The sequence below is a fragment of the Eurosta solidaginis genome, chromosome 2 (assembly GCF_040869045.1).
Source record: "Eurosta solidaginis isolate ZX-2024a chromosome 2, ASM4086904v1, whole genome shotgun sequence".
NCBI classification, from domain to species: Eukaryota; Metazoa; Arthropoda; class Insecta; order Diptera; family Tephritidae; genus Eurosta; species Eurosta solidaginis.
The window spans coordinates 274,327,791-274,471,969 of NC_090320.1; the positions used below are offsets into that span (position 1 = coordinate 274,327,791).

The following is a 144,179-nucleotide window of genomic DNA, read 5'->3' on the forward strand; positions in this document are numbered from 1 at the left end:
GGTTATAGTCCGATATCGTTCATTTTAAATAGCGATCTGAGATGAGTGCCCAGGAATCTACATACCAAATTTCATCAAGATAGCTCAAAATTTACTCAAGTTATCGTGTTAACGGACGGACGGACGGACGGACGGACGGACGGACGGACGGACGGACGGACGGACATGGCTCAATCAAATTTTTTTTCGATCCTGATTATTTTGATATATGGAAGTCTATATCTATCTCGATTCCTTTATATATGTACAACCAACCGTTATCCAATCAAACTTAATATACTCTGTGAGCTCTGCTCAACTGAGTATAAAAATTATGATAGATTTCTTAAATAAAATTTAAACAAAAATAAGTAAACAAAATTTTTTATTCCATACATTGCTCGTCACTATGGACTCATTCATCCTATTTGACGTCCTCACGGATCGGCCAGATCAACTAGACATTGGGATACATTTTAAAATACATGTCCTCTATGTGAGAGAGTCGTACAAGTGTGTGCTCCTATATCTTCTTTACTGCCTTTATGGCATAGAGAATGAGAATAAGTCGGCAGAAATAACTTTTAGTAAAATAAGACATTGTCCAAAAAACTTAAGATTCGAAAAGTTTTTCACTGGTACTGATTTTCCACCAATAAGAAAACCGCTTGTATTTATAGTTATATCAGTCAAATGATCTTGCAGACATTTCGCATTCGGTGACGAACATCCATAATAGGGACCTGGGGGTGAATTCCCTAACTGTGAAAAACTGAGAAATGTACACTTATTTAAAACTCATTTGCACACAAAATTTACACTTTAAATTACCATGCGATTCTTTGTTTGGCTGAATAAGCGCTGAATGTAAAAGTCATATATCAGTGAGAAAATGTTTATCAAACGCCTTGAAAGGAAACGAAGTTATTCTGCAACAGTGCGTAGGAGTTTTGAACGTTACAATATTGTAGACTGGCTGTCGAGTTTTTATCGGTGAGTTTTCTTGTTCACAGTTTTGCTTTACAGAATCAGAATTTCAAAGTTTACACAATTTCTTGCGTAAACTTTAAAACACACAGATAGTGAATATGAAGTGAAATGGTCTGGCGGCGTTCGCACATAGACACAAATTGAAATGCTTACTCAAAACAAAAATTACTAACCGTTGTATCGACGCGATGGTAAATTTTGGCAGAAATAGGTGATAAGATACTTGCTGTAATCAACACTTAGAACTTTGAAAATAAAAGCTGCAAAGTATAAATAAAAGTTATAGTTTAAATTTCTTAGAAATATATGGTTATAATAACATACGATCTCTTCCAGAATATTGTATTTGAACTTGTCCATCCTGACCGAATGTAACTGTTCCAGTGGTTACGTGTATAACGTCGCTAATAAATGTGAAAAAATATGTTAAACTGCTGTGTATATTTTCAAAGTAAACAACAAAAAGAGTATATGAAGGCTACTGCGAGCTGAGAGAGAAAGCGAGACGCCTTTGCAGGAGAAAAAAAGCATAGACAGAAAGGCATGAGTCTGAGGCATGTGCTGTTAGTCATCAGGAATGACGCCTGCAAATTTTGGCAAAAAAATTCGACAACAGACGAAAGGTTCTTAGTCCGGGGAAAAATACTGTCAGAATGGAATCGATGACCTTTTAACCGATGTTCAGAGAATACTTAGATTTTGTAGGGAACACTTCTCTGACCTCCCAAATGGAGACAGCGATGTACCTATCGCCCAATTAAGATGATGACTTTGTGCCCGCAATTGATGAATTTATGGAATTTATGTTCCTCTACCCTACTATGTCGAAAAAGGATATCAATAACAAGATTAAATAAAATAATTAAAAAAAAAATTTAGTTAAACGGGTTTATTGAAAACAATACTTACATGAAGTAATAATAATACGAAAAGCTAGAAAATAATTAGATAGGTCCTAGATACAAGTCATCACACTCCTCATTAATCTAGGGCGTTGATCAGACAATTAAATAAAAGCGTTGGGCGCGTAAAATTTCTAAAAATGTGAGGCGTAGCATAACCTGTTTAAAGGTCAATTGGTCTTATATATGATTATCAATAGAAATTTGACGCGTCCAATGCTTTTATTTAATTGTCTGATCAACGCCCTAGATTGATTAGGAGTGGGATGAATAGCACCTAGAACCTACCTAATTATTTTCTAGCTTTTAGCATTATTATTACTTCATGTAAGTATTGTTTTCAATAAAACCGTTTAACTTAAATTTTCTTTTTTTATTATTTTATTTTCAAGTTTTTAGTCTTTATTTAATTGCCTATTATTTCTCATTCTTTTTAGTTCATTTAGTGACTCATTATTACAAGGAATCTTTCCTGACAATTTGTTACAATCTAAGTCCTCAATACATAATCCTTCCAAAGACTTTACTCGACTCTGCGACACGTAGGCTTGTCCCTCCTCCAACTTCAAAATATTTTGATGTCACTTCTACCGGACTGTATGTAATATTTGTTCCAAATATGAGCCAAATCGGACATCATAGGTCGCTTTCTGTTCATGTATGTAATATGTGTTCCAAATATGAGCCAAATTGGACCACAAATACGATTTTTTTGAATGTCTCGCTCCTTGCGGCGATTTTGTTTTCATACGTCGCTTTCTATTCATGTATGTAATATGTGTTTTAAATATGAGCCAAATTGGACCGCAAATACGATTTTTTTTAAATATTTCGATCCATGCGCCATCTATCGGAGTTTTTTTTCATATTGTTGCATTGTCATCGGGTTCTGAACTATATTCCAAGTTTGTAGCTTATCGGGAAGTTACTTAAATTTTAATAACAAAATTCATTCACAACGGCCGTGCAGCCCTGCATACTGTCAAGTCAACCTAAATAAAACCGTTTAAAAACAACAAGACCGCGGGCGCTGATGGCTTTCCTTCGTATATTTTGAAACACGGCGATGAGGAGTTGATAAAAGGCGCATGTTTAAGGCTTTGTGCGACATACCATCGGATGGGCGAAATATGTATGATCGGACTATAATGTATGTCTGACGTTTGGTACCGAAGTGTACTTTGGCCAGTTTACATACGCCAAATCTTGGAAAAAAGTCGCGAAAAAAGAATTGACACACATTACCTCTTCTTCAATTTTAAAACCGCCTTCGACTGCTTGAAAACGTTATGTCTAGTATTGCCATTTTAGCTTTTTTCAAGCAATATTTAGCTTTTTTTCCTGGTTTATGGCATATATCCACCTAGAGCTTTAACTGAGAAGATTATTAAATCTCATATTTTAACCTGCACTGTCTCCACTATAATTTTATTTAACGTTTTATTCATATTGAGATAACTATAATGTGGGCCACATATACAGATTCAACTTTTTCGAAGTTTTTCAGCAACAATTCAAGTTTTCGAATGAAATACATACATTTTCACATGTTTAACAAAGCAAAAACATATCTGAATATCATACTTTGATACATATTTTATTTTACTCACGTTTGGCAATAAAAATCTAAACTTGAAAATCTTAAAAAAACAGCTGTCATCCATGACTTTGAAAACTGCTCCTACCTTAAATATTTTTCTATCAAAAAATTACATAACATGATTTTCAGGTTGCCATACCAGAAATATAGTAATAATTGAACAAATGATTGAAGATTTAACTGAAATCTTCTGCCTTTCGAGATTTAATTTTATATGATAAAACATGCTAGACTTAACGTTAACTCTTTTCAAATGCCTAAATATCTAATAAAGCTCTAAATATGGTATTACGCTTATAAATTTTTATTTGGCCTTTTTTAGCTTTTTATTTTTGTCAATTTCTCTAAAAGATATGGCAACACTGGTCTGGTCTGCATTTGGTTTCCCCGCAAAATTTATATGGTTGTGCAAAATGATGTTGAGCAACAACTTCAGCTTTGCTATAATCGGGAAGGACAGCGGCTCAAAACTAAACGAAATTTCAGATTGGGCGGCTCTCTCCGCTGGAAGGACCAGATGGAAAACGATTTAAATTCCTTTGTGTTAAAATTGCCACCCATCAGTCAAATGAAGCATCGACTGATTGAATTCCACGCGCAGAACTCATTTGTAGCGATGACGTGTTTTCAAATACCACTAAATTAGACCATAGATATATCCTGCGGAGATATGACTAAACTGAGAACAAAATACTATAACCTAACGCAGAAAAAAGTTCTGAACCCTTAAAGCATATGGGGACAACATGATTTAATCTCATCGTCCTCAAAGCAGCTTCAACACGAAGAGGTTTTGAGTATTCGTCAGATCCCTAAGCAATATTTTCGGAACCCTAATCACCAGGACTGTATGTAAAAATACTTACTCTCTATTTCTTATTTCGAAGGTTTGTACTGTATGTTCACTGTTAGTTCCAATATTGTAATCGGTTCTCTGGCAGCGGAAACCGTCTTCGAAACTTCTTAATTGCATAAACCAGCGACCTTGGTAATTTAACTAATTAAAACATAAGCTTTTAATGTTAAAGTCTATGCATAGTACTATAAAATTGGCCTAGCTTTGTAGAGCTGACACTTAAGTTATTTATGTATATAGAACTTAATACTCACCCATTCTGATTCCACGTTTGACAAACCGGTCATATATGGACACACACCTGGTCTTTCAACTCCGGCCACCAAGCATGCTGATGTCAAAAAAATTAAAATTGATAAAGGGGGACTGAAAAAAATTTATTTAATTAAAAAATTATATTATATTGTTAAAAGAGACTTGGTGGGATAAGTATATTATTTTATTGCATTTTATTTTATTTTGCTTTTGATTTTATACATTTTTATAACTTTCATGAAAATGAAATGGTATATTAACTTTTTCACGAATCTGAAAATTGTAAGTTTGTCGCTGCGCTTCAAGAATACCCTTACCGTAAAATCCGTCAATTCACAACTCGTCAAATCACAGCTCATCAATCAGCAAAACACAACCCCGCTACCATATGAGTAAAATTTTATGTTTTGAAATTCTTGTATGTATCTAATTTCGAATTCTCTCAATTTATCTTACTTTTAATTTCGAAAGCTCTCAATGCGCTCACTTGCATATATGTGTTTGTAATACATAATATTTCTGCATAATAAGAGTTGTAAGTTGATCAGTTTCAAATTCTATATACTTTTAAATGACTTTGTATGTATCTATTTAGACATACTTTTTCGAACATTGTATTATATCAGCCCAATTCTAAACGAAAATTCCGTGCGAGTTTTTTCCCTTCTCCCATTCCTCGTATTCTAAATAAAAATTCCTTGTGAGTTTTTTCACTTCTCCCTTTCCTCCTATTCTGAACAATGTTCGAAAAAGCGGAGAAAAGTAGGTATTATGAATGTGAGGGAGAGGGAGATTTCTCTACCATTTCATAGGAGTTTTTTCACTAGTTAAATTAAAGGGAATGCATCAAAATAGTTAAAGGAAATTGGTTCTTTTAAGAAAGAACACTTATTTGTACAAACTTGTGCTAAAATATGTATTTACATTCTACCCCAATATTCTCACTGTTAATACAACAACAACAACAACAACCACAATATTTATTTTAAGTCGAAAAGAATATCATAAGCAACGGTAGAGCTCTTGGTATACATATTTGATGCAGCTATCCAGAAATTGTGCAAGGATTTTTTAATAAGGCTTAAATAGATTTTGAAATATGAAGAAGTAGGAATTCAACTCAACTTGGCCGCCAGAAAATTGCTTTGCTGAACGAAAGCAGGCAACTCCGGCAGATTTGTGTTATGCGGCCGTCTTCTTCTTATGTTCCGCTGTTGATGTTGCTGTGGAACCAATTCATTACTAATTTCAGTGAATACCACATGAAATGCAATTAATACTGTGCATTGTTTATATTTTATTCCTCAATTTCCAACAAATTTGCAACAATAATTAAACTTTTCAATCTTTTAAACAAAATAAGAAATGTGCAACGAAATTTCAATTGACAAAACAGCTGACTTCGAAAATTCGAAATTCCTGTTCCCCAATTATTGTTCTCCCTAGGAGAACAGAATTGGAGGAATTTTTCCGCGGGAATAAAAAAATCCGCGAGAACAAAATTCCGCGAGAATATTTAGAATTGGTCTGTATAACTTTTCTTCGCAAATATTCTTGTCATTCGATTCATAGTGTACCTATACAAGTGTGTCAACTAAGCGATAAATGTCAAAACTACAAACAGCCTCGCTCACCTGATGCAAATCTCAGGTCTAGAGTTGCATATTTGGTACGTAAGAGTACTTCAAGCTGAGTTGCATTTGATATTTTAATAAAACTTTGTAGTATTTACAGATGAAATAGTTTCATATATTTCCGCGGAAATAAGAATACTAGAAGATTTGTAGTCTGCAACAATGCGGAAACATACGGAAAGCAAAATTTATTTAAATTAGAGTTAAAATATAAAGCGCCACACGTGTAACATGGACAAATTTCACTTTTAAGGCTGTTTACACAAAATGGTGCTGCAAGTGTAAACAAATCAAACTCTTATATGACACTACTTTATTTTCTATGTATTTTTCTTGTATTTTCTGTAATATTTTTTGTCGAGGGAGCCAATAAGGTTTCAGTATTGGTGTAAGTGTGTGAACTATATTTGAAAAAACTAACGAAATACAAGAAAATACAACGTAGTTCATTAAAAACAAACAAGCCAGTTTGTATTTCGATAGGGTTTTTTGACATTAGGCCGTTTTTTATTTATTTTTTCTAACAAATGAAAATTTTGTTTTTAGTTTCAAAATTTTGTGCATAAAAACAATTAAATTGTAAATTGTGTGTGCAAATGAGTTTTCAATAAGTGTACATTTTTCAGTTTTTCAAAGTTAAGGAATTGACCTCCAGATTCTTGTGTTACACAAATTTAGTGATCTTGCGTACAGAAATTCAAATTAAAAAGTTTTTCACAATAATTTGAAAAACTCTACGTTTTCTCTGCCTTTTACACTTAAAGGTTTAACCCTCCGTAATAAATTAAACATTTAATGAAAATCAATAACTCTGAACTGAATACTTTTCGCCATGATATGAAATTAAAATGCTGTGGAACAGAAGCAACACTTTTGTGACTACATAAACCCTGTTTCAATCTTTTGCGTCTCTGCACAGAACCCTAAATGACCGTTGTCAACCGAAACAACAATGGCAACCTAGATTTTCCCGTTATGCTCACTTAAGCGAGTGCCTGTCAGAAAGAAGTCAACACACTTGTACTTGCAAAATATTTTGAATATAAAGATATTGCATGTGCGAACTTCGGTGGAAAGCAGCGGAGCGTAACAAAATTCTAGTAGCTCACTTTCACCACACCAAAAACTTTAACACAATTTTTAACATAATTTAAGCACAGAAATACACTGATTGGAGTTTTAGTGAGTAAAAGTTAAAATTCTGAACACATTAGCTGAATAAAAAGTGTACAAATAATTATTAAATAACAAATACAGACAGTGGTAGTTTAACAAATTCTGCTGTGGTAAGTGGTGAATGTGACCTACTAGAATTTTGTGAAGCTTGCCTCACACGATTTTTCGTCTATGCAATGTCTCTATATTACATCGTTTCTGGTACTTGTACACTATGCAGCAAAGCTAGCTGCTTTAAATATTTGTGAATATCAGTAAAGATTCACCCAATTTCGAATTCTCTCAATTTATGTTACTTTTAATTTCGAAAGCTCTCAATGTGCTCAGTTGCATATATGTGTTTGTTATACATAATATTTCTACATAATCAGAGTTGTAAGTTGATCAGTTTCAAATTCTATATCCCTGCAAAAATCGCGAGTAACTCCATGCATGTATGTATGGAGTACTCGCTATGGACCAACCGAGTGCTCCAAAATTAACCACACTTCATACAAAAAATATGGTCCAATTAACATTGCGATGTCCTAGGACTGGACCATATACTCCAGCTCCGCAATACATCAGAGTAATCCATGGAGTATCCACAGTCCAATAAACATCGTTTAGTGATTCCAATCGTTAAGAACGAGCAAACATCGGCTTAAAATATGTTCGTGTAGAAACATGAGTTGGTCCATTGCTGCATTACAGTGGAGTATAATGGTAAGTACTCTAGTGGAACACATGATCCAACGATTTTTGCAGGGATACGTTTAAATGACTTTGTATGTATCTATTTAGACATACTTTTTCGAACCTTGCATTATATAATTTTTCTTCGCGTATATTCTTGTCATTCAATTTGTAGCAAGCGCAAGGGACGACCAATTTTTGAACGCGTCAAAAGGCTTGAATAAAATCATTTCATTACAAAAAGCGCATACCAATAATAAATAGAAAGTATTTATATTGAACAAATATTTGTTTATAAGCAAGATTCAAATCGTCGTCTACTTTATTTCGCCTACAAAGTCCTTAAAGGAAAGCAAATAGACTGCACCGCCCTTTTACTGTATGAACTGTCTTAAATATTTTGTTATCCTTATGTATTGTTCTATCGTCACATATATGTACGTACATATGTTACAGTCTACTGGTTTTATTGAAAAATGGAAATTGTCCCCTAAACATGAATACATACATATGTCAAAATGTCTCGATTTTTCGCATAGGTACATAAATTTGATTTCATAACTGTTCAATTATATTTATTTGTAAACCGCAATGTTAATCGCTATAACTCTTGCATACAAAGTCGCTATGAATTTGATGAGCGTTTAGTCGTCGATGAAGAATTGGAGCGAACCACACTGCGGTAAGTACTGCTCTTTAGCTTGTTAAATGTTAAGCATATTTGTAATAGTTTCCTTTTAATATGTAGAAATAAACCCACAAAACACCTGCAAATAAATTAATACGTGGAGTTAAATTCGTAAATCGCAATCGACAACAGATTTTTATTTCACATCGACGACACAGACTTAGTGGGTGGTAGACCGCAATGATTAGGATGAAGAGCTGAGTTGATTTAGCCATGTCCGCCTGTCCGTTTGTTTATTTTATGGAAACTATTCCCTCAATTTTTGAGATATCTTGAGGTGACCGTCAGACATTTGTCGGAACCGGCCGAATCGGACAACTAGGGTAGAAGGGGGAGGCTTCGACATGAGGGAGGCTTCGAATTTTTCAAATCTGACCGCCGTTATTCCTTCTAGCTTTTTTACTTAGCAAGTAATATTTTACAGCCATCAAGGTGCCAAATATCTACAAAATAAAGTTCCCTGAAAAGATCATCAACGAAGACAAAATGAAAAAAGCCTGGAGATAAAACAAAAAAAAAAAAAAGAAACACCATCATGTGCTGCTCGGAAATATAACTTGAAGCGGACGACACTAATCTCTTGAAGTTCAAAAGAGCAAGCAAATCTGGGAACTGTTAAAGGTTTTCAGTCGAAGTTTTCTTCCAATCAAGTACTTACAGCTGCCCAGGAAAAATAATTAACGGCTTACTTCAAGAAATGTTCAAATATTCATCTTGGATTGACGTATGACTTGGCTAGACGATTCGTTTTTGTTTTTGTTTTTGTTTTTATGTTCTCTGACAAAACAAATTTCTTTTACACTGGTGTAGTCGTAGAAGTTGAAAATTCGACGTGCGTCGCGAAATTCCTCAGACGTCAAAGTAAACCCCAATATTTCTATGAACCGATTGTAGAAGACAGACACTTGGTTTCAAAGCAGGATATCATACGTATATTGCCCACACCTGAACATCCACCAGGAACTTCACGCGCGCAAAGCAAGTTTATTTTTAACTTCGATTTTTCAAATTTAGATGTTTATTAAAAGTACAGTATACTTTATTTTATGCTTACATTTTTTATGTTTTTGTTCGAAAAATTTGTTACTGTATTGAAATAAATAACATCAAATATGAATTAAAAATCGTATTTAGAGTTTTTTCCAACATCCTTTTTTTATTTTGCTGGTTAAATTGCTATATTTGATAAATGTCGAAACCTCCCACCCAATGTGGAAGCCACCCAGATGACTGACCAAGCCTCCCTGAAAAAGGGAGGTTTCGTCATATTTTTTGTTTTTGGTTATTTGATTATAACTTTAAAAAAAAGCAAGTGGAATATTAACCACAAATCCGAAGTGTCATAAACATACATGACATCAGTAATTATGAAAGGAGTTATCTATTTCTCATTCTAGTTTCTCTAAAAAAATAATTTTCTCTTAACCTGTCGAAGCCTCCCACTCTACCCTATAGCATATATCCTCCATACAACCGATTTTTCCGAAAAACCTGTTTTTTTGTGATATCTTCCTCAATTTATCAGATTGAAGCTTCAAACTTCACCATATGGTTTCGTATATTGCACATATTGTTGTCTGAAAAAATTGATCAAAATGGTAGTATCTATCTATCTATCTATATATATAAAATTCAAATTATGTATGTATGTATGTATTTAAGTATAGATCCAGTTGCGTCCTAAACGGATCGACCGATCACAACCAAAGTTGCACAACCCACTAGAAACCTTCCAAAGATGGTCATAGGCTAAAAATAATATCGATATATAAAAGGGAAGTGGCACCTCCCATGCAAAATGAATATTTGGTACTGCATAATTCTGAAGGATGAATACCTTGAACCTAGAATATTGAAATTCAGTAAGGAGTTATACGAGATCAATCCCTAACACCGCCAAGAAAATGTGGGGTGGGGGAGAAGGGAATTTTTCATTCTACATATCTCTGGATGTAGTAATGGTAGGATAATGAAAATTTGTAAGGAGCTATATGAGGTTAAGTCCTAACACCTCCAGTAAAATGTGGAATTGGGAAAAGGGGGCGTGGCACCTTCTTAAAATGGTATTTTTCAGAACTATGGCTGCCGTACAAACTTAGGTTATTATAACAACTAAAGATGGACTACAGAGTTGTTTGGCTGTTATCCTTTTGGATGATATGGCGATTCGCGATAAATTCATTATGGGTTTGGAGGCTGGCCCAGCAAAAGACAAAATATTCCTAGAAAATGAAAGCACCCTCACATTGAAAAAGGCAATAAGCATCGCTAACGCATCACATTATATTCGGCAGCAGTATGAGGTCAAAAGGGAAGTTGAAGACAGCAGTGAACAGCTACATTATAACCAAAGTCAAATGAAGGTCAGGCGGAGAAGTGAAGACTCGAAAAAGCAGCAAAAAGAAGACAGCGACAACGTAAAACGCAGTGGCGCTCGAAGTCAACAGCAGCGGAGGCGGAAGAACAATGACCATCAGTGCAGTGTGTGTGGGAGCGTGGGCCATAGCGCTAGTGTGTGTAAGTTTAAAAGTTACAAGTGTCATAAATGTCAGCGAAGAGGGCATATTAAGAAAATGTGCAAAGCAGGCAGAATAAATTTTTTGACAGAGTCGGAAGAAGAGTTACCTCTCTTTAATATATCATGCAATAAGCAGGGGCCAATTTGTTTTGATGTGCTTTTAAATAATATTCGCTTAAACATGCAATTGGACACTGGGTCAGAATATAGCGTGATTTCTTTCGCAACTTTTCGTAAATATTTTAATGCCGCAGAACTTAAAAAGACAAATATAATTTTTAAATCGTATAATGGTACGCGGATTGTTCCTAAGGGAGAATGTGATATGCTGGTGAAATTTAATGGCTCGTGTAAATGGCTACCAGTTGTTGTTATTGAGAATGGTGGCCCGCCCTTGTTGGGAAGAAATTTTGTGAATCAGTTCGGCATAAGTATTCAAAACGTTAACTTTTTATCCAAACAGAACAATATTGCCGATTATGTATTCAAAAAGTTTCACTCTTTGTTCGATGGCACATTAGGGTGTTTCAAAAAACAACAGGTAGAGCTTGCACTAGAAAAAAGTGCAACTCCTAAGTTTTGTAAACCTCGCCCCGTCCCTATAGCAATAAGGGAAAAAGTGGACAGGGAAATCGCAAAGCTGGTTAAGCTTGATGTGTTAGAACCTGTAGAGTATTGTGAATGGGGCACGCCTATTGTGCCAGTGTTGAAAAAGTCAGGCGATGTAAGGATTTGTGGCGATTTTAAGGTCACCCTCAACCCCTACCTTAAGGTTGAAAAATACCCTCTACCCCGAATCGAGGATTTGTTTTCAAAGCTGCATGGGGGAAAATAATTCACAAAGCTTGACTTGTCCATGGCTTACCAACAAATAGAGCTGAAGCCATCTGCGAGACCGTTGACAAAAATTTCCACTACCAAGGGGTTATACCAATATAAGCGATTAATATATGGACTTGCATCAGCACCAGCGTTGTTCCAAAGAATTATGGAAACCCTTTTATCAGGGCTAGAAGGTGTAGTGGTATTTTTAGATGATATATTGATTACCGCCCCTAGTAGGACTCTCCATCTACAACGGCTAGAAAAGGTGTTAACTATTTTGCAGGAGTCGGGTTTCAAGCTGGCAAAAGGCAAATGTTCATTTTTAAATTCTTCATTGTGTTATTTGGGCCATATTATCGACCAAAATGGTTTACACACGAACCCTGAAAAGGTTAAGGCTATTGACGGTATGGGCAATCCGTCCAACGTCAAAGAAATCCAAGCGTTTTTGGGAGTAGTAAACTTTTATAGGAAATTTATCCCTAATATGTCAGCTGTAGCTAGCCCATTGTACGAGCTGCTTAAAAATAACAAAAAGTTTATTTGGACAACAGAATGCTCAAAATCGATTAGTGTGCTTAAGGAAGCCTTAAAGTCCGACAGGTGCTTAGGTCATTTTAGTCCGAAATTGAAGACAAGGCTAACCGTAGATGCAAGTCCGATTGGATTAGGAGCAGTTTTGTCGCAAATCCATCCTAGTGGAATTGAACGGCCGCTCGAATATGCGTCTAGGAAGTTGTCAAACGCGGAACAGAAGTATTCGCAGTTGGACAAGGAAGCGGCAGCAATTTTGTTTGGGGTGAAAAAATTTCACCATTATTTGTACGGTAGATCATTCGATCTGGTGACGGATAATAAACCCTTACACTATATTTTGGGGCCAAAAAAGGTATTCCGCAGACTGCGGCCAATAGGTTGCAAAGGATAGCGCTGACATTGTCAGCATACGATTTTAATATTAGTTGTGTTAAATCTGAGGAAAACGTTGCTGATTTCTTTTCAAGGTACCCTAGTGAAACTGTTTGCGAAAATTTTATGTTGCAAGAAATGCAAAACGGTGTTTACATGAATTATGTCTCTGAACGAGGTATTCCGGTATTAGACTTTAACATCATCCAGAAAGAGACTATGTCGGATCCAATCTTAAAAAGAGTTAAAGAATACATCAATTCGCAATGGCCAAATAAATGCAGTGAGGTAGAGTTAAATCCATATTTCCTTCGTAGGTTCGAGCTCTCAGAGGAAAATGAGTGTTTGTATTGGGGTTATAGAATTATAGTTCCTCATTCGCTACAAAGTAAAATAGTAAAGTATTTGCATAGTTCTCACATGGGTATAAGTAAAACCAAGTCAATAGCCAGAGAGTGTTGTTGGTGGCCTTGCCAAACTGTCGACATTGAAAAAGAAATTAAATCTTGCACCAGTTGCCTAATGACACGTTCAAACCCCCGAAGCAAAAGTTGATTCCCTGGGACTGGCCAGAACAACCCTGGGATAGAATCCATATAGACTTTTTTGGGCCAATGATGAGTCGTTGGTGTTTGGTAGTGGTGGATAGTCACAGCAAGTGGGTCGAGTGTGTAGATATGGGCACAAACACAACTAGTAGCAACACAATAACAAAATTGCGAGATATTTTTGCTCGCTTCGGTCTTCCACGAACGGTTGTCTCGGATAACGGCACAGCGTTTGTGTCCAGAGAATTTCAAGATTTTTTAACCAATAATGGTATTAAGCATGTCACAACCCCTGTAGGCTATCCGGCTACCAATGGACAGGCGGAAAATATGGTGAAAAGTATAAAAAATGCGCTAAGGAGAATTTTGTTTGGAAAAAGTTGCGTACGATTCAATGAAGCATTAGCACGATATCTTTTTGACTACCGCAATACAAAGCACATCACAACGGGTTCGTCACCTGCTGAATTGATGTTTGGTAGGCAGCTACGAAATAGATTTGACCTAATTAATCCCAAGAAGAAGACTTGTAAAATAGAGTTAAGACAAATAGATAAAAAGGTAAAGAAACAACAGAAAGATCAGCAGCACTATTACAAGGGGAAAAAGAATTATGATTTTGAGCTAAACGAAGTAGTGTTAACAAAGGACTACTCAGTCGCTGGGCGCGTTTGTTGGGTGAGAGCGAAAGTAGTAAAAAAAATTGGTAAACAAACGTACTATGTTCAGTTAAAATAAAAAAATGTAAGGCGCGATAACCTCCGAAGAGATCTAAGGCCGAGCTTCTCTTCCAATTTGCGTCGTGCTCCTCTTGATTTTCCCTACAAATTGGCCGGACGGGACCTACATGTTTTTATGCCGACTCCGAACGGCATCTGCAAGGCAGATGAGTTTTCACTGAGAGCTTTTCATGGCAGAAATACACCCGGAGCGCTTGCCAAACACTGCCGAGGGGCGACCCCGCTTAGAAAAATTTTCTTATAATTGAAAAACCTTATTTCTAAAATTTTGATGTTGCTTTGCCCGGGAGTTGAACCCAGGGCATACGGTGTGATAGGCGGAGCACGCTACCATCACACCACGGTGGCCGCCTATGTTCAGTTAGAAGAAAAAAATAAAACGTGGAAGCGGCATGCCAATCAAATGTTAAAAATTGTTGATAGAACTAATGAAGAGTTTGAAGAGGAGGGATACGTTCCAACTACATTAAAGAACACAGAAAGATTAAAATTCTCAAATGAAAAAGAAATTGCCGCAGAGCCTGAAATTGTAGAGAATAATGAGAATAGGCAAAAGGAAAATTCTGTAACTAACGATGACACTAGAACACATAGCTATAATTTAAGAAGCAACCCTAATAGAACTAAGTCATAAATTTTGTAAAGATTAAACGACTAAAAACTAAGAGGGGGGGATAGTTGTGGTAACTTGCATTAAAGCCGATGAGAGATTTCTCTTATATACTTACAACGGTTTCTATGCGCTATATACACACTGTAGACTGCAGCTTCAATGCACTGTCACTGTACTCAAGTTTTCAGTCGTTCATTCTCCTTCGCCTTGTCGGTACCTGTTTGCGTAAATAAATACAATCCACTACATAACGCGTGTTTTAATTATAACAGGTTATTATAACAACTAAAGATGGACTACAGAGTTGTTTGTCTGTTATCCTTTTGGATGTTTAGTAATCTACCGCCGTTAAATTTTTTTGTTAATTTCAGTCTATCCGCACCTTCCATCTATATATATATTGTTACGAATATTAGCAACACTAAGAGGTACTGTCATCTCTAAGCCGATGCTAAGCAGTGACTTGTATGCATATCCATAAATCAATCATTATGTATCTACATAAATGAATCGATCACTATGTCTACAGATATGTACGTAGACGCAGCGGAGAAGCAACGCACAACCACATGCATACATCTGAGATCCTCCCGAAAGAATGCAATGAGATAAGCTTTAAACGTAGTTATAGCTGAGTAATTTTATAGCCGATAACTAACTAGTAAATTCTAGAACAGAACCGCCTAGAAATGTCAACTTGGAAACCAAAAACTATTAAAGCAGCAACAGTTGAGGCACGACAATCAGTTTGGTTTAAGCAAGCTATTAGTTGCGAAGAATAAGTGTTATTGTGAAGTACTATAATAAAGGCAATTTTTGCATTACTTAATATTGGAGTTATTTATTCAACAGTTTAGCAATTCGAACGTTAGCAGAAGATTTGGAATAAGCGGAATTGCAGTAAATTCGTTACAATTGGTGTCAGAAGAGGAATTGTTGAAGACTTCGAATACAACTTGGACATGACAAAGTTAAGTGAATTGAAGATCCCGCAACTGAAGAAGGAGTTGGAGAGCCGTGGATTGAATACAACCGGCATTAAACTCGAACTTCAGGCACGAATACGAGCGGCAATGGAATTAGAAGGAATTGATGTGGAAGAGTATGACTTTCATCTTGATGGCGATGAGACAACAAAATTGGAGGAGAAAAATGAAACACCGCAGACAATGGCGGACGCAGACCTGAGCATGATATTGGCTGCAATATCGTCACAAATATCTACCAGCATGTCATTACAATTGGAATCACAGGAGACACGTATAACATCCAAGATTGAAACTCAAAAGACATATATAGCATCCCAACTGGAATCACAGGAGGAACGTATTTCAGAAATGACCTCAGAAGCGCAAGAAGCACGTATATCTGAAATGTCGGCAGAAATTTTGGAACAGGTATCATCAAAACTGGAAGCGCAGGATGCAAAAGTGGCTCAATTTCAGGCAGAAGTAGGTGATCTAAAAGGTCGTATGGAGCAATTACAACTAAATCGCCCAGCTGTTTCAGCAAGTAAAAACACCATCCTTTGACGGTTATGTTCCTTTCCAGGTCTTTAAGCTACCGTTTGAGAAGACCGCAACAGCGAACAACTGGAATGCTGAAGATAAAGATGCAGCTCTATTCGTAGCGTTGAAGGGGCCAGCAGCCGAAATCCTACAAACGATTCCCGGAGGAGAGCGAACAGCTATGAAGCATTGATGGCTGCTGTCGAGAGACGTTATGGAACTGAGCATAGGAGACAGATATACCAAATGGAGTTACTGAACGGCTTCCAGAGGCCCGGTGAAACATTGCAAGAGTTTGTGTCGGATGTTGTAAGGCTGGCACATTTAGCGAATGCGGTTCGCAAATTGGTAGAAAATCGAGCAGTCTTATCGTCAGAGGGAATGTGGATGGCAAGGAACGTGTACTGACTGTAAATACGGGCGCATCTCATTCCTTAATCCGATCTGACTTGGTCAACAGGAGAGTAAAACTGTTACCTGGAGCAAGGTTGCGTACGGTCACTGGCGAGTATAACCAAGTCCAAGGAGAATTGGTATGTGTTGGATGTGCGTGTATTAATTGCAAAGGTCATGATTAAACACAAATTCATTGTGGCGGAGATTGTTGATGAAGTCATATTGGGAGTGGACTTCTTAGTTGACCATGACATCAGGATCGATATGCGGCGAAAGATTATACGCTATAAGAACCAGGATATATACCATTTAACTTTAGTTTGGAGAAACGGTTCAGCAGTAATCGGGTAATGGTAGAGACAAAGACCACGAAAGTCAAAGGTAAAGGTTGATGGATCGAATGGGCCAAATAAAGCGAAATCAAAAGTACCTGCGAGAGAAACTCTGGCATTGACAAACCAAAGGGACGCCCAAAAACGAAGGAAAAAATTTCCCAGAAAGAATGCGAGAGTAGTTTCAAGCACTACTGTTGTGAAACGTGGGAACGATAATGATTATGCTAAGCCAATCCGTCAAGCGCATGCTCTAAGAAGTAGTTCATTGGCCAAACAACAGAGTGTGAGGGAACGGCCCAGGGTAATGAGTAGTAAGATGAAACACAGGTACGACAAGAAAAATAATTCGGAAGGTTTCTGGGAGGGAGATTTGTTACTGCTATACAACCCTCACCGACGGAAAGGTGTTCCATCCATATTTTGGTGCAGTTGGGAAGGCCCGTACAGAGTTGTGAAGAGGATCAGTGATGTCATCTACCGCATACAAACAATTGGGAAACCACGAAATAGAAGAGTGGTTCATTTGGAGATGTTAGCCGCGTTTAGATCAGGAAAATTTTCTGGTAGGGACGAATAAGCGGAATTGCAGTAAATTCGTTACAATATAAAGTTAAAAGTATGAATGTTTGTATGTAGGTATAAATCGGGTTGCGTCCTAAACTGATCGGCCGATCACAACTAAATTTGTACAACCCACTAGAAACCTTCCAAGGATGGTCATAGGCTAAACATAACTTCAATATAAACAAGTAAAGGTGCCTCAGTTCGGGTGTAACCGAATATTAAGCAAAATTCTCCTTTTCGCTAAGACATAGCTTATTATTTTCGTCTAGGGCCCTTTTGAAAATCTTTTATATAAAAGTTGGCGTGGTCCTTAAACGATCTCGTCCATTTTTTCTAAAAATATTTCCTGCTATAGGGAAAATTTGTGTACCCAGTTTTATTACGATCCGATAATTTTTCTTCGAGTTATGGCTCCCGAAACATAGAAAATTGCTTAGTCATAAAAGAGGCGGTGCCACGCCCATTTTTTAAACTTGATGTTTTTCCCATTTATTTTTATAAATCCACTTGGGTAATGAAATACCTTTGATATAAAGATCTTTTTTGCAAAGATATAGCTTATTTTATTCGTCCACGACCCTTTTAAAAATCTTTTATATAAAAGTGGACGTGGTCCTTAACCGATTTCGTAAATTTTTAGTCAAAGCATTCCTTATAGTAAAGGCAGCCGAATTTTGTTACGATAGGTTTAATGATTTTTGATTTATGATTAATAATATTTGTAAAATTGATTTTATTACAAGTTGACGGTGCCACGCCCATTTTAAAAAATGTTTCCAAATTTTTATCAAGAGTCTCAATATAAGTCCACATGTCAAATTTCAACATTCTAGGTGTATTATTTACTAAATTATCAGGTTTTTTATGTTATCCAAAATTTTATATGTATAAAAAGTGGGCGTGGTTATCATCAGATTTTGCTCATTTTCAATACCAATCTATTCTGTGTCCAGATAAGCTAGTGTACCAAATTTGGTGAAGTTATTTCAATATTTACTGAAGTTATCGTGCTAACGGTCGGACGGCGGACGGACGGACATGGCTCAATCAATTTTTTTTTCGATACTGATAATTTTGTAATATGGAAGTCTATATCTATCTCGATTCCGCTATACCTGTACAACCAACCGTAATCCAATCAAAGTTAATATAATTTGTGTGGAAAGCACGCTGGGTATAAAAAGGGGGTGGTACCTACCATACAAATGGAATGTTTGATACAGCATAACTCTGGAAGTATTCGTGCAAGAACATTGAAATCCAGTAAAGAGTTAAATTGGATCAATCCCTAACACCACTTAGAAAATAAGGGGTGAGTAAGAAGGGTCATGTCACCTCGCATACAAATGGAATAATGAAAATTGGTAAGGGCTATATGACGTTAAGTCCTAACAGCACCAGTAATATATGGAATTGAAAAAAAACAAGACAAATGGGACTTTCAGAACTATGGCTTCCTTTAAAACTTAGGTTATTTCAACACGTAAAGTTTGATTGCAGAGTTGGGTTGGCTGTTTTCCTTTAGTATTCTTTTATGTTATCTTCAGGGTTGGTATTTTTGGATACGCCTGGAGGAACCGGAAAAAAACATTTCTGTTTAATTTGATATTAATTGATGTAAGAACAAAAAGAGAAATCACTATGATAGTTGCTTTCTCAGATATCGCGGATACCCTTTGTGTGGTGGACGTACAACTCCGCTTTTAAATGACCACTGTCTGCAAACATCTGATACACCGATGTGCAACATTACCAAGCGGTCAGACCAAAGTGAGGGTGTGCAATGTGTGCACCATGACTCAAACTGTCGCTGCAAATTTTAGACCAAACCCCTAAGAATTTAAGGTGTAATCACCATCCCAAAGGTGCTGTTTTCCTGTTACTTGCTAGAAAAGCCGCAGTTGAAGTAAATGCGTGCTTTTTCGTCTATAGGCGGCTTTACGTACAAAAATTTACTCTCACTAGAAATATGAGAGGGCAATTTGGCGGAAACACTTCAGCAACAGATTTTGCTAAACAACTTCTTGAAATTAATTGTGGCAAAATTTCTATTTCTGTACTAACAGATTTGGTTTCTTTTCCTGCAAGTTTTTGAGAAATTATGAAATCACCTGAAGCTTTAATAGCTAATGTTTCTTCCAAATATTGAATCTATCTTTACAAACTATAAATGGGATTAAGAAAATGCATTTTAGGCACCTTATAATGAGGATGTTAATATCACTAGAACCAAGACAACTTATCACTCTATTAACACAGTCGTGGAAGAGTCACAAGCTGTGCATATCCGACTGAGTTTATTAGCTCTTTTGAGCCATCAGAAATTTCTACTCATCGATTGATCCTTAAAAAAGGGCCCATAATATCACAATATTTATTCTTCGTTATTTCGATTCTCCACGCTTATGTAGTGGGACAAGGCTTTTCATCACAAAACTTTTACGAATTTCATTGAAGCAATTCATTTTATCGGAATTTCGAAAACAAAAAGTTTAAAACCAAGGATTCCATTGATATCGATAGATTTGCCTTTTAAATTTTAAATGCCTCAAATTTCCTATGCCTATCAATGAAGCTCAAGGACGATCATTAGCTGCGATTCAAGGGATTGATGAGCTCAATGCAAACCTTTAAAGCTTCTGCAACTCAATTGTCAACCTCAACTATGCGAGGGGAATCATACAACAACAGTCATTAGCTGTAGCAGAAGTCAATCTTACCAACTCATGTTTAACCCATGCCCAGTTACGCGTAGCCTGCATATTTTTATAGAAACGTGGGGTAAAACCCACGGGCATAAGCTAGTTTATAGATAAAACAGATGAATTTTGATTATTTCTCTTTTTGGAACTTTTTATGTTCTGCTTGCTTGGCTCATTTTCAATACATGCAAACAAGTGTACGAATGAGATAAATTAAACAATACGTGTGTCTTAAAGGTAAATAATTTATGTTTTAAGCTTATAATTTGCCTTTTCAAAGCATTTTAAGGAAAACAAAGTAGTAGTGTGTGTTGTTGAATCATAAAAATCAATAAGTTTTAGAACAAAAATGAATACCCAGCAGAAAAAACGAACGGTGCCGAACGAGTACAAATCTGAAGGAGAGCGCAACATTTAGTACTCACGCTTGTACCAATAGCGCTTAAGTTCGACGCATATATATTTAAATAAAATAATCAAAGACTACGGAAAGTTCAGTGTAGACCTTTTTAAAGCGTTCCTAAATGGTTCTGTCTTAGGTGGTTCTGAAATAGTCGATAACTTGAGTAAGTATTGAGATATCTTCACCAAATTTGGCACGCGAGCTTATCTGGACCCAGAATAGATCGGTATTGAAAATGATATATATATAACATTTTGGAAACCACAAAAATCCTGATTATTTAGTAAATAATACACCTAGAATGTTGACATTTGACGTGTGGACTGATATTGAGTGAGTATTGAGATATCGTATTGAAAATGAGCGAAATAGGATGATAACCACGCCCACTTTCTATATATATAACATTTTGGAAACCACAAAAATCCTGATTATTTAGTAAATAATACACCTAGAATGTTGGCATTTGACGTGTGGACTGATATTGGGACTCTTGATAAAAATTTGAATAAAATTTTTAAAATAGGCGCGGTACCACCCCTTCTGATAAATTCACTTTTACAAATATTATTAATCATAAATCTAAAATCGTTAAATCTATCGTAACAAAATTCGGCAGAGAGGTTCCCTTTACTAATAGGAATGCTTTGAAGAAAAATTAACGAAATCGGTTTAAGGCCAGGCCCGCTTTTATATAAAAAAAAAAAAATAAATAAAATAAGCTATATCTTTGCAAAAAAAGAGCTTTATAACAATGGTATTTCACTTCCCAAGTAGATTTATAACAATAAATAGGAACATTTTGAAATTTTTTAAAATGGGCGTGGCACCACCCACTTGTGATAAAACCAATTTTACAAATATTATTCATCATAAATCAAAAATCGTTAAACTAATCGTAACAAAATTCGCCAGACAGGTTGCCTTTACTATAAGGAATGCTTTGAAGAAAAATTTACGAAATCGGTTAAGGACCACGCCCACTTTTATATAAAAGATTTTTAAAAGGATTGTAGACGAAAATAATAAGCTATATCTTATCGAAAAATTGCGGATCGTAATAAAATTGGGTACACAAATTTTCCCTATAATACAAAATATTTCTAGTAAAAATGGATGGGATCGGTTAAAGACCACGGCAACTGAGATATAAAACAAGTTTAAAATGATCGTAGACTAGAATAATAAGCTATAACTTATCTATAGCTATAACATCTACTTGCAAATGGATCTCGGATTCTGCATAAGTCATGCAGGGAGGTGGCCGCCAGCTTGTATAATAGTAGCACGACGCAAATACGATTTAAAGCTCGGCTTAAATTTTCTCGGAGGCATGTTGCGCGTTATTATACTCAGTTGAGCAGAGCTCACAGAGTATAATAACTTTGATTGGATAACGGTTGGTTGTACAGGTATAGGGGAATCGAGATAGATATAGACTTCCATATATCAAAATCATCAGTATCGAAAAGAAATTTGATTGAGCCATGTCCGTCCGTCCGTCCGTCTGTAAACACTATAATTTGAGTAAATTTTGAGGTATCTTGATGAAATTTGGTGTGTAGGTTCCTGGGGGCTCATCTCAGATCGCCATTTAAAATGAACGAAATCGGACTACAACCACGCCCACTTTATCGATATAGAAAATTTCGAAAAAGTGCGATAATTCATTACCAAAGTCGGATAAAGCGATGAAGCTTGGTAGCTGCGTTGACCTTATGACGCAAAATAGAAAATTAGAAAAATTTTGGACAATGGGTATGGCACCGCCCAAGTCAAATTTTTCCAAAAAATTTAATATCTTTACAGTATAAAAATGAATTATGTCAACGTCCGACTCCAGTAATGATATGGTGCAACAAAATACAAAGATAAAAGAAAATTTCAAAATGGGCGTAACTCCGCCCTTTTTCATTTAATTCGTCTATAATACTTTTAATGCCATAAGTCGAACAAAAATTTACCAATCCTTTGGTAGGGACATAGATTCTATAACGATAATTGTTTTCTGTGAAAATGGGCGAAATCGGTTGAAGCCACGCCCAGTTTTTATACACAGTCGACGGTCTATCCTTCCGCTCGGCCGTTAACACGATAACTTGCGCAAAAACGATATATCTTAACTAAACTTAGTTCACGTACTTATCTGAAGTCACTTTATCTTGGTATAAATAATGGCCGATATCCGACTATGACCACGCCCACTTTTATGATAATGAAAATTACGAAAAATTAAAAAAATGCCATAATTCTGTACCAAATATGAAAAAAGAGATGAAACATGGTAATTTGATTGGTTTTTTGACGCAAAATATAACTTTAAAAAAAACTTTGTAAAATGGGTGTGACACCTACCATATTAAGTAGAAGAAAATGGAAAAGTTCTGCAGGGCGAAATCAAAAGCCCTTGGAATCTTAGCAGGGATACTGTTGACATATATAAATAAATTAGCGGTACCCGACAGAAGATGTTCTGGGTCACCCTGGTCCAAATTTTGGTCTATATCTCGAAAACGCCCTCACATATACAACTAAGGGCTACTCCCTTTTAAAACCCCCATTAATACTTTTAATTTGATACCCATATCGTACAAACACATTCTATAGTCACCCCTGGTCCACCCTTATTGCGATATCTCGAAAAGGCGTTCACCTATAGAACTAAGGCCCACTACGTTTTAAATAATCATTAACACCCCTCATTTGATACACATGCCATACAAACACTTTCCATGGTTACCCAGGTTCATTTAGCTAAATGGTGATTTTCCCTTATTTTGCCTCCAAAGCTCTCAGCTGAGTATGTAATGTTCGGTTACACCCGAACTTAGCTTTCCTTACTTGTTGGTATTATGGTGGTCAAATAGCTTTTATGCAACAATACTCTGCCTCACAACGCGACAATATGTTTGGTAATGTCGAAGTACTTATATGTATATGTATTTGATGTGGAAGCTTGTATTTGAGAACACGGTTGCCACTTCAGTCCATTTGGACCAAAAATGCTCCCTCCAACCCTATATGGTCCGCTGGTCCCTTTTTCTCAATTTTGGTTCGTTTTCCGCACGGTTTTGGTACTTTTGTTTCTTTTTCACTGAAACAAAAATTCAAAGCACATGTAATTCTCAATTTACTTTAATGCAATTCTTAACAAGAAAATTGCTCTATCAATAAAATGTAGCACCTGGAAGATGATTTAGGCGAGGCATTAAAAAGGAAGTGTTGAAGGTTCGGGCAAACACATTGTCATTAATTTTTGATTAAGCAACGGACTTATCAGAAAAAGACTTGTTTTAGTGGTTAGAATTTCGATCGGTATTCAATTATTATACAGTTGAAACTTTTAAGACGCTTCATTTTTGGTCTGAGTTCAAAACTCACACTTACTGAATCTAGGCTCTGGTATGAAGTTTAAACTGTTAGGGAAAATGTAAGCATCTATAAAAATAGCATTAACACAATTGCTTAGTTTTAGTTACGATTTATTGAGCTTGCCACAACGCAAATTTTTTAACCGTTCCTTACTAAAAGCTAAAGGCCGCGGCACAATGACATTTTTCATATAGATGCCTATGAATTCCAATAGCATCGCCACAATCAACCAAGATGTTTCGTTTGTAAATGTGAACTTCAGACTTGGCAATTAAAGTTTATTACGCCTTGCCCATCACATACAAAATTTCGCGAAGCACAGTTATAAACATTTTCCCTATACAAAAAAAAAATACTTGCTAACACATTTTGTGTCGTATTCGATTGTTATATTGCAGTTTTTAATTGCGAAAAATGTTAGAAAATTTGCCAACCAGTGGAAAAAATAATTTCACTTGCAATGTGCGCGAACACAACCAAAGCAAATGTTAAATTCTTATTATGATTTGCTTGCAACAAAATTTGGGAATTGGATACTTTTCAATGTCAGTTGGCGCCAATGTCGCTCATTCTACCGTTCTGCATAAAAATACGGGCAATCTACTCATAATGCATAAGCTTGTGTTAAACTCATCTATATGAAATACTGCTTATGTGTTGGGGCTTTAACTGCGCTATACATTTTATTTCATTGCAATCAAGCAAAACTAGAAATTTGAAAAAGTAATGCCTAAAGGTATACTTTATTTTTGTTTGTGCAGTTTGAACTAAAGCCAAGTGTCTCCTTTATTAAAATTTTATATAGGAAACCACTGACACATCCTACAGTTTTTGCCTTTTACAACAAATACGATACTCTAGTAGTAGTTTGTATACCAATAAAATAAAACTAAAATTTGGTCGTTTTTTTGAGGTCTGGTCCTTTTTTCGATAAACTGTGGTCCCAAATGAAAACATGGTGTGGCAACCGTGTTTGAGAATGCACGTGATAAGGTTGCATTTTTCCGAACAATATATTTTTTAAATAATGAAATAGTAGTATGCAAGCGACTGCATAGGAGTAGACATGTCCGGATCGTACGCAGGAATTAATAGAAACGGGAAGCAATCCGAAAATGAAAGATTTTTTTTATTTATTTCATATTTCATTGGCAACGCTTTAGAACAATGCAATCTTGTATAGTACAATAAAAGTAATAATTACATAAAGTTCATTTAAAAATACTCTATATAAAGCGAAAAACATATATAAAAGAATAAAAAAGAAGATGAAGTAACAAATTTCGTATTACTGTTGAGTAAAGGGAAAATTTTACCATATTTATTGGCTACCACTCAACAAATGCACTCTTCCATCTACCAGTTTTTATGAAAAAAATTCAGTCGTTGTAAGCCCATGGGGGGGGGGGGGGGCGGAGGGGGTTGAACCTCCAAACCCCCTTGCGCGCGACCGTGATACATGTACATGAATATTATGAGCAAAGTTTAAAACTGCAAAATTGTTCTTTGAAATATAATCTAGGAGAAAATGGACACGCGCAACATAAGCAATCTTGAGGTGTAGAGAGATCTTAGCTGCATACCAAATGTTGCAGGCGTCTACGATGCTACGCCTCGTGTGTATCTTGCCTAAGTTCAACTTTTTAGGAGATCCAACATTTTTAATTAATACTGATAAATAACACGTAAAGCAAATACTCTTACGGTGACTTTTTCGTCGTTTTGGCACTGGGAACAAATCCTCCTGAAATGCGACGCAATCTGATGAGGGCACAACAGACCAATGTTCGCAGTATAATTCCCAATAAATTTTCGATCTATCTGTGGCACGGAAACTTTTAACGTACGTTATTTCAAAGTGACACTTTATTTGACAAATCACTGAACGATTTCTTTCAAATAAATTGCTTGTTAGCGTTAACCGAAGATGGTGAAAACGGCCCCTGGAGTTGTTACCTTATATAGCGAGAAAGTTAAGATGTAATGCATAGGTATAAAAAGCTTGTATGCATAAAACCATTTTTATTATATCGAGCCCTTCCCGCAATTTAAGTGTAACCAACAAAAAGTAAATTTCACAGTAGGAGGTTTTTTGTAATTATCTTCTGACAAAAAATAGGTACTATCATGAAATTTGGTATGTGTATAAAATATTTCTTGAGCCTACAATTAAGACTTCGGTTTTTGACCACACTGTACCGAAAGTCCTGTTATCTGTACTTACGTTTTTTTGCTGTCATGTTGCCACACTTTCCAAACACTATTTTGTTGGTTACGTTAAATTTCAGATTACATAGGGGCACACTAAAGGCGTATTTATTGTCATTTTTTAGTTCATAAATACATTTGAAATTAAAGGAAACTTATACAATTCCAAATTTGAACACAATGTATTAAACAGTATTGTTGTAAACAAAATAATAAGCTAATATATTCATAGTGAAATTGTTTTGGTGTGATATTATTTTCGCAAAGAGCTTTTAGGTCGTTATATTTTGAAGATGAAGTGTGTAAGAAGTGATCATACAAGGTAACAGGACTCTTACTAAGTATGAGAGAATTTCGTTTTGACCGCACAATTGTACTGAGATCGTATACCTTTTTTTCGCTTTCGTGAAAATAACCATAGTGTAGTTTAACCAATGGAGAATTTTTTTCGGAGATAGCGCAACGCAAAGACGTAAACGATATTTAAACTGAAGCTGGAAGAAAAGCTTGAGAAAAGGTTTTCCAATCTTTAAAATCCGAATTATGAATTGAAATACATGTATAATTTTCTGTTATAGTTCTTGCGATCGAAATAATTGTATACCATTCACTTGGAGCCTAAACATTTCTATCGCGAATAAAAGACTCAATATGTATGGAGTCCACGGGCATCAGGGTATGCCCAGGCGACAGGTAAGTTAATTTAATGTGTTTTATGTTAGCAGCCTTCTCTAAGAAATATATTATCATTGCTTGCATAGCTCTGTTCCTGTTCTGCCCAACACAACTATCACAATATTGACTTATATAAGAATGAGTCCCCTTTCATCCACGATATTTAAGTATTGGAAAATTGCACTGGAAATTTCGTTATATCCACGTTTTCCATCCGATTCACCCCACAAAAAGCAATAACCGTTTCTTGTGCCGTTTTCGTAAACTCTTTCATTATAAAAAGGATATTTTCTTGAATAGAAAAGGTTTACGCTTTTATTATGGGGAGGAGGTCTTTTTTTGGTCAGGCAAGAGGTATTTGAAGAGTTATGTTTTTTTCTAACACATATTAACGTTTTTTTGGAAATATTAAGTACTTTCAGTAAAAACTGCTGACAAACTTTAAAACACTTTTCGTTATAGTTAATGAAATATGCATAGGTCCATTGTTTTTTAAGGCTACCTGATATTCCCCTTTGAACGAAGCCAATCTCTTTCTCGTATCTTGTTGCCTAAGCCTCAAAAGTGTACATTTAGCACCAACCGATCTTGCTCACTAAGCTTTTCACAACACTTGTTTCCACACTTTTTACCTACGCAGGGATTTGGTTTAACTTCATACAGCTTTCTTTTTTTACCCCGAAGTCTTTTAGGAAGTTTTCGTTTCTTCTGGTACCCTCTTGTTCCAACGCATATCTCGTTTTCTAATTCCCCAGAATATGTATTTTCAGACTCGGTATCGCTCTATGGCACCAGTGAGTTATTCTTGATCGTTCATTGGTATAAAAACACAGTTTTGTTGTTTTATTTTAAAGGTAATATAAAATAATTAATCACCTTATTTTGCAAAAGCTTCATATTAAAATAATAAAACAATTCTATTGGATTTCACGAACTTAAAATGAAAATCTTCTGCTAAAAAAGGAGCAGAACCTAACTACATTTTTCCATTTTCGCACTTAACTACACTCTCTTGTGTGACTCAGGATTATGGGCAAATTTTTAAAAAACTCCGAACATCATTCCTTCATTATACTTCATTCGAGTGCCTTCTTTCACTGCCTTTCACTATATTCGCAACATAACCTCAATTTAAGCTGCCAAACTATTTAGTAAACAATGGTTTCATAATAGAATGAAAGTCGATAAAACTGTGCGTAATGAACACCCAATCTAAAAATTTATGTTCATTTATTCACAAACCCGTTTCACAATTTCCATTTGTTTCATAGTTTCCCTTTGTTTCACAGTTTCCCTTTGTTTCAGATGATGTGGTATTTTAAATTGATGTGACGTCAGTTGGCAAACGAAAATTGCCAACGTGTTGGCAAAATAAAGTTTTAATGCCATATTTTCTGTAGCTTTGGGAAGTTTCCGTTTTCACTGAATAGTCAATTTAATTGCCACTCTGTAGTCATTTTGATATACGATGCTATTTGATTTACTAATCACACATTTACACATCACGCTGCCGTTCCCGTTAGTGCGATGATGTTTATTTTTAAACTTTTAGACTTTGTTTTATAACATGTGTAAGACGACCGTTCAGTTTAATGGTTTACTTTATTCTGATTTTCTTGTTGTACAAAATGTCGCTTACAAGCTACGTATATTCTGCCTATACATATATTCCTGTGTATATTATATGACAAATACTAGATACATGAAATGATTTGAAACATAACCGCCTTATTTTCTATTCATATTCTATATCAAAGTACATGAGTGTCAAGCTTCAACCGCAATGCAGTATGTACGAGTATACATGTATTTAGAGTAGAGAAACACATACTTATGTATTATGTATGTATTTATACTCGAACGTGTTGATCAATAGCGCTACAAGGCAAGAGCGAGCGCTCAAACTGTAACTATAGCATGTTCGCTATTTACCAACATAGCCAACCATAGGTCTCATATATTTTATGTACAGTGTGTACCACTTAGATGTTACCACAGTGTGTGCCACTTGGATGTTACCTACTACAATTCGGCCATCCTGACAATTGAGATCAACTGATCTCTAGTATGTTGGTCTGAACACCGCTTGAACCACGGCCGGATATTTCCTACTGCCCATACGCCTTTGTATGGTATTCTAGACTGTTGAAACCCTTCCACGTCTTCCAGAACATACCTATCATTACGTAAGACCTTTGCTATTTTGTAGGGACCTTTGAACTTTGGGATGAGTTTTTTAGATGTACCTACGTGGGAATCGAAATTCTTTATTACCACATAATCGCCCTCTTTGTATTCTGTCGGGGTTCGTATTTTCTTGTCAACATACTGTTTATTATAATCTTGCACTAGCTTTTCGCATTCTTTCGCTTTTTCTCTAATCTCTTTGTGACTTTTTAAGGGTGGATTTTTAAAACTATCTTAAAGTTTCCATAAATATATCTTCTACCATTCCGCGTTGCTTTACTCCGAAAAGCATCGCACTGGGATATTCCTTTATTGTGCGGTGTATTGTATTGTTAATGGCATATTCAACTGTATCTAATATGTTATCCCAGTGTACGTTCTTTTCGGAATCTGTAAGTTTTGCAATCATTGGCCCTAACGCCCTGTTCACCCGTTCAACCTGTCCATTAGCCTGTGGCGAACCTGTGGCAATCTTTATGTGCTTTACGTTTTCTTCCTCTAGAAATTTTTGGAACTCGTTTGACGTAAAACAAATACCTCTATCTGAGACTATGCATTTCGGTCGGCTATAAGAACGAAAGTAGTCTTTCAAAGCTATGACAACCTCTTTTGTACTTGTCGTTTTAGTCGGGTATAACCTAACAAATTTCGTATGGGCATATATAATGACGAGGATGTGTTTCTTTATGCGGGAGTTATCTATTGGTCCAAAATGGTCGATATGTACTACTTCAAACGGACTAACATCTTTTTGAATGCTATGCAAAAATCCTTCTTCGCGTACCCGTTTTGAAGAGAAAACTATACATTTCAAGCAGTTTTGTATGTGAGTTGCTATTTTCTGCTTCATTTTGGGAAACCAGTAAGTTTTTGAAATAAGGTCAAACGTTTTATCAACTCCGTTATGTCCCATCTCATCATGATATTTAAATATGACATGACTTTCCATTTCACCCGGAACATAAAAAACAACACCTCCACCTTTCTTTTTTCCTATATATAACCCCATTTCGCATTTCAAACAAACCGTTCTCGCTTTTTTCTAGTTTTTCTCGTAATGTTTTTATCTGCGTATCTTTTGCTTGGCAGATGATAAAGTTTTCTTCAAACGTATTGGTTTCAATAGTAGAAATGTTGTTGCACCTACTAAGGGCATCTACATGCTGCATCCGAGATCCCGGACGATGTTCTAACACATAGTCTTAGTTCTGGAGCTCTAGAGCCCACCTAGCAATTCTTGGATTTAATTCTTTTTTGTTAAGGGTTAATGTCAACGAATTGCAGTCTGTGATTATTTTAAACTTGAGGCCCTGCAAATATACTCGGAAACGTTTGAGAGCATATACTATAGAAAGCGTTTTTAGCTCAACGCTATGGTACTTTGACTCTGCTTCGCTTGTGCGCTTGGAGAAATAAAAAACTGGGTGCATTTTCCCATCCATCTTCTTCTGCATAAGAATCGCTCCGAAACCGGTCGAACTTGCATCGCAGTGCAATTCTGTTTCGTCTTGTGGGTTGTAAAAAGCTAGTATGGGATCTTCTAATAATTTTTCTTTGAGAGTCTCGAAACATTTCAATTCTTCGTCCCCGAATTTAAATTTTCTATCTTTTTTGGTTAAATCATACAATGGCTTAGCAATAACTGAGAAATTTTTAACGAAACTACGAAAATAAGAGCATAGTCCTAAAAAAATTTGAACTGAATGCACCTTCGTTGGCACCGGGAAATTTCGAGTAGCATCTAGACCCTTTCCATCTGGTTTTATTCCGCTTTTCGATATTGTATAACCTAAATACTTTATGTCCATTTGAAAAAACTCACACTTGTCTACTCTCAACTCTAATTTGTTTTGCACAAAACGTTTAAATACTTCTGTTAAAATCTCAAAATGTTCACTTATACTTCTTGTTGCTATCATAATATCGTCCATGTATACTATCAACCTGTTATCTTTTACCATATCTGCAAAAATCTTATTCACAAAACGTTGGAACGTTGACGGCGCATTCTTAAGCCCGAAAGGCATGCGCAAAAATTCGAACTGCCCTAATGGAGTGATGAAAGAAGTAAACTTGACTGAGTCAGAGTGCATATAGACATGAAAGAAACCATTTTTCAAATCTAGCTTTGTAAAAAATTCTTTTTCTGCTAATCTATCTATTAAATCTTCGATCAGGGGGATTGGATAATTATCTTTCGCTGTTACTTTGTTAAGGGTTCGGTAGTCTACACACATTCTAATGTCGCCTGTCTTTTTCCGCACTAGTACGATGGGAGACACCACTCACTTGACTCACTGGGTTTGATAAAACCCATCTCTAAGTAGTCATCTAAGAGTTTTTGTAAACTTTGTTTTTCAGTGTAGGACATGTTACGTGGCTGACCGTTTGGGTGGTGAGGAGCGGCGGCAAGCAGGTATGCTTGCGGGCCCAGGCTAGCTCGTCGTCTTGGGCGGGGTATTGCACGACCGACCTCACCCGCAGCCACATGAACAAAAAGAGGGTTCATACCTGCATGTTTATAGAAAGGAGAGAAAAAGCTTAAAAAGATAGAAATAAACGTGAGGGGCAGAGTTAAGAGGGGAAAAAGATGGAGGCCTGTCCTGTCAGGTGGAGTCTACCCTCCCTCTGCAGTGCAACTTGCACTGCACCGTGGGCACTGTGCTGACTCCTGTTTACCTTACAGTGCCCCCAAACCTGACACTAGTCTGTCCGTCTGTCACTTGGTCATTTTTCTCTACCACTCACCTTCACCTTACCTTGCCACGCACAAGCGCAGCACCAACACCAAAATTCGACTTAGCCCTGCATTATGAATGTCTTAAAATTTCATCCAAACATAATTCTTATAATTTATTTACAAAATTTTTGGTTTACAAATTACCAACTAATACCCTACTACTAGTTCAATAATTTCCACAAAACTTTAAAATCAAAATTTACTACAAAATAATTTTCCAAGGGTTTCAAAAGTTTACTCAAAGTAACAATAGAAAAATTGCTCAAACTTAATGCTAAATTTTATTACTGGTGAACATAAAAAATTCATAAGAATGCAAGAACCAGTAGATACATTCCAAATTCAATTCCATAAAAAAAATACCTACGACTAATAGACCAAGTGTCTGGCCGCAAACAAAAAATTTAAACTTTTAGGGCCACCCTAATGCGATATTATTAATAGGAGCTAATTCTATGTTCTATAGATACAAATTCAAATAAAATAAAATAAGAGGGTGAATAAAAAAATTCAAGTACCCTAATCCCTGACCTACCGCAACCACTTAAGTAAACATAAGATCAATTATGTACCAGCAAAAGTAGGTCATCAAAGGAATGGGATTTATGTGTATATGAAAACAAATGGTATGTATGTAAGTGCAAATGTACGTTTGTGACGTTTTTCATGCATGCACATATGTTCGTCGCAATCTGTTTTTATTTTTTTGGATTTGCTAATTCCTGTTCTATTTTTGCAAGAGCAGGAATCTGTGCTAACACATGTACATACAACTAAACAGGTGTATTTTGATAAATTTTAACGTTTCATTCAAAACACTCACCAAGTTACTCTTCTCATCCAACGGCGCCGCTGCAGTTGAGTAGCTGAAACAAAAAACTCAAACATACATATGTACATATGACCACGTTCGAACACGGATCCAGATCGATCGCTTACGATCTTGGATAATGAGTGTATATGAGGTAGTAATAAATTTGTAGCGTGATGACAATGTCAAAAAAAAAAACCAAACGTGTGTAAAAGTAAAAAAAAAATTATCAAGATAAAAAAAAGGATTTAATGTGGGTGCTTGTATGCAAGCCCGTAGTGTTAAATGCGGGAAGGATAAGGGTAAGTTTGCCGGGAGCGTTCTGGCAAATCTATGTAAGTGTAATATGTGCCGATGCAATAAAAAAAAGGAATATTCAAAGTTCCATAATTTCGAGTTAGTCGCGGTCTAACCGAAAAGGAACAGAAAGCATGTACGGAAGTGGAACTATAGGCAGAGCACAACGATAAAGATCGGTGTACTTTGAATATAGTAACTATCCACAAAAGGAATGCAAAAATCAAAACTAAAAGAATCCAAATGAATGTCAAAAATAGAGAAAAATATGCAAATGAAAAATTAATCAAAGAAACTTCAAAAAGAGTGAAATGAAAAAAATAAAACTAAAACAAAGTGAAATATTAGTAAAATATTAGTAACATTACACCGTAGCACAAATTGCTTAGCAAAATTTTTGGGCTAATAACCACAAGCCTTTGTTTTTGCCCAACCCTTTCTCCTACCAGAAATCCTACATCAAAAAAAAAGGGAATACCTATGTGCGTAAACCTACTTATAAAAAAAGAGATATAATGCCAAAAAAAATACAAAAAAGGCCGATTTGTTTCGAAACAATAGAAAAATTACTGATATTAAGGTTTAACGATTATTTCTGCTGCTGCCGTTGTGGTGTGTTGTTGTTGTTGGTGATCTCTGCCAATCCCGCTTTTAGGCTGCTCTTCCTGTTGGCAGTGTTGTTTTCGCTAAATCCTCACTTGTGTATAATATGTGCATATTTTAATAACCTTGCCCTATTCTTGGTGATTTGGTTGCTGGCCTCTAGTGGCTTGACGAGCTGGTAACAATGACTTCTGTGGACCTGGCCGGTGAATGTGTGGCTGGTATTGTTGTTTTTGTGGCGATATCTGCTGATACAATATGTGGCTGTTGTTGGTGTTGCGTCGCCGATGCCAAAATAAAAGAATGATGTGTGGTGGCTGGTGCAAATTGATATCGATGTTGACAATTTTTATTGTGTTTTTGAAGACTTTGTACGAAGTATTTGTTGTTGTTGTTGGTGCGCGCATGCAACGAATTAAATAGAACGTAGTGTTTGTGGATGCGTGGCAATTGTTGTTGGCCGGAATGCCGCCAATATAAAAACGTTGTTGTAGTATTGTTGGGCGGTATGTCGCCAAGAAAAAAAATAAATACCGGTTGTGGTTGGTGTTGCGTCGCCAATATAGCAAAAATGGTGTAGTTGTTGTTGAACGTTATGCCGCCACTATAAAAAAAATGCTGTTGTGGTTGTTGCGGCCCTATACCGCCAATATGAAAATGCTATAGTGGTTGTTGTTTGCCGGCACGAATGTAGTTGCTGTTGTTGCTGCGTTCTAACCCCGCCAATAAGACATGTTTCTGAAATTGCTTTGCCGTCGGCTAAATAATAAAGTGTGGTGCTTGTCGATGGTAGTAATTGTTGTTGTGCGGTATTTCGCCACGTACAATGTATTTGTTTTTGGGCGGTACGCCGCCAATGTACGTGCCCAGTGGGTCTTTCCCAACGAGAAATCAATTGTGCGCTGAAATTAAATACAAAGGAAAACCTATTTAGAAATTCAACAGTAAAAGCGTATCTATGTACCTGTACATAGTTGCCTACGGATATCTTGTCTGCATAGTCATATATTCATCTACATACATATATTTGTATGCAGAGATGTATATGTCGATGCAAGTTTTCTTTTGGCTTGCTTGGGAACTACGCTATATAGAAGCCAACTTCCCAGTGGGCATGCCAGGTTGGGAGAGAGAGTTAAAACACGGAAAGGTTACACTTACCTGGTTTTATAAATTTTGTTGGCGAATGGAAACTGCCGGACTAGGGTGTAAGTAGGCCTCGCAACTCCGCGCACTAAAAACTTTTCCAGGACTTTTCTGACGTCTTTAAATAACGCGCACTAAAAACTTTTAAACCTTTTGAAAAGGTCTGGCTAACTTGGCACTTCACACTTTTTTAGTTTATTTATTTTTTTATATTTTCCACTTCACTTCACTTGCACTGGGCACTGTTACAGGAAAACGTTTGCCCGTTGCCTAGCTTGGTGCCCTTTTATAGCCACCGCCGTGGTAAAGAACGTTATCCAGAAACGGAAAATTTTTACTATTACATGCAAACTTTCTTTTCGGCTTTCCCCTATTTTCCATCTATACAATCAGGCACTCATACATTCACACGCTTACCGCTCCACAAAACGAACACCTACACAGATACATTTGGTTCGTGCCTTGACCGCTCGCACTGATGCATTCACACGTTCATAGCCTTGTACCAATACACATCAACATACATAATACAGAACAAAACAAACACATAGGTGCATGGCATTCATCAATGTTGCTAAGTTGTTAGCAGTATGGTGACATCTTATTTGTTATTACAACATGATGCCAAGCGCAACATATTATTTCCGCTGCAACATTGTGTTCACTATCGGTACAATGTTGTCAATGTTAATGTTAATATGATGTTAATGGCAACATTGGGGCTACGGCACGGACCTGGACACAAAACACATAAACACATAGACGCATATACACTCTGCCACTCAGTTAGGCCAGTATGGAGACAGGCTGTCGTTACAGGCTCGCAACCGCCGATGGTGCCTGCACTATGGAGCGTGGGCGTAAAGAATTCAAACGCAGCCTGCTAAGTATTATTTCCCGCGTCCAACGTGTGGCCTCGACCCACGACTCAATGCCGGGCCTATTTCTCTTCACGCCTTTAAATTTTCACACTGCTTAACTACGAACTACATCACTGGGCTAATGCTACTACTTAAACCTATATCACAGATACTACTATACATCTCAACTAGTAAATAAGATATCACAGATAAAATAAATAACAAAAACCGTAAATAAAACTAAAATAAAATAAAATAGAATAAAATAAAATATCACAGTTAGCAGAACAAAAAAAATTTATAAAATAAAATATCACAGATGGCAAAAAAAAAAATGTATATAAAAAAAAATATCACAGATCAAATAGTCAAGTAGGTAAAATAAATAAAAAAATAAATAAATGCGAAAATAATCAAATAAATAAAAAGGTCAAAAAAAAAATGAATACAAATAACTTAATAATATAATCACATACGTCAATAAATTAATAAATAAAATACGTCGATAAATAAATAAATAACATAGAACGAGAGTACTAGCACTACAAAAAACATTAAACTATTTTGCAAAAATGTCTTTAGCGTGGTATACGCCGATCTTTTTCCCATTGCTGTCGCCAAGCTCGTACATTGAATTACCTACAGAATTAAGTACGATACACTTTACTTGTTTCGGAGCTAGCTTGGCGTTGTAGTTATCGACCTGGGAACTTTGCTTAAAGTTTCGGCGATATACCACTTGTCCAATTTGAAACTTAACATCCCTACTCCTAGTGTCATATACCTTTTGGCTTCTTTCATGGGCCAACTTCAGCTCTTTCATAATTTTGTTCCTAATTAGTTGCAGTTTATCACCTGAGGCCTCTACCTCGCAATCCACATCCTTCACCGCTGCCAGCTTTCGGTATAGCTCATATGATGCAGCATGCTGTATCATAGGCATACCGAAAGTGGCGTAGTACGGCGACATGTTGATTGCTGCATGTGTAACGCTGCGGAGTGCAAATGCGGCATCACTGACGCATTTGTCCCAATTTTTCTGATTCTCTTTTATAAATGATCTAATGATCTGTAGGACAGATCGGTTTACCCTTTCCGCAGCGTTACCCTGAGGTGAATAAAAGGCCGTTTTCACATGTTTTGTGCCATATTTCTCTAAAAAGTTACCGAACATCTCAGAAACAAACTGCTTTCCGTTGTCCGAATGTACATATTCGGGCACGCCAAAAACATGAAAAACATCCTTTTCCAAAAACTTGACTACCTCAGCTGAAGTCGCCCTTTTCATGGGTTTTAAGAACACGAACTTTGAAAAATGATCTAAACATACAAAGACATACACATTACCATCACTAGAACGTGGATAGGGACCCATAAAATCAATGAAAAGACGCTGGAAAGGTCGCTCTGTGAGCTTTTGCTTTCCCATCATGGGTTGTTTAAACACGTTTTGAGTTTTGTTAGTTTTGCAGGTTTCGCAGTCTTTTACATGGGCGCATACGTCGGTGACCATTCCTGGCCAATAATATTTTTGACGTAGTCGTGACAGTGTCTTGTGGATGCCACCATGACCAGCGGACGGTGAGCCATGAGACGACTCTACCAGCCCCGGTCGCAGTTCCGACGGAACCCAGAGCTTCCAGGTCTGGTCCGCTAGAAGATCGTCCCCCCTGTCGAATTGCGTCCGTTTATAAACGTAACCGTCCGATATGCATAAGTCTGGCAACTTATCTTTGTTTTCGGTCACCGTCTTTTTTAACTCCGTATACTCCTCCGACTCGAAGCACGGTGACTCGAGACACACGTCTATGGCTCTGTCGTTCGTCAGTATTTCGTCCATGTGTATTCGTGAGAGTGTGTCGGGAACCACGTTTTGCGCACCTTTTCGATGTTGGATATCGAAATCATAACCCTGGAGTTTCAAACTCCACCTTGCCAACCTCCCAGAAAGATCTTTCTGATTCATGAGCCATTTGAGGCTGGCATGATCAGTTATGATGGTGAACGGGGTTCCTTCCACATAAGGTCGGAATCTTTTCACACTCACGATCGCGGCGTAGCATTCAAGTTCAGTAATGCTATAGTTTTTCTGCGCCTTATTAAGTTTTGCCGAAACGTAGGCAATCGGTCTTTCGTTCTGGTCATCGTCCAGTTGAAACAAAACCCCTCCCACTCCGTCCGTTGATGCATCACATTGAATATAGAAACGACGCTTAAAGTCAGGATGTGTGAGCACCGGTGCAGAAACCAAACTCTGCTTTAAAATTTCAAATGATTTTATTGCTTCTTCCGTCATTGCAAACTTTTTGATTTTGTCTTTCTTGAGGCAGTCGTGCAGCGGGGCTGCAATAGTCGCATAGTCCTGTATGAAACGTCGGTACCAGCCCGACATACCCAGGAACCGTCGTAGTTGCTTCGGGGTTTTCGGAACTGGAAAGTCCCTCACAGCCACCACTTTATTGGCGTCTGTCCTAATACAACCATCCCCGACTACGTATCCTAAATAGCGAACTTCTTTAAAACAAAACTTGCTTTTTTCTACGTTAATTGTTAACTTAGCCTCGCGAAGACACCGAGCGACCTTTTCCAATAAACACATATGGGACTCGAAATCTACAGAACAAACTAACAAATCGTCAAGATAAACAAAAACACATTCACGTAAAGCGGCCGGAATGACCTTGTCCATGAGACGACACATTCGTTGTGCTGCAATGCACAACCCGAAAGGCATGACGGTAAATTGGTAAAGGGGTCGGCCAGGGACAGTGAAGGCAGTCTTTTCACGTGATTTCCTCTCGAGGGGAATCTGCCAGAAAGCATCCTTTAAGTCGATTGCGGAAATATATCTTGTGTTTTGTAGGCGGCTCAAAATTCCATCAATATGTGGTAAGGGGTATGCGTCCTTTATAGTTCTTTCATTCACTTTGCGAGCATCTAGGCACAGCCGGTTCTTCGTTCCTTTAATGACCAGTGATACGGGGGAATTCCAACTACTGTTGGACTCCTCGATGACTCCCATGTCCAACATTCGATCTAACTCTGCGTATATGAGTTTTTGTATGGCCGGCGAAATTGGATAATGGCGTTGCTTGACCGGCAGATTCTCGTCCACCACCTCGATGACGTGTTCCTCTTTGTCTGTCCGGCCTAACCCCAGTACCGCGAAGGACGGGAATTGGGTCTTCACGCGCTCCAACATATCATCTTGCTCCGGCGATAAAACGTGCTGCACAGCGTCAAAAGACAAGTCACCCTCGGCAGGCACGAGCTCCGCCACACTGGCACCATTCACACTACCACTCACACCCTTACTCACAACACTCATACCAAAGGCCTGCCAAAAATCTATCCCAAAATATACTTCCTGTTGCAGATCAGGAACTATCAAAAATTCTAATTCCCTGGTCGTATTATCCCACACGACTGGTAACTTTATGACCCCTACCACGGCGGTTTCCTCCCCGTTCGCGGTTCGGATATTTTGGCCCTTGATTGGCACAATCAAGGCTTCCTTTCCCCGAAGGAGTGCAGCTGAGTCTTTGCCTAAGCAGCTGGCACTCGCCCCTGAGTCCAAGAGAGCCAGGACCTCGTGACCTCCTATATTTGTTTTGGCGAAAAACCTATTATCTCCTTTCACTGTAACAATTGTTGAAACTATTTTATTCCTCAACCTTTTAAAATATTTCCTCTTTTCCCTCATTTTCTCTATCTTCGTAAAATTTCTGTTTTTCCTACTTGCATTTATTGTATCACAAAATATCCTCTTTCTCGCTTCTTCGTACTCTAGCTTTCTTTGGTGTAAACTCTTAATCTCCTTCTTTTCCGGTGTTATTCTTGGTTGATTCACTTCTTCCCTGTTTTCCGTATCTCTTCTCCTCAAAATTTTTACTTGAGTGTTTCCGGGTTGCCTGTCTCCTGGCTGGAGTCCCCGGTCAACTCCGCCAGCCTCGGGTTTCCCTGTTTGGGCTTAAACACGCAAAAGGACGAATCACTTCCACACGCAAAACAGACCATATTGTGGAACGAGGACGAACATTTATTTGGTTTTTGTGCTTCTGCCGGGTTTTTCACAAAGTGATCCACCGGCATACCGCACGAAAAACACAACATCAAGTGGAAGGGTGATGCACAAAAGGAATTGACGGTACAGTTGGACACGGAAGGACTAACAGAAGGACGAACACTATTGGGATTTGCTGTGTTTTGGTGTTGGGGGAAGGATTGGGATTGGTGTTGGGGTTTCCTATCAAAGGCTTCGACTTTTGTTGCCTCTCCTAACCTTGACTGCTCAAAATCGACCTCGTTAACTACCCTAGTCCTACTCTTATTCTCTTTAATTAGTTTTTCGGCTCTCTTGCATTCCGACTTGAGCTCCGCCAACGGGTCCATTTTTATGGCGAAGGTCAAGTTGGCCAGATACGGTTTGAGGTTGCCCCTGATGATGCCAACCAACTCCCTCTCAGGGATCCTCTTCCGCAAACGGAACGTCAAGTTGTGGACTTCGCTATAAAAGTCGTCGAAAGCTTCTGCGGGCTGCTGTTTCCGTTCCATTATTTCACGGATTATTTCATAGTCGGACTCAGCAGACTTGAAGTGGCTTAGCATCTCGGCCTTCAGCTGGAAATAGCCGAAATCGGGCTCATCTGCATGGTCCTCTAGGACCTGCCAATACCACTTCAAGGCACCGCCGGAAACCAGACTATGAAAGTCCGTGAAAAGCTGGAAGTAGGAAATATTGTGTTGCTCCCGCATGCGTTCAACACGAAAGATGAAGCTCTCGACGCTTATACTCTTATCGGTCCCATCAAATTTGATGTGCCACTTTTCTAAATCTAACTTTTTCCACCTTGGAGGGTCACTACCATCTCGCTCAGTCAACCGACTGCCACTCGGAATACCATTGCGGGTAGCAGGCTCCCCCCTACGGTTCTGAGGCTCGGGCGTGGATGCCACAGCGGACCGATGTCCCACCGCGTGACTGGATGCCTCCATCTCTGCCACGCGACCACCAAGATGATCGACGTTGGTCTTGATGCTCCGCACTTCACCCGCCATTTGCACCACCAAATCTTGTTGTTGCGCCATCATCGCCATCATGCGGCTCAGCTGTTCAACATTGGTTGCGTGATCACTGGCGTCGGTGCGAGGAGCATTTAGGCCACCGTGAACTACTGCTGGTGCGTTTCGCGAATGAACATCGCCCCCCTGTGCACCCACGTTCTCGCTGTCGGACATTTGGCACACCAAATCGATTTTCTGCGAGAAATTTAAACTATTTTCCGAGTCGTTGAACGACACCCCGTTTGCGAAAGACACCCTCAGCGGACGTTCAGGGCCAAACGATCCGAAAATCCGCGACGCGCACCTATTGAAGTAGTCTGTGGGCACAAAGTCGACGGCCCTGGGAATACCAGTGTCGATTTGATTGAACACCGAACCAGCGATCTGGTTTTCTAGTGCGGCCCTCGTAACGCTCCTAGTGACTGGTCTAGCAGTGCTCAGTATACCTAATCCCCCTGCAACACGATTCTCGGCCTCCTCGTCCTTGTCAGACATTCACTGTCTGAAGGAAACCCAGAAACAAAAGTAAACCCAAGTAAAATTGGAAAAATAAAAACGAATGGAATAAAAATTTTGCTCCGGACGCCCTAATGTATCCACGGGCACGATATCCCAAACTGCGAGTACCCACCGACGTTCAACTCAAATGGAAAAAAGAAGGAAAATTTAAAAATGTGACCCAAAGAATTAATTTCAATAAGAACAATCTGTGTATATTTGCAGATCGAAATAGGCTTAAGTAAATATAAAACAACCAGGTAATGTGATTCAAAAAAAATAATAAATAATATAAAGATACCAAAAGAACTCAGTTTATATGTATAAAAGTAATATGTTAGTGTGTATGTGTATGTAATTCAATTAGTGTATATGTTTAAAAGGATTAAATTTTATGCCTTATATGTCCAGTAGGCAGACCTATAAAAATTACCCCAAAGCCGAAAAAAAAAAAATAACCGGGGGTATATGTAGTTGAAACCAAAAAATATTCAAATTCAAGTTGGTAAACTACGATACAATGGTATGAAGGAAACAAATAAAAAAAAAAAAAAATATAAATAGAGAAAATGCTTCCGAATTCAAGAACAAAAAAAAAAAAAAATGGTACTACCCTAGCCCTTCTATGAACCCAAAATAGTAAAAATCTTAAAATTAAATAAAAATAAGAAACAGTTTGTTATTATCCAGGCACTTTGTTAGTGGTTGTATTTGTAGTGGATTACTCCAAACCCAAAAATTTTAAAACACAATTTCAAAAAAAAATGTTTGGAAACAATCCTAATACGAAAATAATCCGTAAGAACATAGAAAAAACAAAAATAGTTTATAACTTCGAAACTTCAAAAATATTTAATTTTGACTTCGAACTAAAAAGTTAAGAAATGAAATTTAATGTATTTGTATTGGTGTCCGTGGTGCTGCCTTGGCGAAGGTTCCGCGAAAGTGGTTAGTCCGTCTCTATGTATTTGAAGTCTGGTCAATCGTGCTGTCCGTGGAAGTGTGGCACTTCACGTTCGAGAACTTGTTCCTAAGCGTGGATGCCACACCTCCTACTCCTAAATAACGTTGCGACGACTGTAAATCTCACTTACCGGCAGTGCTGGACTCCCGGTAAGGTAGCTTGAACAGCTCGCCACGATCTCCTACCTAAGTCCGTCTCTAGCTAAGTGTCATACCAGTTACCACTTTGTTGAGCTGTTGAAGTTCAACAAAGGAACCCTGACATGGACACTCAGCTAATCCCTATCCTCTGGTCATGATGACACTTGTCGATCAGGTGAACCCAATCGGCGTTGCCATCATGACTGTCCCTGTCCTGTCAAAAGACGGAAATAACGATTTGGTTTGGAAGGGTAAAAGAAAAAAAATGGAAAATCTAAGAAAGGAAAGGTTGACAAAAATTAAGAATTTCAAAAATGTCAAATAGGAAATAATTAATTAAAGTAAAAATGGGAAATTTAAAACAAGAGATCAATAATTAACGTGGAAATGAAAAATTGGTCGAGCTATTAACGTTCGTAATACCAACGCTAAAAACTGATAGAAAATTTTGGAAACTAAAAAAAAAATGTAAGCGGAACTTGAAGGATTAATCGGGATAGAAAAAAAAAAAACTGCAAAACAAAATACAAATTTAAAATTGATAAAAAGGGAAATGGAAGAGTGAAAAAGGTGATCGGGCTATTGCCGTTGGGCGCCATTGTTACGTGGCTGACCGTTTGGGTGGTGAGGAGCGGCGGCAAGCAGGTATGCTTGCGGGCCCAGGCTAGCTCGTCGTCTTGGGCGGGGTATTGCACCACCGACCTCACCCGCAGCCACATGAACAAAAAGAGGGTTCATACCTGCATGTTTATAGAAAGGAGAGAAAAAGCTTAAAAAGATAGAAATAAACGTGAGGGGCAGAGTTAAGAGGGGAAAAAGATGGAGGCCTGTCCTGTCAGGTGGAGTCTACCCTCCCTCTGCAGTGCAACTTGCACTGCACCGTGGGCACTGTGCTGACTCCTGTTTACCTTACAGTGCCCCCAAACCTGACACTAGTCTGTCCGTCTGTCACTTGGTCATTTTTCTCTACCACTCACCTTCACCTTACCTTGCCACGCACAAGCGCAGCACCAACACCAAAATTCGACTTAGCCCTGCATTATGAATGTCTTAAAATTTCATCCAAACATAATTCTTATAATTTATTTACAAAATTTTTGGTTTACAAATTACCAACTAATACCCTACTACTAGTTCAATAATTTCCACAAAACTTTAAAATCAAAATTTACTACAAAATAATTTTCCAAGGGTTTCAAAAGTTTACTCAAAGTAACAATAGAAAAATTGCTCAAACTTAATGCTAAATTTTATTACTGGTGAACATAAAAAATTCATAAGAATGCAAGAACCAGTAGATACATTCCAAATTCAATTCCATAAAAAAAATACCTACGACTAATAGACCAAGTGTCTGGCCGCAAACAAAAAATTTAAACTTTTAGGGCCACCCTAATGCGATATTATTAATAGGAGCTAATTCTATGTTCTATAGATACAAATTCAAATAAAATAAAATAAGAGGGTGAATAAAAAAATTCAAGTACCCTAATCCCTGACCTACCGCAACCACTTAAGTAAACATAAGATCAATTATGTACCAGCAAAAGTAGGTCATCAAAGGAATGGGATTTATGTGTATATGAAAACAAATGGTATGTATGTAAGTGCAAATGTACGTTTGTGACGTTTTTCATGCATGCACATATGTTCGTCGCAATCTGTTTTTATTTTTTTGGATTTGCTAATTCCTGTTCTATTTTTGCAAGAGCAGGAATCTGTGCTAACACATGTACATACAACTAAACAGGTGTATTTTGATAAATTTTAACGTTTCACTCAAAACACTCACCAAGTTACTCTTCTCATCCAACGGCGCCGCTGCAGTTGAGTAGCTGAAACAAAAAACTCAAACATACATATGTACATATGACCACGTTCGAACACGGATCCAGATCGATCGCTTACGATCTTGGATAATGAGTGTATATGAGGTAGTAATAAATTTGTAGCGTGATGACAATGTCAAAAAAAAAACCAAACGTGTGTAAAAGTAAAAAAAAAATTATCAAGATAAAAAAAAAGGATTTAATGTGGGTGCTTGTATGCAAGCCCGTAGTGTTAAATGCGGGAAGGATAAGGGTAAGTTTGCCGGGAGCGTTCTGGCAAATCTATGTAAGTGTAATATGTGCCGATGCAATAAAAAAAAGGAATATTCAAAGTTCCATAATTTCGAGTTAGTCGCGGTCTAACCGAAAAGGAACAGAAAGCATGTACGGAAGTGGAACTATAGGCAGAGCACAACGATAAAGATCGGTGTACTTTGAATATAGTAACTATCCACAAAAGGAATGCAAAAATCAAAACTAAAAGAATCCAAATGAATGTCAAAAATAGAGAAAAATATGCAAATGAAAAATTAATCAAAGAAACTTCAAAAAGAGTGAAATGAAAAAAATAAAACTAAAACAAAGTGAAATATTAGTAAAATATTAGTAATATTACACCGTAGCACAAATTGCTTAGCAAAATTTTTGGGCTAATAACCACAAGCCTTTGTTTTTGCCCAACCCTTTCTCCTACCAGAAATCCTACATCAAAAAAAAAGGGAATACCTATGTGCGTAAACCTACTTATAAAAAAAGAGATATAATGCCAAAAAAAATACAAAAAAGGCCGATTTGTTTCGAAACAATAGAAAAATTACTGATATTAAGGTTTAACGATTATTTCTGCTGCTGCCGTTGTGGTGTGTTGTTGTTGTTGGTGATCTCTGCCAATCCCGCTTTTAGGCTGCTCTTCCTGTTGGCAGTGTTGTTTTCGCTAAATCCTCACTTGTGTATAATATGTGCATATTTTAATAACCTTGCCCTATTCTTGGTGATTTGGTTGCTGGCCTCTAGTGGCTTGACGAGCTGGTAACAATGACTTCTGTGGACCTGGCCGGTGAATGTGTGGCTGGTATTGTTGTTTTTGTGGCGATATCTGCTGATACAATATGTGGCTGTTGTTGGTGTTGCGTCGCCGATGCCAAAATAAAAGAATGATGTGTGGTGGCTGGTGCAAATTGATATCGATGTTGACAATTTTTATTGTGTTTTTGAAGACTTTGTACGAAGTATTTGTTGTTGTTGTTGGTGCGCGCATGCAACGAATTAAATAGAACGTAGTGTTTGTGGATGCGTGGCAATTGTTGTTGGCCGGAATGCCGCCAATATAAAAACGTTGTTGTAGTATTGTTGGGCGGTATGTCGCCAAGAAAAAAAATAAATACCGGTTGTGGTTGGTGTTGCGCCGCCAATATAGCAAAAATGGTGTAGTTGTTGTTGAACGTTATGCCGCCACTATAAAAAAATGCTGTTGTGGTTGTTGCGGCCCTATACCGCCAATATGAAAATGCTATAGTGGTTGTTGTTTGCCGGCACGAATGTAGTTGCTGTTGTTGCTGCGTTCTAACCCCGCCAATAAGACATGTTTCTGAAATTGCTTTGCCGTCGGCTAAATAATAAAGTGTGGTGCTTGTCGATGGTAGTAATTGTTGTTGTGCGGTATTTCGCCACGTACAATGTATTTGTTTTTGGGCGGTACGCCGCCAATGTACGTGCCCAGTGGGTCTTTCCCAACGAGAAATCAATTGTGCGCTGAAATTAAATACAAAGGAAAACCTATTTAGAAATTCAACAGTAAAAGCGTATCTATGTACCTGTACATAGTTGCCTACGGATATCTTGTCTGCATAGTCATATATTCATCTACATACATATATTTGTATGCAGAGATGTATATGTCGATGCAAGTTTTCTTTTGGCTTGCTTGGGAACTACGCTATATAGAAGCCAACTTCCCAGTGGGCATGCCAGGTTGGGAGAGAGAGTTAAAACACGGAAAGGTTACACTTACCTGGTTTTATAAATTTTGTTGGCGAATGGAAACTGCCGGACTAGGGTGTAAGTAGGCCTCGCAACTCCGCGCACTAAAAACTTTTCCAGGACTTTTCTGACGTCTTTAAATAACGCGCACTAAAAACTTTTAAACCTTTTGAAAAGGTCTGGCTAACTTGGCACTTCACACTTTTTTAGTTTATTTATTTTTTTATATTTTCCACTTCACTTCACTTGCACTGGGCACTGTTACAGGAAAACGTTTGCCCGTTGCCTAGCTTGGTGCCCTTTTATAGCCACCGCCGTGGTAAAGAACGTTATCCAGAAACGGAAAATTTTTACTATTACATGCAAACTTTCTTTTCGGCTTTCCCCTATTTTCCATCTATACAATCAGGCACTCATACATTCACACGCTTACCGCTCCACAAAACGAACACCTACACAGATACATTTGGTTCGTGCCTTGACCGCTCGCACTGATGCATTCACACGTTCATAGCCTTGTACCAATACACATCAACATACATAATACAGAACAAAACAAACACATAGGTGCATGGCATTCATCAATGTTGCTAAGTTGTTAGCAGTATGGTGACATCTTATTTGTTATTACAACATGATGCCAAGCGCAACATATTATTTCCGCTGCAACATTGTGTTCACTATCGGTACAATGTTGTCAATGTTAATGTTAATATGATGTTAATGGCAACATTGGGGCTACGGCACGGACCTGGACACAAAACACATAAACACATAGACGCATATACACTCTGCCACTCAGTTAGGCCAGTATGGAGACAGGCTGTCGTTACAGACAATCTTCGCGGTGGACAATTAAATGGTTTAACATTATCTACAATTAATCTCATCTCGCACTTGACCTGTGGTTCAAATGGGCGTTCAGTTTTCTGATAAGTATTTTCAAATAACTCCAAAAGTTTTTGCTGGTCCACGTGACCCAGGTTACTACCGATTTTTATTGAATGATATTCCAAACCATCGCACTCAATTTTCAGAATAGAGCTATCTAGCCAGCTGCACTCTTGCTTGCTCTTTTTTTTATACCTGCATCAATTGATCCTTGCATTTGGCAATTTTCTATTGCTAATTTTGTTACATTGTTATTTTGGTCTGATTTTAATTCAATTTGCGATGTTTTATCAACAACTTCCAATTTTTTCTTACCTTTTGAATTTTCCATATACTTTTGATTATTTACCAAACTTTTTATTTTTTCTTTTGAACTTTGTTTTGTATAACTTTCTTCAGCAAGCTTTTTGTCGTTTGTACATTTTCTAAAATCTGAATTAGTTTCTTTTAAATTTGTATCAGCGCAAATCTTTTTACAACATTCTAAACTTACCGCATTTTTATTCAACATACTTTTAACATTTTCTTTACCTAAACTTTTTCCCATGTAACTATTATCAGTTTGAATTGGTTTTCTTACTAGCTTATACATACATGTTCCAAGAAAATCTCTTCACAGAACTGCCTCATAACCCATTGTCCCATCAGCGACCACAATAAAATTTATATCAAAACGTTTATTATTTAATAAAACGGAACATAAAAATTTTCCAAAAGTATGTATCTTGGACTTATTTAAACCAAAGTAATTCAAATTTATATGCGAAAGAAACTTGAAGTTAAAATTTTTTGGAACAGCAGACTTCCTTATTAAGCTGATCGGGCTGCCGGAATCTATGAGGCATTCTAAAGAAAAGTGTATATGGTTAAAATTGTTTATGATAAAATTGAATTTTTTTACCCATTCAAATTCATCTGCATCAGCCAGTTGTACAACCTTCTTCTTATCTGGGCAATCGAATGCACGATGAGCTGTGCTTCCGCATGCGTAGCAAGCGCCCTTTTCCCTTCTGGGCTTCTTACTCTGCAGCAAAATGTCCACGCGAGTTGTAGCACCTGATTTCGCGCTGTGCCGTCGTAGTTGTTGCCTTGTCGCCTTTCATTTTAATTTTTGCAAACGCCTGCACCAATTGTGCCCTGGTGGAATAGCATTGCATATAAGCTTGCGTACGTAATTGCTCGTTTGAGATACCGTCAATGGCATACTCAACAAACTCATCTTCGCTAAGTGGTACTGACAGCATAACTTTTTCGTTAAAATAGTCAACAAATGCTTCTCCAACTTTCCATTTTCGTGCTTCAAATTTTTTCCGCAAGAGTTGTTTACTGTCTTTGGATGTGAACACGCCTTCCATCTCATCTAATAGTGTATCAACACTATCTGTCACAAAATTTGGTTTGGAGTGCATCCATTGCAATGCTTTGCCTTTTAATTTGTTGAGCAAAAGCATGCGTTTGTCGTTGTCACTCAATGTATATATGTACATTACCAACATTTTTAAATTGGGTCAGCCACACATCAACGCTTGTTTTCCCATCGAACTCGGGTAAAACGTTCAGCAGCATTTCCTTCGAAATTTTAAACGAAGCTGCTTCTGATGAATTCTGCGCCGCTGCGCCAACTGCTCTGCCATTGTAGTCTGCTATGCGCCGAAGAAAATCGTTTTCACGCTCAAGCAGTTTTATTTCGCGCATAAGAAGTTGTATTTCTTTTCCATCGCTTTGTATGTTTTTGTTGCTACCGTTGTCACCGTCGTCATTATAATCTTCGCTTTGAAAATTGCTTGCTTCTTCGTTATGCATTTCTTGCTGCTGATCACGTACATACATCTGTACGTCTACACCATCGTCGCGCACAGTAGGACATTCCCCACGTTCACTTGCTGGTACTGCACTTATACGCAAAGCTAGGGTGCTCTTCGTCCCGCTGATTGGCAACGACAATTTTCGCGACCAAGCTCGGTTGTCGTTGCGCGACACTATAGTTTTCGGCACACACCATTTCTTCCATTTTTATTGTTTTCAGTTTCTTTCAAATTTTTTCACCTTTCGTTTAAATTTACAGTTGTCTTTCGACTTTGATACTCTTTCTTCACATTTTTTTCTTTCACTTAGCTTTCAATTTTTTTGTTTTCTTTCAGTTCTCGGCAAACAAAAATTTGTGTCAACATTAACCAATTTACTCTACAAGACGCACGTTTTTATAATTCAAATACCAGAGTGGTTTTCGAATCCTACTTCTGAATTGTAAGACGACCGTTCAGTTTAATGGTTTACTTTATTCTGATTTTCTTGTTGTACAAAATGTCGCTTACAAGCTACGTATATTCTGCCTATACATATATTCCTGTGTATATTATATGACAAATACTAGATACATGAAATTATTTGAAACATAACCGCCTTATTTTCTATTCATATTCTATATCAAAGTACATGAGTGTCAAGCTTCAACCGCAATGCAGTATGTACGAGTATACATGTATTTAGAGTAGAGAAACACATACTTATGTATTATGTGTGTATTTGTACTCGAACGTGTTGATCAATAGCGCTATAAGGCAAGAGCGAGCGCTCAAACTGTAACTATAGCATGTTCGCTATTTACCAACTTAGCCAACCATATGTAAATCCATTGTCTCATATATTTTATGTACAGTGTGTACCACTTAGATGTTACCACAGTGTGTGCCACTTGGATGTTACCTACTACATATGTATAGTTCGGGCATATTAGGTACACATATTAGTATCGTTTTTGGTTAAAATATTTCTTTATATAAATAAATTATTTTTACTTTCAACTTTTGTTTAATAAAGGGTTAATACTGCATTTTCACCGAACCTAAACTCTGTGTTTGTCAACGGTGTAATACTAGGTTCAAGCACACACCAAATTGGCAATTTATACTATTTGGGCAATTTATTACGAAATTTGTTATATAATAAATTGTAATAATAAATTGCCAATTTAAAAAAAAATTTCGTAAAACTGCAAATGCAACATTGTAAAGTGTGTTTATTGAGTATACTTAAACGTCAGTTACGCATGGCTGAACTATATGGTTGGCTCATCTAATCAGCTGATTTTATGTCTTTCATTTCACTGGAGTAGGGATTGTCAAAAGAAGATGGCAAATTCAAAATGAAACCAAAACATTGAACACATTTTCTTACAACACACAAAAATTTCAAAGTTTTATGTTTTCATTCCATTTCATTCGCCTAATAATGTGCGTGTTCATTTTGACAGTCTGAACAAAGGTATGTTCTTGCTGTAGAGATGAGCCAAACAGCTATCAAATTACTATTGTGTAAGCTAAATCGAGTTGTATGAACAGCACTCAATTCAAATCGAAATTTTCTGTTTGAACATAGTATAACGCAAAATATTTTTGACAGAAATTAATTTGTTTTTCGGTTAAAAAAATAGCGAAGATTTAATTTAATTTCCAAATTTTGTTGCTTAAGTCACATTTTTATACCCAGCTGTACTTGTACAGAGGGTATTATACTTTGATTGGAAAATGGTTGGTTGTACAAGTATAAAGGAATCGAGATAGATATAGACTTCTATATATCAAAATCATCAGAAACGAAAAAAAATTTGATTGAGCCATGTTCGTCCGTCCGTCTGCCCGTTAGCGCTATAACTTGAGTAAATATTGAGATATCTTCAGCAAATTTCGTACAAGAGCTTATGTGGACTCAGAATAGATTGGTAATGAAAATGAGCGAAATCGGATTATTACCACACCCACTTTTTATATATATGTATAACATTTTGGAAAACACAAAAACCTGATAATTTAGTAAATAATACACCTAGAATGTTGAAATTTGACGTAAGGACTGGCATTGAGACTCTTGATAAAAATCTGGAAACAATTTTTAAAATGGGCGTGGCACCGCTCCCTTGTGATGAAATCCATTTTGCAAAAATTATTAATCATAAATCAAAAATTGTTAAACCTATCGTAACAAAATTCAGCAGAGAGGTTCCCTTTACTATAAGGAATGCTTTGAAGAAAAGTTTACGAAATCGGTTAAGGACCACGCCCACTTTTACAAAAAGATTTTAAAAAGGGTCGTGGACGAATAAAATAATCTATATCTTTGCAAAAAAGAGCTTTGTATCAATAGTATTTCATTTCCCAGGTGGATTTATAACAATAAATAAGAAAAACTTCAAATTTTAAAAAATGGGGGTGGCACCGCCCGTTTTACGACTAAGCAATTTTGTATGTTTCATGAGCCATAATCGAAGAAAAATTAACAGATCGTAATAAAATTGGTACACAAATTTTCCCTATAGCAGGCAATATTTCTAGAATAAATAGACGAGATCGGCTAAAGAGCACGCCCACTTTTATAAAAAAGATTTCTAAAAGGGTCGTAGACGAAAATAATAAGCTATAACTTAGCAAGAAATAGTTTTGAATCAATGATATTTCACTTATCAAGTTTTATTGTAAGAGGAAATGGGGAGACATTTTTTTTAAACGCGCGGTGCCACGTGTTATGTAGAAAAGATATTTATCTGAATTGGAATGTAGTTACGCGTAGCCTGCATATGTTTATAGAAACGTGGGGTAAAACCCACGGGCATAAGCTAGTTTATAGATAAAACAGACGAATTTTGACTATTTCTCTTTTTGGAACTTTTTATGTTCTGCTTGCTTGGCTCATTTTCAATACATGCAAAAAAGTGTACGAATGAGATAAATTAAACAATACGTGTGTCTTAAAGGTAAATAATTTGTGTTTTAAGCTTGTAATTGCCTTTTCAAAGCATTTTAAGGAAAACAAAGTAGTATTGTGTATCATTGAATCATAAAAATCATTAAGTTTTAGAACAAAAATGAATACCCAGCAGAAAAAACGAACGGTGCCGAACGGGTACAAATCTGATGAAGAGCGGGTCATTTAGTACTCACACTTGTACCAATAGCGCTTAGGTTCGAGATATATATATATTTAAATAAATTAATCAAAGGCTACGACTATTTCAAACTACCTGCGATTGAATTAGTTAACGACGCGTTCAAAGGGCAAGTTCAGTGTAGACCTTTTTAAAGCGTTCCTAATTGGTTCAGTCTTAGGTGGTTCTGAAATAGTCGATAACTTGAGTAAGTATTGAGACATCTTCACCAAATTTGGCACGCGAGCTTATCTGGACCCAGAATAGATCGGTATTGAAAATGAGCGAAATAGGATGATAACCACGCCCACTTTTTATATATATAACATTTTGGAAACCACAAAACACCTGAGTATTTAATAAATAATACACCTAGAATGTTGACATTTGACGCGTGGGCTGATATTGAAACTCTTGATAAAAATCTGGAAACAATTTTTAAAATGGGCACCGCTCACTTGTGTTAAAATCAATTTTGCAAAAATTATTAATCATAAATCAAAAATTGTTAAACCTATCGTAACAAAATTCGGCAGAGAGGTTCCCTTTACTATAAGGAATGCCTTGAAGAAAAGTTTACGAAATCGGTTAAGGACCACATCCACTTTTACATATAAGATTTTTAAAAGGGTCGTGGACTAATAAAATTAGCTATATCTTTGCAAAAAAGAGCTTTGTATCAATAGTATTTAATTTCCCAAATGGATTTATAACAATAAATAAGAAAAACTTCAAATTTTAAAAAAAGGGGGTGTTGTGGAGAATTTATATTGGCAACGCACTGTGAATGCGCCCTCCTGCTTCTGAATTGCGACCGTGCGTAGTTGAGTTACATTGCCCGTAATTAGCAACCCTGGCGAAACGGCACCGTTTTCATCTTGATTTCCTTAACATAAATTATAGTTCTCGGTCGTATCAGCAGCAGGAGCACGCACAAAAGCGTAAGATTAATTTTTAATGTTTATGTGATTTGTATTTAACATTTTGTGTACGTCATATTGTTCCCATAGGAAATAAAACAACATTGCATCATACGTGTAAGTGCTTTTCATTGTTCTTATTTGGAACTCCTGCAAGATCGGGAACAAATTTTTATTTCGCTTTTATTGGCCTCATCAAAAGGAGCCTTACTACTGTAACCACCAGCTAATGCAACCAATCCACTGTGAGATCGTTCATCCAAGAAGATATAAGCATATTACATAAAACACCTCATCCAGCTATACAGCAGCAACAACGTAAAGGGGCATTCGAAGAAAACAGTACACTGTGGGCAAGCATAATAGTGGTCAGGTAAGAGTGCATAAAAGGTGGTTGGGAGATTTTGGTGGTCAGGTAGTGTCCTAAAGGTTAGTGATTAGGCCAATAGAAGGGTGTACGGTATAATTTGCCGCTATAGCGTCTTAACAAAATTCCGTTATCCGTTGTTTCGCAAGTTCCAACCGTTCATATTGGTAATGCCACTAACTCGCTCTGCGTCTGCCAATGAGGCAGAAAGAGACGACTTAAATTCCACGATAGTCGAAAATACAGCGAGTGCAAGCAATTCTATTGAACAACGTCTTAACCAAATGGCGCAAAAGATAAATGCGCTACAGGTCGAACTGGATAACAGCAACCGTCAATTACGAGAAACTCAATTGCAACGAGCTGAAACCCCGGAACAAGTAGGTAACGCGAGTGTATCCTCATTGTCATCGGTATTGACGGAATTAAATCGTACGCTTTCATCCAGTAGAAGAGAACAACATCGCAAGCTCTATGACCTTCCTGAATTTGGAGGCCGGCCCGAAGACTGGCCAATGTTCAAGGAGGCATTCCACATGACAACGGAGGAGTACGGGTACAACGATAGGCAAAACATTATGCGTCTGCAGAAAGCTATAAAGGGCAAGGCAAAAGATACTGTTGAGTGTCTCTTGATTCACAGCAGTAATGCGTCGCAAGTTATGAAGACTTTGGAAGAGCGATTCGGCAGTCCAGACCTACTGGTGAAAAGCCAGATTAGTAAAATACGCGACGTACCTAGTATCGCCGACAATCGTATCGATTTACTTATACCATTCGCGACTAAAGTGCAGAATTTGGCGTCATTCTTAGAAGCCGCAAACTGCGACCACCATTTATGTAATCCAACGCTCATGGACGAAGTATTGGCGAAGTTGCCAGTACAACGGAGGCTGGAGTGGGCTAGACACGCCATATCAATTACACCAAGAGCATCTATAGTCGATTTTAGCAAGTGGCTGCAAGAGTTGGCACGCATAGTTAGTTTAGCATGCGCAAACACAAACGAAAATCCGAGGTCGTCGGCGGTACGTGGTGAACAACGCCAGAGATTTCTTCATACCAACAAACTATCAACTAAAAAACGGTGCAAAATTTGCTCCGACGATCACGAGGTCGAAAAATGCAAACAATTTTTAGATTTGCCCTGTAATCAGAGGTGGCGTGTTGCACGTTTGAACAAACTTTGTTTTTCGTGTCTGAAATCAGGTCATGTAGGCAGTAGCTGTGCGAAGCGTCGTAATAATAGTGGTCCCAATGCAACTAGATATACGCATAGGCTTCTAAACGAAGCAATAACTAGTGAAAATAAACAACCAGAGGCACGTCCCATGCTTACTAGCTCTGTTGTAGGTTCCACTAACTCTAAGGTTTTGTTTAAAATTCAACACGTACGGTTGTATGCAGGAAACAAGCAAATTGATAGTTATGCATTTTTTGATGAAGGTTCTGCCATTACTCTAATGAACGAAAACCTTGCAAAGAGACTTGGCCTCGAAGGGAAAACAGAAAAGTTAACTCTCCAATGGTTCGGAAGTAACACAGCGACAGAGACGTCTAAACGAGTTGACGTCAGAATATCCGGAGTAAGAAATAACGATAGAATTTTTAATTTAAAAAACGTTAGTACGGTACCGAATCTCCAATTGCCAATGCAGACACTTAACATTGAAAAGCTCTGGTCCAAGTATCGCCACATGAAGAAGTTGCCCATTTGTGGTATGAGGACGTCGTTCCTGAACTGCTTATTGGAATCGATAACGTTCACCTAGGAGTTGCGCGTAGTGTCGTCAGGGACGGATGGAAGGGGCCAGCCGTAGTCAGGACCAAGTTGGGTTGGGTTGTGTATGGTTCGGCAGCAGGTAATCCGACTGCTAATGGAAGTCGTCTATTTCTTACGCAAGTCGAAAACAATGAATGTAACGAATTGAATCAGATGGTGAAAGAATTCATAGCAAGCGATCAGTTAGGCGTGCGTTGCGCCGAGCATGTGGACAGCGATGAAGTTAAGAGGGCCAAATACCTATTGGAGACTACGACTGTTCGGAAGAGAGATCGCTTTGAAACGGCCTCTTATGGAAGAGCGAGGACTCAAAGCTCCCGAGTAATCGATTGATGGTTGAAAAACGATTTCTTCTCCTGGAAAAGAAGTTCGAACGCGATGAGCATCTCAAGGAAGAATACGCGCGTGTTATGACCGAATATATGGAAAAAGGATACTCGAGAAAACTGCGGAAGTGTACAACAGTCGTACGTGGTACATACCTCATTTTGCAGTCTACAATCCAAACAAACCGGGTAAGTTGAGGTTAGTCTTCAATGCTGCCGCAAAGATTGATGGTCCGGACCAGTGTCAACCCTTAGCAGTGGTTCTAATGAAGTTTAGGCAGCGAAAGATTGGAGTCTGTGCGGACATTGTCGAGATGTTTCACCAAGTGAAAATCCGGGAGGAGGATCAGTCAGCTCAGAGGTTTCTGTGGAGGACTGACACCAACGAACCTATCGAAGAGTATACGATGACAGTGATGACATTCGGAGCAACTTGTTCTCCTTGTTCGACTCAGTTCGTAAAAAATAAAAATGCAAGTGATTTTCAAAATCAGTTTCCAGAGGCGGTTAGCATTATAATTAACAACCACTATGTTGACGATTTGGTTCACTGTTTTTCTAGCGAAAGCGAGGCATTGAAAATTATACCGGAAGTTGTGTGGGCACATAAGAAAGGCGGTTTCGATCTCAAGCGTATGGTCTCGAACTCCCTACTGGTTACCAAGATGTTCAACGATAACCACGAAAGTCGACAAGTTTTGAGTCTCGATAAAGAAACGTCGCAGGTGCAGAAGGTGCTAGGTATGTGCTGGGACACTAGGCAGGACACCCTTCGCTTCGCTACGTCATTCGCGAGGGTCGACAAAAGACTACTGGAAGGAGCAAGAGCGCCTACAAAACGAGAAGTGCTAAGTATCACCATGTCCTTGTTTGATCCGTTCGGTGTGGCAGCTGAGTACTCCTTGGTGGCAAAACTGATACTACAATTGACCTGGAGGAAAAACGTGGATTGGGATGAAGAGATTCCAACGGACGCACGAGGACTCTGGAGTAAATGGTTAGCTATGCTTGGCGATTTAGGAAACCTCAGCATACCACGATGTTATATTGAATTCTTCATGAGCATACCAGTCGAGTTGCACGTTTTCGTGGACGCCAGCGAGGTGGCCTTTGCTGCGGTGGCATATTGGCGTGTGATGGAGACGTCAGGAACAGTGAAGTTAGCATTCATAACTGGAAAGACGAAATGTGCGCCATTAAAGCTGACTTCGATCCCTCGTTTGGAGCTACAGTCGGCGGTGTTAGCTACTCGTTTACGTAAGTTCATCGAGCAAAGTTACGAGATAGAGCCCTCCAGGGTGGTGATGTGGAGCGATTCCAAGACGACAATTTCGTGGATTAAGTCAGATCATCGACGCTACAAACCGTACGTAGCTCACAGAGTTAACGAGATCTTGGATGGTTGTGAACCAGCTGAATGGCGGTGGCTCCCAAGTGGAATGAATCCAGCAGACTTCGGAACGCGAATCAGAAGCACTCGTAGGGAATCTCTGTGAACGACTGGCCCAGAATTTTTGTTCGGAGATGAGACGGAGTGGCCGAATTATGTAGAACCGGATGAGACGAAGGAAGAGCTACGAACAAAACCGCCTTTTTACTAACCATGAACCAATTAACGTTGTTTGAAAGGTATTCGTCGTTTCAGCACATGCAGAGAATTGTAGCGTGGATCTTACGCTTCCGCGATAATTGTACTAAAGTCCCAGAAGAGAGGAAACTATCCCATTTGGACCCGTCAGATTTGGAGAAAGCTAACTCGGTGATTTGTCGCACCGTTCAAAAGGAGGCTTATGGCAAGGACTACATGTCACTGGAATTGACCGGAAAAGTAGGACGGGATAGCTCACTGTGGAGATTGACGCCGTATCTGGATGACCTTGGAGTTGTGCGCGTGAATGGTAGATTGAATAATGCCGCGGCCCTTTCAACAGACGCTCGTAGGCCGATCATAGTTCCGAAAGTTCATCGAGTAACCAACTTGATAGTCGATCATTACCATAGTTCCTGGCGCCATCAAAACGATGAGACGATCATAGCGGAGCTTAGGAGGCGGTATTGGATCCCTAACGTGGCAGTGAAGCAAGCTTCCAGAAGGTGCCTTAAATGCAAGAAGGATCGTGGTCAACCAGCGGTACCAATGATGGGACAGTTGCCTGAAGATAGAGTAACGCCGTTCGTGAAACCATTCACTTACGTAGGGTTGGACTATATGGGTCCCTTTACCGTAGTCTCAGGTCGTCGTACTGAAAACGTTGGATAGCGTTGTTCACCTGTCTTACTACACGGGCCGTTCATCTTGAGATAGCCATGGACTTATCCACCGATACCTGCTTGATGTGTATTAGAAATTTTATGAAAGGCGTGTCACTCCGGTGCGTATACGTTCTGATAACGGCACGAATTTCATTGGAGCGGACAGGGAACTGAAGCGCCAACTATCAGAACTCGAAAATGGTAAGATAGCAGATGCCTTGTCGAAGAAGAGCGTTGAATGGGTATTCAACTGTCCCCTTAACCCCCACGAGGGAGGCTGCTGGGCGCGGCTGGTCCGCAGCGTAAAACGAGCCATGGGGGATACATTGCACAGCGAAAGTTTACAGGAACACGGTGTGTACAGTTTAATGGTTGAGGCCGAGAACATTCTCAATTCGCGGCTGCTGACTCACATACCTTTAGATGCACCTAGCGAAGAACCCCTCACTCCTAGCCACTTCCTTTTAGGTACAGCAAACTCTGACCAGACTGCTAATCCTCTGGAGGAGAAGCTGCGCGCCACAAGAAAACAATGGCGAAAGGTTCAACAGCTGCGGCATAGGTCCTGGAAGAAATGGATCGCGGAATACCTTCCGGACTTGTGCCGTCGAACGAAGTGGTATCAACCGGTGAAAGCGTTGGAAGCTTGCTAAGCTAGATGTTGGTAAATCTGAGTCGAGCTAGATTCACGGAGGCTGGGATGTTGTGGAGAATTTATATTGGCAACGTACTGTGAATGCGCCCTCCTGCTTCTGAATTACGACCGTGCGTAGTTGAGTTACATTGCCCGTACTTAGCAACCCTGGCGAAACGGCACCGTTTTCATCTTGATTTCCTTAACATAAATTATAGTTCTCGGTCGTATCAGCAGCAGGAGCACGCACAAAAGCGTAAGATTAATTTTTAATGTTTATGTGATTTGTATTTAACATTTTATGTACGTCATATTGTCCCCATAGGAAATAAAACAACATTGCATCGTACGTGTAAGTGCTTTTCATTGTTCTTATTTGGAACTCCTGCAAGATCGGGAACAGGGGGTGCACCGCCCCTTTTATGACTAAGCAATTTTCTATGTTTCGGGAGCCATAATTCGAAGAAAAATTAACATATAGTAATGCAATTTTGTACACATATTTTACTTATAGGAGAAAATATTTCTAGTAAAAATGGACGGGATCGGTTAAAGGCCACGGCAACTTAGATATGAAGCAAGTTTAAAAGGATCGTAGACTAGAATAATAAGCTATAACTTAGCAAGAAATAGTTTTGAATCAATGATATTTCACTTATCAAGTTTTATTGTAAGAGGAAATGGGGAGATATTTTTTTTAAACGCGCGGTACCACGTGTTATGTAGAAAAGATATTTATCTGAATTGGAATGTATAATTGAAGCTTACGCTGAGTATATAATGTTCGGTTACACCCGAACTTAGACACCTTTACTTGTTTTGATTTGAAACCATACAAGGAAAAGCGAATTCAACTAATTAGTCGGGCAGAAGAATGTTAAGTCAAAAGAAAAATTTCATTGATTTCGATTAACTGACGTATTGTTGTACAAAGCGTTGCATGGAAAATAATCAAGAACAGCAATCAGCTGTTGGGGTAACAACACCTGGTACTGAATTCGCATTGGTTTTAATTGATAGGTATTTCCAATATTTCACAACAATTTTTCAAATTTTCAATAAATAAAACAACTTTTTAGAATGAGATGAAGTGAAATATCATGCTGCTTAAAAAGAGTCGCTGTGTGTAAATATGATAAGCAAATTCAAAAGAGAAGTTGGCGGTAATCAGCATCCAATTTAATTATCGCTTTTGACGTTTTATGACAAGCTGTTTTTATTGATTTGACCAAATTAGTGGTCAAATTCGACCAAGTGAAAACCAATCACAGATTGTTATAACGTTAATTTAGTCATTTGCACAGCATTTGATGTTGGGAATAGGTGATAATTTCTGAGTGTTAAATGCTACTTTATTTATTTTCCAAAAATTACTTATTTGTTTACTTTTGAACAGGTGAAAAATATCATAAGAACATTTTTTTTTGTTCAAATAAATAGGTTAAGTAAGCGATTAATTTAAAACCTGATATTTGAAGCTTTAATTAAAGTGCTTTGTTTGCTTTGTATAAACAATTGGCAAAAACTAGAAAAATAGTAACTCAAAAAGAAAACAAAATATTTCCCAATAAACCCATAGCCAAAAAGTTTTAAGGTCAGTGACTAAAAAAATACTCAACCAAAAAACTTTTGAACACTTGCAAAATAATAATAGTTACGTGTAGATTTTAAATAACCAAAAAATATTTTGGGCACGCGTTATTTCACTTCTGTAAATGGCATTAATTAGCGCGTCATCAACAACTCACAGTTTGACAGCAGATAATTCAATGAAGAACAATAACTATAAGAAACGATAATTACCGTTAAATACTGTGGACATTTTAAAAACAAACTGCATTCCAATTTAAAAAAATGTGACTTGAAAATTTTTACTTTTTCGCTTCTAAACCAAATAAAAAATGCCACTGTGCGACGGCAGAAATAAGCTACTGATGATTTTATAACGTGGCCGGATCGATCCTCGTGGTATTTTTAAATTTTGTTTGAGTGTGAACGCATTGATCCAGCCAATAAGCCTGTCAGAAATCAGATACATCGGGCTCAATAAGTTTATGCTAGGTGAGGACCCGGCCCCACATATACTATATCCGTCCATTGTGTTTGTTTAACAACCAAGCTGAGAAATAATATTTAAAACCAGGGCTTATCTTATAAAATAAATTTGTCCTTTTGATAAAGCTTGCTAGGACCTATGCCACTAGCTGTTCTATATCTGATTTAAATACAGCAAAAATTCAAAAACAGGATGTATATACATATTTCTTTAAAATAATCCAAAAGGACATATAGCAGTATGTCCTTTATTAATATATCGATTTGATTCTTAAAATATCTTTTAATTTGCAACACTATTTTTGTCTGAATGGATAATATAATTTAGTTACTTACAGAGCAAATTGGTGTTTCAGCATTTTGTATAGTTTTAATTTCACTTAATATCACTTTCTTCTTCGGCACTAAAACTGACAATGTGATATTAAAATTTTTCACACCTTTTATACTTGCGCTCTATGCCGATTTTTTCAGCGAAAATTCCACAGTGCTTTGGAAAGGCAATTATAAGCTTAAAAAATAAATTATTTACCTTTAAGAGACACGTATTGTTTAATTTATCTCATTCGTACACTTTTTTGCATATATTGAAAATAAGCCAAGCAAGCAGAACATAAACAGTTCCAAAAAGAGAAATAATCAAAATTCATCTGTTTTATCTATAAATATAAACAGACCCGGCAGACGTTGTTCTGCCATAAGTTTGATCTATCTACATAAGTTTTGAGAAGTTTTAACCTCTAACTCTTCCTCCCCCTTTTTCTTGTCCTCTTAATCACTCCTCTTTCTGCGTTTCTCTTTCTATGCATCTCTTTCTCCCGGTCCCAGGTCGGATTCCCGGAAAAATTTTCGTAAATACTAGTCCAGGAAAAGGGCTGCATCAATACCTAATTTCGGCAAATCGAACCGCGAATACAATTTGTTCGAATAGATCGTTCCCGGGTCCCCTTTCCGGGAAGGGAAAGGTTTGCCATCAAGCGACCCTGCGAAATTTGATCGAAGAGTGATTTGTGAGTCCATAAATTGCATGCAACATCCTTCTTTATATGTATATTTATAGATACATTAAAACTTTTGTTTAAGGATCTTAACGAAATGTTCAAAATTTTTATTGAAAGATTGTTTTTCAAATTATGATGACTTTTAACCATTTATGTTGCGTTATCTTAACATATTGACAATTTTCCACGCCCCTATAATATGTACCTTCCAATTATATCCAAAATGTCTATCTCATGTTGCTAAGCTTTCAAATGAAAAAACCCGTTTTAAACCCGGAGCATGCTGTGTGAAGTGATGGGTGTTCAATGACATTTGGCGCTCTTCTTTAAACGGTTATGGGCGTCCAACAAGGCGCGCTAGTCGCTGCTTCGCTCCGTCAACCGGCGCCAATTGGTCACATCAATTAAAGTCTTGAATTTTTGGAAAGCTGTAATCTCTTACACTACTTAAGGTATTAGATTGAAACTTGCTTTAAAAAAAACCTAACATGTAGCTCTATAAAATAGCCACTTAAGAGGAAAATTTACTTTAAAATTTTTTACAGTGCTATAGTGACAAGAAGTATGATTGTGTGATTCGTAAATCAACAACCTTATGTTCTGTTGAAGTAGGTGCAAGCTAACTAATAAAATGAAAAATAAAATAAGGATTTGGGCTATCACATATATATTTAAAAATTTAAGCCATGGCGAAATCAATGAAGTGAAGGCAGTGTCAAGTTTAAGTGAGTTCGCTTTTCCGCTATGCAACTGAATTTGGAAACCACTGTAATGCTTGACCAAGTCAACAAAAACGATTTTTTATGCAACGTCAAATGTGGTTTGCCGTCCATTTTGACTACAAAGTGACAACTAAGTTCTCCAATAAATGAAAACTACAGTTGCCCATTTACCATTAAAATTTCATTTGCTAACATGATGGCATTTTATTTTCGTTCATCATATAATAACACAGCGTGAAAAACAACGGAAAATAATGAAATAGGTTGTGAAATAAATGAACACAAAATTTTATCGTGTATTTTGACCATGAATTTCTTTATCGACTTTGAGTTAGTAATGTGTCAGAAGAAACGCCTTTGACCCCAACTGACCACAGGGTCAGTTTAAGGCAGTTTTGATGTCAGTCATTTTGACCTAATGAAAACCAAGCATAAGATATATTGGTTTTGATTTGTTTTTCATATGCCTTTTATTGTTATTGTTTTTTTTTTCATTAAATTTTCGGGGAATTTTCATCACATTTAACACGGAAAACATTTTTGTTTGTTGAAAAATAACACCTCCCTTAATTTATTTATTTAATTAATTTCTTAAATATATGAATAGGCACAATGAATGAATGTGCGTTGTCAGCGAAAGTTCAATAAAAAAAACGATAATGCAGTTTCTTATGGGTATCTATTGTTAAAATGTGTAACGTCTAAAGAAGGCTGGGCTTACCTTTGTTTAGTTAATTACCTAATTCATTCGTATAGTAAAAGATTTAGTTATAAACATAAAAGGGATCGGTCGAAAGATACAAAAATATAAAAGAATGTTCCGAAAGCTTTCAACTTTAGCCACTGACCTTAAAACTATTTTTTGCTATGGGTTCATTGGGCAATATTTTGTTATTTTTAAGTTATTATTTTTCTAGTTTTTGCCAGTTGTTTATACAAAGCAAACACAGATACATTAATTAAGGTTTCAATTATGAGGTTTTAAAATTAATCACCTATTTATTTGAAAAAAAAAAAACTGTTTTTAAGATATTTTTCACCTGTTCAAAGTAAACAAAGAACTATTTCTTAGAAAATAAAAAAAGTGGCATTCAAGCTGCAGAAATTCGCATATATTCCCATCATCGAATCCTTTACAAATGACTAAATCAACGTTATAACAATCTATAACTTGGTTTTCGCTTGGAAAATTTTAGTGAAATCAATAAAAACAGCTTTGTTATACAACGTTGTCATCCGCTTTGACTACAAATCTACAATTCAATTGGTCAATAAGTCGCTGTTTCCACACAAAATGTTTGGTTGCTGTTTATCGGCAACTTCTCTTTTCGAGTTGCTTATTATATTTACACATGGCGACTCCTTTTAAGCAACAGTTTGTCATTTCATTTCATTCAAAAAAATAATTTTATTTATTGAAAGATTGTGAAATATTTGAAATATGAATTAAAATTATAAAAATGTGTGCTTCAAAACAAAACAAAAATGTTTAATAAAAACATTTAAAACAAGTAAGGAAGTCTAAGTTCGGGTGAAACCGGACGTTACATACCCAGCTTTACACTTGAAATTCTGTTTTTTTTTTTGTTTTTTGTGCTTAATAGTGTTACATACAAGGCTGCGCAATAATACATATACATATGGTTCTATTCTGAACTAATTTTCCTTTAAAAGAAGCAGAAAGGATACAGAGGCTAACACTAATGACCTTAAGCGTGTAATAATGCAGTTTTCCTTCAGATGTGGGGATTTCATTTTAAAATAAAGATATAACAGAACAATAAACATAAACACACAAGTGCCATTGTACTAAAAAGCGTTATTACAAAAAAGGGCAGGGTTTGTAATGGTCGCCATCAAAATTAATGTTAAACACTTTTATCGCATACATTTCGCGACAAAAAAATTGTCGCATGCGATAAAATTAATTTCTAGTTCTACTAATGGATGGCGCTGTTGTTAGTAGTTGATCTAATTTTGCCGTATATCGCAGGGAATGTACAAGAAACTACAACTAACTTCAATACAGATTTTCTATAATGTTAGTGAGAGACAATTTCAGAAGCTATATAAAGGCTGACCACACTACAGTTACTTTTTTTGGAGAACCGCAAAGTCATCGATATAGCAGGCGAAGTAGAAGATTCTGTTGCCGGCAATTTTGGACTTTATACGTCCGACTTACTAATTTCCCAGGTATGTAGAAACGAAAATTAACCAGAAAGTATCCAAGGGGGCTGCAACATCATTTTGATTATATTCCACCTAAAACCACATAGGAAGTGCATGACCTAAGAATTTCTAAACAGAATATGCACAATCGGCATATACATATGTACATCCACAACCGCACATTTGTGTTGTACTTTGGCCCATCCATGCCTTGCCATCCAAAAACGTGCAAAGACAAACCCCAACTCAGTAATTAGTTGAAAGCGGACGGAATAAGCTGTACCATCAAAAAATTGAGACAAACATGTGTAGTGATGATATAGGAAAGAAAGTGCAAAAGAAATAAACATAATTAAATTAAGTGAAGATCAAGAATAAGTTGGAAAAAGTTAGGAAAATATTTGAAAATTTAAATGAAGTGAAAAGCGATATAGTTCAGAAAGTTAGAAAGAAGTATACATACATAGCCAAAGAGATTTTGGAAACGAAAAGAGTTAAAACAACAACAAACAGACATCGGGAAACATACAATTGTTAAAAAAATAAGTAATAAATCGATCCATTAATTAATGTAAAATAGTGAACTAAAGGCAAATTAGATTGTTAAAATATTAACTTTTAAAAAGTAAAAGCATCCATAGATGTTTAATTGCATTATTAATACCTAACGCAAAATTCACATTGTTTTTCGTTGTTGTTGCAAAAACAAAACCAATCTCTTCAAAAGCAAAAGCAAAAATCCATATTAAAACAGAAAAATTCCAAAAAATTTTCGTATACTTAGCTGTGGATAATCGAAGAAGATATACATATATATATATATATATAAATAAGTTTTTTAACGAAATGTTAAGTTAGGATAATTTTTCTGTAACGAAAGAAAAATACACTTGCTGATAAGTAGAACCAATAGAATCCAGCTCATACAGCAACATCGCATAACAACTATAACAATGGAAGGCCTTTCAACGCTGCAGTTGAATGCGGATTTGTAAGCATGTAAGTTATATATGTTCTAACTAATTCTTTCGTTATAATCTTTTATTCAGCCGATCCATATCGCCATAAATATGTACGTATGACGGCAGACATTTTCATTGCTTAAAGTTAATTTTCCATAATTTTTGAAATTTTAAATTTTCATTAACCTTTATGTCAACAGCAGAACTTTTTTACGCACGTCAACAGCAACACACCCGGGTATGTACATACGTTTTGTATGGCAAATGGCATGCCGTTATAACCCGGCAGGTACACATATCTGAAAAAATCGATAGTACCTGCGTTAATCACTTGCGCTAAAAAGTATAAAATAGGGTTTACCAGTATTACGGATTTTATCATGCACGTATGATTCGAAGTGAAAGGACGTTTCTGTTTATTTTGTGGAAATAAAAAAATAAAATCAAAGTGAAATGGCAGATGGTAAATGGTTTACTCCACGACAACTAAGCGCACTTTCGTACGAAGAACAGCAAGCATATATTCGTCAAACGCTTGAAGAGAGCCAAGAAGAAATAAGTGACCACGATTCAGTAGTTGGTGACGAGGCTTTAGATGAATGTGTAGGTGATATTGGTGGTGATGACTCAGACTTAGAAGAGCCCACGTTACCAGAATATGACCCAGAGGACGGCAGTGATTCAGATGAAGAACTTGAAGATGCACCAACTGAAACTGGGGAATATTTTACTGCCAGAGATGGTAATGTTTTTTCTTCGATACAACCACAACCTGTAAGATTCCGTACGCACAACATTCTAAGAAGTGCACAATCTGGACCAGTACGGGCAACGCAAGGTTTGACCATTTCAGAAATGTTCAAATTGATAACGTCAGACGAAATATGCGACATAATTATTCGTGAATCAAATCGAAAGGCAAGGCAATTCTTTGATGATGACAATGCAAAACATCCAACAAGAGAACCGAGATCATGGATTCCCATAACAGAAAGTAAATTTGATGCATATTTGGGCGTACTTTTGCTAAGTGGCGTTACACATTCTGGTTACGTGCATACGAAAGATTTGTGGAATACTAAATCACATCCATTATATCGTGCTGCAATGAGTTTACGACGATTTTGGGAAATTAGCCGCTTCATTCGTTTTGATAATGGAAACACATGCCAGCAACGCAAACAAACTGACAAAGCAGCAGCAATATCGGACGTTTTTTTGATGCTAAACAACTGTCTTCGTAGATATTACGTGGCAGGAGCCAACGTCACCGTAGATGAACAATTGTATGCTTATCGTGGTGGAACTGGCTTCACGCAATACATACCATCAAAACCTGCCAAATATGGGATAAAGGTGTGGTGGGTGTGCGACTCCATTTCGTTCTATCCATTGCAGGTACTATCAATATTGTTGAAAATTGTTGAAAGTATAAATAACTAAATTGAATTTAATTTTTCAATGCAGGGACAAATCTATACAGGAATGGCACCGTCTGGTGAACGTGAAAGAAACGTTGGTGAAAGAATAGTCAAAGATTTACATATGTATCAACCTTTTTGATTGAAGTGGAAGAAATATTGTATGTGACAACTTTTTCACTAGCTACAACTTGGCAAAATCTTTGATGATAGACAATAATTTATCTATATTGGGTACTTGCAACAAAAGGCGTACATTCGTGCCAGCAGCATTTGCCAACCCCAAGGGACGTGAAGCTGAATCGTCAATGTTTGGGTTCTATAATCACGTTACGATGTGCTCGTACGTGCCCAAGAAAAACAAGGCAGTTGTATTATTGTCCACTTCTCATTATACAACAGAAACGTCCGGTCCTAAGAAGAAGCCATTGCTTATATTGGACTACAACAAAACCAAAGGTGGAGTTGATAGCATGGACATGTGCTTGTCCGAATATAGTACCAAGCGGCGTACAAATAGACGCCGATTTTGAAAATTTCTTTTATTTTTGTATTTTGTTGCACCATATCATTACTGGAGTTGAATGTTGACATAATTTACTTATATACTTTAAAGATATTAAATTTTTTTGTTAAAATTCGACTTAAAAATTTTTTTTTTAAAGTGGGCGTGGTCGTTCTCCGAGTTTGCAAATTTTTATTAAGCATACATATAGTAATAGGAGTAACGTTCCTGCCAAATTTCATCATGATATCTTCAACGACTGCCAAATTACAGCTTGCAAAACTTTTAAATTACCTTCTTTTAAAAGTTGGCGGTGCCACGCCCATTGTCCAAAATTTTACTAATTTTCTATTCTGCGTCATAAGTTCATCTCACCTACCAAGTTTCACGCTTTATCCGTCTTTGGTAATGAATTATCGCACTTTTTCGGTTTTTTCGAAATTTTCGATATCGAAAAAATGGGCGTGGTTATAGTCGGATATCGTTCATTTTAAATAGCGATCTGAGATGAGTGCCCAGGAACCTACATACCAAATTTCATCGAGATACCTCAAAATTTACTCAAGTTATCGTGTTTACGGACGGTCGGAGAGACGGACGGACGGACATGGCTCAATCAAATTTTTTTTCGATACTGATGATTTTGATATATCTATCTCGATTCCTTTATACCTGTACAACCAACCGATATCCAATCAAAGTTAATATAATCTGTGAGCTCTGCTCAACTGTGTATAAAAAAACCCCACGTAGAGTAATATTTGTCAAAGAGGCAAAGACAGTTGCATTGGATTTTTTTTACGTTTGATCTCATTGCCTATTTGTAATTGCATTTGCTTTCCATTCATAAATATCTCTGAGTAGGGAACCTAAGCAATAGGGATATAAGAGTTTAAAGTGTAAACGTATTTATTAGCCGCTTGCAAAGCCAATAAGTAGGTATGAGAGAATTTGTTTTAGTAAGAATCAATTCATATAGTTTGAAATTTAATGATGTTGGGAATTACGAGGGTTACTCGTTATAAAAGTTTGTTTAGCTAAGATTTGAATTAGAAATTGTTTAATGAGCCCCAAATATGAATTTATAAAGTTTAAAAAAATCAAGTAAGGAAGGCTAAGTTCGGGTGTAACCGAACATTACATACTCAGTTGAGAGCAATGGAGACAATTTAAGGGAGAATCACCATGTAGGAAAATGTACTTCGGGTAACCCTGGAATGTGGTTGTATGACATGTGTATCAAATAGAAGGTATTAAAGAGTATTTTAAGAGGGAGTAGGCCATAGTTCTATGGATGGACGCCATTTAGGGATATCGCCATAAAGGTGGGCCAGGGCTGACTTTAGAATTTGTTTGTACGATATGGGTATCAAATGAAAAGTTTTAACGAGTATTTTAAAAGGGAGTGGTCCTTAGTTCTATAGGTGGACGCCTTTTCGAGATATTGCCATAAAGGTGGACCAGGGGTGACTCTAGAATTTGTTTGTACGATATGGGTATCAAATGAAAAGTATTAACGAGTATTTTAAAAGGGCGTGGGCCTTAGTTCTATAGGTGGACGCCTTTTCGAGATATCGCCATAAAGGGGACCATGGGTGACTCTAGAATTTGTTTGTACGATATGGGTATCAAATGAAAGGTGTTGGCGAGAATTTTAAAAGGGCGTGGGCTTAGTTCTCTAGGTGGACTCCTTTTCGAGATATCGCCATAAAGGTGGACCAGGCGTGACTCTAGAATTTGTTTGTACGATATGGGTATCAAATGAAAGGAGTTAGCGAGAATTTTAAAAGGGCGTGGGCTTAGTTCTATAGGTGGACGCCTTTTCGAGATATCGCCATAAGGGTGGACCAGGGGTGACTCTAGAATTTGTTTGTACGATATGGGTATCAAATGAAAGGTGTTAGCGAGGATTTTAAAAGGGCGTGGGCTTAGTTCTATAGGTGGACGCCTTTTCGAGATATCGCCATAAAGGTGGACCAGGGGTGACTCTAGAATTTGTTTGTACGATATGGGTATCAAATGAAAGGTGTTAGCGAGGATTTTAAAAGGGCGTGGGCTTAGTTCTATAGGTGGACGCCTTTTCGAGATATCGCCATAAAGGTAGACCATGCGTGATTCTAGAATTTGCTTGTACGATATGGGTATCTAATGATAGGCGCTAATGAGTATTTTAAAAGGGCGTGAGCCTTAGTTCTATAGGTGGATGCCTTTTCGAGATATCGCCATAGGGGTGGACCAGGGGTGACTCTAGAATTTGTTTGTACGATATGGGTATCAAATGAAAGGTGTTAACGAGTATTTTAAAAGGGCGTGGGCTTAGTTCTATAGGTGGACGCCTTTTCGAGATATCGCCATAGAGGTGGACCAGGGATGACTCTAGAATTTGTTTGTACGATATGGGTATCAAATGAAAGGTGTTAACGAGTATTTTAAAAGGGCGTGGGCTTAGTTCTATAGGTGGACGCCTTTTCGAGATATCGCCATAGAGGTGGACCAGGCGTGACTCTAGAATTTGTTTGTACGATATGGGTATCAAATGAAAGGTGTTAACGAGTATTTTAAAAGGGCGTGGGCTTAGTTCTATAGGTGGACGCCTTTTCGAGATATCGCCATAGAGGTGGACCAGGGATGACTCTAGAATTTGTTTGTACGATATGGGTATCAAATGAAAGGTGTTAACGAGTATTTTAAAAGGGCGTGGGCTTAGTTCTATAGGTGGACGCCTTTTAGAGATATCGCCATAAAGGTGGACCAGGGGTGACTCTAGAATTTGTTTGTACCATACGGCTATCAAACGAAAGGTGTTAATTAGTATTTTAAAAGGGCGTGAGCCTTAGTTCTATAGGTGGACGCCTTTTCGAGATATCGCCATAGGGGTGGACCAGGGGTGACTCTAGAATTTGTTTGTACTATATGGGTATCAAATGAAAGGTGTTAACGAGTATTTTAAAAGGGCGTGGGCTTAGTTCTATAGGTGGACGCCTTTTCGAGATATCGCCATAGAGGTGGACCAGGCGTGACCCTAGAATTTGTTTGTACGATACGGGTATCAAATGAAAGGTGTTAGCGAGAGTTTTAAAAGGGCGTGGGCTTATTTCTATAGGTGGACGCCTTTCCGAGATATCTCCATAGAGGTGGACCAGGGACGACTCTAGAATTTGTTTGTACGATATGGGTATCAAATGAAAGGTGCTAATGAATATTTTAAAAGGGCGTGAGCCTTAGTTCTATAGGTGGACGCCTTTTCGAGATATCGCCATAGGGGTGGACCAGGGCTGACTCTGGAATTTGTTTGTACTATATGGGTATCAAATGAAAGGTGTTAACGAGTATTTTAAAAGGGCGTGGGCTTAGTTCTATAGGTGGACGCCTTTTCGAGATATCTCCATAGAGGTGGACCAGGGACAACTCCAGAATTTGTTTGTACGATATGGGTATCAAATGAAAGGTGTTAACGAGTATTTTAAAAGGGCGTGGGCTTAGTTCTATAGGTGGACGCCTTTTCGAGATATCTCCATAGAGGTGGACCAGGGATGACTCTAGAATTTGTTTGTACGATATGGGTATCAAATTAAAGGTGTTAATGAGTATTTTAAAAGGGAGTGGTGGTAGTTGTATATGTGAAGGCATTTTCGAGATATTGACCAAAATGTGGACCAGGGTGACCCAGAACATCATCTGTCGGGTACCACTAATTTATTTATATATGTAATACCACGAACAGATTCCAAGGGCTTTTGATTTCGCCCTTCAGAACTTTTTCATTTTCTTCTAATTAATATGGTAGGTGTCAAACCCATTTTACAAAGTTTTTTTCAAAATTTATATTTTGCGTCAAACAGCCCATCCAATCACCATGTTTCATTCCTCTTTTCGTATTTGGTATAGAATTATGGCATTCTTTTTAATTTTTCGAAATTTTCTATATTAAAAGTGGGCGTGGTCATAGTCGGATTTCGGCCATTTTTTAGAGCAATACAAAGTGAGTTCAGATAAGTACGTGAACTGAGTTTAGTAAAGATATATCGATTTTTGCTCAAGTTATCGTGTTAACGGCCGAGCGGAAGGACAGACGGTCGAGTGTGTATAAAAACTGGGCGTGGCTTCAACCGATTTCGACCTTTTTCACAGAAAACAGTTATCGGCCTAGAATACAAGTCCCTACGAAATTTCACAAGGATTGGTAAATTTTGTTCGACTTATGGCATTAAAATTATCCTAGACAAATTAAATGAAAAAGGGCGGAGCCACGGCCATTTTGAAATTTTCTTTTATTTTTGTATTTTGTTGCACCATATCATTACCGGAGTCGGATGTTGACATAATTTACTTATATACTGTAAAGATATTAAATTTTTTTGTTAAAATTTTACTTAAAACAATTTTTTTTAAATGGGCGTGGTCGTTCTCCGATTTTGCAAATTTTTATTAAGCATACATATAGTAATAGGAGTAACGTTCCTGCCAAATATCATCATGATATCTTCAACGACTGCCAAACTACAGCTGGCAAAGCTTTTAAATTATCTTCTTTTAAAAGTGGGCGGTGCCACGCCCATTGTCCAAAATTTTACTAAGTTTCTATTCTGCGTCATAAGCTCAACTCACCTACCAAGTTTCATCGCTTAATGCGTATTTGGTAATGAATTATCGCACTTTTTCGATTTTTCGAAATTTTCGATATCGAAAAAGTGGGCGTGGTTATTGTCCGATATCGTTCATTTTAAATAGCGATCTGAGATGAGTGCCCAGGAACCTACATACCAAATTTCATCAAGATACCCCAAATTTACTCAAGTTATCGTGTTAACGGACAGCCGGACGGACGGACATGGCTCAATCAAATTTTTTTTCGATACTGATGATTTTGATATATGGAAGTCTATATCTATCTCGATTCCTTTATACCTGTACAACCAACCGTTATGCAATCAAAGTTAATATACTCTGTGAGCTCTTGTCAACTGAGTATAAAAACAAGTAAAGGTGTCTAAGTTCTAGTATAACCGAACATTATATACTCAGCGTCAGCTTAAATTGGACGTTTCATTTCAGATAAATTACTTTTCTTCTTACTTTTTTTCGCTAAGATATAGCTAATTAATTTCGTCTACGACCCTTTTAAAAATCTTTTATATAAAAGTGGGTGTGGTCTTTAAGCGATCTTGTCCCTCTTTTCTAGAAATATTTCCTGCTATAGGAAAAATCTTTGTACCCAATTTTAATACGATGCGTTATCTTTTCTTAGAGTTATGACTCTCGAAACATAGAAAATTGCTTAGTAATAAAAGAGGCGGTCCCCCGCCCATTTTTTTAAATTTGAAGCTTTTCCTATTTATTGTTATATATTGGGAAATGAAATACCATTGATATAAAGCTCTTTTTTGCAAAGATATAGCTTATGTTATTCATCCAGACCCTTTTAAAGATCTTTTATATAAAATGGGCGTGGTCCTCAACCGATTTCGTTAATCTTTCTTCAAAGTATTCCTTATAGTAAAGGTAACCTCTCTGCCGAACTTTGTTACGATAGGTTTAACAGTTCTTGATTTATTATTAATAATATTTGTAAAATTGATTTTATAACAAGTGAGCGGTTCCACGGCTATTTTTATCAGGAGTCTCAGTATCAGTCAACACGTCAAATTTCAACATTATATGTGTATTATTTACTAAATAATTCGGTTTTTTGTTGTTTCCAAAATGTTATATATATAAAAAGTGGGCGTGGTTATCATCCGATTTTGCTCATTTTAAATAGCAATCTATTCTGGGTCCAGATAAGCTCGTGTACCAAATTTGGTGAAGATATCTCAATATTTATTCAAGTTATCTTATTAACGGACAGACAGACGAACATGGCTCAATCAAATTTTTTTCGACACTGGTGATTTTGATATACGGAAGTCTATATCTATCTCGATTCCTTTATGCCTGTACAACCAACCGTTATCCAATCAAAGTTAATATACTCTGTGTGCAAAGCACGCTGAGTATAAAAAGAAATAATAATGTGTTAAGTCTTTCTTCTAATTTCCACCATTGTCACATCACGTTGCGCTAGGTCACATCGGTCTATAGCCACGTTATCTTACCTACATTTTTAGGGTACAATTAAGAGGCCAGCGAGCACAAATAGCACATTGCACTCAGAATTTCATTCCATAAATTTTTGGCGCCCAACGTGTGAGGCTAGCTAAGGGTTTAAAATTGAGTTTAATAAATCAAGAAATTTTGGAACTATGTAGCAAACCACATAGCGCTGTTAGGTTGTACTGGAAAAACACATTTAAAATATATCGTTAGCAGTCACAAATCTATTTTGGTGCTGCAGTAAAAAACTTTTCATAGCGTTATATCTCACTTTGTTTTGATGGATTTCGTCAATCTTCCGCACAGGAGCTGAAAGCACGTAAGCGAAATTGCCTACCTGATACCAAAGCTGCGTCTACGTCAGCTGCAGAGGCTACGCGAATGGTAACTAGAAACGCGGCCAAGATATTGAAACTAGGTTCAGCGTCAAATACAGGCGAAGTACAGGAATTGCATAATTCCGATCCCAGTGTTATACTGTTTTCACACAGAAACTTAATGATCTCATTTCACCTGCTAATGAAATCGTAAATTTTTTGCTTTCACACAGAAGTAACTGCTCGATTAGTGTGAAGGATGAGACAGACAATCATGGCGGAACGATACAAGGTGCATGGCATGGGGCATGGTGACATACCTACAAACAAAAAAAATTCCATGTACTTGTAAATTCGATGGACAAATTTCAAAATCGTACTGCGCCGGTAGTTGATGTATCAAATCAAATAAAAAAGGTTATAATCAGATGTTCGATGCGGCCACCTTGTATCGTTCCGCCATGCAGACAATGACATTTGCTTTGACAAATGACATTTTTAAGCACTGAACACACCAAAAACTAAGAAGCGGAAACGGAAGCGGAACGCTGCCAACAGAGTTGCATTGTGCTTTTGACTTCATTAGGCATTCGATTAGCTACTAATGAAATAATAATAGATTCGAATTTTGTAGGGAAGATTGAGCTCAATAAGCGTCTTAATGTAGAAAATTGCCTTTATTATTCAATAAGCCGTCTGTGTGAAAATAGTATTATGCAATCATCTGCTTTATATGCTAGTAATAGCGGGAATCGTCCTATGCATATGGCACCCGGGTACCTTTTGCATATTCAAAAGGCACTTTTAAATAATCTACAAATAGAAACGAGTTAAAATTGTGTGGCATCGTTTGGGAATAAGTTTTCTACAAAAAGGAGAGACAATTTTTTCAAATATAATTTCATAAAGATGATTTTTTTAATAAATTAGTTTTTTATTACTAGTTCTGGCTGGGATACCCAGGTAACACTAGTAGTTCTCACGTATGAACTGCCTTGTGGTACCGGAGTACCCAGCCATGCGAACTAAGAAGAAAAATTATTCATGAACAGGAGGGTTATAGACAAACTATGAATAGAAGAAGAGGGCGGCCAATTCAAAATTCACGTCAGAATAACAACATGATTGAACAATCAATAAACCAAATTATGTCCTCTATGAATATGCGGTCGGGTACCAATCCTTGCCCGAGTTCAGGTCCCGGTAATACGCAAGGCTTAGTAGCTACAATACATGAAGCCCCTTCATCCATGGTATCCTCAGTTTTAGTTAGGAAAACTGCGGACATAATGCAAAAATGGAACTTGCAATTCGATGGATCCTCGGAAGGTTTAAGCGTGGAAGAATTCATTTATAGAGTCAAATTACTCACAGATGAAACTTTAGACAGCGATTTTACCGCCATTTGTAAGCACATACACATTTTATTTGTTAGTAAAGCACGGAATTGGTATTGGAGATACCATAACCAAGTAAACCGTGTTATCTGGTCAGACATCTGCAGTTCACTTTCGCCAACAGATAAAGATTACACTACATCACAAATTTCACTTTTTTTCTGCACCAGAGACGCCATTATGAAATTCCTATGTGAAATCACCCCCTGATTCCGAAAATCAAGGTTATTTTTAATTCTATGGTAACATTTTTGACATATTTACGAATTACCGTTTATCTCCAAAAAAAAAAAATTGGGTCCCCTTAATCATATCTCAAGAACGATTTGAGCAATTCCAAAACGGTTTAAAGCCTTTAAAAGATAGTAAAATTTGCTATAAACTGTGCATACAACACTTTTTGCTGGGCCCTGCTGATTCAAAGATAACGAACAATCTTTATGGATTTTTTCAATTGTTTTGTGAAAATATAAAAAAATTTGTACTTTGCCAAGAAGGATCTCGAAAACTTTAAATTTTTTTGCAGATTTTTTTTCTCTCTAAGCTGTGTTTTAATACAAAAAAATAAACTTTCGTTCAACAAAATCGATGGACTAATACAAAAGTTAAAAGCATTCAAGTAAATATATACATTTAATACTTAAGTACCCTACTGGTACATGTGTGTTAGTATTCGTATATCAGTTAGTTAACAGGTAAATTTTCGAAGGGTTATTAGATACAAAAAACTGTTAGTGTCCTTTTCTCAAACCCAGGTACATTTCAAGCATGAGCATATTTTTAAGGCAGGTAGTGTTTTCTTTGCAGAACTAGGGAACCTTTTTGTCTAGGTTGGCTTGAATTTTTACTTGATCTAATTATAAATAATAGTACATGCGCCGGATACTGCTCAGTTTATAATTGTAGTTTATAACCAACCATTTACTTAAAAATATAATATGAATAAAAGGGCGCGAGAGTTTGAGTGTACAAATGATCCAGATATGTTCTGTTTCATCTGCGGTCAATTTATCGTTAAAAGGATGCGACGTGTGATTTCAAATCCTTTGAAAGTTACATACTATAAGTATTTTGGAATTGAGCTTAAAAACAATGAAAGACCATGGAGACCGAATACTGTGTGCACTACATGTCGAGTCGAATTGATTTTTTCGGAAACCGGAACAAAAAGGTGCGCTGTAAAAATTAGGAATTTTCTCCCTTTTCATGCATAGCTGACAAATTTCTGAAACTATCTATTAAGCGACATATGAAATTTATTTCACCAATGAAGTGGAGGGAACAAACTTGCCATTCAACGGACTGCTATATTTGTACTACAGAAGTACTTGGAGTTGGAAAGTCAAGAAAAGTAACCTATGCGAGCGTATCTACAGTGTCATTACCAGAACTAAATTCAAGGGAAGTTAAATTGCCAAAATCAAATTTAACTTTGGTTCCGGTTCCAGTTCATTGTCAACAGTAATATCTGATTACGCGGCATCATGCTGTACTCGATTTTAAACGGAAAACGAAATAAACTCTTTGTCACAAGCACAACTCAATGATTGGATAAAGGATTTGGAATTGTCAAAGGAAAAGGCCTAACTATACGCCTCCCGTATGCAATAATTTAAATTTGTTTCATCCGATGTTAAGGTAACATATTATAGAACCCTTCACGAACAATTTTCCAAGTACTATACTAAGGAGGACAGTGTTTGTTACTGCAAAGGCATTGATGGTCTATTCAAACAGTTTGGTGAACCATATGATTGAAAAGGGTGGCGATTGTTCATAGACGACAACAAATTAAGTTTAAAGGCCATATTATTGCATATTGGCAACCAAAAGCCATCTATCCCGATCGCGTATGTAGTAAATACGAAAGAAACGCATGAGTGGAGAATATGTGCCGATCTTAAAGTCGTTGGAATGCTATGTGATCTACAAAGTGGATACACAAAATACTGCTGCTTTCTATGCAAATGGGACAGCCGAGCTCGTCAAGACCACTACATCCTAAAAGATTGGCTAGAACGAATCGAGTTTCAAATTGGGATGGATAAAATAAAATACTCCCCACTTATAAAGAAGGAAGAAATAATTCTACCTCCACTCCACGTCAAGCTTGGCCTTATCAAAAACTTTGATTTGGACAAAGAAGGCGAAGCTTTTCATCATTTGAAGACAATCTTTCCTGAGATTTCAGAAGCAAAAATAAAGGAAGGGATTTTTGTGGGACCACAGGAAAATGATGACCAATAACCATTTCAAAGAACTATTGTCACCAGTGGAGGCAGCAACGTGGGTTCTTTTGAAGTCGTGACTTCTTTTTTGGGCAAACACAAAGTCCTAACTAACGATAAACAAAAAATTTGTATGAAAATGTTTAAATGTGAACTGGACGATTAGTTCCGAACAAACAAGAACGAGAAAAATGTAAACACAAAATTTGTTCTGAATTGAAAGATAAATCCAGCCTAAGAAAATTATATACTAATGTGTCACTTATGTATTTAACTAATTTACTTTTTTATTTTCTTTCAGGATTTAATATGTCTTTAAAAATTCATTTTCTACACTCCAATTTAAATTTTTTCCCGCAAAATCTTGGTGACGAAAGTGACGAGCATGGCGAAAGGTTTCACCAGCAAATGAAAATGATTGAAAGTCGGTATCAAGGATTGTGGGATGTCGCTATGATGGGTGACTACTGTTGGTTTCTCATAAGAGAAACCGATCCTAATCGAAGTAAGCGCCAAAACAAGACAAATAACTTTTTCAGTTATAAAAAAAGATCATAGAGTTAAGACAGAATCATCTAATCTAATATCTAATATCTAATATCTAATATATATTATAAATGGGAAAGTTTGGATATTTGGATGTTTGTCCAGACGTTTGTCTTTGTGACTCAATCACGCAAGAACGGCTGGACCGATTTGGTGAAATTTTGCACACATATAGCCAATAGTCTAGAAGGATCTACTAGCTATATATTTTTCAAAAGGGGCGTGGTCTCCGCCCCCTAGGAACAGTTATAATTTTATTATTATATTTTTTCGTCTTTGCGACTGAATCACGCCAGAATGGCTACACGGATTTTGATGAAATTTGGGACACAGACAGTAGTCTACTAGCGAAATTTTTTTCGAACATGGAAAGAGGGGTGGGGGTCCCACGACCCCTTCGAGCAATTATTTTTTAATAATTTTTACACATTATAACTTTACGTATACTGGCCTTCACCAATATCACAGACTCAAGGGGTCAAATAAGTCGAGGGCTTACAAAGTAAGCAGTGACACCCTCCGTCCGCCCCTTTATCTCCGCCTTTGGTGTAAAATCTATAAATTGTTATAACTCAATATAAATTTTCTCCTAAATCAATAGTTTTTGGTATCTGGTACATACAGATCGAGATCTAGACAATTTTGGAGGAACGATCAGTGGTCCTCTCCTCTACTCCCGCCATCCGCCCTCCATCAATTGTTTTTATTAGCACGCTTTTATTAGCTTTACCTGTATGTTTCTATGTAACTTTTTATTCGCTCCAATGCGCCTGCTGCCTTATTAACATGGTTTTATAATCAGCTTGACCTTATTTGTAATCCCGTAAGGGTCATATCGAGATCCTTCCGGGATCATTTCTGGATGGTTTTCGGGATCGGTCCGGGATTACGCCGGGGTAATTTCGGGACTTTTTCGGGATTGGTTTGGGACCCTTCCGGGATCATTTCAGTATAGTTTTCGGGATCCGTCCGGGATCCCGTCGGGGTTATTTTGGGACATTTTCGGGACTATTCCGGAATCATTTCGGGATCCGTCCGGGATCCCGTCGGGGTACTTTCGGGATCATTTGCGTAACTTCGAGAGATAAATTCTTGATGGTTTCCGGGATCATTACGGGACTTTTTCGGGGTTATTTTGGGTCCCTTTAGGCATCATTTCTGGATGGTTTTCGGGATTCGTCCGGCATCCCGTCGGGGTCATTTCGGGACTTTTTCGCGACTAATACGGGATCATTCGGCATCATTTCTGGATGGTTTTCGGGATCCGTCCGGGATCTCGTCGGGGTCATTTGGGGACTTTTTCGGGATCATTTGGGGGCTCTTTCGGCATCATTTCTGGATGGTTTTCGGGATCCGTCCGGGATCTCGTCAGGGACATTTGGGGACTTTTTCGGGATCATTTGGGGGCTTTTCCCGCACCATTTCTGGATGGTTTTCGGGATCCGTCCGGGATCTCGTCTGGGTCATTTGGGGACTTTTTCGGGATCATTTGGGGGCTCTTCCGGCATCATTTCTGGATGGTTTTCGGGATCCGTCCGGGATCTCGTCGGGGTCATTTGGGGACTTTTTCGGGATCATTTGGGGGCTTTTCCGGCAGCATTTCTGCATGGTTTTCGGGATCCGTCCGGGATCTCGTCGGGCTCATTTGGGGACTTTTTCGGGATCATTTGGGGGCTCTCCCGGCATCATTTCTGGATGTTTGTCGGGATCCGTTCGGGATCCCGTCAGGGTCTTTTCGGATCTATTAGGAGATCATTTGAGGACCTTTCCGGCATCATTTCTGGATAGTTTTCGGGATCCTTTCGGGGTCCCATCAGGGTCATTTCGGGCCTTTTTAGGCAACATTTAAGATTGGTTTTCAGGATTCGTCCGGGATCACGTCAGGGTAATTTCTGGACTTTTCCGAGACTATTTCGGGATCATTTTTGGACCTTCCCAAGATCATTTCTGGATGGATTTCGGGATCTGTCCGGGATGCCGTCAGGGTCATTTTGGTATTAGGTGATCATTTGAGGACCTTTCCGGCATCACTTCTGCATGGTTTTTGGTATCCGTTCAGGATCCCGTCGAAATAATTGCGGACTTTTTCGGGATCATTTGGGGTCCCTTCCGGCATCATTTCTGGATGGTTTTTGGGATTCGTCCGGCATCCCGTCGGGGTCATTTCGGGACTTTTTCTCGACTAATACGGGATCATTTGTGGGCCCTTTCGGCATCATTTCTAGATAGTTGTCGGGATCCGTTCGGGATCCCGTCAGGGTCTTTTCGGAACTATTAGGAGATCATTTGAGGACCTTTCCGGCATCATTTCTGGATAGTTTTCGGGATCCTATCGGGGTCCCGTCAGGGTTATTTCGGGACTTTTTCGGGATCATTTAGAGATGGCTTTCAGGATTCGTCCGGGAACCCGTCAGGGTAACTTCTGGTCTTTTCCGAGACTATTTCGGGATCATTTTGGGACCTTCCCAAGATCATTTCTGGATGGATTTCGGGATCAGTCCGGGATGCCGTCAGGGTCATTTTGGTATTAGGTGATCATTTGAGGACCTTTCCGGCATCACTTCTGGATGGTTTTCGGTATCCGATCAGGATCCCGTCGGAATCATTGCGGGACTTTTTCGGGATCATTTTGGGTCCCTCCCAAGATCATTTCTGGATGGATTTCGGGATCTGTCCGGGATCCCGTCAGGGTCATTTAGGGATGCGTTCGAATCATTTCTGTATGGTTTTCGCGATCCGTCGTGGATCCCCTCGGAGCCATTTCGGAACATTTTCTGGAGTATGTCGGGATAATTTAGGGACCCTTCCTGGATATTTTCTGGATGGTTTTTGAGATCCGCCCGGGAGCCCGTCAGGGTCATTTCGGAACCTTTTCGGGATCATTTTGGAACACCTTCAGGGATCATTTCTGTGTGGTTCTCTGGATACGTCTAGAATCGTGTTGCTGTCATTTTTTTTTTGGGACTATTCGGGGAACTTTTGGAGACCCTTTCGGGGCATTTCCGGATGGTTTTCGGGATCCGTCCGCGATAGCGTGGGGGTCATTTCGTAGCTTTTTCTGGATAATTTCGGGATCATTTGGGATCCTATCAGGTTATCAGCTCATTTAGTTCTTTTTTTTACTCAATTACAAAAATAAAATGCATTAGACAGAAAACAAAATTTTAAACAGATAATAAGCAGGCTAACGCGAATAGCCCATTTATTTAAATTTCTCCTTGCGGACGGGGCCGCGGGTAAAGGCTAGTATATTATAAATGGGAAAGTTTAGATGTTTGTATATCCAGACGTTTGGCTTTGTGCCTCAATCACGCAAGAACGGCTTGGCGGATTTGGATGAAATTTGGCACACATATAGCCAATAGTCTATAAGGATCTACTAGCTATATATTTTTCAAAAGGGGGAGGTCCCCGCCCCCTAGGAATAGTAAACATTTAATTATTATATTTTTTCGTCTTTGTGACTGAATTACGCCAGAACGGCTACACGGCTTTTGATGAAATTTGGGACACAGACAATAGCCTACTAGCGAAATTTTTTTCGAACATGGAAAGGGGGGTGGGGTCCTACGACCCCTTCGAAAAATTACTTTTTAATAATTTTTACACGTTATGACTTTACCTTTACTGACCACCAATATTACAAACTCAATAGGTCAAATTAGTCGAGGGCTTACAAAGTGAGCAGTGACACCCTCCGTAACCCCCCCCCCCCCCCCTTCCCTAACCTTATGGTGTAAAATCTATAAATTGTTAAAACTCAATATAAATTTTCTAAATCAATAGTTTTTGGTATCTGGCTCATACAGATCGAGATCTAAACAATTTTGGAAAAACGATCGGTGGTGCTCTCCGTCTCCTCCCGCCATCCGCCCTCCTTCAATTGTTTTTATTAGCACGCTTTTATTAGGTTTAACATATATAACATATTTATTAACATATATATTCTTCCTGACACAACAATTTTGAAAAAATTATTTAACAGTGCCAGTCACGTGTGATACAATATGGTATTCTGATAATTCAAAATACTTAACATAAAAAAGGGGAGAAATAAGAAAATGAGAAATAGGGATACATTATAAAATGAAACACAAAGGGAGAAAAAAAATATATTTGAAAGTTCACATTCAATAATATAGAATGTATTAAAATAGAGTTGTAGTGGTTAACAATCATTGTAAAAGCTAAACACTGTATTTGTAAATTGCAGTGTATTAGTAATAATCCTTAAACTAACTGGAAGTGAGTTCTAAAGACGTACCGCGTTGATAAAAAATTGACGTTTTGATGTCAGAGTTTTGCGTCTAGTGTAAATAAGCAGTGCCGACCTTGACGATTGAAGAAACTGAAGCCTCTGGTATAAATAGTTTGGTTCCTGCGTATGAATAACCTTATGTATGAACAACACTGTTCTGAATTTTAACAAATTTTCAAAAGAAATATTTAACAACTTTACGGCATACGCACACACATGGTCAAATCGTTTTACCCTAAATACGTATCTGGCAATGTTGTTATAAACAACATTAAGCTTAGTTTTACATACAGAGTCGCAATTAGCATAAATCTCACAGCCATACAGTAGCGTAGGTATTAAGTATGCTTTTGCAAGAAGAAGTCTAATGTGTAAAGGAGTGAAATACTGTGTTAACCATAGTGTACGAAGCATTCCATACACTTTACCTACTCTGCTAATGATATGATTATTCCATGTCAGAGTTTGATTATATACCAAACCAAGGTTTTTCGTCGAGTCAACATATTCAATAACTGCACTGTCTAGCATTACCTTGTCTAAGTTTCGTGTATCGAAGGCTTTTCTGCGAATGGCAATACATTTAGATTTGGCAGGATTAATTGATAAACCATTCGCAGATGCCCATGCACTTACATTCGTCAATTCAGAGTTAATATCATTAATACACATGCGAACACGATCGAGAGGACAGCACACATATAGTTGAACATCATCAGCATAAATATGAACATTACAATATCTTAGCGCATTGGGTAAGTCATTAACATACAACACAAACAACAAAGGGCCTAGGATTGAAACTTGCGGAACACCCCTGTGTACAGGTACAAAATTAGACCTATTGCCACCAACATACACAGCCTGAGATCTCTGCACGAGGAAGGACCTAATCAAAGCAGTGGCACGAGAAGAGAAATTAAAAAGATTTTGTAGCTTGCGACATAGAAGCTCATGATCAACTGAGTCAAACGCTTTAGAATGATCGAGTAGAGTTAGAAAATCAATATTATTTCCATCAATTTCCATCCTAATGCTTTCTATAACATCCAACAGAGCCGAAATGCTACTTCGCTTCGGTTTGAAACCGGACTGACGGTCTGTTAGAAGTCTGTTATCATGCACATATGACATTATTTGCTTATGAAGGATACGCTCAACAACTTTAGAAAAAAATGGTAAGATAGCAATGGGCCTGTACTCGTTATTTTGCTTATATATAGGAATGATTTTAGCAACTTTCCAGCACCTGGGGAATACACAGGTCGTTAGTATGGAGTTAACTAGATTTGTCACATGTGACAGAATCTTTGGCAATATAATTTTGAGAAACTTCGCACTGGTTCCATCAAAGCCAGTAGCATTTGACTTCACGGAGAGTATGGCTTGCACAGTATCACAGTCATCAACACACATAAATTCAAAAGGACTGGCACCAACATTTACACGTTCACAGTAGCTGTCAAGACTAACACGAGGGTTTGATACAGGCAAACTAGCAAAATTAACGTTAATTTCATCTAAGTCAGAGTGAACAGGTAGGCTTTCTTTGGGTTTTCCCACGCCAATCGCCCGTATGGTATTCCAGGTTTGCCGCGAGTTCATTGCCAGGCTAAACTTTTCATCATAAAACAAACTTTTCGCTCTTTTAATTGCTTTGGCAGCAGTAATTCGAGCCGATTTAAATTGGTTATACGTATCTGCAGTACGGTACCTTTTCCACCGCGAGTATGCTTTATTACGCACATTGATTAAATGTTTAATGTTAGCATTAAACCAAGTCCTACTGCACCGATTGACTACCTTAGTTTTAATAGCGACATAATAGTCGAAAAGCCAGTTGATTTTTTCCTGCAGAAAGTTTGTTTTATCTTCAACAGATGTGAACCTCCGGATGAGACTCCACTCCACCAACTCCACTGCAGCAGTAAGCGGCTCATAATCAATTCGATTAAAATCACGATAAGTCACGGACACAGGTCTTTTGGTTGACTGGAAGTCGTAAATCATGAAAATTAAATCATGCTTTGAGAAACTTGGAGCAGACAGTTGGTTATAGTGGAGGGTTTTTTGGAGGTCACTGACAAAGAATAAATCAAGGAGAGTGCTATTAGTACGAGTGAAGTGAGTAGGAGAAGAGGTGTTTGTCGGATCTAGTCCAAGAGATTCCATACTTAGTTTTAAACTGTTATCCTCAAGCAAATTGCTGTTGAAATCACCGGCAATTATGATATTACTGTAGTTGCCTAGTAGTGATTGAAAGAATTCGGTGAAATCCATAAAATTCACCTGCCGATTGGGTCGGTATACACATCCAATAAGAAGCTTATCATGATTAGAAACTATTTCAACAAACAGGATCACCTTCACTAGAAACACAACTTAATCTACAGGACAAGCTTTCCTTTACATAAATCGCAACACCACCACCATGACCATAGCGATCAGCTCTGTGAAGTTTGTAATCACTTACTTTCACCAAACTGTTACTATGGCGTGAGATAAACCACGTCTCAGAAACACGAAGAACGTCGATTGCCGAATCTTCAAAAAGGTATCTAAATTCGTCAATCTTTCTAAATAAACTTTGAGCATTTATATGAATTATATTAAGCCCGCTTGCTTGCTTGCCAAGGACACGCAACATAGTATAAGTAGAGTCTTTGGAACTCATAACATTAGAAGAGGACATAGTCACTAAAAGGACTTAAAAAAAGAAACATTAAATTTACACTGCTATGCAACTCAAACAAAATGTAGTATATACTTAACGAATAAAATATGGGGGTAAAGTATGAACAAAAAGAAGAAATGAATACGGCTAGATAGAAAATATATAAAAAATATTTATTGATGAGATTTGTCAAGCTCCTGGTTATCGTCACAAGTGTACGGCTCAACCCGAAAGGAACGGTCCCTGTCCGGACTATTGTTTTCTAGTTTTTTAAGGGTCAGTGTTGATTTGAAAATTTCATGGTTGCTTTTGCTCAGTGACTCGTTGACGTAGATGCGCGCATCGGAATTTATTCCCACATGCGTCAGGCGAAGACCACCGTTCTTGTTTTGTCGCCTGAAATCAGCGACAGCTTTTAGTAGCCGATTTCTCTCTGTAGGGGACTGAAATTTAATTATAACAGCAGGGTCAACTTGGCTGCCAGGAATAGTTCGAGCTCGAAATATGCTTTTGAGTGGAGACGGCTGAAGATTTAGAGCAAAACAAAGATGGTTGTGTATGTTTTGCAGGTTTTCAGAGTCTACACGAGGAATCCCGTGTACTCGGACTTCACAAGCAGCTGCGTGATTTTCGTACTTAGATAAACTTGATTTTAAAACGGATATTTCTGCTTCTATAGCCCCGATTTTTTCTATAACTTAATTAGTGGGGTATGTGTGCTTTTCCGTATTTAATCTGGTTCTATGGCAGTATACAATAGATCACATAATTAGTTTGCGAACAATTATAACTTATTAAGTGGGGTATGGGTGCTTTTCCGTATTTAATGTGGTTTTACGGCAGTATACAATAGATCACACAATTAGTTTGCGACCAAATATAACTTACTAAATGAGGTATGTATGCTCTTCCGTATTTAATCTGGTATTATGGCAGTATACAATAGATCGCACAAAGAGTTTGCGAACAAATATAACTTAATTAGTGGGGTATAGTTGCTTTTCCGTATTTAATCTGGTTCTATGGCAGTATACAATAGATCACATAATTAGTTTGCGAACAATTATAACTTAATAAGTGGGATATGGGTGCTTTTCCGTATTTAATGTGGTTTTGTGGCAGCATACAATAGATCCCACAATTAGTTTGCGAACAAATATAACTTAATAAGTGGGGTATGTGTGCTTTTCCGTATTTAATGTGGTTTTATGACAGTATACAATAGATCACATTATTAGTTTGCGAAGAAATATAACTTAATTAGTGGGGTATGTTTGCTTTTCCGAATTTAATCTGGTTTTATGGCAGTATACAATAGATCACACATAAAGTTTGCGAACAAATATAACTTAATAAGTGGGGTATGTGTGCTTTTCCATATTTAATCTGGTTTTATGGCAGTATACAATATATCACATTATTATTTTGCGAACATATGTAACTTAATTATTGGGGTATGTGTGCTTTTCCGTATTTAATCTGGTTCTATGGCAATATACAATAGATCACTTAATTAGTTTGCGAACAATTGAAACTTAATAAGTGGGATATGTGTGTTTTTCCATATTTAATGTTGTTTTATGGCAGTATACAATAGATCACATTATTAGTTTGCTAACAAATATAACTTAATTAGTGGGGTATGTGTGCCTTTCCGTATTTAATCTGGTTTTATGGCAGTATACAATAGATCACATTATTAGTTTGCTAACAAATATAACTTAATTAGTGGGGTATGTGTGCTTTTCCGTATTTAATCTGGTTCTATGGCAGTATACAATAGATGACACAATTAGTTTGCGAACAAATATAACTTAATAAGTGGGGTATGTGTGCTTTTCCGTATTTAATGTGGTTTTATGGCAGTATACAATAGATCACATTATTAGTTTGCGAAGAAATATAACTTAATTAATGGGGTATGTGTGCTTTTCCGTATTTAATCTGGTTTTATGGCAGTATACAATAGATCACACATAAAGTTTGCCAACAAATATAACTTAATAAGTGGGGTATGTGTGCTTTTCCGTATTTAATCTGGTTCTATGGCAGTATAAAATAGATCACATTATTAATTTTCGAACATATATAACTTAATTAGTGGGGTATGTGTGCTTTTCCGTATTTAATGTGGTTTTATGACAGTATACAATAGATCACATTATTTGTTTGCGAAGAAATATAACTTAATTAGTGGGGTATGTGTGCTTTTCCATATTTAATCTGTTCTACTGGGTACAATTCACCATTGTAACTTCCTATAGTTTGTAGCAGCCATTTGGCGCTAGGGCTTTGTGTAACTAACACAGGGAGATCTTTAACGGATTTCTGTTGGGAAGCCAGAATATCTTACTTACTTACTTAATTGGCCCTTAACCTTCTAAACCGTTATGGCCGTCCAACAAGGCGAGCCAGTCGCTCCTTCTCTCCTTCGCTCCGCCAACCGGCGCCAATTGGTCACACCAAGGGAATTTAAATCGTTTTCCACCTGGTCCTTCCAACGGAGTGGGGGCCGCCCTCTACCTCTGCTTCCATAGGCGGGTTCCGATAGAAACACTTTCTTGGCCGGAGCATCATCTTTCATTCGCATAACATGGCCTAGCCAGCGCAGCCGCTGCGTTTTAATTCGCTGGACTATGTTGATGTCTGCGTATGGCTCGTACAGCTCATCATTAAATCTTCTTCGGTACTAGCCATCGCCAACGCGTAGAGGTCCATAAATCTTTCGAAGAACTTTTCTCTCGAACACTCTCAAAGCCGTTTCATCTGCTGTTGTCATGGTCCATGCTCCTGCCCCATATATCAGGACGGGTACGATAAGTGACTTGTAGAGTATGATTTTCGTTCACCGAGAGAGGACTTTACTTTTCAATTGCCTACCTAGTCCAAAGTAGCATTTATTGGCAAGATTGATTCTTCGCTGGATTTCAGTGCTGGTGTTGTTGCTAGTGTTGATGCTGGTTCCCAAATAAACGAAGTCTTTTACTATTTCGAAAATATGGCTGCCAACAGTAGCGTTGTTGCCAAGGCGCATATGCGCTGACTCTTTGCTCGATGACAGCAGGTACTTCGTTTTGTCCTCATTCACCATCAAACCCATCTTTACCGCTTCTTTTTCCAGTTCGCAGTAAGCAGAACTAACAGCGCGGGTGTTTACGCCGATGATATCAATGTCATCAGCATATGCCAGTAATTGCACGCTTTTATAGTATATTGTTCCAGTGCGGTTAAGTTCTGCAGCTAGTATAATTTTCTCCATCATCAAATTAAAGAAATCGCACGATAGGGGGTCATCCTGTCTGAAACCTCGTTTAGTTTCGAACGGCTCGGAGAGGTCCTTCCCAATTCTGACTGAGCTGATGGTGTTGCTCAACGTCATTTTGCACAGTCGTATAAGTTTTGCGGGGAAACCAAATTCAGACATAGCGGCATATAGGCAGCTCCTTTTCGTGCTGTCGAAGGCGGCTTTAAAGTCGACGAAGAGGTGATGTGTGCCGATTCTTTTAACACGGATTTTTTCCAAGATTTGGCGCATTGTGAAAATCTGGTCGATGGTGGATTTACCAGGTCTGAAGCCGCACTGATAAGGTCCAATCAGCCGGTTCACGGTGGGATTCAATCTTTCGCACAATACACTTGAAAGGACCTTATATGCGATATTGAGAAGGCTGATTCCACGATAGTTGGTGCATTGTGCAGTATCCCCTTATTTGTGGACTGGGCAAAGAGCACTTAGATTCCAACTGTCAGGCATGCACCCTTCCGCCCATATTTTGCTAAGAAGCTGCTGCATGGGTCTTACCAACTCCTCGACGCCGTACTTGAATAGCTCCGCAGGCAATCCATCAGCGCCCACGGCCTTGTTGTTTTTCAATCTGGTTATTGCTATTCTAACTTCGTCATAATCGGTCGGGGGACATATATTCCATCATCATCGATTGCGGGATCGGGTTCTTCATCTCTGCGCGCTGAATTGCTGCCTCCATTTAGGAGAATAGAGAAGTGTTCCCTCCATAATCTAAGCACTCTCTGGACATCAGTTACAAGGTCGCCGTTTTCGTTCCTACAGGAGTTTGCCCCGGTCTTAAAACCTTCCGTCTGTCGCCGTATTTTTTGGTAAAATTTTCACGTGTTATTCCTGGTGGCTAGCAGCTCAAGCTCCGCACTCACGCCTTTCTGCTTCTGCTTTTTTCTTCCTGAAAAGGCGTCTCGCTTCCTTTTTCAACTCACGATAGCGTTCACACGCTCCTCTTATCGCGCTCGCTTTTAACGTAGCCCTGTAGGCAGCGTCTTTTCTTTCAGTTGCAACGTGGAATTCTTCATCGTACCAGTTGTTTCTTCGTGGTCACCGGTAACCAATTTTTTCCTCGGCGGCAGTACGAAGTGCTTTGGAAATATGCTCCCACTGCTCGTGTATTCCTTCAGGATGAGTTGTGCTCTCAGAGAGCAGGTGTGAGAGTCGAGTTGCGAAATCATTGGCAGTCTGTTGTGATTGAAGCTTTTCGACGCCTAGCTTCCCTTGTGTTTTTTGTTCCTTGGTTTTAGCCGCGTTGAGGCGGTGCGTATTTTGGCTGCAACGAGATAATGGTCCGAGTCGATGATAGGTCCTCGGATCGTGCGCACTATAGGTGGACCAGGAGTGACACTAGAATGCGTCTGTACAATATGGGTATCAAACGAAAGGTGTTAATGAGTAGTTCAAAAGGGCGTGGGGCTTAGTTCTATAGGTGGATGCCTTTTCGAGATATCGCCATAAAAATGGACCAGGGGTGACTTTAGAATGTGTTTGTACGATATGGGTATCTCATTAAAGGTATTAAAGAGAGTTTTAAAAGGGAGTGGTGGTAGTTGTTAGGTGGTCGCCTTTTTGAGATATCGGCATAAAGGTGGACCAGGGGTGACTCTAGAATGCGTTTGTACAATATGGGTATCAAACGAAAGGTGTTAATGAGTATTTCAAATGGGCGTGGGGCTTAGTTCTATAGGTGGTCGCCTTTTCGAGATATCGCCATAAAGGTGGACCAGGGGTGACTCTAGAATTTGTTTGTACGATATGGGTATCAAATGGAAGGTGGTAATGCGTATTTTAAAAGGGAGTGATCTTTAGTTCCATAGGTGGACTCCGTTTCGAGATATCGCCATAAAGGTGGACCAGGGGTGACCCTAGAATTTGTTTGTACGATATGGTTATCAAATGAAAGGGGTTAATGAGCATTTTAAAAGGTAGTGGGCCTTAGTTCTATAGGTGGACGCCTTTTCGCGATAAAGCCATATAGGTGGACCAGGGGTGACTTTAGAATGCGTTTGTACAATATGGGTATCAAACGAAAGGTGTTAATAAGTATTTTAAAAGGGCGAGGGGCTTAGTTCTATAGGTGGACGGGTTTTCGAGATATCGCCATAAAGGTGGACCAGGGGTGACTCTAGAATGTGTTTGTACGATATGGGTATTAAATTAAAGGTATTAATGAGGGTTTTAAAAGGGAGTGGGGGTTGTTGTATAGGTGGCCACCTTTTCGAGATATCGGCATAAAGGTGGACCAGGGGTGACTCTAGGATTTGTTTGAACGATATGGGTATCAAATGGAAGGTGGTAATGCCTATTTTAAAAGGCAGTGATCCTTAGTTCCATAGGTGGACCCCGTTTCGAGATATAGCCATAAAGGTCGACCAGGGGTGACTCTAGAATGCGTTTGTACAATATGGGTATCAAACGAAAGGTGATAATGAGTATTTTAAAAGGGCGTGGGCCTTAGTTCTATAGGTGGACGCCTTTTCGAGATATCGCCATAAAGGTGGACCAGGGGTGACTCTAGAATGCGTTTGTACAATATGGGTATCAAACGAAAGGTGATAATGAGTATTTTAAAAGGGCGTGGGCCTTAGTTCTATAGGTGGACGCCTTTCCGAGATATCGCCATAAAGGTGGACCAGGGGTGACTCTAGAATGCGTTTGTACAATATGGGTATCAAACGAAAGGTGTTAATAAGTATTTTAAATGGGCGTGGGGCTTAGTTCTATAGGTGGACGCCTTTTCGAGATATCGCCATAAAGGTGGACCAGGGGCGACTCTAGAATGTGTTTGTACGATGTGGGTATCAAATTAAAGGTACTACTGAGGCTTTTAAAAGGGAGTGGTGGTAGTTGTATATGTGAAGGCGTTTTCCAGATATCGACCAAAATATGAACCGGGGTGACCCAGAACATCATCTGTTGGATACCGAAAATTTATTTATATATATAACAAGCATACCAGGCAGACGTTTTTCTGCCCTAAATTTGGCTTATTTGCATACATTTTAATAAGCTTTTTCCGTCTAACTCTGCCCTACCCCTCTACACTTTTTCCTAATCTTTTTATTCACCCCTCACTCCGTCTTTTTCGCTTTATCTCCATCTTCGTCTCATTCTATCTCTTTCTCAGTCTCCTTCTCTCTTTTCTCTTCTCTCAAGTTTTTCTCCTTCTTCTTCATCTCTTATTGCCAGTCCCAGAGGGTGGTATGTATTTTGTTCCAGTCCCATTTGTTCCCAGTCCCACTCCGAGTCTCAGTCTAACTCAAGATTGGCTAAACCGATTTGGGGTTTCAAAATCAACTAACCATCATCTCTCCTTCCTGTATCTTTCCTAAAAATTTCATGGCAATCTTACTATCCGTTCTCGAGTTATGGAGGAGTGACAATCAAAATGTACACTTTATATATATATATATATATATATACCAAGAACAGTATTCCTGCCAAGATTTCAAGGGTTTTTTATTTCAGCCTGCAGAACTTTTTCATTTTCTTCTACTTAATATGGAAGGTGTCACACACATTTTGCAAAGTTTTTTTTCTAAAGTTATATTTTGCGTCAATAAACCAATCCAATTACCATGTTTCATCCCTTTTTTGTATTTGGTAAAGAATTATGGCATTTTTTTTAATTTTTCGTAATTTTCGATATCGAAAAAGTGGGCGTAGTCATAGTCGGATTTCTGCCATTTTTTATACCAATACAAAGTGAGTTCAGGTAAGTACGTGAACTGAGTTTAGTAAAGATATATCGATTTTTGCTCAAGTTATCGTGTTAACGGCCATGCGGAAGGACAGACGGACGACTGTGTATAAAAACTGGGCGTGGCTTCAACAGATTTCGCCCTTTTTCACAGAAATAAGTTATCGTTCCCGAATCTAAGCCACTACCAAATTTCAAAAGGATTGGTAAATGTTTGTTCGACTTATGGCATTAAAAGTATCCTAGACAAATTAAATGAAAAAGGGCGGAGCTACGCCCATTTTTAAATTTTCTTTTATTTTTGCAGTTTGTTGCACCATATCATTACTGGAGTTGAATGTTGATATAATTTATTTATATACTGCAAACAAATTAAATTTTTTGTTAAAATTTGACTTTAAAAAAAAAATTTTTTTAGAAGTGGGCGTGGTCTTTCTCCGATTTTGCTAATTTTTATTAAGCATACATATAGTAATAAGAGTAACGTTCCTGCCAAATTTCATCATGATATCTTCAACGACTGCCAAATTACAGTTGACAAATCTTTTAATTTACCTTCTTTTAAAAGTGGGCGGTGTCACGCCCATTGTCCAAAATTTTACTAATTTTCTATTCTGCGGGATAAGTTCAACCCACCTACCGAGTTTTATCGCTTTATACTTCTTTGGTAATGAATTATTGCACTTTTTCGGTTTTTCGAAATTTTCGATATCGAAAAAGTGAGCGTGGTTATGTCCGATTTCGTTCATTTTAAATAGCGATCTGAGAAGAGTGCCCAGGAACTAACATACCAAATTTCATTAAGATACCTCGAAATTTACTCAAGTTATCGTGTTTACGGACGGACGGACGGACGGACAGGGCTAAATGAATATCTTTTTTCGACCAGATCGTTTTGATATATAGAAGTCTATATCTATCTCGATTAGTTTATGCCGTTACGGATTACCGTTATGCAAACCAAATTAATATACTCTGTGAGCTCTGGTCAGTTGAGTATAACAAGTAAGGAAGGCTAAGTTCTGGCGTAACAGCTGAGAGCTTTGGAGACAAAATTGTCTTTTTCATGGATACATACAAATGGTCATACTAAAAAGTGGAGCACTTGCCTTTGCTATCTTTCTTCAGCTATCGATTCGTTTTATTCGATTAGTTTATACCGTTGTGCGAATAAAATTAATTATAGCTGCGTTGGTTTCGTAGATAGCTTATAAGTGGTATTTAAATCCATACCACATATGTTGGGGAAATATCGACCAAATTGTAGACCAAAGGTGATGTTTTTTGGCACGATTTTTCTTCATCCTTTGTCAAATAAGGGAAAATCACCATGTAGGAAAATGAACCTAGAATAACCCTGGAATGGTTATGAAATGAAAGGTATTAAAGAGTATGTTACGAATTTGGATGAAATTTGGTACTCATATAGTTAATAGTCTAGAAGGATCTACTAGCTATATGTTTTTGAAAAGGAGGGAGGTTCCCACCCTTTGGAAGAGTTATAATTTAATTATTGTAATTTTTCGTCTTTGTGACTGAATGGCGCCAAAACGGCTACTGGCGAAAGTTTTTTCGAAAGCGGGAAGTCCCACGAACCTTCGAACCATTACTTTTTAATAATCCTTACACATAACCTTACGTTTACTGACCTTAACCAACATTACAAATCAATGGGTCAAATAAGTCGAGCGCTTACAAAATTAGCATTCGGGATCATTTTGGGACTCTTTCGAGATCATTTCTGTATGGTTTCTGGGATCCGTCCGGGATCCCGTCGGGGTTATTTTGGGACTTTTCGGGACTATTCTGGGATCATTTGGGAATCCTTCCGGGATCATTTTCGGATGGTTTTCGGGATCCCGCCAGCATTATTTCGGGATCATTTGGGGACCCTTCCGACTTCATTTCTGGATGGGTTTCGGGATTCGTCCGACATCCCGTCGGGGTAGTTTCGGGAAATTTTCTGGACTATTCCGGGAACATTTGTGTACCCTTCAGAGATCAATTCTGGATGATTTGGGGGACCCGTCCGGGATTCCGTCGGGGTCATATCGAAACTTTTTCGGGAGTATTTCGGTATCGGTCCCACTGAAAAGTTTGGAAATTAAAAGAAGTTGCGCCTTCGATGTGCAAACATTAAATCTCTGTTTATTCAATAAATTCTTTGTCTTATATAGTAATTTACTTAACCTATACATTCATAAATATCTTAATACTAATAACTAAAAATATGTACATTGAAAATGGGGTATGAGTACATGTATGTTTGTATACAGTCTTTGTATACATGTAGTTTAGTATGCTTGACTCTATACATGTAGTTTTGTATATGTTATTGTTATTTAGCAACGTCGGCAGATCAATGTGAGTACTTTGGTTAAGGCTATGCATACACGTAAGTTTGTAAGTTTGTACGCCTGTTGGCATATCGATGCGAGTACTTTTTAGTTGGTTCCCATAATGGTTTGTATGTACTAAGCAATTTATTGGCTGTGAACGGATAAGGGTTTCATATTCGGCATTCCATTGAACTTAGTTAACCGTCTGGGTTAGTTCAATAATTTATGTTGGAAAATGTTGTAATATGATTATTACTCAAATATATTTGGAGTTCATGATGCGTATAATTGCAAGTGTGTTACAGTGGGTATGAAGCATAATGCTACATTACAGTGGGTATGCCGTATAATGCTACACCATCCGCCTTAGAAAAAAGAGTGTTATATAATTGTTTTGTGAACAATTGTATAAGACTCTTTGTCATATTTTCACTGATTTTGATATTTTATTGTTATTTGATATTGTAGTGAAAGAGGTTGTTTGCTTTGCTTTTGATCTGCTGACTTTGATGTTTTTATTGTTTATATTTTAATGCAATTCCCCTTTTTTTCAGAAATGTTTACATTTTATTTATATTTTTCTTTTGTTTTTGTATACGTTCTTTTTCAAGATTTTAAGTTTTTAGATATAGAAAAAATGTATATTTATTTTTTTTTTTTTTAAATTTTACTTATTTTATTTATCTTGTTTATTTTATTATTTTATTGCCGGATATTAAATGTGTCGACCCATTTAAAATCTGCTTGTTTTTAGAATTTATTTTTAATTAATCGGGTAAATTGGAATGATTACTTGTTAAATTACCAAAAGATATTTTAAATGGGTTTAAGTCTATTTTTATGGAATATTAATTCCTTATCCCTATTGTTCTTATTACTAGACTCCTATATATGTGGTATTAAAGTAAAATTGTTATTTTCGTCAATTTTCTTTACTTTATACCGTCCTTTATATCTATGGTCTAGCTTATGGCTATCTTCTTCTCTTACTAAAACTAAATCTCTTAATTTTATTTCCTTACTGGCGCTACTTTTATCATAATTAACTTTTTGTTTTTCCTTAGCTTCATTTACCAATTTTCTAGCTCTTTGTTGTGCTATTTGGAGTCTATATTTAATTTCCTTATCATATGCCTCGTGATTATATACTGGGCTTATTTTATTTTCATTTAAGAATTCGTACATCGGGGGATTTTTCGCAAATATAAGCTCATAAGGGCAATAGATGTGTACGGTCGATGGGGTCGTGTTGTAGCAGTACGCGAAATATTTTAGGTATTCATCCCAATCATCTTTGTCACTGGATATGTATGAACGTACATATTCATTAAACGTTCTATGACTACGCTCTACAGTGCCCAAAGTTTGATGATAGTATGGTGTTGAGTTTTTGTGCTCAACTTTTAGCAATTTGCACAGTTCTTCGAATAGTTTATTTTTGTATTCGGATCCCATATCTGTTAGGATTGTTTTCATGGGGCCATAAATCAAAATGAAATGCTCGAATATAGCTTTAGCAACTATTAGCGCATGTTTGCTGGGGATTGGGATTGCTACCAAGTATTTTGTGAGATCGCATATAATGGTAACTGCGTATTCGTTTCCGTTTATTGACCTTGGCAATGGTCCACCGTATATATCTGTACTATATCGAAAGCTCTCGGAGGTGTCTCCGTTATTGTCATTGGCTCTTTTATATGCTTATTTATTTTATTCTTCTTGCAGTGGATGCAGTTATTTACTTTTTTCTTTATGTCAGCTCGCCTATTTTTCAGCGATAGTTTTGTTTGATTTTCTTTATCATTTGATTTATTCCTGGGTGGCCACCACTAATAGGATCGTCTTGATATTTCTGCAGAATTTCTCTAATTTTCCCGGGACTAGGCACGTACACAACCACTGGGGTTAGTGCAATTGTTAATTTTTTTCATCCCACCAATAGAGAGGAAAGTCTGAGGAATTTCTTTGCATTTTAATAGTAGTGGACTGAGTAATTTAAATTTTTAAATTTTATTAAAATATTTTATGGGATTTCTCCAGAGGCTAGGTGAAATGTTTGAAGTTGATTGATTATTATAAATATTCCAACTTACTTTAACATATTCTTTATAAAAATTTAAGATAATTTTTTGAATTTAAGAAATTTTAATTTTTCTGCTACTTCTTTTCCATAAAGAAATTTTACTTTAAATTTTAGTGGGGTAAATTATATATATGTTTTTTTTTTTTTTGAAAAAAATTTGTTCAACGTTTAATACAACTGTGTTTCTAAAAATCTAATTTTCTTTCATATCCTACTTAAAGAGCACAAAAAAAAATCCTACGCAAAAACTTTAGTTTTTGCTCATTGTTTGGCGTCCATAAAGGCCGCCCAATTTATTTCTAAAATTTTATATACTTAACATACGTAAAAATCGTTGCCAATCTTGTTGCCAATCGTACTGCTCATCTGGTCCTGCTGGTTTGCTATAGTTGATCTCCGGTCGTCAGTCAGATATTATATTTATGCCACGCTTTTTTATGCGTGGTAATTGCGTTTTGCTGTTTGCCATGAAGTATGCCTTTTTGTTCTAGATTATTGTCTTCTTTTGCCTTTGTTCGTTTTTTAAAATTCAAATCGGTTGCCTGACGTGGAGCCTTGGCCTTACATATCGCTCTGGTATGCTTTCAAAATTGTTTGGTGACTCAAATTTTGTGGTAGGATCTTTGAGATTTTCTTCGATATATCTTGCTTCAGACTGTTGGGATTTATGCTAATGAAATCCTTTTGGCATTGCTTGATCAGCAACTTTTGCCTTAAATGTTCAACTGGCAGGATTTTACGGGCGAATCCTGTTTTATTTATTTATTATCGCGACTTAAACTTGAAAACAAACAGGCTCTTCTGGCCAGCTAGATCTTTTAGCAGTTGTGCTAGTTATTGACCTAGACTGGCAGGATCGCCATGAAAAGTTTGGAAATTAAAAGAAGTTACGACTTCGATGTGCAAACATTAACTCTCTGTTTATTCAATAAATTCTTTGTCTTATATAGTAATTTACTTAACCTATACATTCATAAATATATTAATACTAATAACTAAAAATATGTACATTGAAAATGGGGTATGAGTTTATGTATGTTTGTATACAGTCTTTGTATACATGTAGTTATTATGCTTGACTCTATACATGTAGTTTTGTATATGTTATTTAGCAACGTCGGCAGATCAATGTGAGTACTTTGGTTAAGGCTATACATACACGTAAGTTTGTAAGTTTGTACGCCTGTTGGCATATCGATGCGAGTACTTTTTAGTTGGTTCCCATAATGGTTTGTATGTACTAAGCAATTTATTGGCTGTGAACGGATAAGGGTTTCATATTCGGCATTCCATTGAAGTTAGTTAACCGTATGGGTTAGTTCAATAATTTATGTTGGAAAATATTGTAATATGATTATTACTAAAATATATTTGGAGTTCATGATGCGTATTATTGCAAGTGTGTTACAGTGGGTATGACGCATAATGCTACATTACAGTGGGTATGCCGTATAATGCTACACCACTTCCGGGATCATTTCTGAGTAGTTTTTGGGATCCGTCCTCATCCCGTCGGGGTAATTTCGGGACTTTTTCTGCACTATGTCAGGGTCATTTCGGGACTTTTAAGGGATCATTTCTGGATGGTTTTTGGGATCCGTCCGGGATCCCTTCCGTATCATTTCGGGACTTTTTTGGGACTCTTTCTGGATCACTTCGGAACCCGACCGGGATAATTTCTGAATAATTTTCGGGATACGTCCGGTATCCCGTCGGAGTTATCTCGGGACTTTGTCGGGATCATTTGGGGATCCATCCGGAATTATTTCTGTATGACTTTAGGGATTCCGTCAGGGTCATTTCGGGTCTATGTCGGGATCATCTGAGGAGACCTCCGTCATCATTTGAGGACGGCTTCCGGAATCCGTTCGGCATCCCGTCGTGGTAATTTCGGGAATTTTTCTGGTTTTCGGTACCCTTCTTAGATCTATTCTTGATGGTTTTGTGGATCCGACGCGTCGGAGATCCAGTCGGGGCCATAACCTTTCAGTTAAAATTTCAGGAATTTTAAATAACAACAATACATCTAAATTAAAGTCAAGGCTACGCAACAAAAAATCTTGTTTGTTTTCACTTTATCCATTATAAATAAAATAAATAAATAAATGCAAGGCGCGATAACCTCCGAGGCTGAGCATATCTTCCAATTTGCGTGGTGCTGCTTTTAATTTTTCCTCCAAATTGGCAGGACGATACACACATGCTTTTACGCCGACTCCGAGCGGCATCTGCAAGTCAGATGAGTTTCCACTGAGGAGCTTTTCATGGCAGAAATACATTCGGAGCGTATGCTAAACATTTCTTAGAGGCGACGCCGATTAGAACAAGTTGTTCTTCATTTTTGATGTTTCTCTGCCCGGGAGTTGAACCCAGGACCCTCGTGGCAGTAGGCAGAGCATGCTACCATAACACCACGGCGGCCGCATCGATCAATTACAGCTTGTGGAAATTTTTGGGTGATATAGGAGCCTAACAAGCCTATTTACTTAAGAACTATAATGGAAATTTTTAATTAGCTAAACAAACGGAATTAATATACGCATGTGCCAGCGAAATGAAATGAGCGTGGCTTTGACAAAGCATATTGCTATACTTTTCCAAAAAAAATTTTCCTAGTAATTATTTGTTTATATATATTTATATTTGCACAGTTGAATTGTATTAACAAATTGATATCTCTATAATGGCTGTATTTTTAGTGAATAAATACAGAAAAGTACAAAGGGTTCACTTAATTAGTTTTATCTGTTTCCAAACTGCTAATAGTTTTTATTGTATACTGGCAAAAACCCAGAGATGGGAGAATTGCACGAAATTCTGAGCAACAACACTGCTTGAACTTAAATGGGCTGACATAATCAATATCTTTCGTTAAGTGTTAATAACGCGTTAATTTGTTGTGGATTTAAATGTTTGTTCATCTTTCACATATTCGTAAAACTAGCCTAAAAGCGTCCCAGTCCGCACGATATGCCAAGATATGATCTTGAAAGAAATAACGAGATCGTCCAGAAAATAATCTTTAAAAAACACACGGTGATAAACATAAGGAAGGATAGAGTGGAGTTCTTAAAAAAGGAGGATCCAATACTCTCCTGAAATACTTTTTTTAATGATCTTGAACTTGATCCGAAATCAACGAACAGATACGGGGTCATTTAGGGACCCTTCCGGAACTATTTTTTTTCTTTATTGGCAACAAAATTTGATTTGATTTACAACAATTTATTCAAAACAAATAAGGAAGGCTAAGTTCGGGTGCAACCGATCATTTTATACTCAATACACGCTTCAATTGTACATCTCATTTCAGATAAATTACTTATCTACATAACACGTGGCACCGTCCGTTTAAAAAAAAATGTCTCCCCATTTCCTCTTACAATAAAACATGATAAGTGAAATATCATTGATTCAAAACTATTTTTTGCTAAGTTATAGCTTATTATTCTAGTCTACGACCCTTTTAAACTTATTATATATAAAAGTGGGCGTGGTTTTTAACCGACCCCGTCATTTTCTATTCTGCGTCATAAGGACAACCTGTTTACGCGGCGTAGGCTGCCGCCCGTCCCATCTCCCACTTGCACATACGTATATCTATAAATTTATATATACCCCGTATCTTGTACTGTATTCGATTATTGAATGGTATTGTATCGAATTATCCCCTAGAAGCAATGCATTGTATTTACCTTTAAATTCCCTATTGGGTCTCCTCATGGACGTGTGGCAGCCTCCACCGCGCAAATCCACCAGATGGAATTCGCCGCAAGTATAGTACACTACCTGTCAAAAAACCACCACCCTTTTGGCAATATCTGTAATTTATTATTATTAAAAAGTTGCGTTTGCTGTGCATTTGTGCTCTACAACTAATCAATCGTTTTTCCTTTTTTCGTAAATTTTGCAAATCAACCTTAATCGTGAGTTTTTGCTCCGCATACAAAAAGTATTGAACTACACAGTTTTTCTGCTAAATACAAAAACCCTCAGTGAATCTTGGTGAACGGATAACAAGTTTAAGTTAAATAAACTCCTGGCTTGCATTTTGTGTTCGCGAAACGAAATCCATACAAATCCTATAAGAATTATATCCAAAATACGGATAATTAGAAGAAAGTTATGTTTTAAATGAGATACATTGAATAAGCGATATCTAGTACTTAAATTTCATTGTTTCTAATTCGTTGCGAATAAAGATATTAAAACGAACATACATTGGTGAACTGTTCAATAAATTTCAGCAGGTCAAATATTTCTCGTTTAATTAGTAGCGGGTGAAATTGTGTGCAAAGCTAAGTTATCAAATTAAACCAATCCGCATAAACGCCTACAAGCTTGGATAAAACGGCAAGGGAATAGCTTCTTCACAATCGAACGCCTGTACTCATTTGTGCACACCAAAAAGCATTTGCCAGATTTATTGTCAGCGCCATCGCCATCTCATTCAACCACCTCGCCACCACATCATCGCCATCACCGTATTTGCAGCAGGAGGACCCCTACAACAGGTGAGTTTTATAACACCCAGCCCAGTTTATCTACAACCCTCCTACCAAGCTTGATCTCTTGATCCGTTTTTGGTAATGAATTATCACACTTTCGGTTTTTCGATATCGAAAAAGTGGGCGTGGTTATAGTCCGATTTCGTTCATTTTAAATAGCGATCTGAGATGAGTGCCCAGGAACTTACATACCAAATTTCATTAAGATACCTCAAAATTTACTCAAGTGAGTTCTGCTCAGCTGAGTATAAAAATGAGAAACATTTAAATTTTATGATTCAATAACACATAATACTACTTTGGTTTCCTTAAAGTGCTTTGAAAAGGCAATTATAAGCTTCAAAAATAAATTATTTACCTTTAAGAGACAGGTATTGTTCAATTAGCTCATTCGTACACTTTTTTGCATATATTGAAAACAGTGGCGGATTTACGGGGAGGGTTTTCAGTTTTAATGTATTCATGATAGAACATTGAAATTCAGTAAGGAGCTATATGAGATCAATCCCTAACGCCACCAAGAAAATGTAAGGTGGGAGAGAAGGGGCGTGGCACCTGCCATATAAATGGAATAATGAAAATTGATATAGAGCTATATGACGTTAAGTCCTAACAGCACCAGTAATATATGGAATTGAAAAAAAAAAAACAAGATGAATGGGACTTTCAGAACTATGGCTGCCTTAAAAACTTAGGTTATTTCAACACGTAAAGTTTGATTGTAGAGTTGGGTTTGGCTGTTATTCCTTTAGTATTCTTTTATGTTATCTTTAGGGTTGGTATTTTTGGATACGCATGGAGGAACCGGAAAAAACATTTCTGTTTAATTTGATATTAATTTATGTAATTTTAAGGTGTAATGATCATCCTGAAGGCGGTGTTTTCCTGTTACTTGCTGGAACAGCCGCAGTTGAAATAAATTCGTGCTTTTTCGTCTATAGACGGCTTTACGTACAAGAATTCACTCTCTTTAGAAATATGAGAGGGCATTTTGTCGCAAACACTTCAGCAGCAGCTTTTGCTAATTAACTTCTCGAAACTAATTATGGCAAAATTCCTATTCCTTTACTAACATATTTGGTTCCTTTTCCTGCAAGTTTTTTGAAATTATGACATCGCCTGAAGCTTTAATATCTAATGTTTCTTCCAAATATTGAAGAACAAACTATAAATTGCTTTGAGAGAAGGCATTCTAGGCACCTTAAAATTAGGATGTTAATATCACTGGAACCAAGACAACTTATTACTATATTGCACAGTCATGGAAAAGTCCCAAGCTGTGCATATCCGATTCAGTTTATTAGCTCTTTTGAGCCATCAAAAATTTCTCCCCATCGATTGATCCTTAAAAAAGGGCCTATAATTTCATAATATGTATGCTCCGTAATTTCGATTCTCCACGCTTATGTAGTGGGACAAGGCTTTTTATCACAAAACTTTTAATGATGTCATTGAAGCAATTCATTTTATCGGAAAATTTCGAAAACAATAAAGTTTAAAACCAAGGATTCCATTGGTACCGATAGATTTGTCTTTTCAATTTTAAATGCCTCAAATTTCCTATCCCTATCAATGAAGCTCAAGGACGATCATTAGATGCGAATCAAGGGATTGATGAGCGCAATACAAACCTTTATAGCTCCAGAGCTTCTGCAACTCAATTGTCAACCTCACCTATGCGAGGGGAATCCTGTTACAAATATCATTATATCATACATATATGACTGTAGCAGAAATCAATCTTACCAACTCATGTTTTACCTATGGCCAATTAAGCATATATTGCATATTTTTATAGAAACGTGGGGTAAAACCCACGGACATAAGCTAGTATACTATATATACCACCGAACTCTATGATTTTTTCAGATAACAATATATGCTATATACGTATGCATTCGTTGAAATTTGAAGCCTCTAGCTTTTAGAATGGGGCAGTAATTACGAAAAGTTTCTTATCTGAACAATCGGTTGTGGGGGATATATGCTGCATGTATATACGACCGATCTCATACATTTTTTCAGTCAACAATATGTGCAATATACGAAAGCATATGGTGAAGTTTGGAGCTTCAATCCGCTAAAATAAATAAAGATATGACAACAATCCTCTTATATACGCGCTAACCAAATTTTATCAAAATATCTCAAAAAGTGAGAGTTTGCATCCAAACAGACAGTCGGGCAGACGGACATGGCTAAATTAACTCTGGGTCTATTTATTTTTCTTCAACGACTTAAAATTTTGAGATTCGTGACAAGGTTAATATACCGTTTCATTTTCATGAAAAATATAAAAACGCGATTGGCACAGCAAAAATAAAACGCCAAACTATGCTTAAACTTATTTACACATAAAACTGCTCTTATGACACACTGTGCATCGAGCGGACACTCTCCTAACTTCGTTAAAGCATCCATCTTACAGCAAGAAACAAATTACTGTTTCTCACTGGAAGTGTTGCATATTATAAATACTCCGCCAAATATACGACTAAACTATAACCAAAAATTGATTGAAAAATAAAGATGTTGCATGCGGGAACTTCAGTGGAAAGCAGCGGAACTTCACAAAATTCTGTAAGTCACTTCCACCACACCACAAACTTTAACACAATTTTTAACATTATTTAAGCACACAAAATACACTGATTGGAGTTTTAGAGAGTAAAATTTAAATTCTGAACAGATTAGCTGAATAAAAAGTGTACAAATAATTGTTAAATAATAAATACAGACAGTGGTAGTTTAAAAAATTCTGCTGTGATAAGTGGTGAATATGACCTACTAGAATTTTTTGAAGCTTGCTTCACACTATTTTTCGTCCCTGCAACATCTCTATCTTAAAATGTTATTTGTTTATATACATTTTTCAGTTCATTTCCCTGAGGACGGTTACCGCTGAGTAACCGAAATATATCGGATTTTTTCAAGAAAACTGGTGTTTTTCTTTTATTTTAATTAAACTCGAGCCTTTGTTTCTCAGATTCTTCTAATAACTTATTCTCAACAAAAGCCATTGTGAGATCCTTTTCATCTCCCGCTTCTAGGGACGTGATCAATGTATCATATGTGCTCGGTAAACTGCTCAAAAGCATTGAAATTATCCAAGTAACCGCAATGTTTTCTCCTAAATATTGAAGACGGAAAAAAAGGCCGCTTCATTTGAGATATATGTTTTTCAATATTATCAGCTGAGTGTAGCTTTAAATTAGCAATTGAAGCATGATTAAATTTCGTAAGCGCCAACTTTAGACCAGCCACATCGTAAAGTATCAATAGAATTACGGAACAAATTACATTTTTAAAAAATTTCACAATGCAGGTTATGGCCCTATTGCAAAAATATTAACTTGTAATAAAACAATTCTATATTCATTATTCATCAGATTCAATTACAAGAGTGAGACTTTTCCGTATTATATTAAAATGTCTGCCAATTACTAGTGATAATATACAAATATTTAACACTTAACACTTCCTCTGTCTCTTACTATGCAGTGTGGGCGATAGATAACCTGCGCAGTCCTGGTGACAGTTATATTGGAGCTCCGTTTTGGAAATCCCTTTGAGATCTAAAGCGTCCTTGTAAGCGGTTATAACTTGCTGGGATGGATTATTAGCTCGTGTATGAATCCAAACGTCTTCTAAATTTTGGAAGATAAAATAATGTTATAAATATGTTTATATGTGAGTTTTGAATGATATGTAAAATAGTGACGACGTCCGTCTACTTTTCCTGCGGTTGTCTAATTTTACTAAAGGTACAAATGGATTGTTGAATTCTAAGCCATTACGTAGACTTTTGGTTCAGGGACTATGTTGAAGATAAGTGTGGGAATGATTTACCCAAATCCCTTTTGGAATTTGGTTTGTTAACGTAATTATTACGATGTTCAGTGTTATTGTTTTTTCCTACTTTCCACCGTGTATAAAAATCAACAAAACAACTGCATTAATCATCTCTTCATCATCGGATGCAGTGATCTCTTATCTTCCAGTGATATCGGCAAGTGTAAATGTTTTGTATAAAAATTAGCTAAAACCTATTGCAAATAGATATACGCGAAGCCCCATAAAACAGCTGTATTTCGCTTAATGTTTGACGTATCTTAATTTGAGAGTTGGTGAAAAACCCACATTAAAAATTTGCCTACCAACTGTTGTTTTAGATTCTTTCTACATCTAACGTTACAGTTTTGAGAGCAAGGCTAAGGTTAATTTGAGATTTTCAATTAGAATTCTCAAACACATGTTAAAATAAACAGACATATTTTTTAAGAAAAAATTTATGAAAATATTTTGTAAAGAAAAATTGTTAAAAAAATGAATTTAATTTAGTTATTAAAAGAAATAGCAGAAAAAAACGTGTATAAAAAATTAGCAATTAAAAAATTAAATAAAAAAATAACACAAAAAAAATTGTTTAAATCAAATTAAAAAAATTGTAAGAAAATTAGCAAATAAATTATTAATATAAACGTTTTTAATGTAAAACATAATTTATGAGACAATTGGTAAAGAAGTAAAAAAAATTTTAAAACTTATAAAACTTGTTAATAAAAAGAAAAATGCAAATGATTTTGATAAAAACTTGATTTAAGTAAAACTACTACAGATATTTGATAAGAAAGAATTCGAAACAAAAACTTTTTCATTTACGACTAATAGAATAAATAACCAAAGAAAATTTTTGGAAATAATTAATAAAAAAAGCAAAGTATTTTATGAAATTAGTATAAAAATTAAAAATAAGTAATTAGTTACAAGAACAAAAAAAAAAAGCAAGTAAGGACGGGACTGTCTTCGGCTATGCCGAAGACTTCATACCTTTCATGAATGGGGCTGAACAGTAATCTTATCCCGTTTGTAATCTCCGTATAATCGGATGTATAAGATAAGAAATATCTAGTGAACAGATCTACATACCTAAACGATTTTTAAGATAAATATAAAATAAACAAGTAAGGAAGGTTAAGTTCGGGTGTAACCGAACATTACATACTCAGTTGAGAGCTATGGTGACAAAATAAGGGAAAATAACCATGTAGGAAAATGAACCGAGGGAAACCCTGGAATGTGTTTGTATGACATGTGTATCAAATGAAAGGCATTAAAGAGTATTTTATGAGGGAGTGGGCCATAGTTCTATAGGTGGACGCCATTTAGGGATATAGCCATAAAGGTGGATCAGGGTTGACTCTAGAATGCGTTTGTACGTTATGGGTATCAAATGAAAGGTGTTAATTAGTATTTTAAAAGGGAGTAATCCTTAGTTCCATAGGTGGACGCCGTTTAGAGATACAGCCACAAAGGCGGACCAGGGGTGAACCTAGAATTTGTTTGTACAATAGGGCATCAAACGAATGGTGTTAATGAGTATTTTAAAAGGGCGTGGGCCATAGTTCTATAGGTGGACGCCGTTTCGAAATATCGCCCTAAAGGTGGAACAGTGGTGACTCTAGAATGCGTTTGTACAATATGGGTATCAAACGAAAGGTGATAATGAGTATTTTAAAAGGGCGTGGGCCTTAGTTCTATAGGTGGACGCCGTTTCGAGATATCGCCATAAAGGTGGACCAGGGGTGACCCTAGAATTTGTTTGTACAATATGGGCATCAAACGAAAGGTGTTAATGAGTATTTTAAAAGGGAGTGGGCCTTAGTTCTATAGGTGGACGCCTTGTCGAGGTATCGCAATAAAGGTGGACCAGGTGGACTCTAGACTTTGTTTGTACGATATGGGTATCAAATGGAAGGTGCTAATGAGTATTTTTAAAAGGGAGTGGGCCTTCGTTCTATAGGTGTTCGCCTTTTCGGGATATCGCCATAAAAGTGGACCAGGGGTGACTCTAGAATATTTTTGTACGATATGGGTATCAAATGAAAGGTGTTAATGAGTATTTTAAAAGGGCGTGGGGCTTAGTTCTATAGGTGGACGCCTTTTCGAGATATCGCCATAAAGGTGGACCAGGGGTGACTCTAGAATGAGTTTGTACGATATGGGTATCAAATTAAAGGTATTAATGAGAGTTTTAAAAGGAGTGGTGTGAAGGCGTTTTCCAGATATCGACCAAAATGTGGACCAGGGTGACCCAGAACATCATCTGTTGGATACCGCTAAGTTATTTATATATGTAATACCTGCCAAGATTTTAAGGGTTTTTTATTTCGCCCTGCAGAACTTTTTCATTTTCTTCTACTTAATATGGTAAGTGTCACAACCATTTTATAAAGTTTTTTCTAAAGTTATCTTCGCGTCAATAAAACAATCCAATTACATTACCACGTTTCATCCCTTTTTTCGTATTTGGTATTGAATTATGGCATTTTTTTTATTTTTCGTAATTTTCGATATCGAAAAATTGTGCGTTGTCATAGTCGAATTTCGTTCATTTTTCATACCAAGATAAAGTGAGTTCAGGTAAGTACGTGAACTGAGTTTAGTAAAGGTATATCGATTTTTGCTCAAGTTATCGTGTTATCGGCCGAGCGGAAGGACAGACGGACGACTGTGTATAAAAACTGGGCGTGGCATCACCCGATTTCGCCCATTTTCACAGAAAACAGTTAACGTCATAAAATCTATGCCCCTACCAAATTTCAAAAGGATTGGTTAATTTTTGTTCGACTTATGGCGTTAAAAGTATCATAGACAAATTAAATGAAAAAGGGCGGAGCCACGCCCATTTTGAAACTTTCTTTTATTTTTGTATTTTGTTGCACCATATCATTACTGGAGTTGAATGTTGACATAATTTACTTATATACTGTAAAGATATAAAATTTTTTGTTAAAATTTTACTTAAAAAATTTTTTTTTTTTTAAAGTGGGCGTGGTCCTTCTCCGATTTTGCTAATTTTTATTAAGCGTACACATAGTAATAGGAGTAACGTTCCTGCCAAATTTCATCATGATATCTTCAACGACTGCCAAATTACAGCTTGCAAAAGTTTTAAATTACCTTCTTTTAAAAGTGGGCGGTGCCACGCCCATTGTTCAAAATTTTACTAATTTTCTATTCTGCGTCATAAGTTCAACTCATCTACCAAGTTTCGTCGCTTTAGCTGTCTTTTGTAATGAATTATCGCACTTTTTCGGTTTTTCGTAATTTTCGATATCGAAAAAGTGGACGTGGTTATAGTCCGATATCGTTCATTTTAAATAGCGATCTGAGATGAGTGCTCAGGAACCTACATACCAAATTTCATCAAGATACCTCAAAATTTACTCAAGTTATCGTTTTAACGGACGGACGGACGGACGCACATGGCTCAATCAAATTTTTTTTCGATCCTGATTATTTTGATATATGGAAGTCTATATCTATCTCGATTCCTTTATATATGTACAACCAACCGTTATCCAATCACACTTAATATACTCTGTGAGCTCTGCTCAACTGAGTATAAAAATAGGTAGGTACTTTGTGTGAGGATGCAAAGTTTCAGGTTTTTTGTGGTCTGCGTATTTCAACAATATATGACGTAACTATTTGATGAAATGTTATGAATTTTGAAGCTTCTAGCCGTAAAAAAGGGGCAAAAAAATACAGTTTATATGGGGTACATAATATATGTACCACCGATCTCTACGATTTTTTCAGACAACAATATATGCTATATACGTAAGCATTTGGTAAATTTTGAAGCTTCTAGCTGTTAAAACGGGGCAGAAATTACGCAAAGTTTCTTATCTGAACAATCGGTTGTATGAGATATATACTATATATACCACCGATCTCAATGATTTTTTCAGACATCAATATATACTCTACACGTAAGCATTTGGTGAAATTTGAAGCTTCTAGCTCTTAAAATGGGGAAGAAATTGCGCAAAGTTTCTCATCTGAACAATCGGTTGTATGAGATTATATATACCACCGGTCTCTATGAGTTTTTCAACCAACAATATATGCTATACACGTAAGCATTTGGTGAAATTTGAAGCTTCTAGCTGTTAAAGTGGGGCAGAAATTGCGCAAAGTTTCTTATCTGAACAATCGGTTGTATGAGATTATATATACCACCGATCTCTGCGATTTTCTCAGACAACAATATATGCTATACACGTAAGCATTTGGTGAAATTTGAAGCTTCTAGTTGTTAAAACGGGGCAGAAATTGCACAAAGTTTCTTATCTGAACAATCGGTTGTATGAGAGATATACTATATATACCACCGATCTCTGCGATTTTCTCAGACGACAATATATACTATATACGTAAGCAATCGGTGAAATTTGAAGCTTATAGCTGTGAAAATGGGGTAGAAATTGCGAAGAGTTTCTTATCTGAACAACCGGTTGTTTGAGATATATACTATATATACCACCGATCTCTATGATTTTTTCAGACAACAATATACGTCATATACGTAAGCGTTCGGTGAAATTTGAAGCTTCTAGATGTTAAAATGGGGCTAAAATTGCCAAAATATATATATATACTATATATATATACTATATATACCACCGATCTGTATGATTTTTTCAGACAACAATATATGCTATATACGTAAGCATTCGTTGAAATTTGAAGCCTCTAGCTCTTAAAATAGGGCAGTAATTACGAAAAGTTTCTTATCTGAACAATCGGTTGTGGGGGATATATACTATATATACGACCGATCTCTATGATTTTTTCAGAGAACAATATGTGCAATATACGAAAGTATATGGTGAAGTTTGAAGCGTCAATCTGGTAAATTGAGTAAGATATTACAAAAATCCTCTTTTTCTGAAAAATCGGTTGTATGGAGGATATATGCTATAGTGGTCCGATCCGGCCGGTTCCGACAAATGTGTAATCGGACACCCAAATACACCCGCTCACCAAATTTTATCAAGATATCTCAAAAATTGAGGGACTAGTTTGCATACAAACAGACAGACGGACATGGCAAATCAACTCAGCTCTTCATTCTGATTATTTCGGTATACTTAATGGTGGGTCTATCTATTTTCCTTTAAGTACTTACAATTTTGGGTTTCGTGACGAAATTAATATACCATTTCATTTTCATGAAAGGAATAAAAAAATATAAAAAATTCATAAAATTTATGAAAATTGAATAAAATAGAGAACTTGATTTGACTGAAATTTGCAAAGAATATGGAAAAAAAATTTATGCAAAACAAAAGAAATAATTTAGAAAAAAACTTATAAAAATAAAAGTATTTAGTAAAAAAGTTTAGTGAAAGAATTCGTGATAAATATTTCTTAAATAAAATTTAAACAAAAACAAGGAAAGGTGTCTAAGTTCGGGTGTAACCGAACATTATATACTCAGCGTGAGCTTCAATTGTACACTTTTATTTCAGACAATTTACTTTTCTACATAACACCGCCCGTTAAAAAAAAAAAGGCCTCCCCATTTCCTCTTACAATAAAACTTGATAAGTGATTCAAAACTATTTTTTTCAAAGTTATAGCTTATTATTTTCGTCAAACTTGTTTTATATCTAAGTTGCCGTGGTCCGTGCCGTGGTTAACCGAGCCCGTCTATTTTTACTAGGAAATTATGTGTACAAAATTTCATTACGATACGTTAATTTTTCTTCGAGTTATGGCTCCCGAAACATAGAAAATTGCTTAGTCTTAAAAGGGGCGGTGCCATACACATTTTCAAAAATTTTAGTGTTTTCCAATTTAATGTTATAATTCAATTTAGAAAGTAAAATTCTATTGATACTAAACTCTTATTCGCTAAGATATAGCTTATTATTTTCGTCTACGACACTTTTAAAAATCTTTTGTACAAAAGTGGGCGTGGTCTTTAACCGATCTCGTCCATTTTTTCTAGAAATATTTCCTGCTGTAGGGAAAATTTTGTTTAGCCAATTTTATTACGATCCGTTGATTTTTCTTTGAGTTATGGCTCCCGAAACATAGTAAATTGTTTAGTCATAAAAGGGGCGGTGCCACACCCATTTTTTTAAGTTTGAAGTTTTTTCTATTTATTGCTATAAATCCACTTGGGAAATAAAATACTATTGATACAAAGCTTTTTTTTGCAAAGATATAGCTTATTTTATTCGTCCACGACCTTTTTAAAAATCTTTTATATAAAAGTGGGCGTGATTCTTAACCGATTTCGTTAATTTTTCTTCAAAGCATTCCTTATAGTAAAGGCAACCTATCTGCCGAATTTTGTTACTATAGGTTTAACGATTGCTGATTTATGATTAATAATATTTATAAAATTGATTTTATTTCAAATAGGTGGTGGCACCCTGATTTTAAAAAGTATTTTCAAATTTTTATCAAGAGTCCCAATATCTGTCCACACGTCAAATTTCAACATTCTGGGTGTATTATTTACTAAATAATCGGGTTTTTTGTGTTTTCCAACTATCCGATTCTATTTACATTCATATCGCTCAAATGATCATGCAGACCATTCGCATTCAGTGACGAACATGTATAGTAGGGACCTGTAATGGAATTCACTAATTTATAACGATGCGATTTGTCGAGATTTTAATTAACGATTTTGTCGCTTGCTTTTTCGATTTTACTATTCACTAACTTAGTTTTACAAAAGGAAAGTCAAAAATAAATAACTTCCCTATACTAAGTAACTGCTTTAAAAAGTCATTATAGTGTAAGTTTTTACATATTTTAAAATAAAATAATTAAAAAAAAATTTTAAGTTAAACGGCTAGAAAATAATTAGGTAGGTCCTAGGTACCATTCATCACACTCGTTATCAATATAGGGCGTTGATCAGACAAATAAATATAAGCGTTGGATGCGTCATATTTCTATTGATAGTCATAAGTAAAACCAGCTGAACCTTAATAAGGTTATGCTACGCCTCACATTTTTAGAAATTTCACGCACCCAACGCTTTTATTTAATTGTCTGATCAAATCCCTAGATTGATGAGGAGTGTGATGACTTGTACCTAGGGCCTGCCTAATTATTTTCTAGCTCTTAGTATTATTATTACTTGATGTAAGTATTGTTTTCAATAAAACCGATTAACTTCAAAATTTTTTTTTAATTGTTTTATTTTCAAGTGTTTAGTGTTTATTTAATTGCCTATTATTTCTCATTTTATTTAGTTCATTTAGTGACTCATTATTACAAGGGCTCTTTCCTGACAATTTGTTACAACCTAAGTCCTCAATATATAATCCTTCCAAAGACTTTACTCGACTCTGCGCCACGTATGCTTGTCCCTCCTCCAACTCAAAAATATTTTGATGTCACTTCTACCGGACTGTATGCAATATTTGTTCCAAATATATGCCAAATCGGGCATCATTGGTCGCTTTCTATTCATGTATGTATTATGTGTTCCAAATATGGACCAAATCGGGCCACAAATACGATTTTTGTGAATATCTCGATCCTTGCGCCACCTAGTGGCGTTTTTTTTGATAGGTCGTAATCTATTCTTGTATGTATTATGTGTTCCAAACATAAGCCAAATCGTACAACAAATAAGATTTTTGTGAATATCTCGATCCTTGCGCCACCTAGCGGCGATTTTTTTCATAAGTCGCTTTCTATTCTTGTATGTATTGTAACGAATTTAGTGCAATTCCCCTTATTTGCAACCTTCTACTAACGTTCGAATCACTAAACTGTTGAATAAATAACTCCACTATTCAATAATGCAAAATGGCTTTTATTCAAATACTTCATAATAACACTTATAATTCGCAACTGTAGCTTGCTTAAACCAAACTGACTCTCGCGCCTCAGCCTGTGCCGCTTTTATACTCTTCGGTTTCCTCGTTCACCCATTTCTCCTAAGGTCTAGTAATTTCGTGAACCTGATGCTTGTTTACCATCTATATACACGTATATTTGCAATTTGTATCCATACGCGTGTGTATATGTGAGCGGCTGATGATGACATGCGCTTGTGAGTATCTCTCTCTGTTGCCCCGCACGTATGTGTGCAGACATAATGATTTATTTATTTACGTACATACAAGTGTAGCAGCTTGCTTTATTGTTGTTGTGGCTTTATTTACTTAGTATCAGATCAGTGATGGGAGTATCACTTAGTGTCACTAATATTCGTGACACTGCCCTCCATATAAGTCTGATCGTCCCGATCAGACAAATCTCTCGATCTAACCGCTGCTACCCTCTCCAAATGAACCACCCTTCTATTTCGTGGTTTCCCAATTATTTGTATGTGGTAGATGACATCACTGATCCTCTTCACAACTCTGTACGGGCCTTCCCAACTCCACCGATATTTGGATGGGAAACCTTTCCGCCGGTGATGGTTGTATAGCAGTACCAAATCTCTCTCCGAGAAACCTTCCGAATTAAAGTTCTTGTTGTGCCAGTGTTTCATCTTACTACTCATTACCCTGGGCCGTTCCCTCACACTCTGTTCCGTGGCCAATGAAGAACTACTTCGCAGAGCTTGATTTGGCGGATTGACTTCTATCATCAGTATCGTCTTGACGTTTCACAAGAGTAGTGCGCGCTGGCTAGAAAGCACCCTTGCATTCTTTCTGGAAAATTATTTCAGTCGTTTTAGTGCATCCATTAGGGTTTGGCAATGCCAAATGCAAGTACTTTTGATTTCGCTTTATTTGGCCCATTCGATCCATCAACCTTTGCCTTTGACTTTCGTGGTCTTTGTTGAGCCTTCTCCACCAGTACTCGATTACTACCGAACCCTTTCTCCAAACTGAAGTTAGGTGGTATATCCTAGTTCTTATAGCGTATATTCCTTCTCGGCATGTCGATGCTGATTTCATAGTCAACCAAGAAGTCCACTCCTAATATGACTTCATCAACGATCTCCGCCACAACGAATTTGTGTAGTACCATGATCTTCCCAATTAAGACTTTGCAGATCACTTCTCCCAAGACTTGGTTATACTCGCCAATGATCGTACGCAACCATGCTCGAGGTAATGGCTTTACTCTCCTGTTGACCAAATCGGATCGGATTAAAGAATGAGATGCGCCCGTATCTACAGTCAGCACACCCTCCTTGCCATCCACATTTCCTTTGACGGTAAGACTGCTCGATTTCCTTCCAGTTTGCGAGATAGGTATCACCCGACATTCAATAGCTGGGACAAGTTCTCGATCTTTACATTTGACTCGCTCTTGCTTATCTCCTCCAGCTTTGCGTTTACGACCAGCCAAGTTGGAACTACCATCACCAGTGCTGTAATGACGTGCAATGTGACTCGGGTTATCGCACTTGAAACACTTCATAACTCCGGCATTTTTTTGTTGTAATCCCTTCAGTGCTTCCAAAATTGTGTCTACCCAATCTGGCCTTTCCACTTCCCCGCGATGAGCTTTGTATGCGGGCTTACTCAAAAGTGACGCTGTTTCCTGAGTCAGTGCATGGGATACCGTTTCAGCAAATGTTGGCTTTGGGTTCGCATATGTAGCTGGTTTCGTTTCGGCATCCCGTATTCCATTTATAAAGCTCTAAATTTTAACCCTCTCGGTGTATTCAACGGGTGCGTCTGCATTTGCGAGATGAGCCAATCTTTCGACATCCGACGAAACTCCTGCAAAGTCTCATTCACCATTCGGTAACCGTTTTGCAACTCAATTTGGTATATCTGTTTTCTATGCTCGCTTCCATAACGTCTCTCGACAACGGTCATCAATGCTTCATAGTTGTTCCACTTTCCTTCGGGAATCGTCTGTAGGATTTCGGCTGCTGGACCCTTCAATGCTACGAATGGAGCTGCAACTTTAAAATCAGTATTCCAGTTGTTCACTGCTGCGGTCTTCTCAAATTTTAGCTTAAAGACCTGGAAAGGAACAGAACCGTCAAAGGATGGTGTTTTTACCTTTGGATTGCTTGCTGAAACATCTGGACGATTTAATTGCAACTGCTCCATACGATCCTTCAAATCATCGACTTCTGCCTGAAATTGAGCGATTTTTGCATCCTGCGCTTCCAGTTTTTATGATATCCTTGCTTCCTGTTCTGAAAGTTGCGAAAATATGCGATATTCTTGTGCTTTCACCTGCTCAGCCATATATGTCTTCTGTTCTTCTAACTGCGTTTCCATCTTAGATGTAATCCACTTAACTTCGCCATGTCCAAGTCGTATTCGAAATCTCCAGAATTTATTCAACAATTCCTCTTCTGGCACCAATTGTAACGAATTTAGCGCAATTCCCCTTATTTGCAACCTTCTACTAATGTTCGAATCACTAAGCTGTTGAATAAATAACTCCACTATTCAATAATGCAAAATGGCCTTTATTAAAATACTTCACAATAACACTTATAATTCGCAACTGTAGCTTGCTTGAACCAAACTGACTCTCACGCCAGCCTGTGCCGCTTTTATACTCTTCGGTTTCCTCGTTCACCCATTTCTCCTGAGGTCTAGTAATTTCGTGAACTTGATGCTTGTTTACCAGCTATATACACGTATATTTGCAATTTGTATCCATACGCGTGTGTATATGTGAGCGGCTGATGATGACATGCGCTTGTGAATATCTCTCTCTGTTGCCCCGCACGTATGTGTGCAGACATAATGATTAATTTGTTTACGTACATACAAGTGTAGCAGCTTGCTTTATTGTTTTTGTGGCTTTATTTACTTAGTTTCAGATTAGTGATGGGAGTATCACTTAGTGTCACTAGTATTCGTCACAATATTATATGTTCCAAATATGAGCCAAATCGGGCCACAAATACGATTTTTGTGAATATCTCGATCCATGCACCACCTAGCGGCGATTTTTTTTCATAGGTCGATTTCTATTCTTGTATGTATTATGTGTTCCAAATATGAGCCAAATCGGACCACAAATACGATTTTTGCAAATATCTCGATCCTTGCGCCACCTAGAGGCGATTTTTTCTTATTATTGCATTGTTATCGGGTTCTCAACTATATTCCAAGTTTCAAGTTTGTAGCTTATCGGGAAGTTACTTAAATTTCAATTACAAAATTCGTTCACAACGGCCGTGCATCCGGCCATGCGGCCGTGCGGCCTGCCTGTCAAGTCAAGCTAAATATAACCGTTTAAAAAGGTAAGTAAGTGGGTATTAATTTCTTTGTTTTCTCTGTCGATATCACAGTTATTCTTGTACCCCATAATTGACCAACAAGTTGAGAAATAACATCATGAGCCAAGTCTGGGGTTAGTCGGTACAGCTTTCGAAACTCCTTTGCATTCAAGTTGAATGGGCTATCTACTTCTCTAAGAAGGTGTCTGTCCACTGACGATCGACTCAACAATTCCTCATCTTGTGATAAAACGTACGCCAAGTACTCAAATGCCATTTGATTTATAAACCAGCTTTTCGTGTTTCAAAGTATTTAATTAAAGTACCGATTTTCTTTTTTGACTAAAATTGCCAGAAATATTAATTTCGTGATTTTTAACGCTGCCAATTTATTAGCCGTTTATTTAACAACACAGCTGTAGTGGAATTCACTAACTTGTAACGAAGCGATTTGTCGAGATTTTAATTAACGATTTTGTCGGTTGCCTTATCGCTTGTACTATTCACTAACTTATTTATAAATAATCGACATAAATGACATTTAAAATTCGTTATAATAGTAGAAAGGTGGCAACACAGCTTAACGAAACCTAAAATATGCGAAAAGCACAAAAAGAATGCCAAAATAAATAAATTCCGTACACTAACTGCTTTTAAAAGTCATTATTGTAAAATTTTTACCTATTTTAACAAAAGGTAAGTAAATGCGGTATTAATTTCTTTTTTTTCTCTGTTGATATCGCAGTTATTCTTGTACCCCTTAATTGACCATCAAGTTTAGAAATAATATCATGAGCCAAGTCTGTGGTTAGTCGATACAGCTTTCGAAACTCCGTTGCATTCAAGTGGGATGGATTATCTACTTCTCTAAGAACTTGTCTGTCTACGGGCGATGGACTTGGTAATTCTTCATCTTGTGATAAGACGTACGTCAAATACTCAAATGCTATTTGATTTATAAATAAAGCTGCTTTTTGCGTTTGAAAGTATTAAATCAAAATTCGGATTTTCTTTTTTAACTGAAATTGCCAGAAATAATTTTTTCGTTATTTTTAACGCAGTTAATTTACTTGCCGTTTATTTAACAACACAGCTGATCGTAGATAAACAGATATCGAAACAAAATAGTTATCGAATCGCAAATAAAGCAATGGCAAATATGGTTAAAAAAGATAGTGGATTTCATTACTGGTCTGGCGGCGTTCGGACGCAGACACAAATTGAAATGCTTACTCAAAACAAAAATTACTAACCGTCGTATTGACCCTCTGGTAAATTCTTGCAGGAATAGGTGATAAGATATCTGTTGTAAACCACACTTAGAACTTTGAAATTGATAGCTGCAAAATATAAATAAAATTTATAGTTTACATTTCTCAGAAATATATGGTTATAATAACATACGATCTATTCCATCATATTGTATTTGAAATTGTCCATCCTGAAGGAAAGTAAGTATTCCGATTCTTTCGTTTATGCTATTGCTAATAAATGTGAAAAAATGTTTTAAACTGCTATGTATATTTTCAAATTGAACAAGTAAGGAAATCTAAGTTCGGATGAAACCGAACATTACATACCCAGCTGTACACTTGAAAAGCTGTTGTTCTTTGTTTTGTGTGCTTAATAGTGTTACAAGGCTGCGCAATAATACATATACATATGGTTCTATTCTGATCTAATTTTCGTTTAAAAGAAGCAAAAAGGATACAGGGGCTAACACCGATGACCTTGAGCGGGTAATAATGCAGTTTTCCTTCAGATATGGGGATTTCCCTACTGTTTGTTATAAAATAAAGATATAGCCGAACAATAAACATAAACACACAAGTGCCATTTTACTAAAAAGCGTTATTAAAAAAACTAAAAAAAAAAAAAAAACTTTTTTAAAAATAAGCTTTTATTATTTTGGTTAATAAAAATAACTAAAAAGTAAACAATAAATTGACTCTAAAGAAATATAACACTTTATAAGTTCATTGTAAGCTTAAACGATAATTAGGCTTTTTCGTCTGCGACAAAAGAATTCTATATCGTACATAATTATATATTTTTAACATTAAAACTTTACACCTAAATTATTAAAGCTTACAGTTTATATCAAAGTCCAAATTGTTCTAATAAAAAACGTGTTAAATTTTGATGGTATAATTAAGAACATTTAGGATCTCATTTTCTTGCTATCGCAATGTAACACGCTTTTATTAGAACAATTAGGACTGTGATATAAACTGTAAGCTTTAATAATTTAGGTGTAAAGTTTTAATGTTAAAAATATATAATTATGTACGATATAGAATTTTTTTGTCGCAGACGAAAAAGCCTAATTATCGTTTAAGCTTACAATGAACTTATAAAGTGTTATATTTCTTTAGAGTCAATTTATTGTTTACTTTTTAGTTATTTTTATTAACCAAAATAATAAAAGCTTATTTTTAAAAAAGTTTTTTTTTTCTTTAATTTTATTTTTTACTTTTTAGTTCGTTTTATTAACAAGTAATAGAAGCTTGTTCTTAGAAAAGCCTTTTTCTTAAATTTAATTTAAATATGATTTGTTTTTTTTTAATTTTTAGTAGAGTAAAATATTGTTTAAATTAGTTACGTAAACTTTACTTAGTTATTTGTAACGTTTCTCATTCTATCCATTTCTTTTAATGCATCAACATTAGAGGGTTTCTTCGAAGTCAACTTTGAATAGTAAAGTTCTTCGATTCGAATACCTGCTAAAGACCTAACTCGGCTTTTGACAGAGAGCACATATAAAATTGTGTCAAACAGTGTTAACTAACCTAAAATCATATTTTATTGTGACTTGGCCTATGTGGCGTTCAGTTTACAACTACTCATTGCAGATCTCTGCTCTGTGTGTTAAATCTGTTTTAAAATAATAGCCGTATTTTTTTTTTTACACGTAAACGTCTATACGCTTATAATTTATATGGACTGCTAAGCGCCAAACTTTAAATACACCTCTGAAGTTGCTGCGCATAAAATGTGTACTAACAAAGACTCTCTAAATATAAGATGGTACATTGTAGAGTTCTAAAGCTTTGTGGAAATTGTGGGACGGCTGTACGAGGAATTCACCATACCTTTTGCTATACTGTCCGCCTCAACATAGCTGACTTTTTAAGGCTGTATAACTCTGTAATTTATTTTGCCTTTGGAAAAATTACCTATTTGAAAATAAGCTGGCTGAAAAATATTGGCATAACGGCTTAAGTTAAATCAACAAATGAAAATCTCAGCCAAGCGATTTGTAAAAAAAAAGCTAATACTAGGTTCAAATACACACCAAATTGGCAATTTATACTGTTTGGGCAATTTATTACACAATTTGTCATATAATAAATTGTAATAATAAATTGCCAATTTAAAAAAAATTGCGTAATAAATTGTTTCAACCTGCAAATTCAACATTGGAAAGTGTGTTTATTGAGTATATTTAAACGTCACTTACGCATGGCTGAACTATATGGTTGGCTCATTTCATCAGCTGATTTTATGTCTTTCATTTCACTGGAGTAGGGACTGTCAAAAGAAGATGGCAAAATCAAAATGAAAACCAAACATTGAACACATTTTCTTACAACACACAAAAATTTCAAAGTTTTATGTTTTCATTCCATTTCATTCACGTAATACCAACACGCACATTTTGACAGTCTCAACAAAGATATGTTGTTACTGTAGAGATGAGCCAACCAGCTATCAAATTACTATTGTGTAAGCTAAATAGAGTTGTATGAACACCACTCAATTTAAATCGAAATAGCCTCCATTTATTTTTCTGTTTGAACATAGTATAAGTTGTCTATTTGTTACTTTCTCGATATAGGCTGTTCGAGCTGCAGCAGTGTTACTTTTTATGACAGCGGATAACGTTCTTCAGCAACATTTGAGCAGATGTAGTAGTTTCGCGCGTTCGTTGAACGAAATGTTGACAATCTATTGATAATCTCTAGGAAATTAGCGACATTCCATCAACTAAGCAGCACTTTAGCAATACTACTGTTATTATTTGGCTGCTCAAACACACCCATATTAATTGTGCATTAAATCTAAAATATAAAACTCAAAAATGACTCTGCTTGTTATGTCCGCAACATTTATTTAGTTCAAAGTCACAGCCAATAATAGCCAAAGCCATAATAATTTACACGGGTCATCAATTCTTTCTCTGATTCAAAAGCTGAACTACCAGAACTACCGTCATCAGCTCAGTGTCATCATTGCCAGTAGCGCCAATAACACCAAACTCCTGCCTGACACACAAAAGTCGTTTCATTCAATAGCGTAAGTGAAATGTACTACGCACTCACTACTAAGTAGCGTCAAAAATTCGCCTGGAGTCATTGCGTAAATGAGCTACCATTGAGCTGGCACCGCATTGGCGCTGGCGCCATGCAATTTACATCACTAAAATTGCGCGAATACCCAGGCTCATGACTGTTTTAACCCCGTTGGTGAAAACGAAACAGGGGCAAAACGCATGGTGTATTCCTGGTGTAGCCGTTCCACTTTGTGGAGAATGAACGACTCTACAATGCTCCCTCTTATTAATCTACTCTCTTTGATCAGACGAAGGAAATACATATGTACGTTCTAGTGAGTTGGCAGAACTAATCAAAGTACTCGCTGAAAAATTAGAAAAAAACGATAAAAACAAAAGCAAAAATAATGTTACCGTGGAAAGTTTTTCTAAAATTATACCGGATTTCGATGGCATTTCGATACCAGTTAATCAATGGATACGCAATTTCCATGATAACGCAGAAGCATATGAATTAAGTGCAAGACAAAACAAGTAAGAACGGGACTGTCTTCGGCTGTGCCGAAGACTTCATACCTTTCATGAATGGGGCTGAACAATAATCTTATCCCGTTCGTAATCTCCGAATAATCGGATGTATAAGATAAGAAATATATAGTGAACAGATCTGCGTACCTTAACGATTTTTAAGATAAATATAAAATAAAAACAGGTAGGTACTTTGTGTGAGGATGCAAAGTTTCTGGTTTTGTGTGGTCTGCGTGTAAAAACTATGACTACGAATCACGTATTTCAACAATATATGACGTATACGTAACTATTTGATGAAATTTTATGAATTTTGAAGCTTATAGCCGTAAAAAGGGGGCAAAAATTAGAGTTTATATGGGGTATATAATATATATACAACCGATATCTATGATTTTTTCAGACAACAATATATGCTATATACGTAAGCATATGGTGAAATTTGAAGCGTCTAGCTATTAAAAAGGGGCAGAAATTCCGCAAAGTTTCTTAACTGAACAATCGGTTGTATGAGATATATACTATATATACCATCGATCTCAATGATTTTTTCAGACAACAATATAATCTATACACGTAAGCATTTGGTGAAAGTTGAAGCTTCTAGCTGTTAAAACGGGGAAGAAATTGGGCAAAGTTTCTTATCTGAACAATCGGTTGTATGGGATATATACTATATATACCACCGATCTCTATGATTTTTTCAGACAACAATATATGCTATATACGTAAGCATTCGCTGAAATTTGAAGCCTCTAGCTCTTAAAATAGGGCAGTAATTACGAAAAGTTCCTTATCTGAACAATCGGTTGTGGGGGATATATACTATATATACGACCGATCTCATAAATTTTTTCAGGCAACAATACGTGCAATATACGAAAGTATATGGTGAAGTTTGAAGCTTCAATCTGTTAAATTGGGTAAGATATTACAAAAATCCTCTTTTTCTGAAAAATCGGTTGTATGGAGGATATATGCTATAGTGGTCCGATCCGGTCGGTTCCGACAAATGTCTAATCGGACACCCAAATACACCTGCTCACCAAATTTTATCAAGATATCTCAAAAATTGAGGGACTAGTTTGCATACAAACAGACAGACGGACAGACGGACAGACGGACATGGCTAAATCAACTCAGCTCTTCAACGTGATTATTTCGGTATACTTAATGGTGGGTCTATCTATTTTCCTTTAAGGACTTACAATTTTCGGTTTCGTGAAGAAATTAATATACCATTTCATTTTCATGAAAGTTATAAATATGTAAATGCTCGTAATAAAATGGTAGGTACGGCAAAATTGTTCTTAGAAACCACCACTGTTTATGATTACGAATCGTTGTGCGCAGCATTACGAGAAGAATTCGAGCAGAAGTTGAGTAGCGCTGAAATACGTAAGCAGCTGCGCTGTCGAAAAAAACGTACTTCTGAGAAATTTTACGATTATGTTTTGCAAATGCGAAAAATTGCGGCGCTTGGAGAAATAGAAGATGAGGCTGTCATAAGTTACATAGTTGATGGCATAGTTGTGCGAGACGATTTGAAATTTCCTCTATATAGTTCAACGACGTTTAAAGAATTACGGAAAAGGTATGAATTAGTAGAAACGATGATAAAAAATGGTTCATCAAACAGACACCGACAAAATACACAAATAATTATGCGCGAACAATCGGAGAAAGACATTAAGGTGGAGCGTAAACAATCGCACTGCTATAATTGTGGGTCTGCTCAACATAAAAGGGCAGAGTGCAAAGAAGAAACAAAGTGTTTCAAATGTAATGGCGTAGGGCATATGGCGAAGCAGTGTACAAATGCCAAGCCTACTGTCAATATGGTGGTAAATCAGACACGTACCAAAACAATTAAAGTTAATGGTATTTCTGTACCTTGCCTGATAGACACTGGCGCGGATGTCTCTGTTATGCGCAAGAGGAAATACGTGGAAATTTTTAAAAATCAGCAACTACAAAAGTGCGTTGTAAAGCTATTTGGATTAGGTAACGTTGCTACGTCAGCATTGGGTGAAATAGTAACACAGGTTCAGGTTGATGAGCTAATTACCACACATACATTTTTAGTCGTAGAAGATAACAAACTAAGCGTTGATATGATAGTTGGATATGATTTTTTACAAAAGTTTGTGGTCACTATGAATGGTGGAAACTTCAAGTTTTCACGGTTAGACGAAAAACCAGAGCAATGCGAAGCTGGTTATAATATTTTTAACGTAGCTTGTAATGAAGTAGAAATAAATGTAGATCAAAAATACAATGCAACTGTTATGAAGTTGATAAAAAATTATAAGCCGGTGAGTAATCCAAAAGGTTCTCCTATAAAACTATGTATTATACCCAATGAAAGTACAATCAGCTTTCGTGAAAACCACAGTCGGGTTTCAGCGAGTGAGCGAGAATTTATAAGAAAGCAAGTAGACGAATGGCTGCGTCAGGAGATTGTTAGGGAGTCATGCTCTGATGTTGCAAGTAAAGTTGTACTGGCCAAAAAGAAAGACGGTAGCTACAGGCTTTGCGTAGACTTTCGCAAGCTGAATTCTCTTGTCCTTAAAGATAGATTTCCAGTACCAATAGTAGAGGAGGTGATCGAAAAGATGCAGAGTGCCAGATATTTTTCGGTCATGGACCTTAAGAACGGTTTTTTCCACGTTGAGGTTGAAGAACAAAGCCGAAAATATACAGAGTTTACAACGAAAGAGGGCCTTTTTGAATTTAATAAAGCACCGTTCGGCTTTTGTAACTCCCCAGCAGTCTTTGTACGTTATGTAAATCATATTTTTCAGCAACTGATAAACGAAGGCATCATGGAAATCTATATAGATGATATCGTTGTATTTGGAAACACGGCAGAGCAGTGTTTAGAAAATATGGATCGCGTTCTGCGGCAAGCTGAGCAGTTTGGTTTAGAAATCAACTGGACAAAATGTCAATTTTTAAAACAAAGAGTAACTTTTTTGGGTCACGAGATAGAAGACGGGCGGGTCTGGCCAAGTCAAGAGAAAGTAAAAGCTGTGAAAAAATTTCCTTTGCCAAAAAACATTAAAGGTGTTCAGGCATTTGACGGGTTATTTTCGTAAATTTGTTCATAACTATGCTGTAATCGCTAGACCGTTGACATCGTTGTTAAAAAAAGAGGCTGAGTTTAAAATTGGGAATGAACAGATACAAGCTTTCGAGAAATTAAAATCAGCACTTTTGGAAGAGCCAGTACTTAAAATTTTTCGTCAAGACTTAAAAACACAGTTGCACGTTGACGCATCAAAATATGGCTTTGGGGCCACATTGCTACAACAACACGAAAATAGGTGGCATCCAGTGTTTTACTGGAGCAAGAAGACATCGCAGCAAGAGGAAAAATTGCATAGTTACCTTTTAGAAGTAAAGGCAGCCTATCTAGCAACGAAAAAACTTACGTCATTACTTAATGGGTATAGAATTTGATCTGATTACTGATTGTTCAGCTTTTAAACACACCACGAAGAAGAAAGATGTTCCACGTGAGGTTGTACAGTGGTTGATGTATCTTCAAGACTTCAACTATAAAACAGAACATCGTGCGGGAAACAGGATGAAGCACGTTGATACTTTAAGTCGCTTTCCTGTCATGCAGGTAGTGTCACAGATTCACGCACAAATACGCCGAGCACAGCAGAAAGACGAACATTTAACAGCAGTTGCGGAAATTCTGATACACCATCAGTATAAAGACTATCAAATAAGAAATAATTTAGTATACAAGCAAGTTGAAGGACAACATTTGTTGGTGGTGTCTAAACTCATGGAGAAAGAGGTCATTGCAAAAGCTCACTGCTTCGGACACATGAGTACGCAAAAGACGATGCACCGGATAAGGCAGGATTATTACATACCACACTTAGAGAAGAAGGTGAATCAATACATCGCAAATTGTGTTGAATGTATTACACAGAACAGAAAGTTGGGCAAGCAGGAAGACTTTTTACACTGCATCGACAAGGGCGATACTCCACTTTCCACACTTCACATCGATCACTTAGGTACACTAGATCCAACGGCAAAGAACTATAAATATATTTTGGCTATAGTGGATGGGTTTTCCAAGTATACGTGGATATACCCAACGAAGTCAACAGATGCGCAGGAAGTTGTCAAGCACATTGAGGATTGGGTCACTTTATTTGGTAATCCATTACGCATTAGCAGTGACAAAGGTACAGCTTTTACGTCAAATTTATTTAAAGATTTTTGTTCCAAGAACAAAATCGAACACATAGAATCAACAGCAGGAGTGCCGAGGGGAAATGGGCAAATCGAAAGGACGAATAGAGTCATACTATCGGTTTTGTCAAAAATTTCAGCCGCAGAACCCTCGAAATGGTATAAATACACATCGCAGGTGCAGAAAGCTATAAATTCACACATTCACTCGTCATCAAAAAGTTCAGTCCTTTCGAAATAATGTTTGGTGTAAAAATGCGCAATGAATGCGATCTCGAACTGATGCAAATTTTGAAAGATGAACTGGTATCGAGTTTGCAAGATGAGCGTAACAAAATAAGGCAAGAAGCAAGATATCAAATCGAAAAAGCGCAAGAAAAATATAAGCAACAATTCGACAAGAAACGTAAAGGGCATCACGGATACCAATTGCATGACTTAGTAGCCATTAAGGTCACGCAATTTAAGACGGGGCAAAAGTTGGGTAGGAAGTATGCCGGACCTTACGAGATAACGAAAGTAAAGCGAAACGGCAGATACGATGTACAAAAAGCAGCAGAATTTATTGGTCCTAACAAAACATCAACAAACGCTGACAACATAAAGCTTTGGAGTTGTATTAATGAAAGCGATGATGACGATGGTGTAGAGGAGTCATCTGGGACAGATGACGAACAGGATGGCCGAGTGTAATCTGGCATCCCAATGCATGCACTGTGAGAAGGCAACCCTACGTCGTAAAACATGAGAAGAGAGAGAGAGAGAACGAATAACGAAACAGTCAGTCATAAGAGAGAAGTGGTCAGCCGAACATCAGCAGTATCAGCCGTTTTTACAAAACTTCTTAAATCTTTAATTTGACTATGAATTTGTCTTAAATATTATTCTACTTAAAATTGAACTGAATTACTTTACTGTACAATATATAATTTTCATTATATAAACATTTTTATTCACAAATCAAACTCTTTTGATTTACATATATATACTATATATACCACCATATATATACTATATATACCACCGATCTTTATGATTTTTTTAGACAACAATATATGCTATATACGTAAGCATTCGTTGAAATTTGAAGCCTCTAGCTCTTAAAATAGGGCAGTAATTACTAAAAGTTCCTTATCTGAACAATCGGTTGTGGGGGATATATACTATATATACGACTGATCTCATAAATTTTTTCAGGCAACAATATGTGCAATATACGAAAGTATATGGTGGATGATATATGCTATAGTGGTCCGATCCGATCGGTTCCGACAAATGTCTAATCGGACACCCAAATACATCCGCTCACCAAATTTTATCAAGATATCTCAAAAATTGAGGGACTAGTTTGCATACATACAGACAGACGGACAGACGGACAGACGGACAGACGGACAGACGGACATGGCTAAATCAACTCAGCTCTTCAACCTGATTATTTCGGTATACTTAATGGTGGGTCTATCTATTTTCCTTTAAGGACTTACAATTTTCGGTTTCGTGACGAAATTAATATACCATTTCATTTTCATGAAAGGTATAAAAATAGGTAGGTAATCTGTGTGAGGATGCAAAGCTTCACGTCTTTTGTGGTCTGCATGTAAAAACTATGACTACGAATCACGTATTTCAAAAATATATGACGTAAACGTAACTATTTGATGAAATTTGATGAATTTTGAAACTTCTAGCCGTAAAAAAAGGGGTCAAAATAACAGTTTATATGAAGTACATATATAATATATATACCACCGATCTCTATGATTTTTTCGGACAACAAGCATTAAGCATTTTGTGAAATTTGAAGCTTCTAGCTGTTAAAACGGGGCAGAAATTGCGCAAAGTTTCTTATCTGAACAATCGGTTGTATGAGATATATATTATGTATACCACCGATCTCAATGATGTTTTCAGACATCAATATATGCTATACACGTAAGCATTTGGTGAAATTTGAAGCTTCTAGCTGTTAAAATGGGGCCGAAATCGTAAAAAAAATATATACTATATATATATACTATATATACCATCATATATATTAATATATATATCACCGATCTCTATGATTTTTTGACACAACAATACATACTATATACGTAAGCAATCGGTGAAATTTGAAGCTTATAACTGTTAAAATGGGGTAGAAATTGCGAAAAGTTTCTTATCTGAACAATCGGTTGTATGAGATATATACTATATATACAACCGATCTCTATGATTTTTTCAGACAACAATATATGCTATATACGTAAGCAATCAGTGAAATTTGAAGCTTATAGCTGTTAAAATGGGGTAGATATTGCGAAAAGTTTCTTATCTGAACAATCGGTTGTATGAGATATATACTATATATACAACCGATCTCTATGATTTTTTCAGACCACAATATATGCTATATACGTAAGCAATCGGTGAAATTTGAAGCTTATAGCTGTTAAAATGGGGTAGAAATTGCGAAAAGTTTCTTATCTGAACAATCGGTTGTATGAGATATATACTATATATACAACCGATCTCTATGATTTTTTCAGACAAGAATATACGCTATATACGTAAATATTCGGTGAAAGTTGAAGCTTCTAGCTGTTAAAATGGGGCTAAAATTTGCGAAAATATATATATATATACTATATATATACTATATATACCACCATATATATACTATATATACCACCGATCTTTATGATTTTTTCAGACAACAATATATGCTATATACGTAAGCATTCGTTGAAATTTGAAGCCTATAGCTCTTAAAATAGGGCAGTAATTACGAGAAGTTCCTTATCTGAACAATCGGTTGTGGGGGATATATACTATATATACGACCGATTTCATAAATTTTTTCAGGCAACAATATGTGCAATATACGAAAGTATATGGTGAAGTTTGAAGCTTCAATCTGTTAAATTGGGTAAGATATTACAAAAATCCTCTTTTTCTGAAAAATCGGTTGTATGGAGGATATATGCTATAGTGGTCCGATCCGGTCGGTTCCGACAAATGTCTAATCGGACACCCAAATACACCCGCTCACCAAATTTTATCAATATATCTCAAAAATTGAGGGACTAGTTTGCATACAAACAGACAGACGGACAGACGGACATGGCTAAATCAACTCAGCTCTTCAACCTGATTATTTCGGTATACTTAATGGTGGGTCTATCTATTTTCCTTTAAGGACTTACAATTTTCGGTTTCGTGACGAAATTAATATACCATTTCATTTTCATGAAAGTTATAAAAATAGGTAGGTACTTTGTGTGGGATGCAAAGTTTCACGTTTTTTGTGGTCTGAATGTAAAAACTATGACTACGAATCACGTATTTCAAAAATATATGACGTAAACGTAACTATTTGATGAAATTTGATGAATATTGAAGCTTCTATCCGTAAAAAAGGGGCAAAAATGACAGTTTATATGAAGTATATAATATATATACCACCGATCTCTATGATTTTTGTTTCTAGTTGATAACTAGCAACTGATGATGACACGTGGGTCGAAACAATTGTTTTGCCAAATAAAATAAACATATATATATATAAAAACGACTAGAAGGAGTTTCAATTTTAATTCTTTATTATTTATTATACCCGTAAGCATTTGGTGAAATTTGAAGCTTCTAGCTGTTAAAATGGGGAAGAAATTGCGCAAAGTTTCTTATCTGAACAATCTGTTGTATGAGATATATACTATGTATACCACCGATCTCAATGATTTTTTCAGACATCAATATATGCTATACACGAAAGCATATGGTGAAATTTTAAGCTTCCAGCTGTTAAAATGGGGCCGAAATCGCAAAAAAAAATATATATACTATATATATATACTATATATATATACTATATATACCATCATATATTTATTATATATATCACCGATATCTATAATTTTTTGACACAACAATATATACTATATACGTAAGCAATCGGTCAAATTTGAAGCTTATAGCTGTTAAAATGGGGTAGAAATTGCGAAAAGTTTCTTATCTGAACAATCGGTTGTATGAGATATATACTATATATACAACCGATCTCTATGATTTTTTCAGACAACAATATATGCCATATACGTAAGCATTCGGTGAAATTTGAAGCTTCTAGCTGTTAAAATGGGGCTAAAATTGCGAAAATATATATATATACTATATATACCTCCATATATATACTATATATACCACCGATCTGTATGATTTTTTCAGACAATAATATATGCTATATACGTAAGCATTCGTTGAAATTTGAAGCATCTAGCTCTTAAAATAGGGCAGCAATTACGAAAAGTTTCTTATCTGAACAATCGGTTGTGGGGGATATATACTATACATACGACCGATCTCATTCATTTTTTCAGGCAACAATATGTGCAAATTTCGAAATTATATGGTGAAGTTTGAAGCTTCAATCTGTTAAATTGAGTAAGATATTACAAAAATCCTCTTTTTCTGAAAAATCGGTTGTATGGAGGATATATGCTATAGTGGTCCGATTCGGCCGGTTCCGACAAATGTCTAATCGGACACCCAAATACACCCGCTCACCAAATTTTATCAAGATATCTCAAAAATTGAGGGACTAGTTTGCATACAAACAGACAGATGGACAGACGGACAGACGGACATGGCTAAATCAACTCAGCTCTTCAACCTGATTATTTCGGTATACTTAATGGTGGGTCTATCTATTTTCCTTTAAGGACTTACAATTTTGGGTTTCGTGAAGAAATTAATATACCATTTCATTTTCATGAAAGGTATAAAAGCCATTTACCTTAAACATATAACAAAATCTTATAGACTATAGTGGAGCTGGCGACCACCGAGGTGTGATGGTAGCGTGCTCCACCTACCACACCGAATGCCCTGGGTTCACACCCCAACAAGCAACATCAAAATTTTAGAAATAAGGTTTTTCAATTAGTAGACAATTTTTCTAAGCGGGGTCGCCCCCGGCGTTTGGCAAGAGTTCTGGGTGTATTTCTGCCATGAAAAGCTCTCAGTGAAAACAAATCTGCCTTGCAGATGCCGTTCGGTGTCGGCATAAAACATGTAGGTCCCGTCCGCCCAATTTGTATGGAAAATCAAGAGGAGCACGAAGCAAATTGGAAGAGAAGCTCGGCCTTAGATCTCTTCGGAGGTTATCGCGCCTTACATTAATTTTTTTATAGTGGAGCTTTATTAATCATGTATCTCTTTTAAATTAAAACACAGATAGCATCTGCTAACTATTTTTTTATTTTTTGTGAAATGGGAGTAAAAATTAATTTAAATTTTTTATTCTCTTACGTCTTTTATAAAAAAAATTAATAAAACGCATAGAAAGTTGCCTTTATAGCATATCTCCACCTAGATCTTCAACTGAGAAAGTTTAATAAATCTCACGTTTTAACCTGCACTGTCTCAACCGTAGTGTTATTTGACTTTTTATTTTTTCGTATTGAAAATTTATAAAGTGCACACGTTTTTCAGCCACAAAAATAATTTTACATTTTCGAATTAAACACATACATTTTCATAGCAAAAACATATCTAAATATTTCATCTTGGTACATTTGATTATTTTACTCACATTTGGTCATAAAACTTTAACTTAAGGGTCTTCAAAAAACATACGTCATAAATGAATTTAAAAACTGCTCCAACCTTTAAATATTTGCCTACCAAAAAATTAAAATGGTTGAAGATTTATTGAAGATTTATGTATGTAAGTCAAGTCTTCTGCGTTTCGAGATTTAATTTTATATGATAAAACATGCAAGATTTAACGTTAAATCTTTTTAGATGTCTAAATATCGAATAAAGCTCTAAGTGGGGATATGCTATTAGCTTTATATATTTTAATTTATCCTTTTTGAGCTTTTCATTTTTTTTAATCTAGCCTTTTTTCTGGAAACGATCTGGCAACACTGGTTGTGTCTGCATTTGGTTTCCCGCAAAATTCATATGGCTGTGCAAAATAACTTTGAGCAACACCTTCAGCTTAGCTAGAATCCGGAAGAACAGCGGCTCAAAACTAAACGAAATTTCAGACTGGGCGGCCCTATCCGCTTGAAGGACCAGATGGAAAACGATTTAAATTCCTTTGGTGTTCAAACTGGCACCCATGCGTCAAATGAAGAATCGACTGGAGACACCTTTTTGGACTGCTAAAGCCGTTAACTCGCTTAAGTAAGTAAAAACTCGAGTTAGTGAATTGCACTTGTAGAACTCATTTATAGCGACGATGTGTTTTCAAATACCACTAAATTGGACCGTAGATATATCCTCCGGAGATTTGACTAAACTGAGAACAAAATACTTAACCTAACGCCGAAAAAAGTTCTGAACCCTTAAAGCATGTGGGGACAACATGATTTAATCTCATCGTCCTCAATGCAGCTTCAACACGAAGAGGTTTTGAGTATTCGTCAGATCCCTAATCAATATTTTCGGAACCCTAATCACCAGGGCTGTGTGAGCCTTGTTGAGATCATTTCGTCAGACCAGCTCTCCAGTCCACTGTTTGCTTGGCTGATTAGTGGCTTAATTTTTATACTCAGCTGAGCAGAGCTCACAGAGTATATTAATTTTGTTCGCATAACGGTAACTCGTAACGGCACAAACTAATCGAGATAGATATAGATTTCTATATATCAAAATGATCTGGGCGAAAAAAGAAATTCATTTAGCCATGTCCTTCCGTCCGTCCGTAAACACGATAACTTGAGTAAATTTTGAGGTATGTTGATGAAGTTTGTACGTAGGCTCCTGGGCTCTCATCTCAGACCGCTGTTTAAAATGAACGAAATCGGACCATAACCACGCCCACTTTTTCGATATCGAAAATTTCGAAAAACCGAGAAAGTGCGATAATTCATTATCAAAGATGGCTAAAGCGATGAAACTTGGTAGATGGGTTGATCTTATGACGCAGGATAGAAGATTAGTAAAATTTTGGACAACGGGCGTGGCACCGCCCACTTTTAAAAGAAGGTAATTTCAAAGTTTTGCAAGGTGTAATTTGGCAGTCGTTGAAGATATCATGATGAAATTTGGCAGGAACGCTACTCTTATTACTATATGTGTGCTAAATAAAAATTAGAAAAATCGGATTACGAACACGCCCACTTTAAAAAAAAATATTTTTTGAAAAGTAAAATTTTAACAAAAAATTTAATATCTTTACAGTATATAAGTAAATAATATCAACATTCAACTCCAGTAATGATAAGGTGCAACAAAATACAAAAATAAAATAAAATTTCAAAATGGGCGTGGCTCCGCCCTTTTACATTTAATTTGTCTAGAATACTTTTAATGCCATAAGTCGGAAAAAATTTACCGATCCTTGTGAAATTTAGCAGGGGCGTAGACTCTATGACGATAACTGTTTTCTGTGAAAATGGGCGAAATCGGTTGACGCCACGCTCAGTTTTTATACACAGTGAACTGTCTGTCATTCCGCTCGGCCGTTAACACGATAACTTGAACAAAAATCGATATATCTTTACTAAACTTAGTTCACGTGCTTATCTGAACTCACCTAACACCACTTTTTCGATATCGAAAATTACGAAAAATTAAAAAAATAACATAATTCTATACCAAATATGAACAAAGGGATGAAACAAGGTAATTGGATTGGTCTATTGACGCAAAACATAACTTTAAAAAAAATTTGTAAAATGGGTGTCACACCTACCATATTAAGTAGAAAAAAATGAAAAAGTTCTGCAGGGCAAAATCAAAAGCCCTTGGAATGTTGGCAGGAACAGTATCGTGGTATTACATATATAAATAAATAAGAGGAACCCTACAGATTATGTTCTGGATCACCCTGGTCCACATTTTGGTCGATATCTCGAAAACGCTTTCACATATACAACTAAGAGCCACTCCCTTTTAAAGCCCTCATTAGTACCTTTAATTTGATACCCATATCGTACAAACACGTCATAGAGTCACCCCTGGTCCACCTTTATGGTGATATCTCGAAAAGGCGTCCACCTATAAAACTAAGGCCCACTCCCTTTTAAATAATCATTAGCACCTTTAATTTGATACCCATATCGTACAAACAAATTCTAGAGTTACCGCTGGTCCACCTTTATGGCGATATATCGAAATGGTGTCCACATATAGAACGATAGCGATATCTCGAAAAGGCGTCCGCCTATCGAACTAAGGCCCATTCCCTTTTAAAATACTCATTAACACCTTTCATTCGATACCCATATTGTACAAACAAATTCTAGAGTCAGCCCTCTTCCACCTTTATCGCGATATCTCTAATTGGCGGTATCTCTAAAATAATCTTTAATACCTTCCATCCAATACTCATGTCATACAAACACATTCCAGTGTTACCCTAAGTTCATTTTCCTACATTGTGTTTTTCCCTTATTTTGTCTCCATAGCTCTCAGCTGAGTATGTAATGTTCGGTTACACCCGAACTTAGCCCTCCTTACTTGTTCTTGTTTCGTTCTCCATAAATTACACTAAAGATAGCACAACGCCGAAACCGGTGTGCCTTCAAACCAAACTTGACAAGGAATGGCGGAGAATGGTTCCAATTCAATTAATTGATGCATATTAGAACAATTTTTCATTATTCCTTGTTAAATTTGATTTGAATACGAACCGGCTTCGGTGTTGTGCCATCTTCAGTGTTATTTTTTGAGAACGAAAAAGGAAATTAATATTTTACCTATGCACTTGGAATTTGAAAAAAGTTTCTTTTGACACAAAAGTCTTCACTTTTACACCCTGTCGAAAAATCAACAACCCAAAGGTAACATAACTTTCTAAAACTAAAACCAAAAGCTTTGCCTGCAATTAAAAATACTTACTCTGCATTACTTATTTCGTAGTCTCTTACTATATGTTCACGGTTAGGGCCAAGAGTGTAATCACTTTTTTGGCAGCGGTTATCTCCATCGTTCTCGTATCTAGCTTGCATAAACCAGCGACCTTGGTAATTTAACTAATTAAAACATAGCTGTTAAAATGGTGTTAAAGTCTATGCATAGTACAATAAAATTGGGCTAGCTTTGTAGAGCTAACACTCAATTTATTTAAGTATATAGAACTTAATACTCACCCATTCTGATTCCACGTTTGACAAACCTCTCATATCTGGACACACACCTTGTCTTCGAACTTGTCCGGCCACCAAACATGATGATGTCAAAATAATCAAAATTGATAAAAGGGGACTGAAAGAATGAAAATAATTAAAAAATGATATTATATTGTTAAAAGAAACTTTATGGGCTGAGTATATTATTTTATTGAATTTTATTATACTCAGCTGAGCAGAGCTCACAGAGTATATTAACTATGTTCGCATAATGGTAATCCGTAACGGCATAAACTAATCGAGATAGATATGGACTTCTATATATCAAAATGATCTGGGTGAAAAAAGAAATTCATTTAGCCATGTCCGTCCGTCCGTCTGTCCTCCGTGTGTCCGTCCCGTCTGTAAACACGATAACATGAGTAAATTTTGAGGTATATTGATGAAATTTGGTATGCAGGTTCCTGGGCGCTCATATCAGATTGCTATTTAAAATGAACGAAATCCGACTACAACCACGCCCACTTTTTCGATATCGAAAATTTCGAAAAACCGAAAAAGTGCGATAATTCATTACCAAAGACGGATAAAGCGATAAAACTTGGTAGGTGCATTGAACTTATGACGCGAAATATAAAATTAGAAAAATTTTGGACAATGGGCGTGGCACCACCTACTTTTAAAAGAAGGTAATTTAAAAGTTTTGCAAGCTGTAATTTGGCAGTTGTTGAAGATATCATGATGAAATTTGGCAGGAACGTTACTCCTATTACTAGGAGTACGGATGACGAACACGCCCACTTAAAAAAAAAATTGTTAAGTCAAATTTTAAGAAAAAATTCAATATCTTTACAGTATATAAGTAAATTATGTCAAACTTCGACTCCAGTAATGATATGGTGCAACAAAATACAAAGATAAAAGAAAATTTCAAAATGGGCGTAACTCCGCTCTTTTTCATTTAATTCGTCTAGAATACTTTTAATGCCATAAGTCGAACAAAAATTTACCAATCCTTGTGAAATTTGGTAGGGCATAGATTCTATGGCGATAACTGCTTTCTGTGAAAATGGGCGGAATCGGTTGAAGCCACGCCCAGTTTTTATATAGAGTCGACCGTCTGTCCTTCCGCTCGGCCGTTAACACGATAACTTGCGCAAAAAACGATATATCTTAACTAAACTTAGTTCACGTACTTATCTGAAGTCACTTTATCTTGGTGTAAAAAGGCCGAAATCCGACTATGACCACGCCCACTTTTCCGATATCGAAAACTACGAAAAATGAGAAAAATGCCACAATTCTGTACCAAATGTAAAAAAAGAGATGAAACATGGTAATTGGATTGGTTTATTGACGCAAAATATAACTTTAGAAAAAACTTTGTAAAATGGGTGTGACACCTAACATATTAAGTAGAAGAAAATGAAAAAGTTCTGCAGGGCGAAATCACAAGCCCTTGAAATCTTGCCAGGAAAAGTGTTCGTGGTATGACATATATAAATAAATTAGCGGTACCCGACAGAAGATGTTCTGGGTCACCTTGGTCCACATTTTGATCGATATCTCGAAATCACCTTCAAATATACAACTAAGGGCAACTACGTTTTAAAACCCTCATTAATACTTTTAATTTGATACCCATATCGTACAAACACATTCCAGAGACACCCCTGGTCCACACTTATTGCAATATCTCGAAAAGGCGTCCACCTATAGAACTAAGGCCACTACGTTTTAAATAATCATTAACACCTTTCATTTGATACACATGTCATACAAACACATTCCAGGGTTACCCTAGGTTCATTTTGCTAAATGGTGATTTTCCCTTATTTTGTCTCCAAAGGTCTCAGCTGAGTATGTAATGTTCGATTACACACGAACTTAGCCTTTCTTACTTATTTTATTTTGCTTTTTATACCTTTCATGAAAATGAAATGGTATATTAAATTTGTTACCAATCTCGAAATTGTAAGTCCTTAAAGGAAAATAGATAGATCCATTAATAATTATACCGAAAAGATTATGATGAAGAGCTGAGTTGATTTAGCCATGTCCTTCTGTCCGTTTGCCTATTTGTATACAAACTAGTCCCTCAATTTTTGAGATATCTTGAGGTGTCCGATTAAACTTAAATTTCACCAGGTGCTTTCGTATATTGCACATATTATTGCCTCGGTGATATATGTATACAGTATATATCTCAAAGAACCATTTGTTCAGATAAGAAACTTTTCGTAATTTCTGCCCCATTTTAACGGCTAGAAGCTTCAAATTTCTCCAAATGCTTACGTATAAAGCATACATTGTTGTTCCAATTTTAGCGGCTAGAAGCTTCAAATTTCATTAAATACTTACGTTTGTTGAGACAAGTGTTTCATTGTCATAGCTATTTCGTGCAGATCACAAAAAACGTGAAACTTTGCTTCCTCTATTTTTTATTTTATATTTATCTTAAAAATCGCTTAGGTATGTACATATCGCTCATTTGCTGCAACGTCGTCATAACTTTTGAGTTGATAACATATAAACGTACCCAATATCATGATCTATGTTGTATAAAAAAATCTTCGTGATCAGTTAAAAATTTAGCACATGTTATAAAAATGAAAATATGCCTTCATATACGCAACAACATACGGCAGTTAAAATCTTTGAATGGCTCTCCTGGAAAATTGTGTTTTTTGAGTTATGATGACGTTGCAGCAAATGAGCGATATGTTGACTTTATATTTCATATCTAATACAACCGATTATTTGGATATTACTAATGGGATAAGATTATTGTTCAGCCGCATTCATTAAAGGAATGAAGTCTTCGGCACAGCCGAAAACAGTCCCGTCCTTAATTGTTTTTATTATTTTACTAGTTAGTTTTTATTTATTTTGTTGTATGTTTTTTGAGAGGATTATCTTTTATTTAGTTGTTTTTATTTCACATTATTTTATTTTGTTTTAACTTACTTTAGTTTAGTCATTTATTTATTTTATTTTATTTTTTTACTAGCAGACCCGGCAGACATTGTTCTGCCCTAAATTTGGTCTATCTGCATAAATGTTAATAAGCTTTTTCCGTCTAACTCTCCCCTCCCGCATCTTTACTTTTTCTTAATCCTTTTACTCACTCCTCCCTCCGTCTTTTTCACTTCATCTATCTCTATCTTCGTCTCACTCTATCTCTTTCTCAGTTTCCTTCTCCTTCCCTCTTTTTTCAGGCAAATCGAATAGTACGTATGTAAGCAGGTATGTGGGTATTATTAATTCATGTCTTTATTTCGGCTTCGCATGTATATTTATCAGTTTTGCGACGTTGATGCGACTAAATCGAATATAACAATGAAAATTACTTTGAAGCTCTCAGCAACAGCTATCATTTGATATCTATATTACACACACATTGTAGGGGTATCCGGGTCCACGTTTTGGCCTATATATCGAGACAATAGTCACCCAGCGGTTAAATATATTACTCTGTACTAAAGCACTCATCAACAGCTTTCATTTGATATCCATATTGTATACACTGTGTCTATGGGTACACGGGCCCACGTTTTGGCCTATATCTAGAGACCCTAGTCACCCAAGGGTATGCTAATTATCCCTCTACTAAAGGACCCATCAACAGCTTTCATTTGTTATCCATATTGTATAAACACATTCTAGGGGTACCCGGGTCCACGTTTTGGCCTATATCTCGAGACCCTAGTCAACAATAGGTATGAAAACCATCCTTTACTAAAGCACTCATCAACAGCTTTCATTTGATATCCATATTGTGTAAACTCTGTCAATGGGTACACGGACCCACGGTTTGGCCTATATCTCGAGACCCTAGTCACCCAGGGGTATGCAAATTACCCTATACTAAAGCACCCATCAACAGCTTTCAATTGTTATGCATATTGTATAAACATATTCTAGGGGAACCCGGGTCCACGTTTTGGCCTATATCTCGAGACGCTAGTCACCAATATGTATGAAAACTACCCTTTGCTATACCACTCATCAACAGCTTTCATTTGATATCCACACGGGCCCACGTTTTGGCCTATATATCGAGACCCTAGTCACCCAGGGGTATGCAAAAAAAACTCTACTAAAACACTTACCAAAAGCTTTTATTTGTTATCCATATTCTATAAACACATTCTAGGGGTACCCGCGTCCACGTTTTCGCTTATATATCCAGACCCTATTTACCCGCGGGTTCGAAAAATACCCCGTATCAAAGTACTCATAAACAGCTTCCATTTGATACCTATATTGTTCAAACATATCCCAGGATTACCAAGGTCCACGCTATGATCTCAAGACCCTAGCCAGAACGGGATAAAAATTATCCTATGTCTGTCTCCTGGTTCTAAGCTACTCCTCCACCTATTTTCAGCCAAATATGTTCATCCGTTCCTTCCTCTTCAATCACTCTTTTTCTATTAAAAAAAGAGCATCAAAATAGGGACAGAAAAAGCGACTTTGTTTTATACTATGTAGTGATGTACATCCATACATACTTATAAACCCACGTCCGAAGTTAAATAACGCAGCGAATGCTATATATGTACGTATGAATGTGTCGCATCATGCCTCACTCAAAAGCAATTAGCGCGCACAGTTCACAGCGAACAAACACACAAACACATTTTTGGGTAAAAATGTTACCTTTGTTTAAACAATTTGGCTGATATAAGAAAGGAATCGAGTATTTGTTTTGATGCAGATCGAAGGTAAATATTTCAAAGTTTTACTGAAAAGTAGAATCTTTTAAACCCATCCATCCGTTTATGAGTTATAGCTGTGTAAACAAACATTTTATGATTTTTTACTACATTTTGGCAAATTGCCACGCCCCTATTATAAATACCTTCAAATTATATTAACTGTACCATCTCACGTAGCTAAGCTTTCAAATGCAAAAACCCGTTTTAAAATCGGAGCATTCTGTGTGAAGTTATGTGCGTACGTGGCATTTAGCGACATTATTTTATAAGATTTATATATATATATATATATATAGATTTCATATTTATTATTCCTTTTTTCAGTTTTTAACCTCTATTTTATATTATTTTTATTTATTTTATTTTCCTATTTTGTTTCGGCGGTTGTCTGGAACTTTGCGTCAGTCTCCGATATACTTCTAACAAAAATTTAAGGAATATTCGAGTTTTCTATAGTTCACGTTGATAATAGTTCAGGTTGAATAAGCACCCAATGTAATGGCGGACGCCGTGGTGTGATGGTAACTTGCTAACCTACCACAACGAAGATCCTGTTAAGGACCGTTAAGGACCGTAAAATGCAGCTTCAAAATCTTTGAATAAAATTGATTTTTCTAGAAACAAAGTTTCAATCGGTGCAAACCCTTGACTGTAATTTGGTATTTCTACCATGAAAAGCTTTTGAACGAAAATTCATCTGCTTGCAAATGCCTATCGTAGTCGGCATAAGGCATGTGGGACGGGTCCGCCAGCTTGCATAACAAATTTTAATAGTAGCACGACGCAAACACGAAGTAAAGATCGGGCTAAATCTTCTCGGAGGCATGTCGCGCGTTAGTTTTATTTATTTTTGTAACCACAAACACATAAAAGCAAGTTGATTTATATATACATAGAATCCCTAAACTATTTCTTAAAAAAGTATATGGAATTTTGGTAAAGTATTAACTTTTTTGAATGTTTGTCTGGTAATTTTGAAGTTTGTTATTTAATTAACACGAATTGCTTAACATATTTGTCAACAGATACATATGGGATACATTTGAAGCGAGCCACCATCTGAAATTATTCGAGCATTTCATGGAAAATCGTTAATTTTTGCGATTTTCCAACTGGTCTCATCATCAATTTTAAACGTCTAAATATTTTTAATATATCACACCTCAACGTTCCAAGGAAGAAAAGTTTAAAATTAGTATCAATTTAAGAAAAAAGGCTATTTTGAAAAACCAAAAAATTGTATAGAAACAAAGAGAGAGCTAAAATTTAAAAGTCTATGAATAAAACACTGAATTTTTTTTTGTTTGTTTGTTATTTTAATAAACCTTGATCCAAATAGTACCAGAGGTTTAGGATTTTTCAAATATTAATGAAATTTGACCTGGCATTGATAACACTTTGCGTACTTTTTTTTACTAGAATGTTAAACATTATAAATTAATAATATTTTTCAAAAAATATTACTTAAAAGGGAAAATAAGTCTCAAAATTGACAGCTGCGTAGGAAAAAATTACTTAAGTCACCGAATACAAAATTTAGAAGAAATCGTATGAAAATTATAAATTTGTGTGGCAACGGCAACACTGATCAACGAAGTTTTCTTCAAGAAAAAGCTGGTAAAATCAACCGAGTTACAAGTCCATGCAACCGATATAGTTGTACAACTTTACCCATTACAATTAGCTATTGAACAAACTTCGCACTAGATGTTGATTCTGAATTAAGTGTTTCAAAAGTCAAATCAACAAAACAGTATTTTTTTCTAATTAAAAAAACTTTTTTTTAAAGATTTTTATATTGCTTTTCTATGGCTTGCAGCTATTGCCCAACGGTATGGCATATTTGACATTCAAATTTCCTTTGCTAAAATGTTGCCAATTTATTTTCGTTTGCCCAAAGGTCTCCCATCAATAAATAATGCTGAAGCGTGTGAAACGAGAAATAATGAGATGGGTTGTGAAACAAAATTAATCCAAGATTTTAGCGTGGGTTTTGGCTGCGCATGCTTTATCGATTTCGTGTCAGTAGTGTGACCTAATGGAATTGCTTTTGACCTCAACCCTCCAGCGCGTCAGCTTGAGGAAGTTTTTGATGTCAGTCCTTTTGACCCTAGAAAAACCAATCATAAGTTTGGCAAACACTTCGTCGCCTAAATCTACTCAAACATAAATTGCGCCAAGTATTAATTTTTTTTTCATTATTGTGTCCACGCTACAAATTGTATTCATTTTCATAAGTTACTTGTTGGCTTTCATTAAACCAAAATGACTGACATCAAAACTTCCCAAAACTGATCCGCTAGCTACTCAGGGTCAAAGGAGTTTCCATTGTTTTTCATAATTGAATGAAAGTCGATAAAACAGTGTGTGATGAAAACCAAATCTAAAAATTATATGCTCATTTATTTAAAAACCCGTTTCTCAATTTCCATTTGTTTTACAGTTTCCCTTTGTTTCAGATGATGTGGTATTTTAAATTGATGTGACGTCAGTTGTCAAAAGAAAATTGCCAACGTGTTGGCAAAATAAAGTTTTAATGCCATATTTTCTGTAGCTTTGGGCAGTTTCCGTCTTCGCTGAATAGTCAATTTAATTGCCACTCTGTAGTCATTTTGATATACGATGCTATTTGATTTACTAATCACATATTTACACATATTCACGCTGGCGTTCCCGTTAGTCCGATGATGTTTATTTTTTATTAACTTTTAGACTTTGTTTTATAATATGTATAGTTCGGGCATATTAGGTACACATACTAGTATCGTTTTTGGTTAAGATATTTTTTTATATAGATAACTCTATGGTCGTCAACGGTTTAAAAGAAAATTTCTATAGGAATAAAAGCTACTAGATTGATAAGACGAAATATGTCGAGAAAGATAATATTTCTGTATCGCGAAAATAACTAATTCGATAAGATATTTTGGATAGTTGAAATTGGCTAAGAAGATTCATACTAACGTGAGGAAATGAATATTTATATTGCCTTAGAAACTGTTAAATGTATTGACTTATTTACTTCTTGGTGATAAACGATGAAATTATCTAATAATTACTGGCAGGGGAACTTTGATATGTTTTTCACCCGACGGCAGAAATAAGCTACTGATTTTATAACGTGGCCGGATCGATCCTTTTGGTATTTTTAAATTCTGTTTGAGTGCGAACGCATTGAATGCAGCCAATAGCCTGTCAGAAATCAGATTCATCGGGCTCAATAAGGTTATGTTAGGTTGAACTGGCTGGTCCGTGAAAACCCCATCCCACATATACTATGTCTGTCCATTGTGTTTGTTTAACGACCAAACTGAGAAATAATATTTAAAACCAGGACTTATCTTATAAAATAACTTCGTCCTTTTGATAAAGCTTTCTAGGACCTATGCCACTAGCTGTTCTATATCTGATTTAAATGCAGCAAAAATTCAAAAACAGGATGTATACCCCTATTTCTTTAAATTAATCCAGAAGGACGTATTTTGTATTTGTCCTTTACTAATATATCAATTAGATTCTTGAAATATCTTTTAATTTACAACACTATTTTATTCTGAAAGGATAATATAATTTAGTTACTTACATAGAAAATTGATGTTTCAGCATTTTTTATAGCTTTAATTTGAAGGGATCACAAGGAAATAACACTTTCTCCTTCGACACTAAAACTGACAATGTGATATTAAAATTTTTCACACCTTTTATACTTGCACGCTATACCGTTTTTTCCAGCGAAACTTCCACACACACAAAACACATTTTACCATTCCAAATAAAAACTAGTAAGGACGGGACTGCCTTCGGCTGTGCCGAAGACCTCATACCTTTCATGAATGGGGCTGAACAATAATCTTATCCCATTCGTAATCTCCAAATAATGCGCTGTATAAGATAAGAAATATATAGTGAACAGATGTACGTATCTAAACGATTTTAAGATAAATATAAAAAATGGCAAAAACCCCCTTATCTGAACGATCGGTTGTATGGGATATATATTATATATAGCTCCGATTGAAATGATTTTTTCATGAAATCTTCTATGATATATTAGAATAAATATCACCAAGTTTAACGCTTTTATATTGGAAATTAAGGGGAAATGGCCAAAAATCTTTCTACCTGAACGATCGATTGTATGGGATAGGTATATACTATATACATATAGCTCCGATCAAAGTGATTTTTTCAGGAAATCTTCTATGATATATTAGAATAAATATCACCAAGTTTAACGATTTTAAATTGGAAATTAAGGGAGAAATTTCCAAAAATCTTTCTATCTGAACGATCGGTTGTATGGGATATATACTATATATAGCTCCGATCAAAGTGATTTTTTTAGAAAATCTTCTTTGATATATTAAAATATATATCACCCAGCTTCACGTTTATACTTTCAAAATTAAGGGAGAAATGGCCAAAACTCTTTCTATCTGAACGATCGGTTGAATGGGATATAACTATATATAGCTCCGATCAAAGTGATTTTTTCCAGGATATCTTATATGATAGATTAGAATATATATCACCGAGTTTCACGTTTATATTTTCTAAATTGCGGCAGGAATGACCAAAATCGTCTTATCTGAACGATCGGTTGTATGGGAGAAATATGTTATAGTAGACCGATCGTACCGGATCCGACAAATGTCTAATATAATACAAAAATACATCCTTGTGCCAAATTTCATTGAGATATCTCAAAATTTGAGGGACTAGTTTGAGTTCAAACAGACAGACGGATGGACGGACAGACGGACTTGGCTATATCAACTCAGTTCGTCGCCTTTATCAATTCGGTATACTTAATGGTGAGTCTATTTTCTATATTTCTCATCGGTACAAACATCGGACCATAGTTAATATACCATTTCATGTTCATGAAAGGTATAAAAACAAAAACAGTAAGTAGCCTAAGTTCGGGTAACATTGTACATACCCTACAGAAAAAATGAGACAGTCACGAAAAGCGACAGTTTCGCAATAGGTTTAGGTCCGTCACTTTCTTCTAAGATACATATACAAGTTTCCATTTTCCACATACTCTGGTCTCTGTTATGTGCATAACACAGTGTAAAAAAAGTAAGCTGATTGGCCAATTTTCGTGTATTCACAAAAGACTTTGTTTTAAAAAAACTTTCAAATTTATCAATTTAACCCTTGGTTGGTCACCCTGTGTTGGTGAAAAAATAAGTGTCAAATGAATCTATCTGCTAGGTAGCTATCCTCCAGTTAAAATCTACTTTAAATGGAGATTGTAAAGCGGCCCATAATGAATACCTCAGAAGTGGTGATAATGAGATGCATATCGGGAGAGTGGGTAGCCACACTCGTATCAAAAGCGCTGAAGTCTGAACAATATGGCTTTAAATTAATTAATAAAAGTTTGCGACTATTTCAGAACATAACACTGAACCAATGAGGAACGCTCTAAAAAGGTCTACACTGAACGCGTCGTTAACTAATTCAATCGTAGCTGGTTTGAAATAGTCGCAGCTAGCGAACCAAAGCGCTATTGGTACAAGTGTGAGTACTAAATGTCCCGCTCTTCATCCGATTTGTACCCGTTCAGCACTGTTCGTTTTTTCTGCTGGGTATTCATTTTTGTTCTAAAACTTATTGATGTTTATGATTCAATAACACATAATACTACTTTGGTTTCCTTAAAGTGCTTTGAAAAGGCAATTATAAGCTTCAAAAATAAATTATTTACCTTTAAGAGACACGTGTTGCTTAATTTATCTCAGTCGTACACTTTTCTGCATATATTGAAAATGAGCCAAGCAAGCGGAACATAAAAAGTTCCAAAAAGTGAAAAAATCATTTTTCATCT

General features: G+C 36.7%; 2 protein-coding genes across 2 annotated transcripts; both read right to left on the reverse strand.

The window, feature by feature from the left end:
* Positions 1–387: 387 nt before the first annotated feature.
* LOC137242796 (bilin-binding protein-like) lies at positions 388–60,770 on the reverse strand. Its single transcript, XM_067770048.1, has 5 exons — positions 60,677–60,770; positions 4,582–4,693; positions 4,338–4,468; positions 1,294–1,373; positions 388–1,229 (listed from the first exon to the last, which is right to left on the reverse strand). Exons 1-5 carry the CDS (start codon positions 60,697–60,699, stop codon positions 1,138–1,140), a joined length of 438 nt encoding a protein of 145 aa, XP_067626149.1. The 5' UTR covers positions 60,700–60,770; the 3' UTR covers positions 388–1,137.
* Positions 60,771–103,917: 43,147 nt separating this feature from the next.
* LOC137241002 (bilin-binding protein-like) lies at positions 103,918–142,016 on the reverse strand. The gene is made up of 6 exons (XM_067768113.1): positions 141,927–142,016; positions 133,644–133,758; positions 133,393–133,526; positions 116,943–117,022; positions 116,792–116,878; positions 103,918–104,211 (listed from the first exon to the last, which is right to left on the reverse strand). Exons 1-6 carry the CDS (start codon positions 141,947–141,949, stop codon positions 104,036–104,038), a joined length of 615 nt encoding a protein of 204 aa, XP_067624214.1. The 5' UTR covers positions 141,950–142,016; the 3' UTR covers positions 103,918–104,035.
* Between the last annotated feature and the right edge of the window lie 2,163 nt (positions 142,017–144,179).

What these genes read in the sequence shown, in the direction of transcription:
- LOC137242796 (XM_067770048.1), bottom strand. Translation starts at nt 60,699, where the DNA reads ATGCTGAAACACCAATTTGCTCT. An exon ending in CTGAAACACCAATTTGCTCT is followed by an intron (nt 4,694 to 60,676) that starts GTAAGTAACTAA and finishes AATTTTTTTCAG; the next exon opens with TCCCCCTTTATCAATTTTAA. An exon ending in ACAATATTCTGGAAGAGATC is followed by an intron (nt 1,230 to 1,293) that starts GTATGTTATTAT and finishes TATACTTTGCAG; the next exon opens with CTTTTATTTTCAAAGTTCTA.
- LOC137241002 (XM_067768113.1), bottom strand. Translation starts at nt 141,949, where the DNA reads ATGCTGAAACATCAATTTTCTAT. An exon ending in CAAACGTGGAATCAGAATGG is followed by an intron (nt 133,527 to 133,643) that starts GTGAGTATTAAG and finishes TGTTTTAATTAG; the next exon opens with TTAAATTACCAAGGTCGCTG. An exon ending in TACGAAATAAGTAATGCAGA is followed by an intron (nt 117,023 to 133,392) that starts GTAAGTATTTTT and finishes CACATTTATTAG; the next exon opens with CAATAGCATAAACGAAAGAA.